Below are 144,179 nucleotides of genomic sequence, written 5' to 3' on the forward strand. Positions count from 1 at the left end.
TGTTCGATATATATCATTGAGTTGGTGCGATACAGACTGGACAGAGATTGAACAAGATGGTTGATATATATCATTGAGGAGGTGGGATACAGACTGGACAGAGGTTGAACAAGATGGTTGATATATATCATTGAGGTGGTGGGATACAGACTGGACAGAGATTGAACAAGATGGTTGATATATATCATTGAGGTGGTGGGATACAGACTGGACAGAGATTGAACAAGATGGTTGATATATATCATTGAGGTGGTGGGACACAGACTGGACAGAGATTGAACAAGATGGTTGATATATATCATTGAGGTGGTGGGATACAGACTGGACAGAGATTGAACAAGATGGTTGATATATATCATTGAGGTGGTGGGATACAGACTGGACAGAGATTGAACAGGATGGCTGATATATATCATTGAGGAGGTGGGATACAGACTGGACAGAGATTGAACAGGATGGCTGATATATATCATTGAGGTGATGGGATACAGACTGGACAGAGATTGAACAGGATGGCTGATATATATCATTGAGGAGGTGGGATACAGACTGGACAGAGATTGAACAGGATGGCTGATATATATCATTGAGGAGGTGGGATACAGACTGGACAGAGATTGAATAAGATGTTCGATATATATCATTGAGGAGGTGGAATACAGACTGGACAGAGATTGAATAAGATGTTCGATATATATCATTGAGTTGGTGCGATACAGACTGGACAGAGATTGAACAAGATGGTTGATATATATCATTGAGGAGGTGGGATACAGACTGGACAGAGATTGAATAAGATGGGTGATATATATCATTGAGGAGGTGGGACACAGACTGGACAGAGATTGAACAAGATGGGTGATATATATCATTGAGGAGGTGGGATACAGACTGGACAGAGATTGAATAAGATGTTCGATATATATCATTGAGGAGGTGGGATACAGACTGGACAGAGATTGAATAAGATGTTCGATATATATCATTGAGTTGGTGCGATACAGACTGGACAGAGATTGAATAAGATGGGTGATATATATCATTGAGGAGGTGGGACACAGACTGGACAGAGATTGAACAAGATGGGTGATATATATCATTGAGGAGGTGGGATACAGACTGGACAGAGATTGAATAAGATGTTCGATATATATCATTGAGGAGGTGGGATACAGACTGGACAGAGATTGAATAAGATGTTCGATATATATCATTGAGTTGGTGCGATACAGACTGGACAGAGATTGAACAAGATGGTTGATATATATCATTGAGGAGGTGGGATACAGACTGGACAGAGATTGAATAAGATGGGTGATATATATCGTTGAGGAGGTGGGACACAGACTGGACAGAGATTGAACAAGATGGGTGATATATATCATTGAGGAGGTGGGATACAGACTGGACAGAGATTGAACAAGATGGTTGATATATATTATTGATGTGGTGGGATACAGACTGGACAGAGATTGAACAGGATGGCTGATATATATCATTGAGGTGATGGGATACAGACTGGACAGAGGTTGAACAGGATGGCTGATATATATCACTGAGGAGGTGGGATACAGACTGGACAGAGGTTGAACTGTGTGTGAAGTTCGCTTGCATCAGTAGAGCAGGCAGCATTGTCTGAGATCCTTACAATCGTGGACATTCTCGCCTTTCACCCAAGTTGAAGATTTTAAAATACGTTAAACACACTGACCACATCTCAAGGACGGTTTCCACGCGGCTATTAGAAGCAAATTGAATCGATCTCACTATGACAGGGTGGACTCCTCTCTTCAGAGTATAACTCGATGTGACATTGCACCGTGTGTCCACCTACACTGTACTTTCTCTGCAACAATAATGCTTTGTAATGCCCTATTATTGTTTTACCTTATATCATCTTAATGAACTGTTGTAATGTGTTGCTTTGTATGAATGCTATTTAAGACAGCATTGTGACATATCTCCGTACATGACAATAATACGCCGATTCTGAAGTGAGGCTTAACTGAAGCTTTAAATTTTTTGAGAAGCCCAGAAACCTGGAATAGCCTTATTTCCCTCATTATTTGGGTTATAGATATTGGCTGCGATTCGGCAGGTCGCAACAGTGGAAAAGATTCAACAACAAAAAAAAACGATGGGAACCCACAACGAAAGGATGCGACAGATCTCGATCTCACTGTCGTGTTTGAACGTGGAAAGGATGAAACATACACGTGGAACAGTGTCCTGAAGGTGCAATTACTCTGCTTAAGCAACACTGACTGCAAAAACACAACGGGCCGAAGGTACGCTTCCTAAGCCCTGTAATTAAGTAAAAGAGTTATCGATCCGGATGAACTTTGGATCCGATACCGAGGCGAGTGATGGAAGTAAAGTTCCCGGAATACATCACAACGGATGGGTTTAGTCCCGGCATCACCACCTCATCCCGCTGCTGGGACCAGAGCAATAGGTGTTGAGCGGTGGCTCACCTCATGCGGCTCGGTGTGAAAGTCCGACTTCGCGGGCCGACCCCGGTATGTTCTCACCAGCAAGCGTGGAGAGGTCGCCAGAACGGAGAAGTGAATGGGAAACACTACCCGACATCAGGCGACCACGCTCGGGACCAGTCTCAATACTCACCGATGAGAAATTGATGTCTTCACGCCCGGAGAGTGGATCCTTTCTCGGATTCCCGACCCTCGGGGTGATGGTCCTCTCCCAATCCGGACCTTGCAGACGATCCGCAGCCGCCGACCTGCTTCCACACAGAACTAAAGGAAAGCCGGGACTGTAGTTTATACGTCAGCAGAGCTGGGGGAGGGGCCTCGGAAACAAACCTGCAGATTCTGCACATCTGCGCTAAAACGGGAGCGGGAAAAGGGCTCACGTGAACTATGAAATTTTGCATGTAGGTTTATGTAATTTTGCAAGAATTTGAAATTTTCGCCGTCAGCTATGATTCTACCGATAAAAAAGTTGATAAGCACGTGCGAATATATCACAGATGTTGTAGCTATGTTTAGATACACAGACATGACAGATTGTACAGCAGTCTACTGAGCACACGTTCTTCTGGTGTGCTTGGGTTCAGTCTCAGCGAGGAAGAAGTAGTTTGTACTGATCTGCATTGACTGTGCTCTCCCGCTAAGGAAACTAAGGATCTAGTTGCAGAGAGAGAGACGCAGAGCCCAAGTCTGAAGCCTGTTGATTAGTACTGAGCGGATGACGGTGTTAAACTCTATTTTATTTCGTTGCTCCCAAGTAGAATAAAGAGCCAGTGAAAGTGTACCGCTGAGATTCTAATACCTGTCCAAAAATACTTAAATACGAATCATCGGATCGACTGTGATTTTCAAATTCCTGCAACCATTCGAAATTTCCAACAATTACTCTATTTGTTCCTGTCTCCTCTGCTCAGATTATTTATCAGCATGTTTTACTTCTCTGTTCCTGCTGATATTGTCCTCCGCAAATCTGTCACAGTGGTGGGGACATCGGGAGCAAGGGTGGACCCAAATGCAAGACACATCTTGTGAGGTTACTTAGATTTAGTTTATTGTTTGATACCAGGAGAGCAAGGCAGAAGCAGGAGTAGCGACCTGGTCAAGGACTCAGGACTACGACTAGGCTGGGACAAGGGTCTGGGCTAGGACTCGGAATTGGTTCCCAGAACTAGAGGCGATATGAAGAGGCTACGGTATGGACTCCGAGCCCGAGACTGGGCAAGGACCCAGTACCTGGGTCTTGGCTCGGTCTCGGACCCCAGAACCAGGCATGGACATGACATGGGCTAGGGAGAGGAGGAACATGGAAAAACAGGGCCTCGGTCTCGGAAGAGCAGGTACATAGACACATACACAGAACACAGAGCCGGGACCCCTCCTTGGGTACAGGACATAGGGCCGGGACTCACACGCAGAACAGAGAGCCGGGACCCCTCCTTGGGGACCGGACATTGGGCCGGGACTCATGACCCAGCGCGACGCAGCGGCATGATGGCCAGACTTACCCCACGGAGGCGAGGAGAAGACAAGACCGACACGAAAGAACACCAGACAGTACCTATCTAGCTCCGGCAATAGAACTAGACCGAGGTGCAGGGAAGGGCTGCAGACGAGGACTAGAGGCGAGAGGGGCAGAGAAGGGATTCAGGCAGGGGGGTAGGACAGGAATCACAGACCGCTAGGGCCAGGATTTGGTTCGGAACTTGGATGCCACCAGAGCGAGGACTTGACTCGGAACTTGGATGCCGCCAGGGCCAGGGCTTAACTCGGAACATGGATGCCGCCAGTACCTGGACTTGACTCGGTAGGTGGATGCCGCCAGCGCCGGGACTTGACTTCGAGCCTCCGGGTAGTAGCGAGCTCTCGACTCGTCCCGGGAACAGTACTCAGCGGTTCTTGATTCCCTCCGGCGGGTTAACTGACTGACCCACCTCGGTGCGGGAACTTTGCAGGTTCGCCCTGGCAAGGTAACTTGACAGGGTTGTTCCGGTGAGGAAAGGCGAATTACCGGCACTCGCTTCGGGCGGAGACTAGGCTTGCTCCGGCCAGATGACATTGGCACGCGTGACTTTGGTGAGTTTGCAGACGTTCCCGCGCCGAACAGCTGAAAGACGGAGACTATAAGCTACCGGTTCAACCGAGAGTACATTACCTCTAATCACCAAGGCCGATGGACACGGGAAAACAGGGAACTAAAGCGAAACAGGGAGTCAACGGTCGGGATCGTAACATAAACAAAGTAAATTTAAAGAGACCCCGATCCGGACCATGACAAAGTATGCCTATCCTTAAACATTAATGTTCCCACGTAACAAACCTGCAGAAAGCATGAGAGCGGATAGCGGGCAACAGGGAGGAGATGCGGAAGTGCGCACAGAAAATGCGCAGACACCTTTGTGACACCAGGGCCACGCGGAGCATGTGACAAGGTACACACACCAGACCAGATTACACGTGGACCCTACAGGTCAATAACTGCGTCGCCTCCATTTCTGAAAGGCTGGCTGTACGTTTCCATGCACGATTTGACCAATTAAATGATGTGCCATTGAAGAAAAACCTCCTTTTGTCCAGAGGAACAGGGACCCTGTTTGGCCGGAGCCGAGGTGAGGAGGACACTGCCGAGGGAAATACAAAGCAAATCCGCAGAGTCGGACAATTTACCCAGTCAGTGGCCAATGAACCATGTGGCCCAGGTAAGGACAACTTTTATATCTCTCTGACAGAGTCCACTGTCTCTTCAAGCTTCACGGCAGCCGCCATGATTCTGGTGCCCAGGAGAACAACGATGACTGGGCTAAATCATAACGCCCAGTGACCCTGAATTCAGCAGTAATTCTGTTTTTTGAGCCTTCGTATAAAATATCGTGTGGTTACATTGAATCATTTCCGGTTCGCCTTCCGCTCAGACGGTTCCATTGATGCCGTCATGATCTTGCCCTTCTACCCGACTTGTCCCACCGAGAGGCCGATGCCTCGTAAGCCAGGATGTTGTTTGCAGATCTCAGCTCGGCGTTAACACGATCATCCCTCAAAGGCTGGTGGGTGAACTATCCTTACAGAGATTCAACACTCCTCTCTGTAACTGGATCTTAAACTCCTTGACGGGAAGCCCCACACAGTCCGTGTTGGCAGAAACATCACAGGCTCCATTACGCTGAGCACTGATCACCCTTCACCATCCCCCGCCCAGGGTTTTGTACTCAGTCCACCGCTCCCCAGATTGCTGCCTGACGTCTGCGCTGCCAGATTCTGCTCAAACAATATCATCCATTTCGCTGATGATATGACAGTGGTTGGTATCATCAGCAACAATGACGAAATATTACCAAGAAGCAAGAAGCGTGTTAACGTGCACCGGGCTTAGTGAGTTTATGCAGCTGAGAAACCATTTCCAACGTGCGGGATAAGTTGGGTAAATTACTCAGCGTCCTGAATCTTCCACAGATTCCACGACATACAGATCAGAACACTGAAGCTCATCCTTATCTGAACCTGGTGAGGACCGAAGGTGGAAAACTTACCCCGTAACGTCCGACAGGTCTTTGCACCAGAGGGGCTGTTTCTCCCTGAAACCCCGAACACCCCGGTTATGTAGCTCGTTACCTGCAGCTGTGGGCAGATACATGGCAGGTGTATTTAAATTAGGTCAGGAGTGAGATATTGTACCTTGGGAGTTGTAATATTAACGAAAGGCCTGCAGCAAACAGTTGTATCCTAAGGAATATCCTCGGCTTTGCCTGCTGCTGGCGGCCGGGGTTGGGGTCGAAGCGCTTGGCAGAGATGGTGCTCGGCGCTCGGTGTCGGAGGGCTGATCGGAGGCTCGAAGTTTTTGGACGACTCAGAGTCGGACTGTTATCGCGCATGGCAGGGGGAGTTCTCGTCCTTCTCCCGTCTGCGTGAGATGTGGAACATTCGAGAGACTTTGAACTTTTTTTCCCCCGTGCCCATGGCCTGTTCTTCATCAAATTATGCTACTGCTTGCACTATTGTAACTGTATGTTATCATTATGTGTTTTCGTCAGTTTTTCAGTCTTGATCTGTCCTGTGTTTCTGTGATATCACACCGGAGGAATATTGTATCATTTCTTAATGCATGCATTACTAAATGACAATAAAAGAGGACTGCGTGTCCTCATTATCGAATAATCTAATCTAATACTGATGAACAGGGGGATCTTGTGGTGCAAAGGTATCGCTCTCTAAGACGACAATCCAAGTAAATGAGGAGCCAAACAAGGCATAGGACGTATTTCTGGTCAGATGTCGAGTCGTTGACCATAAAGAGCGAACTGCAGTTGCAGATGGACATGGAGACCCTGACGAGGGGAGCAGAAGAGTTTCATCAATAGGCTGTTCGAGGGGTTTACTGTATTTTGTTAGCTCTGTCAGTCCTTCGAGGGATTACGTTACAGATGGTGTCAAGGTGGCATTTCGCTGGTCTAGTGCTATCACTTCCGCAGTGAAGGTGGCCACTGTGTGATCTTATGTCAATAAGGCCGTATCGTTGCTCTTCTCCTGATCGGAAAACCCTATATCATTTAACACGGTGGCTACCAGATCCGGATATTGCTGTTACTGAACTCTAACTCATGGGAAGGCAACTTACAGGCAATATGTTGGCCGGTTCTCCAAATCCATGACTGCTGTCCATCCACTCCACTACACTAAACTCAGTCTTCCCTTCAGGTACGTCATGTTATTTCCGGAACGTTGTGTTCAACCCTGCCAACTACGCCTGGTAAAGGTTAAAAGATATTGTTTCAGCAGATTTATATAATGAATAAAATGGAGCAAGTAAAGAAACAAAGATGTATTTGTAGAAAAAAAAAGAGACAGGACAATATTTCCCAACCAATCACTGTGCAACTCTACACAACACACTGCTGCAGAGAAACGCAGTTGCCAGCGGTATTTTTCCTAACTCTCCATGTACTTGTCGCTATCTTCAAATCTTATGTCGTAACCCAGCATAGGAGACTTTGCCCACTTGCAGAAAGAAATTGCCCTATTTATACCTGTCGAGATCTCTTAAGAAATCTAATATAACATTTACCGCAGTACTTTTCTACTCTCAAGCCTGTAAACTCCTAATCATACAAAGCTTTTAAGCATTCCTATAGACCAGTTCCATTGTACATTCTCAAAACATTCTCATATCGTCGACAAAACCGTTTTGTCTTACAACCTTCCATTTTCTGTTACCGATTTTCTGTGACCCGATAGTGGTGTGTAAGGTGATGAGAGATATTGATCGTATTGATAGCCAGAAGCTTTTTCTCAAGAGTGAAATGGCTAACACGAGAGAAGGGACTTTGTTTTAAGGTGCCTGGAAACAGATACAGAGGTGATGTTGGTGTTAGATTTTTCACACAGAGAGTGCTCAGTGCGCGGAAAGCGCTGCCGGTGACAATGGTGGAAACGGATACAACAGTGTATTTCCGGAGATTCTTAGATAGGGACATGGATCTTAGAGAACTAGAGGGCTATGCGGTAGGATAATTCTAGGCAGTTTCTAGAATAAAAATGGTAAGCACTGTATTGTGGGCTGAAGGACCTGTAATGTTCTGTAGCTTTCTGTTTTCTATGTTCTATGTTCAAACGCCAAAGGGGGAACAAATCCCGCTCTTTCCTCACTAAGGTTCTGAACTTATTTCTATATAAAATCGGCCAAACTGGAAGTTCTGTTGGCTCTCAATATTGTGGTTTGCTGCCTCAAATTGACATGGTGATTAAAAATATTTAATGGACATAAAAACAACGTCAAATTTTACACATTTTCGCAAAACTGAGGTACGCCAATGGTCAGTAAATAGCCACCTTTAGAACCACTGCTGATGTGGGTCCAATCTCTCTCGTCGCAGTGAGGGCAGTCGTTTTGCGAACACTAGTAGTTCCCGCGCAGGAGAGGAAATCAAATGGGAAAATGCAGATAACTGTGGTACGTAACAAAACGTTGGAAAATCTCAGTTGGGCAGCCATGGTCTAGAAATAACAAAGGGGCTGCCCACACTTATCAGACTGAACAGAACCAGCCATGCCATACGGTTTATAAATTGGGATATATGTCGTGTCTGGGGAGGGTGGCGAGACTGAAAATTTCTGTAGGTTTAATGCTTGATTTATTTACATGCAGTTTAGTTTGATGTCGTGTAACACTCCGCACTGCCGGCTCTGTGAGATTGTGCTGTGGTGATAATTTAAATTTCATCGCAGAGTCAGCAGTTCCACACACACAGTGTCGGTTAAAGGTGATCCCGGCGGCGTAACTGAGTAAGAAAGTAAGTTGGAGAATACATTGAAAAATTCGGGGATATTGGGGGATTTTTTAATGTAATCTTTATAATTGCACCAAAAATATATTCACCATAGAACGTATTCCCCCCGACCACCTCACCGATAACTGTAGGGATTATAGAGCCAGTGGACACAGGGACAGTACATAGTAGTCAATTTTAGCAAGAAATCTGAAATTAAAAAACAAAAAATGACGGACAACAGGCAATATTTACCCATCTCAGCCTTCCATGCAGGATTTGGAAAAAAACTGATAATATGTTGTAAAGCTCTGACAATCACAGGACATGCACGATACGAATGTTCTGGAGAGTGCGAGCTGCGATGGAACGTTTCCATCGCGAAGAGAGACCGCATCAGATGACATGCTTATCCCTGCGATGGAAGTAGCTCAGTGAGCGACGGACCAGGCACAGCAGTGCGGGCCCAGATATACGGCCGACACGATGAATTTCCTTACAGCGGAGATGTCGAAACCCATGGGTTTAGGTGGATGGTTAAGATGTTCCTATGGGAACGAAATACTTTTTAATTCCTTGATCATATTTATCATTGGTACTCATTATGGGGAGGCTACAAGCAAATGTATGAACGATTTTGGAAGAATATCTGAAAAGAAACTTGAATCATGAGGACATTGATTAAGATCGCATGCATAGACAGGGTAAGTGCAAATAGTCGCTGACAACTATGGTCGTTTTAGACCGAAATTATTGGGTTCAGGGTGAACGGTGAAATCTGTCGGGGGTACGTGGGAGAACCTCGGCACAGAGGCTGTTGAGAGTGTGGGTGTGAGTCCAATTCCAACGTTGAACAAAAGGTTGGATAGTTACATGGATGGGAGACGTATGGAGGGCAATGGTCCAGGTGCGGGGCGATGGGACGAGGCAGAATAATAGTTGTGCACAGATTAGGTGGGTAGAAGGATTTCTGTGTTGTACTGTTCTATGACTCCACGAAGCTATGACACAACGTTGTATTCAGGCTGGCGTTGTTTAATTTAATCTATAAGTATGCAGACATATATTTGCAAGTATGTACAACTTAACTATTTCAACATATGCTCAGTGTTACCAGTACTTCCTGTTGGGATTGAATGGCGATTAATAATTTTACTCAACAGTTATGATACAATGAGGGTGTGTTCATGGTTATTTGTTTTATCCATAAAATCGTTAAGGTCTGATGTCTTTCCTATTGCAGGATAAATGTGTCTTTGCTTGAGTGCACACATACTGTGAACTCCTGAAAGTTGTCAATGCAGTTATATCTGTACTTGGTTAATTTCCCATAAGCTGGAAAGACGCGACCGAGCAGTTTAGTTTGGTTTCTGTGCACTGTGGGCCCTGCTTACCGTCCGATAGCCGTGTCAAAGGCGTTGTTTCCTCGACTATCCGATGCCGAAGTAAGTTCCATAAAATACATATTCGTACTCTACATCGTGGAAACAGATGCTTCAGGCAAACTGGAGTATGCGGAATGCGATGTTTACCGGAGTTGGTTCTATTTTCCTAAATTTGGCTGGCATCAATTTAGAGCTTTTTTCAATCAATCCAAATATCCAAATAACTTCTCCAAATGTCTATTGAACATTGTATTTGATCACAATATTGTCTGACCTTTCCAAATTCCCTCTCACTTTCAGTTTTCCACTAGTAACAGAATCCAGTTATTCCAACAAATCGCAAAAATCTACAGATATTTATTTGGCAAGACATGCGAGCGATTCCGGAAGATGATGGAAACGGTTCAGCAAACCCCAGGCAAAGTGTTCCTTCTCCTGACTATCCTCGCATTCTCACACAGTCAGACTAGTTTCCGAGTTTTCTGCCATGATTTTAAAAACCTAAGATTCAATGAGGCCTTTCACTCTTTCCAACTCACAGAGGGAAAAAAAAAACGCGATTCTAGTAAAACAAGAAAAGAACCGTGTTATCTCACAGTAATAAAACGCCATCCTGTGGTATGCTGCCTTTCGCTGAGTTGCGTTCACGGAAACAAGACCGGCGTTAAATAGCAAGAATTTCCATGTTTTCAGGTTTTCGCTTCTCATTATTCTCTCAACATTCACCGAATACTCCTCTTTATTAACACCTGACTCAAAAGGGACGACCGGACGCTTCCCATCTCATATTCAACAAGTCTTATTTCCGTCCATGAGTTAGTGTGTCAATATTCAATTGAAGCGCACTTACATCCAACTGTCTGTTTACAAAACCGCCTGGTTCTTGGGGATGGTGTGGGGGAAGCGACATCCGATCCCCTCAACGAAATTGCAGCTAGATATCAAAAACACCTAAGTTACTAATCGCCACAAATCCAGTAACCGCAACCTAACAACCCCAGGGAGGAACATGCTTATTCGCACTCTTTGATATCTGGTGTGAGGCAATTCTCAATCCACGTCGACATCTTGACCACATGACAGGCAACATGATTTCCTTGGCCAATTCTCTGTTCGGAAACCCATCAGACTTAATGCAAATTCCAAACAAAACCTCCCCTATTTATCGTCTGAATAGGCGAATTATGGACTATTTACCTTACCTGCACCTATTTTCTATGTTTCTATGTTTACACAAAATGTAGGAAATCAGCAGGCCTGGCATCATCCATGGAAAATACTATAAAGTCGACTTTTCAGTCATGATGATCGGTCTCTGCCCGAAACGGCGACCGTTACTCTTTTCCACAGCTGCTACCTGGCTTCCTGAGTTCCTCTGGCATTTTGGCTGTGCCTCTTTGGATTTTCAGCATCTTCAGATTACACCCTGCTTTTGTGTCAAATTATTTTCCTTTAACAGCTCTCCAAAGACTCTGCATAACCTGATTATTTATTATTACAGCCCAATCTATCTTCATCATTCTACGATCTGCCAAGGATATCCAAAGGCGATGAATGCCTTCTTGAGAATATTAGTGATTCGAGCATCGAGTTCTTGCTACTTAACATTTTAATTCACCACAGTATCATATACATAAATATTTTCCATAAGTCTAATAGTTCATTTGATCTTTTAATGGGGAGTTGGAAAAAAAAACTATCTCTGTACATCTTCAGTCCAATACATTCTCACGAACTTCCAAGCAAACATTTACACTGCGTTTACTAAATATTGATCTCATTTTAGTACCATCCCACCTCGTCTCCGCCTCCCCGAATCTTCATCAGATAAAGCGGGAGAGGATCCCGACACATTCAAGTCCTAATCGGCAAAATTGCATCTTATTTGTTACGTTAGTCTTTTCCATCAGAAAGAAATGAAAAGGAAAGTCAACAGTCTGCACGAACTCACAGTAAACCTCGCACCTGTCCTTCATGTTAGATAAACCTGTCATGGGGAAATGATTAACACCGCAGAGCTCCGCGATTTCGTTCATAATTGTGCAGATTTCCATGGAGTAAGAAAATGTTTACTCTGCTGAATGGAAAAAATGTCACCTCGCTTCCTGATTTTCCTTTTCATAAATTTCCATCCGTACAAACTGCATGTTGAATCTCCCCTGTATTCTCCGCAGTACAATCGCATGTTTAACGTTAATTTTAGTTTTTCTCAATTAAAACTGGTAGAACGTGAGGTATGGACACAGACAAAAAACTTATTTCTCAATTGTGATGAATTTTCGGCCTATTCTAGCGGTGTTTATTACTGTTCTGCAGCTCTAATTGTCTAATGTTTCAGTGTACTGATTTTGGGATGATACCAGTCGTATATATCACAACTGGGACAATTGTTCATGTATCGCAGACTTTCATTTTCCTGTTTCAAGTCGGCATATTTCAGGTGTTTTTTACTGACTGATTCCTGTGTGTTTTAAGTGTCAGAATGGCTACACCAATCAAGTAATTTGTCTTTGCATGCTTATCCTGTGATATTATATCCGGACGGGGATCATGTATTGCCCTATCTCTAATAATGGATCGGTCGTAATATAATTGTCAGACTCCGACTGAAAAACCGGATTAGGCGTATATTTATAGTAACCTGTCATGAGTTCACATCTTCAAGCGAGATCCTGGTGAATGATGCCTGCCACTAGATGGCGCCTGTGTAAGTGAACAGATTGAAGTAAATTGTTGCTGCATCCTGTAATGTGTTGGATAGTTTCAAACAGCATATTCTGCTTTAAAGCCCGAGAGAGGCACAACATGGGAAAATACACTTCATCTTGAATTTGTTATTTTTTTTAGTATGCATTTCTGTTATTTTTGTGTCAGCCACCTGGTCCTATATTGCCACAAGGAACCACTCAGTTTCTGGGAAGAGATCTCTATGTTTTAGCCTGGCGTCGGACGCGCGCTTCATGTTGACACCTCGTCTGCTCAGATGGTGTGGATCTCATCCATGGACAATTATGCCCAGCCAGTGGTTAACTCTTTCATCTACAACAGAGTTTCCCAACCTATTCTAGCCCTTTTAGTGCCGCGAGTGAACTGGACATGTCGAACACCCTGGTTGCTAATTTATGCATTCCCAATAATGTCTGTTAGGTTGGTAAGGTGGGGCGAGATTGCCGAGTGTCAGACGCATTGTGATGACCAATGCTCAAGGCCTGCGGCGCTCTGCTTCTTCCTGTGTCCCAGCGCCTCCTCTTTTTCTGGAAGTGTCTGCTCTACTAACGGTCGGTCAGGTCTGGTGCCTCAAACTGGAGGGGCTTACCGCCCCACCAAGAATCGTGAATGACCCCCGGCGAGTGTTATTTGTTCCTAAAGCCGTCTTAGGACACGTAACCGCCCCCAGAGGGAATAACTGTTCTACTGTGACACTTTCTTCATCTTTCTGGGTTGACCTTACATTTCTGTTCAGAATAGCACATGATCGCAACATGTTGAATCCTGTTTTCGTTGATACAAATACATCCTTAGAAAAGTTACTGTGAGTGGGACAGAGGGAATGGAGCTCCCTCAACATTGTGAGCGTGCGCATCTCCCTCAACTTCGTGCTCCCTCCTCTCTGCATGGTGCGCTCACCATATCTGTCTCTCCCTTTCTCACTACCCTTCACCCTCCTCACTCCTCAAAACACCTTCCTCTCTGTCTCTCTCCTCCATCTGCTCTTACTCTCCCTTTCCTACTCTCCTCCTCTCTCCTCTGTTATCCTAATACACCCCCTCCCTCTTCCTCACCTCCCTCTCTCACTCCGCTCACCCCAACTGTCTCTCACGCTCACTCCTCTTCTCCCCTTTCTGTCTACAAACCACACCGCGCACCCCGACACTGAATCTCGGCCCGTGTTCATTCCACGATAGCATCCCGTCCCTCTCAACGTGCGACGCTGACATCGACAAGGTAAGTCGTCTTAGTGACATCGGAACTTACTGGCATTTGGAGTTGGATGAAGCAGAGGAGGGAGAGAAAGAGACAGAGAGATAGAGGAAGAGAGAGAAGGAGAGAAGGGGAAGTGGAAGAGAGGGGGAGGGAGAGAGAGACAGAGAGAGAGAACAAGCTGAGTGGTGGCAGTGAAAGTGAGGGAGAGTGAAACTGAGTTAGAGAGAGAAATAGGAGGCTGTAGGAGTGTTAGCGAGACAGACTGAGGAGAGACGGGAGGGAAGTGGCGGAGGCGGGAAACAGAGGGGAGAGAGACGGTGGTGACAACCAGTGAGGGGAGAGAATGGCGGGAAGTGAGATGGACGTGGGTGAGAAATAAACGGGGAGCGAGTGAGGGGACAGAGAGAGGCGCGAGAGAGAATGGCGGTGGAAAGAGATTGGAGGAAAGAGGGGAGGGAAGAGAGAAGGGAAGTTCAACTGGGATAGAAACCAGGGATTGAGACGGGGGAGATCAACGAGGGAAAGGGACGGGCTCTTTGATGTCTCTGTTGATCAGTGAGAGAGAAATGGGCAGGGATGGAAAAGGGCCGCTTATTTTAATGGAGACGTATGGAAACTTCTGGAATTCTAAATCTTCCATGTAAATCTTTTTAGGATCAGTGAAGTTTTTCTCTATCTATCTACCTATCTATCTAACTGAGTGTACATTAGTTTTTAGATTCGCTGCCCCGAGGGGGTGGAAGCGGGTGGCTGGGTACATTGAGGTGGAGATAGAGGGGGACGGTCACAGAAGCATAGATCAGACACGGTGGTGTTGAATACACATAATATCATAATACTTCCTCCTCATCTCTCTGCTAAATTGATTTCCCTGTTGTCTGAGGGTGTACCCCCGGTCCTGGGCTCTGCACTATGGGAAACGTCCTCTCCTCATCCTCTCTATTTCGGGTTTTCAGTGTTCGGAACACCCCCCCCCCACCCCCGCCACCATTATTCTAAACTCCAGCGGGAACAGGCACAGATTCCATGAGCTGTGGTCTTGTTAAGCAGCTTCAGGTGCAACACCTTGTTAAAGACCATCTGAAAATCTAAACCAGGGCTGTCAAACTCTCTTTAGGTCACGGGCCGGATTGGGCAAAATGCGACTTCATGCGGGCCGGATCCGCTGTGCACGCGCGCGCGCTCCCACTGCTTTCGCTGCCTTCGTTTTTTCAACCTGCTCTCATGTGTCTCCGTCTCGCTATAACTACAACGTGTTTCAGTTTGCGAATTTCTTATGAAGAAGACTGCCTAGCAACAATTACTTTTATAATTGGTACTAACTTACAGTCGTAGGCTACATGGAAGTTGTGATGAGAGAGAGAAAAAACGATGCTATTTTGGCTAAGATTGCTTTGGGAGCCACACCCTTTCCATTAATAAACCATTTGAAATCGAACATTGGCAGACACAAATGCAGACCTAATGAGACAAATTGTAAATGCAGGCTACCCAACTGCACCTAATTTTTATTAGCCTGCTTCCAGCAATCAAACTCAGCCAATGAACACAGTTAGCCTCTAATTGTTATTGAAGTGATCACATTTACAATAACAGAATGGTCAGAAAATGAATGAATCACAATATTTTGATACTCAATATTTCACAATGCATTTTGCTTACATGTCGCAGAGCATCGAACAATGTCACTCATTTTTCACTTGCTGCTTCCAGATACCTGACATCTCTTGGCTTTAACCAGTTTGTCAACATCAGAGATCAGTTTCTGGGCAGTTGTGATTTTCATGATGTCATTTAGATGTCTGTGTGTCAGCTTCAAGCGCAGTTTGGATTTGTTAATGTTCATTCTGGAGAACGCCTGCTCACAGAGATATGTTGTCCCGAACATGCAAAGGACCTTTGAGGCAATGTCTGTAATCTTGTGGTATATCGGTCCCAGGTATTGATAGAATGAGTCCAGACCCACAGTTTCAAAGTTATATTTAAAACAGAGTTGCACTGATTTTCAATTAGTTCCATTTGGAGTTCCTCCGGTACATCTGATGCTGCGTTGAGGGCAAACGACGAGCAAAATACTGAGAATTCCGTCTCGAGCTGAGTGAAGACTTGGAAGCGATTCTGAAACCCACTTTTCAAGTTAATTACGATATTCTGAAACGTTTCCCTCGCTACTTGTTTCTACAGCCACCTGCCCAGTCCCTGCATTTCAGTCATGGGCGGAAGGCGCTGACAATATTAATCCCATTGCTTTCGTAGCAGTCAGTGTTCCATATTGGAGCCGAGATGCTGCCTTTGACTGAAATCCTCTCCGCTGCCTCGATGTCATGGAATAATTGTGAAACGAAATGTCTGCATAGGAAGACACCGGGCTACACTGCTTCTGTGGGAACCAGCCGTCCTTCTGTTCTGTCCGTATGAATCGTCGGTGAATTGCGTGACTGGCTGATGTAACAACCCGAATGGCTCACTTAATTTAAGAAATGTGATTGGAGGGAACTGCAGGTGTGGATTTCATTTCATTCCGGTGCTGCTCAGAGCCGGTGATGCTGGCATTTAATGCCCATCCCCGACTGCGGCCGAGGAAGCATTTAAGCAGCTGTCCTCTCGTCGGTTTACGAATTCACCCAGATTTAACCCATTTACAAAACTCGCAACAGGTTCTCTGTCGCGCCGATAATGCAGACTCTCAGTCGCTTCATATGTCCCCGGTCCGGTATTCACTCTTTGAGGCAGAGAAAAAGCCAAGATCTAATCTGAGTCTATCACACTGCTGCTCTATTTCCGTGCCGAGTCAATAATATCTCTGCTTCCTTCCCTCTCTCTTGCAGTTAACCTGGTGGCGATTGTGATCCTGTCCCGAGGAAAGTGCGGTCTCTCCAAATGTATCACTCGTTACCTGCTGGGAATGGCAGCGGCCGATCTCCTGGTCGTTATCTCTGACCCTCTGCTGAAGTGGACTGTTTTCCTATATTTTAAGACTTCCTTCCTCCATCGAACTCCCGTTTGCAGGGTGCTTAATTGTCTTCTTATAGCCAGCACCGGGGTCTCTGTCTGGCTGACAGTTGCGTTCACCTGTAGCAGACTTGCGGCCATTTGTTGTGAAAGGCTGAAAACAAAATATTGCAGCGAACGAACGGCGGCGGTGGTTATCGGGACAGTTAGTGTTCTGGGCTGTTTGGAAAGTATCACTTTCTACTTTACATTAGAGCATTTGATGGTAATTAATAGAGTTTTCTATGGCTGATTGAACAAAGCGACCTTCCATACGTACCCCTCGTGGGCCAAACTTGAGATCATTCATCGCATTTTAATACCTTGTCTCCCGTTTGTTCTGATTTTATTGCTCAATGCTCTGACAGTTGGACGGATTTTTTTCCGCTAGTAAAGTCCGGAGGGGGCTCCGGGGCCGCAGTAAAGGAAAGAAAGACAAGGACCCAGAAATGGAGAACCGAATAAAATCAGTCGTTTTACTATTCAGTATAACTGGAAGTTTTATATTTCTGTGGTTAACACGGCTGGTATTTGATAGCTACCGACAGATTGCAAACATCACCCATTATTGGTGAGAGTAGATATAGGACCGATGGAAAATGATGCTGGAGAAATTGTAATGTGAGATAAGGAGATGGCAGAGGAACTGAACGAGTATTTTGCATCAGTCTTCACTGAGGAAGACATCAGCAGTATACCGGACACTCAAGGGTGGCAGGGAAGAGAAGTGTGTGCAGTCACAATTACGACAGAGAAAGTACTCAGAAAGCTGAATAGGCTAAAGGTCGATAAATCTCCGGACCAGATGGAATGCACCCTCGTGTTCTGAAGGAAGTAGCTGTGGAGATTGCGGAGGCATTAGCGATGATCTTTCAAAAGTCGATAGATTCTGGCATGGTTCCGGAGGACTGGAAGATTGCAAATGTCACTCCGCTATTTAAGAAGGGGGCAAGGAAGCAAAAAGGAAATTATAGACCTGTTAGCTTGACATCGGTGGTTGGGAAGTTGTTGGAGTCGATTGTCAAGGATGAGGTTACAGAGTACCTGGAGGCATATGACAAGATAGGCAGAACTCAGCATGGATTCCTCAAAGGAAAATCCTGCCTGACAAACCTATTACAATTTTTTTGAGGAAATTACCAGTAGGCTAGACAAGGGAGATGCAGGTGGATGTTGTATATTTGAATTTTCAGAAGGCCTTTGAAAAGCTGCCATACATGAGGCTACTTAACAAGATAAGAGCCCATGGAATTACGGGAAAGTTACATACGTGGATAGAGCGTTGGCAGATTGGCAGGAAACAGAGAGTAGGAATAAAGGGATCCTATTCTGGTTGGCTGCCGGTTACCAGTGGTTTCCACAGGGGTCCGTGTTGGGGCCGCTTCTTTTTACATTGTATATCAACGATTTGGAGTATGGAATAGATGGCTTTGTGGATAAGTTTGCTGACGATATGAAGATAGGTGGAGGGGCCGGTAGTGCTGAGGAAACGGAGAGTCTGCAGAGAGACTTGGATAGATTAGAAGAATGGGCAGAGAAGTGGCAAATGAAGTACAATGTTGGAAAGTGTATGGTTATGCACTTTGGCAGAAAACATAAACGGGCAGACTATTATTTAAATGGGGAAAGAATTCAAAGTTCTGAGATGCAACGGGACTTGGGAGTCCTCGTACAGGATTCCCTTAAAGTTAACCTCCAGGTTGAGTCGGTAGTGAAGAAGGAGAATGCAATGTTGGCATTCATTTCTACAGGAATAGAGTATAGGAGCAGGGATGTGATGTTGAGGCTCTATAAGGCGCTGGTGAGACCTCACTTGGAGTACTGTGGGCAGTTTTGGTCTCCTTATTTAAGAAAGGATGTGCTGACGTTGGAGAGGGTACAGAGAAGATTCACTAGAATGATTCCGGGAATGAGAGGGTTAACATATGAGCAACGTTTGTCCGCTCTTGGACTGTATTCCTTGGAGTTTAGAAGAATGAGGGGAGACCTCATAGAAACATTTCCAATGTTAAAAGGCATGGACAGAGTGGATGTGGCAAAGTTGTTTCCCATGATGGGGGAGTCTAGTACGAGAGGGCATGACTTCAGGATTGAAGGGCGCCCTTTCAGAACAGATATGCGAAATTTTTTTTTTTTAGTCGGAGGCTGGTGAATCTATGGAATTTGTTGCCACGGGCAGCAGTGGAGGCCAAGTCACTGGGTGTATTTAAGGCAGAGATTGATAGGTATCTGAGTAGCCAAGTCATCAAAGGTTATGGTGAGAAGGCGGGGCAGTGGGATAAAATGGATCAGCTCATGATAAAATGGCGGAGCAGACTCGATGGGCCGAATGGCCTACTTCTGCTCCTTTGTCTTATGGTCTTATGGTCTTAATCTCCTCGCTCTTTCTCTCTCTCTCTCTGTCTCCAGCCCCCTCCCTCTCTATTTTCTTTCTTCCTCTCCCGAGCTCTCCCTTCTCCCATTCCACCTCTCTCGCTCACCCCTCTCCCTCTATCTCTCCTCTTCCTTTCCAACTGCTCTCCCCCTCTCTCTTTCTCTCTCTCCCGCTCCTCTCTTTCCACGCCTCTCTCTGCTTCCACGTTCTCTCTCTCACTCGCCCCTCTACATTCCCACTGTCCCTCTGCCGCCCTCTCGGTCTCTATCTCCTTGATCTGTCTCCCTCTACTTCTCCCTTTCCACGTTCTCCCTCTCTCTCGCTCTGTCTCCGCTTCTCCTTTTCCGCCCCCCTCTCCCTCCCTCCCTCCCTCCACCCCCTCCCCTCCCTTCCCCTCTCTCCCTCCCCCTCTCTCCCTCCCCACTCTCTCCCTACCCCCCTCTCTCCCTCCCGCCTCTCTCATCCCATCTCTGGCTTTATCCCTCTCGGTCCCTCCTCCCTTCATTCACACTCTCTCACCCCTCTCCATTTTCACCTTTCTCCCCCTCTCCCTTCCAATTTCTCTATCTCTCTCTCTCTCCCTTGTTCCTATCCTCTCTTCCTTTCGACTTCCTGCCATCCTCTCGCCGCTCTCCTCCTTTCCAGTCTCTCTCTCCGTCCATCCCCCCCGTCCGTTATCTCTCTCTCCCATCACTGTCCTTCCCCACCCCCGTCTCTCTGTCTGTTCTCAGTCTATCTCTCTCTCTGTCCGCCCCTCACACTCCCTCTCTCTCTCAGTCTATCTCTCTCTCTCTCTCTCACTCTCTCTCACAGACACTCTCTCTCTCTCTCTCTCTCTGCGACAGACCATCGCCTGCCTGGTGGCGAATGTGATCTGCGCTCTCGCCTGCACTCCCGCCGTCATCCTGCACTCGCTGAACGTCCGGGTCTTCCCCTGCATCGGGTACTGCTACACCGGGTGCCGGATGGTGAGTGTTCCGCACCCCCCCCCCCAACACACTGGCGAACCAGCCCTCAGCCCCCCTCAACCCCCGAAGATCTCCACTCGGCCTTTCCCCTCTCCCGCGACGCTTTCCTCCCTCCGGGTAGCGCTCCCTCCCTCCACGCCAAGCTCCCTCAGAACCCTCCCTCCCCTCGGTTGTAGCGTCCCCTCCCCCGGCAGCTCCTTCCACAGACGGGCCACCCTCTGGGTGAAACAGTTTCCCCTCGGGGTCCCCTGTTAAATCTCTAAAACCTGCGCCCTCTGGTTCTCGATTCTCCGACCCTGGGGGAAACAGTCTGTGCTCATTCACCCTGTCTGTGTCCCTGGTGGTTTTACACACCCCTGTCAGGTCACCCCGACCCTCCCGGGAATAAATTCCCAACCCGCCCGACCTCTCTCCGTAACTCAGTCCCTCCAGTCCCGGCGACATCCCCGTAAATCCCCGGGATCTCCGGTCTCCTGTTCCCGGTGTCCGGTCCGACGATGGCGGGGATGCCGAACGCCGCCTTCAGCGCCCCGTCTCCCCGTCACCCCACTTTCAGGGAACCGTCACCCAAAACCTGGTGTGTTCCGTGAAGAGAAAGCTACATTCCTGAGACAGGAGTTAACAGAGATTTCTCTCCACTCCCCCCCAACACTTGTAAACACATCTCCCCCTCCCACACTCTCCCTCTCTCCCCACCCAACGCGCTCCTTCCCTCTCCCCCGACTTTACCCCCATACCCAAACAACTCCCCCCCTCCTCCTTCTTACCGGCCATCTCTCCCTCTTCACTCCCCCCTCACTATCCCTTCCTCTGTCACCCCTCTCTTCCCCTCCCTCGGAACTACCCCCTCTTCTCTCTCACACTCTCGACTCTCCCACTCTATCTCTCCTCTCTGCTCACCTTTGTCTTTCACCCCACTTTCCCCCTCTCCGTCTCTCACCCCCTCACTCCCCTCTCCCTCGTTCACCCCTCTCTGTCCCTCATCCCCTCTCCGTCTCTCCCCCCTCTGTTCTCCACCTTTCTCTCCCTCCCTGTCCGACCTCTCTCATCTCCTGCCTCTCACATTTCCCTCCCCCCTCTCTCTACCCTGTCTCTCACTAATCTCTCTCCCTCTCTCTCCCCTGTCTGACTCTCCCTCTATCAACTATTCTCTGCCCCCTCTCCTCTTTCTCCCCATCTCTCTCCCACCCACCCACCCCCTCTCTTCCTCACCCAACGCTCCCCAGTCTCTTCCTCCCCGTCTGGGTCTCCCACCTCCGCCTACCCCGCACTCCCGCTCCCAACCCTACCCTCTCTCCCCCTCTTCTGTCTCTCTCTTCCCCGACCCGAGCCCCTCTCCCTCTCTCTCTCTCACCCCATGTCTCCCTCTCTCCCTCTGGCAGAGGTTGGTGAGCGGGGTGACGGTGATTTTGCTGGTGAACTGCCTGGTCTCCCTGGTGATGTCCGTCCTCACGACCATCGTCAACTGCGGGAACCTCCAGTGCTGCGCCGCGCGGCCTCCGGTGTGAGTGGGATCTTCCTGTGCACCGGGGGGTGGGCGGCGGGGGATGGGACGTGGGTGGGAGAGATGGGGGGAGATGGAAAGAGGGTGGGGAGAGACGGGATGGAGCAAGAGAGAGAGATGGGGGCAGAAAGGGAATGAAAGGGGTGGGGAGAGGAGGATAGGGAGGGGGAGAGAGAGGTGGGGAAGAGATGGAGGGAGAAGAGGGGACAGAGGGGGTGGAGAGAGGGGACGGAGGGAGAGAGAAGCTGAGGGAGTGGGGTAGTGGATCCCGTCTCCTCTCCTCACCTTCTCTTTCTCCCCTTCCCTCCTCAATCTGATCCCTCCCTCTCCCCCACCCACAGAGGATGGTGGTGATCCACGCTAACCAGCCCGCACCGCCGGACCTCGCCTCCATCTTCTCCAGCAAACCGGTGCCCACCCCGGCCTCTGACGGGCCCCAGTGACGTCACGTTCCCCGCTCCACGGGACAGCCCGAAGGATTCGGGCCGAGCGGCCTGAGAGAAAATCAAGGCGGGATTTTGGAGACGGAGTTGTGGGGGTGGGGGTTGGTGGGTAACATTCCCGTGATCACATTCCTCCCCGTGGGTACCCCCCAGTTCCAGCTCCCTTGTTACGAGTCGCCCTCTCCCATCCTCGGCATCCGGTCACTCCTGAAACACTCCGCTCTCTGTCCCCTCTATCACCGCCCACCTCACCCTGGCTGCCGGCCATTCTGTGATGGTTATCATTGACAACCGCTCTCCCAGCATCGGAGAAATAGTCACATCCTTTTCCTCACCTCCCACTCACTTCCCTCGCTGTTTATTCAATCTCAGCTCCTCATCCCTCCTCTCCTTCCCCCCGCCCCCCACCCCCAGCTCTCCCAACTCTCCATTTAACCTTCTGCAAACAGACACTCAGTGACCGGGTGTGACCCTCCCTCCCGCTTCCTCCACCACTCAGTGAGTCACTCCCTCACCCTCACCATCCTGTCACCCTCCTTCCCACCCCATCACTCCCCCTCCCTCCACACTCAGTGAGTCACTCCCTCACCCTCACCATCCTGTCACCCTCCTTCCCATCCCATCACTCCCCCTCCCTCCCCACTCAGTGAGTCACTCCCTCACCCTCACTATCCTGTCACCCTCCTTCCCATCCCATCACTCACAAACCCCTCCCCTCGCTTTCCTCTCCCCGCCACCTCGATGTTGTTCAACTTACGCTGGATGGTTGCCATTTTGTGATGCCAATTTTCGCCTCTCCTCATCGCCCTCTCTCCCTCTGTTAGCCAGTGAGCCTCTCCACTACTCACCCCGTCACTCCTGACACCCTCCCCTCTCTGTCCCCTTGTCCTTTCTCCCGCCATCCAACATATCCTGGGTGGTGAACATTTTCCGATGGGAAATTTCGCTCCCTCACCCGCTCCCTTCCCTCTCTCGTTGAGTGAGTCTCTCCCCTCTCCGTCCGTTCAGACACTCAACTCTCCGTCCCATGAGCCCTGATCGCGTCTCGACCCCTTGCTCCCCCTTTCCCCCGTCCGCACCCCCCCCCTTCTTGCCGTCCGTCTTATTTGCGAAGGATTGAAACCACCCACCCTTCCTCCACACTCCCCATCCTGTTTCTGCCCACCCTGTCCTATCAGACCCCTCTTTCCTGGTCCTGCAACTTCCCCTCCCTTCCCGTCCCATCAGATCCCCTTCCAGCTCGTCCCATCACTTTCCCTCCTTCCTGGTCCCATCACTCCCGCTCCCTTCCTGTCGTTTCACTCCTCCTCACCCCGACTCTATCTGATCCACGTCACCACCAGTTTGTGACAGGAACTCTCGCCTCCCCTTTTCGTCCCCTATTAACTTCGCCACGGTCACCGTCTCATCAGTCCACTCCTCGTCCCGTCACTCCTCTTCCTCCCAAACCCCTCACCCCTCCTCCCCAAAACCCACATGTATATGTGTATGTGTGAATATCTGAGATATATACATTAGTTTATTCAATGACAACATTATTAGAATTAAAACATACATGTAATACCCAAGACTATATAAAACACAAATTAAAATACTGTTATTACAATCAATAACACACTCGATCCCGGGATTGTATCCACGGGCACCGCATGTTCCTTCGCCATAGATTCTGTGAGCGACAGTGACCATTGTAAGTCAGTGTCTCACTCCATCCCTGGCGGCCACATTAACCAAGGAACACACACAAAAATGCTGGTGAACGCAGCGGGCCAGGCAGCATCTCTAGGAAGAGGTACAGTCGACGTTTTGGGCTGAGATCCTTCATCAGGACTAACTGAAAGAAGAGATAGTCAGAGATTTGAAAGTAGGAGGGGGTGGAGAGATCTGAAATGACAGGAGACGACAGGAGGGGGAGGGATGGGGCCAAGAGCTGGACAGGTGATTGGCAAAAGGTATACAGAGATGGAGAAGGGGGAGGGTCATGGGTCAGGAGGCCTAGGGAGAAAGAAAGCGGGAGGTGAACCCACTATAGTGAGAGGGACAGAGGCAGGAAAAAGAGACAAAACGGGGAAAAATAATAATGATAATAAATAATAAATAAGGGATGGGGTACGAGGGGGAGGTGGGGCACGTGTGAGTGAGGCAAGGAACAGGAGGATTTTACAGATCAATAGTGGCTGAGAAGATAGTGCAGGAGGTAGGCCTTCAGGTTTTAGATAATTGGGGTTTGTTCCAGGGAAGGTGGGATCTGTTCCGACGGGACGGTTTACACCTGAACTGGAGGGGTACTAACATTCTTGCAGGAAAGTTTGCTAGTGCTGCTTGGGTGGGAGGGGGGGTTCAAACTAAATTTGCAGGGGGCAGGGTCCAGAATGTGAGAGAGGATAGCGAGATGAAGTATAAAGGACAGGTGGCGACTACACGGTTCCGGAATATTAAATGTGAAGTAGAGAAAGGTGAGGCGGAACGAGTGATAAGGAGGATACATGTGCAGAGGGATGGTCTGACGGAGCATGGAGTTAAATGTGTGAGCTGCTGACGTGCGGGAATAAATAAACTGCTCCCGACTCACCCACAGTCACACACAATTAACTGACCGGCGACAACGGGTGACCGGTTGAATAATCAGTCCCGTTTCTCACCGTCACTCTGCATCGGGGAACCGATGATTATAAAATCACACTTCAGGGCCGTGTCCAAGATCGCTGCAGATCCAGGGTCACTGCCGAGGTATTTGTCTATTTAACATCATTATATCGGTCAGACTGCCGAATGCACCGTCCTCAGCAAAGGGAGCAAAAGGATTCTCTCCCGGGATAATCCCACCCCGGGACACCGGTGTCCCAGACTAAACCCCGCCATCATCGGGCTCTTCCCGTCTGTGTCATTCCCCGGGGTCTCGAACCCACACATCCGGCGGAAGCTGCGCCGCTGGACAGCAGGTGGAAATACGTCACCACGGGAGACACAGCGCGAGGCTGGAGGCAATTCCGTTAAAAACCGTTGAGAATTAAACCTGGCGCGTGGCCATTAAAGGTAAGGGGAAGGTGGGGGGGGGGGGGAGTTAAAGGGGAGGGCGGGGAATCGGCAAAAATGTCCCCATCCCGCGGGCGGGGATGTTCACACATTCAGATGGTCACAGGATCACTGTCAGTCCGGGTCTGGGTTCCTGCAGAGATCTCAGTTCCTTCTTCCCGGTCTCACTGAACCGATTCCCCACCAGCCTGAAACAGATGGGAGAATAAAGATGAAATAAACAGATTACACAACGTGTCAGTAACAGGGGACTGGGGTTAATGTTTCAACAACACTCACAGACAAATATCACCAGAAAACCCGCGGATCCGCTGATATTTTATCACATTGAACATTAACACAAACACTCACCCGATCCACTCCAGACTCGGGAGGGTCAGTATGAGGCGGCGGAGATCGGGGACAGATCGGTCTGTCAGCGAGTTGTATCCCAGGTCCAGCTCCGTCAGTGATGGGTTTGTACTGAGAGCGGAGACGAGATCCTCGGCACCAGAATCTGTGAGACCGACATTGAACAGCCTGGAGATGAGAGAGAGTGAGGGTGAAGGACACAGAGAGACAGGAGACGGTACAAATCCCCAGTGTTTATCAGTAACACAATTACTGATCACATTAATGCTCAGTGTCAGACACCCAGTGACTGTAAACACAATCTCCCACAGTCTGGTACTTACCCCAGTTTCTGTATTTTACACTCCGGGTTCCTCAGAGCCGCAGACACCAGTTTCACTCCTGAATCTCCCAGTTTATTATAACTCAGTCTAAACACAAACAGACAAATTGATGAACAAAGTGATTCAAACCGAGGGTCTGAGGGAATTTCTCTCACTCGGATATTTCAGGAAACATTAAACCCTTCAGTAAATCACTGATCAGAGTTCCCATCACTGTCAATGTCCCTCACTGCCCAGCTCCAGGGTATTCCCCGAATGTCAGTAATTTAGTCTGTCGGTGTGACCCTGTAAACTCCACATATTCTGTCTCATTCCCCGATGGTTAGAAACGTGTTCCTGACATGAGAGGGTCGGAAGGGGCAGGGATAAGACAGATCCCACAGGAGAAGGGTAACGGGTAAGAGAGATCCCACAGGAGGTAAGGTGATGGCATTTGTCACAATTCATCACAATCTGATTTATCACAGGTTACCCAAATCCCTTTACATTGAAACAACACAATGGGACACTTTCACAGTTCAGAGTGAGAGATAAATCAAGTTACCTCAACTCCCGGCACTTGTGCAGCCCGGGTCCCAGCCGCTGGATTCCTTCACACTGAATGTGGCAGCTCTCCAGGTCGAGACGTTTTATTGTATCACAGAGTCCGATGACATGAGACAGGACCGCGCAGTCAATCGGGGTCAGTGTCATTTCACGGAATGAAAGTGTTTCCACAGATCCCAGTGCGGCCTGAGCCAGTCCACGATTCTGAGACTCAAACAGGTAGTGCAATGTGTTCAGGAGGCTCCTTTTACCAGATTCACTCCTCGCGTTTCCACTCTGACGTTTAACCTCCTCCTTCACCCAGTCAATCACCCGGCAGGTTGTTTGATGAGGAAATGGACCCAGAAACTCCTCTAGGCCCCGAGCCGTCATTGGGTTGGAGAGACCAGCAACAAAACGGAGAAATACCTCAAATCGCCCATCTGTTGTGTTGTGGGCCTCAGTGAGGATTTTCAGGATATCCCCGGGATGTGGATTCAGGAATTGTGCGACTGCAGCTACAAACTCTTGAATGGTGAGGTGTGGGAATGTGTACACCACGCTCCGGGCAGAATCCTCTCTCTCCAAAAGCTCCATCAGGAATCCGGACAGGAACTGGGAAGGCTGCAGATTGTAGTTGATCAAATCTCCATCTGTAAACACAATCTTCTTATCATACACTCCTCTGAAGGCCATCTGACCAACCCTGAGTAACACCTCACGGGGTTTCTCAATCTCACGGCCGTGGTTTTTCAGGATGTTGTAAATATAGTAGGAGTACAGTTGGGTGATGGTCTTGGGAACTCGCTGCGGGTCCCTGACTCTTTGTGTGAAGAAGGGGCCCAGTGCCAGAGCGAGGATCCAGCAGTAGGAGGGGTTGTAGCTCATGGTGTACAGGATCTCGTTCTCCTCCACGTGTTTGAAAACAGCTGCTGCCACCGTCTGATCTTCAAAATACCTGATGAAATATTCTTTCCGTTCCTTACCAACAAATCCCAGGATTTCAGCCCAGACACTGATCTTCGCCTTTTCCAATAAATGTAACACAGTGGGACGGGTCGTCACCAGCACTGAACACCCTGGGAGCAGCTTGCCCTGGATTAAACTGTACACAATGTCAGACACTTCACACCACCACTCGGGATCTGGGCACTGGTGCTTGGGTTCTGTGTCTCTCCGACTGTCAGCAAAATCGATTCTGTGTTTGAATTCATCCAAACCATCGAATATAAACAGCAATCCCTCTGGGTTCTTCCAGACCTCTCTCAGGATATTCCCAAAGTAAGGATATTGATCCAGAATCAGTTCCCTCAGGTTTATTCTGCAGTTAATGGAGTTTAAATCCCGGAATTTGAAACTGAAGACAAACTGGAATTGTTGGTATATTTTCCCCGTGGCCCAGTCATAAACAATCTTTTGTACCATTGTTGTTTTCCCGATCCCCGGGACTCCGGCCACTGCTGCTGAACTCCCAGATTTGGATTTACTCCGGGAAAAGCTGCTCTGGAACAACCGATCTGTCCGGAGTTTCTCCAGCTCTCCGCAGAGATGTTTCACTCTCCACTCCTCGTGGTCTCTGCCTCTTGCCAGCAGCTCATGTTCCACCAGTCTCCGATCTCGAACGGTAGAAATGACCGTAAGCTCAGCGTATCGATCAACCAGCTGGAAAACCTTCACCTTCTCCCTCATCAGGATCGTGTTGACTCTCAGTGATTCCGTTTGTGTCCGCAGAGTCTCCTTGTGTTTCTGTTGAACATCTTCCATGGGAACAGACAGTGGACAAACTGTTAGATGCCTCAACTCAGAACTCAGCATTTAAGCACACAAGAGTTAGCTCAAAGCTCTTGCATTAATTGGATTCATCAATGGATGCTCGAACAGTAAATTTGATAAACAGACCCCTAACTGGACAGAGAGGCCTGGTCCAGATAAACACCAGATCATCACATTTCACAATTAACTGTGCTGTGAAGGTGAGTATTTCCCTGGTAGTTCACTGAACCCTGACTGTCCCGTACTAGACAAACTCCCTCTACTGTCACAGCTGTCATTTTCTTCCTGTGGAAGAAACTTTTAGTCCCCAGTGTTGATGTGGCATCTGGAGATGGAGAAAAGGATAGTGGGCATTCTGTGAAAGGAACAGGTCAGGGAATCACAGTTCCCCCTCCCCTCTCATCGTCACCCTGTCGGGGGTGTGTGGGCTCTCACAGTGTGTCAGGACCCTGTCAGGGGTGTGTGGGATTTCACATGGTGTCAGGAACCTGTCAGGGGTGTGTGGGATCTCACAGTGAGTCAGAACCCTGTCAGGGGTGTGTGGGGTCTCAGTGTGTCAGGATCCTGCAGGTGTGTGTGGAGTCTCACAATGTGTCACAACACTGTCAGGAGCGTGTGGGGTCTCACAGTGTGTCAGGACCCTCTCAGGGGCGTGTGGGGTCTCAGTGTGTCAGGATCCTGCAGGTGTGTGTGGGGTCTCACAGTGTGTCAGGACCCTCTCAGGGGCGTGTAGGTTTTCACAGTGTGTCAGGATCCTGCAGGTGTGTGTGGAGTCTCACAATGTGTCACAACACTGTCAGGAGTGTGTGGGGTCTCACAGTGTGTCAGGACCCTCTCAGGGGCTTGTGGGTTTTCACAGTCTGTCAGGACTCTGTCAGGTGTGTGTTGAGTCTCAAAGTGTGTCAGTATCTTGTCAGGGGTCTGTGGGGATCTCACAGTGTGTCCGGACCCTGTCAGTTGTGTGTTGGAATCTCACAGTGTGTCAAGACCCTGCCAGGGGTGTGGGGGGTCTCACACTGTCACAGCATTTTGCCAGGGGTGTATGGCATCTGGCAATGTGCCAGGACCCGATCCGGTGCGTGTGGGGGTGTTAGAGTGTGTCCACTCCCTCTCATGTGTGTGTGGGGTCTCAGTGTGTCAGGACCCTGTCAGTGGAGTGTGGGGTCTCACAGTGTGTCAGGACCCTGTCCGGTGTGTGTGGGGTCTCACAGTTTGTCGGGCCCTGTTAGGTATGTGTGGGGTTGCACAGTGTGTCAGGACTCTGTAACGGGTGTGTAAGGTTTCACAGTGTGTCAAGACCCTGTCAGAGCTGTGTGGGGTCTCACAGTTTGTCTGGATCCTGTTAGTAGTGTGTGGAGTCACACAGTGTGTCAAGACCGTGTCAGTAGTTTGTGGGGTCTCACAGTGGGTCAGGGTCTCACAGTATGCCAGGACGCTAACTATGTTCTGTGGGGTCTGTCAGTGAGTTCGGACCCTGTTAGGTGTGTGTGGGGTCTCACAATGTGTCAGGACCCTATCCGGTGAGTGTGGGGGTGTTAGAGTGTGTCCCTTTCATGTGTGTGTGGAGTCTCACCTTGTGTCAGGACCCTGTCAGGTGTTTGTTGTCTCACAGTGTGTCAGAACCCTGCCAGGGGGGTGTGGGGTGTCACATTGTGTCAGGAACCTGTCAGTTGTGTGTGGGGTCTCATTGTGTGTCTGTACCCTGCCAGGGGGGTGTGGGGTCTGACAGTGTGTCAAGACCGTGTCAGTAGTTTGTGGGGTCTCACAGTGGGTCAGGGTCTCACAGTATGCCAGGACACTAACTATGTTCTGTGGGGTCTGACAGTGAGTCAGTACCCTGTCAGGTGTTTGTGGGGTCTCACAGTGTGTCAGGACCCTGTCAGGGATGTGTGCAGTCTCATAGTGTGTCAGGACCCTGTCAGGTGTTTGTGGGGTCTCACAGTGTGTCAGGACCCTGTCAGGGGTGTGTGGGTTTTCACAATGTGTCAGGACTCTTTCAGGTATATGTTGGGTCTCAAATTGTGTCAGTAGCTTGTCAGGGGTGCGTGGGGGTCTTACAGTGTGTCAGGACCCTGTCAGGCTGTGTGGGGATCTCACTGTGTGTTTAGACCCTGCCAGTGGTGTTTGGGGTCTCACACTGTCTCAGGATTTTGTCAGGGGTGTGTGGCATCTGGCAATGTGTTAGGACTCTATCCGGTGCATGTGGGTGTCTTAAAGAGTGTGTTCTCTCCCTCTCATGTGTGTGTGGGGCCTCACAGTGTGTCAGGAACCTGTGAGTGGTGTGTGAGGTGTTACAGTGTGTCAGGACCCTGTCAGGTGTGTGTGTGGTCTCATAGTGTGTCAGGACCCTGTCAGGTGTCTGTGGGCTCTCACAGTGTGTCAGGACCCTGTCAGCGGTGTGTGGCGTCTCACAGTGTGTCAGGACCCTGTCAGGGGTGTGTTGGGTCTCAAAGTGTGTCGGGACCCTGTTAGGGGTGTGTGGGATGTCACATTGTGTCAGGATCCTGTCAGGGGTGAGTGGGCTCTCACAGTGTGTCAGGAACCTGTTAGAGGTGTGTGGGGTTCCACAGTGTGTCAGGAATCTGTCACGGGTGTGTGGCGTCTCACAGTGTGTCAGGAACCTGTCGGTTGTGTGTGGGGTCTCACTGAGTGTCCGGACCCTGTCAGGGGTGTGTGGGGATCTCACAGTGTGTCAGGATCCTGTCAGGGGTGTGTGGGCATCTCACAGTGTGTCAAGACCCTGTCAGGGGTGTGTTGGGTCTCAAAGTGTGTCAGGACCCTGTTAGGGGTGTGTGGGATGTCACAGTGTGTCAGGACCCTGTCAGCGGCGTGTGTGGTCTCAGAGTGTGTGATTATCCTGTCAGCTGTGTGTGGGTTCTCACAGTGTGTCAGGATCCTGTCAGGGGTGAGTGTGGTCTCACAGTGTGTCAGGAACCTGCTAGAGGTGTGTGGGGTTCCACAGTGTGTCAGGAATCTCTCAGGGGTGTGTGGCGTATCACAGTTTGTCAAGACCCTGCCAGGGGTATGGGGGATCTCAGACTGTCTCAGGATTTTGCCAGGGGTGTATGGCGTCAGGCAATGTGTCAGGACCCTATCCGGTGCGTGTGGGGTTCTTAGAGTGTGTTCTCTCCCTCTCATATGTGTGTGGGGCCTCACAGTGTGTCAGGAACCTGCGAGGGGTGTGTGAGGTGTCACAGTGCCTCAGGACCCTGTCAGGTGTGTGTGTGGTCACACAGTGTGTCAGGACCCTGTCAGGTGTCTGTGGGGTCTCACAGCGTGTCAGGACACTGTCAGCGATGTGTCGGGTCTCACAATGTGTCAGGACCCCAACTGGGTTGTGTGGTGTCTCACAGATTGTCAGGACCCTGTCAGGGATGTCTTTGGTCTCACAGTGTATCAGGAACCTGTCAGGGGTGTGTGGGATCTCACACTGTGTCAGGACCCTGTCAGAGGTTTGTGGGGTCTCACAGTGGGTCAGTACCCTGTCACGGGTTTGTGGGGTCTCACAGTGTGTCAGGACCGTGTGTTAGGGATGTGATGTTGAGGCTCTATAAGGCGCTGGTGAGACCTCACTTGGAGAACTGTGGGCAGTTTTGGTCTCCTTATTTAAGAAAGGATGTGCTGACATTGGAGAGGGTACAGAGAAGATTCACGAGAATGATTCAGGGAATGAGAGGGTTAACATATGAGGAACGTTTGTCCGCTCTTGGACTGTATTCCTTGGAGTTTAGAAGAATGAGGGGAAACCTCATAGAAACATTTCGAATGTTACAAGGCATGGACAGAGTGGATGTGGCAAAGTTGTTTCCCATGATGGGGGAGTCTAGTACGAGAGGGCATGACTTCAGGATTGAAGGGCGCCGTTTCAGAACAGAAATGCGAAGAAATTGTTTTAGTCAGAGGGTGGTGAATCTATGGAATTTGTTGCCACGGGCAGCAGTGGAGGCCAAGTCACTGGGTGTATTTAAGGCAGAGATTGATAGGTATCTGAGTAGCCAGGGCATCAAAGATTATGGTGAGAAGGCTGGGCAGTGGGACTAAATAGGATAAAATGGATCAGCTCATGATAAAATGGCGGAGTAGACTCGATGGGCCGAATGGCCTACTTCTACTCCTTTGTCTTATGGTCTCATGCTCTTATGACCCTGCTAGGGGTATGTGGGGTCTCACACTGTGTCAGGATCTTGACAGGTGTTTGTGGGGTCTCACAGTGTGTCAGGACCCTGTCAGTTGTTTGTGGATTATCTCAGTATTTCAGTATCCCTCCATGGGTGTGTGGGGTCTCACACTGTGTCAGGACTCTGTCCGCGGTGTGTGGGGTCTGACAGTGTGTGAGGAACCTATCAGGGGTGTGTGGGGTCTCACAGTGTGTCAGGACCCTGTCAGGGGTGTGTGGTGTCTCACAGTGTGTCAGGACCCTGTCAGGGCAGTGTGGGGTCTTGCAGTGTGTCAGGACCCCGTCGGGGGTGTGTGCGGTCTCACAGTGTGTCAGGACCCTGTCAGGAGTGTGTGTGGTCTCAGAGTGTTTCAGGATCTTGTCAGGGGTGTGTTGGGTCTCGCTGAGTGTCAGGACCCTTTCAGTGGTGTGTAGGGTCTCACAGTGCGTCCGGGTGTGTGGGAGCTCACAGCTTGTTAGGACCATGTCAGAGGTGTGTTTATTCTCAAAGTGCGTCAGGAATCTCCCTGGGCTGTGTGGGGTCTCACAGTTTGTCAGGACCCTGTCAGGGATATCTTTGGTTTCACAGTGTGTCTGGAACCTGTCTGGGGTGTGTGGGATCTCACACTGTGTCAGGACCCTGTTAGCGATGTGTGGGGTCTCACAGTGTGTCAGGACCCCGTCAGAGGTTTGTGGGGTCTCACAGTGGGTCAGGACCCTGTCATGGGTGTCTGGGGTCTCACAGTGTGTCAGGACGCTGTCACGGGTTTGTGGGTTCTCACAGTGTGTCAGGATCTTGACGGGTGTGTGTGGGGTCTCACACTTTGTCAAGACCCTGTCAGCAATGTGTGGGGTCTCACAGTGGGTCAGGACCCTGTCAGTGGTTTGTGGGATCTCACAGTGTGTCAGTACTCTGTCAAGGGTGTGTGGGGTGTCACAGTGTGTCAGGTCCCTGTCAGGGGTGTGTGGCGTCTCACAGTTTGTCAGGGCCCTGTTAGGTATGGGTGGGGTTTTACAGTGTGTCAGGAATCTGTCAGGGGTGTGTAAGGTCTCATAGTTTGTCAGGACCCTGTCAGTGGTGTGTGTGGTTTCACAGTGTGTCAGGAGCCTGTAAGGGGTGTTTGGGGTCTCACAGTGTGTCAGGACCCTGTCAGGGATTAGTGGGGATCTCACAGTATGTCAGGATTCTGAAAGGGGTGTGTTGGGTCTCAGACTGTGTCAAGACCCTGTCAGGGTTGTGTGGGGTCTCGCAGTGCGTCAGGACCCTGTCAGGGATGTGTGGGGTCGCGCAGTGCGTCAGGACCCTGTCAGGGGTGTGTGGCGTCTCACAGTTTGTCAGGGCCCTGTTAGGTATGGGTGGGGTTTTACAGTGTGTCAGGACTCTGTCAGGGGTGTGTAAGGTCTCACGGTTTGTCAGGACCCTGTCAGCGGTGTGTGTGGTTTCACAGTGTGTCAGGATTCTGAAAGGGGTGTGTTTGGTCTCAAAGTGTGTCACGACCCTGTCAGGGGTGTGTGGGGTCTCACAGTGTGTCAGGACCCTGTCAGGGATGTGTGGGGATCTCACAGTCTGTCAAGGCCCTGTCAGGGGTGTGTAGGGTCTCACAGTTTGTCAGGACCTGTCAGGGGTGTGTTTAGTCTCAAAGTGCGTCAGGAATCTGCGAGGGGTGTGTGTGGTCTCACAGTGTGTCAGGACCCTGTCAGCGGTGTGTGGGGTCTCACAGTGTGTCAGGACCCTGTCAGGGGCGTGTGGGGTCTCGCAGTTTATCAGGGCCCTGTTAGGTATGTGTTGGGCTGCAAGTGTGTCAGGACTCTGTCAGGGGTGTGTAAGGTATCACAGTTTGTCTGGATCCTGTTAGTAGTGTGTGGAGTCACACAGTGTGTCAAGACCGTGTCAGTAGTTTGTGGGGTCTCACAGTGTGTCAGGACCCTGTCAGTTGTTTGTGGATTATCTCAGTATTTCAGGATCCCTCCATGGGTGTGTGGGGTCTCACACTGTGTCAGGACTCTGTCCGCGGTGTGTGGGGTCTGACAGTGTGTCAGGAGCCTGTCAGGGGTGTGTGGGGTCTCACAGCGTGTCAGGACCCTGTCAGGGGTGTGTGGGGTCTCACAGTGTGTCAGGACCCTGTCAGGGCAGTGTGGGGTCTTGCAGTGTGTCAGGACCCCGTCGGGGGTGTGTGCGGTCTCACAGTGTATCAGGACCCTGTCCGGTGTGTGTGGGGTCTCATAGTTTGTCTGGATCCTGTTAGTAGTGTATGGAGTCACACAGTGTGTCAAGACCGTGTCAGTAGTTTGTGGGGTCTCACAGTGGGTCATGGTCTCACAGTATGCCAGGACGATAACTATGTTCTGTGGGGTCTGTCAGTGAGTCCGGACCCTGTTAGGTGTGTGTGGGGTCTCACAATGTGTCAGGACCCTATCCGGTGAGTTTGGGGGTGTTAGAGTGTGTCCCTTTCATGTGTGTGTGGAGTCTCACCTTGTGTCAGGACCCTGTCAGGTGTTTGTTGTCTCACAGTGTGTCAGAACCCTGCCAGGGGGGTGTGGGGTGTCACATTGTGTCAGGAACCTGTCAGTTGTGTGTGGGGTCTCATTGTGTGTCTGTACCCTGTCAGGGGTGTATGAGGTCTCACAGTAGGTCAGGACCCTAACTACGTTCTGTGGGGTCTGACAGTGAGTCAGGATCTCGTCAAAGGTGTTTGGGGTCTCTCAGTGGGTCAGGATCCTGCCGGAGGTGTGTGGGGCGTCACACTGTGTCAGGACCCTGCCAGAGGTGTGTGGGGTCTCACACTGTGTCAGGACCCTGTCAGTTGAGCGCGGGGTCTGACAGTGAGTCAGGACCCTGTCAGGTGTGTGTGGGGTCTCATACTGTCTCAGGATTTTGTCAGGGGTGTGTGGCATCTCGCAATGTGTCAGGACCCTATCCGGTGCGTGTGGGGGTTTTAGAGTGTGTCCTCTTCATCTCATGTGTGTGCGGTGTCTCACGATTTGTAGGGAGCCTGTCAGGGGTGTGTGTGGTCTCACAGTGTGTCAGAATCCTGTCAGGGGTGTGTGGGTCTCACAGCGTGTCAGGACTGTGTCAGTGGCTTGTGGGGTCTTACAGTATGTCAGGACGCTAATTAGGTTCTGTGGGGTCTGACAGTGAGTCAGGACCCTTCCAGGGGTGTGTGGGTCACACAGTGTGTCAAGACCCGTCAGGGGTGTGTGGGGTCTCACAGTGTGTCAGGACCCTGTCAGGGGTGTGTGGGGATCTCACAGCGTGTCAAGTCCCTGCCAGGGGTGCCTGGGGTCTCACACTGTGTCAGGATCTTGACAGGTGTGTGTGGGGCCTCACAGTGTGTCAGGACCCTGTCAGGGGTATGTGGGGTTTCACAGTGTGTCAGGTCCCTGTCAGGGGTGTGTGGCGTCTCACAGTTTGTCAGGGCCCTGTTAGGTATGTGTGGGGTTGTACAGTGTGTCAGGACCCTGTCAGGGGTGTGTGGGGTCTCGCAGTGCGTCAAGACCCTGTCAGGGGTGTGTGGCGTCTCACAGTTTGTCAGGGCCCTGTCAGGGACGTGTGGGGATCTCACAGTCTGTCAGGGCCCTGTCAGGGGTGTGTAGGGTCTCACAGTTTGTCAGGACCTGTCAGGGGTGTGTTTAGTCTCAAAGTGCGTCAGGAATCTGCGAGGGGTGTGTGTGGTCACGCAGTGTGTCAGGACCCTGTCAGCAGTGTGTGGGGTCTCACTGTGTGTCAGGACCCTGTATGGGGTGTGTAGGGACTCACAGTCTGTTAGGACCTGTCAGGATCGTGTGGGGTCTCACAGTTTATCAGGGCCCTGTTAGGTATGTGTTGGGTTTTACAGTTTGTCAGGACTCTGTCAGGGGTGTGTAAGGTATCACAGTTTGTCTGGATCCTGTTAGTAGTGTGTGGAGTCACACAGTGTGTCAAGACCGTGTCAGTAGTTTGTGGGGTCTCACAGTGGGTCAGGGTCTCACAGTATGCCAGGATGCTACCTATGTTCTGTGGGGTCTGTCAGTGAGTCCGGACCCTGTCAGGTGTGTGTGGGGTCTCACAGTGTGTCAGGACCCTGTCAGGTGTTTGTGGGTCTCACAGTGTGTCAAGACCCTGCCAGGGGTGTGGTGGGTCTCACACCGTCTCAGCATTTTGCCAGGGGTGTATGGTGTCTGGCAATGTGTCAGGACCCTATCTGGTGCATATAGGGGTGTTACAGTGTGTTCTCTCCCTCTCATGTGTGTGTGGCGTCTCACAGTGTGTCAGGACCCTGCCAGGGGTGTGTGGGGTCTCACAGTGTGTCAAGACCCTGTCAGCGGTTATTGGGGTCTCACAGTGTGTCAGGATCTTGTCAGGGGTGTTTTGGGTCTCAGAGTGTGTCAGGAATCTGCCAGGGGTGTGTAGGGTCTCTGAGTGCATCCGGGGTGTGTGGGTTCACACGGATTGTCAGCATCCTGCCAGGTGTGTGTGGGTCACACAGTGTGTCAGGACCCTGTCAGGGGTGTGTAGGGTGTCAGTGTGTCAGGACCCTGCAGGTGTGTGTGGGGTCTCACCGTGTGTCAGGACACTGTCAGGGATGTGTTGGGTCTCACAATGTGTCAGGACCCCAACTGGGTTGTGTGGGGTCTCACAGTTTGTCAGGACCCTGTCAGGGATGTCGTTGGTCTCACAGTGTGTCAGGAACCTGTCGGGGTGTGTGGGATCTCACACTGTGTCAGGACCGTGTCAGCGATGTGTGGGGTCTCACAGTGTGTCAGGACCCCGTCAGAGGTTTGTGGGGTCTCACAGTGGGTCAGGACCCTGGCATGGGTGTCTGGGCTTTCACAGTGTGTCTGGACACTGTCACGGGTTTGTGGGGTCTCACAGTGTGTCAGGACCCTGCCAGGGGTGTGGGGGTCTCACACAGAGTCAGGACCCGTCAGGGGTGTGTGGGGACTCACTGTGTGTCAGGACCCTGCCAGGGGTGTGTAGGCTCTCAGAGTGCATCAGAGGTGTGTGGGTTCACACAGATTGTCAGCACCCTGCCAGGGGCGTGTGGGTCACACAGTGTGTCAGGACCCTGTCAGGGGCGTGTGGGTTTTCACAGTGTGTCAGGACTCTGTCAGTTGTGTGTTAGGTCTCAAAGTGTGTTGTACCTTGTCAGGGGTGTGTGGGGTCTCACGGTGTGTCAGTACCTTGTCAGGGGTGTATGGGGATCTCACAGTGTGTCAAGACCCTGCCAGGGGTGTGGGGGTTCTCAGACTGTCTCAGGATTTTGCCAGGGGCGTATGGCGTCTGCCAATGTGTCAGATCCCTATCTGGTGGGTGTGGGGGTCTTAGAGTGTGTCACCTCTCTCTATCGTGTGTGTGGGGCCTCACAATGTGTCAGGAACCTATGAGCGGTATGTGGGGTGTCACAGTGTGTCAGGACCTTGTATTGGGTGTGTGTGGTCTCACAGTGTGTCAGGACCCTGTCAGGTGTCTGTGGGGTCTCACAGTTTGTCAGGACCCTGTCAGCGGTGTGTGGGGTCTCACAGTTTGTCAGGACCCTGTCAGGGATGTGTGGGATCTCACACTGTGTCAGGACCCTGTTGGCGATGTGTGGGGTCTCACAGTGTGTCAGGACCCCTTCAGAGGTTTGTGGGGTCTCACTGTGTGTCCGGAATCTGTATGGGGTGGGTAGGGACTCACAGTCTGTCAGGACCTGTCAGGTGTGCGTGGGTATCTCACAGTGCATCAGGGCCCTGGCAGGGATGTGCAGGGTCGCACAGTGCATCAGGGGTGTGTGGGATCGCACAGATTTTCAGGACTCTGTCAGTGGTTTGTGAGGTCTCACATTGTGTCAGGACCCTGCCAGTGGTGTGTTTGGACTCACAGTGTGCAAGGAAACTGCCAGGATTGTTTGGGGTCTCACAGTATGTCAGGATCCTGTCAGGGGTATTTTGAGTCTCACAGGGTGTCAGGACCCTGCCAGGGGTGTGTGGGGTCTCACAGTGTGTCAGGACCCTGTCAGGAGTGCGTGGGGTCTCACTGTGTGTCAGGACCCTGTAAGGGGTGTGTAGGGTCTCACAGTTTGTCAGGGCCCTGTTAGGTATGTGTGGGGTTTTACAGCGTGCAGGACTCTGTCAGGGCTGTGTAAGGTCTCACGGTTTGTCAGGACCCTGTCAGGGGTGTGTGGGGTTTCACAGTGTGTCAGGAGCCTGTCAGGTGAGTTTGGGGTCTCACAGTGTGTCAGGGCCCTGTCAGGGGTGTGTGGGGATCTCACAGTGTGTCAGGATCCTTTCAGTGGTGTGTAGGGTCTCACAGTGTGTCAGGGTGTGTGGGAGCTCACAGTTTGTCAGTGCCACGTCAGGGGTGTTTTTAGTCTCAAAGTGCGTCAGGAATCTGCCAGGTGTGTGTGGGGTCTCACAGTGTGTCAGGACCCTGCCAGTGGTGTGTTTGGGCTCACAGTGTGCAAGGAAACTGCCAGGATTGTTTGAGGTCTCACAGTGTGTCAGGATCCTGTCAGGTGTGTGTGGGGTCTCACACTGTGTCAGGACCCTGTCTGGGTGTGTTGTCTCTCCATTCAACGTATTCAGTGAAAGTAGGAAGAGTAGGAAAACATTGATTGTTGAAAAATATACTTTAGATAATGTTGCAGTTGTAGAAATAATATTCTTCAATAATCAGGGAGAGAATCTGTTTCATCTTCAGAAATAGATGTGGGAATTTCATTGCCGTGACTGTTCCCTCCGCAAACAGTGTGAAGAACAGTGAAGAACAAGTTTGCAGGGAAATTGTAGAGAGTTACTAAAGCCTTCGTGCAGGGAATGGTGGGGTTTTGATTGTCTGAATGTGGACTGGAAAAGCATTAACACAGCTGACAGCAACGTGATTAGTTTGAAACCTTTCTCTGGTACCATTTAAAAATTAACTTCTTTGGAACTTGTTCTTGGAAATGAGACAGGCTGCATGAGGGTTGTTGCCGAGATTCTTTATGTTTCTGTTCAAGGGCTTTGAGTAATCAGTTAAAACATGGGCTACTGTAAGATTGATAATTTTTACGATATCTGTCTTTCCTTCGCTCTCTCCGCTGTTAAATGTGGCATTGTGAGATCCAACTCAGTCTGTGATGATGAAGCCTGACAATCTCTTGAGTCCATGCACTGCCCTGGGCTCCATATTTACAGACACCATGTGCTTACGGATGTAGAGAGTTTCTTATCCAGACGGTCACAATTTAATTAATTGCAATATTATTTATAGATATTTTCAGTCTTTTCCACCTTTCTTGCCGCGATCGCACAACCCTCGGTTTCTCTGTCCTAATTCCCATCTCTTACCCTTTCACAGTGTCCATCACACAACACAGACACACATGAATTTCAGCTTCTGTGGAAGAGCTGAGGATTTTGTCCCCCAATCTCACCCTCACTGACACTGTCTCCTGATGGAATTCCCGGGATTATTGAGTGGGAAATTAAACTGGATAACGGTAGCAGTGTTTGCACTAAGGGGGTGCAGATGTGAACAGAGTGGGGTTCATTTGCAGCTTTGGGGTTGAACAGGGCAGTTTGGGTGTTACCTGATTTTCTCATTAAATTGTCATTGTAACTCTGTGTCGAGAATTTCAATGGACTCCCAGTTCTAAAAATGATGACCAGCAAGATCTGAGGGAGTTTAGAAAAGTGATTTAGGATGAGGGCTTTACCGGGGGTTGGGTTGTTGTAGGGAAATGATTTCACCTTTTGGAGTAAGACATTTCCCATAGCTTCACTCCTCAGATTGCCCTCTTCTCCATTCTGACCCCGGTGGAGGGATCTGTAGTTGCAGGACCCAGAAACGTGTGATCCCTTTCAGCAAACTCACCAACTCTCTGAGTTGTTCCTCATGCTGTCCTGTGAAAACTCTCCCTCCAGCAAACATTTTTCCATGTGTCTGACTGTGCGCTGTGTCACGGTGGAACATCTACCTGATCAAATCCCCGTGGCTCAACAACGACATGACCCTACACAACATCAGCCAGTGATGGTAACAGCGGTTTCTTCACTTACCTTTCAGCTCTCTGGGAATCTCCGGGACGGGTCGCTGGACCGGAACACAACCTGTCCGGATTTAAACAATTTGACACATTTCAGTTCCTCAGATTCTAAGTATGTAATGTTTGAATCCAAAATTAAATTAATCTCTGATATTATCTCACCATGTGCCTGTATTTCTTTCAGTATTTTGTCAATCTTTGGGACACCAATCCGCATTTTGACAAAGGTTTCCCACATCACCCTCCGGGCGCGGGAGCCTTTCTCCATCACCAGGCTCAGGAGGAGTTTAGAACTGTCCGCCCGCTCTCCCTTATCAGCGAGATCAGAGATTTTCTGTGAAGAGTAACAGTGAACATATTGGGGACTGACAGATTCACACAGAGAATGAGAAGTAAATGATGTACTCTGTAACGGGATCACTCTGAGCAGTCAAAATCCATAAATACTTCCTCACTGGATTAGATGGTGTAAACAGAAATTAAAAAATAACAAAGTCCGGAAGGTTTTTATAACAGAGCGAACAGTCTCAGAGAAGTTGCCGAAAAGATGATGTGATTCATCTCCTCAGTCGGCCAGTGTCCAACATAACAGTGGATTACCGGCTGACACCTGATTCCTTTCCTTTGCCTTTTCCAGTGGAGGTTTATTCAGTGATTACACATTACAACATGACAGTATTCCCCGATCCACACTGTTTGCAGTTACAGATTGTAACACAATCATCTCCACCCAGAACAGAACACACTCCAGCTCCTGTGGCACCCACTGATGATGTCCCGGTTCTCACTGACATCCTGCCATCACACTGCACGGTCTTCCCAAACCGAAACCTCCCGTCATATTTCCATTTAATACTGTGAACCCACACAACTGTTACCTGCTCAACTCACTCCGAACACTGAGCAGCCACCCACCAGTCCGCGGGGTCTACTCACCCCTTTCTATCACTCGTTCAGATTCACATGTTTGTGACTGTATGTACGGTATTTATTTCCCAGTTGTTCAATTATCTGATTTAATATCCGATAAGTCAGAGTTCAGACACCCATCAGTCCTGTGATGTGTGAAAATTCAAACCCATTCTCCCTCCCGCTCACCCGATGTTCCTCTCCACTGAACTGATTCTCGGCCGTTAACGCCAGGCTCACTCCGTGCACCCCTCCTTCCATCGCCTGCTCCAGCCTGTCCCGGTAGAAATCCGTCAGCTGCAGCAGCTGGGAATCGTTACAGCTTTCCAGGAGCTCGGTGATCACTGAGCTCGGATCTGTGAAGGAAAATGGGGAAACAATTGAAGAAATTACCGACGTCCCATTAGACAGCAACTTTCTCTCAGAAAACTAAAATTGGTGCATGAGGTCATGAAACACAATCCGAGATGTATATTGCGGTGGCGGGGGGTGTGGGCGGAGGGAGACTGGCGTGGGACTGGAGATGAGGAGAATGGATGCGGCCTGGGGGTTGGAGCATCGGGGGTGTAGGAGGGGGCTTCGTTCCATCTGTTGTCCCAGGAGTGTACCTCCCTGTTTGGAAAGGACTCTGCTTATTGCTGAGAATATAGGAACCCATCATCATCACTCTCCTGGTACTGACCATCACCACCGCTTTGCTCTGGGTTACTGTCTGCCTGCCTGGTCAAACCCTTCCTCAGCAAATCTATGGGATATCTCACAAAATGCTGGAGGTGCTCATCATGTCAGGCAGCATCTGTGGAGGAGAATGAACAATCAACGTTTCGGGCCAAGGCCCTTCAATGAGTCTGAAAATGAAGGGGACAAAAAATCAAGATATTGCCACATTTCTTTCTATTCCTTGTGGTCCTGATCCAAAGCGTATAATGTTTATTTCTCTCCATGGATGCTGCCTGACCTGCTGAGTTCTCCTAATATTTTGTGTGTCTTTTTGTTGCCCAGAACTTTCAGCATTTGCAGAATGTCTTGTCTTCTGGAGTAACTTGCTATTTTAATGTGCATCACAATCTGTTAGAGGAGCATCAAGCAAGCAGTAAATGTACTCCTTCCACGTGTGATTGTGTTTCCCCCAGGAATGTTAATCTCTCTCTCATCTGTCTGCTCAGTTTTCACAAATATGTTGTGAATTGCCGATATTGAATTAAACCCAGACGCAGAATCAGCAGAGTATTTATAAATTAACATAATTCGCCAACATACCCGTGTCCTTTCCCGATGTTGACGTCACTGGAACTCCTCCACTGCTCGTACCTTGACCCATTTTGGGGACAGTTGCGATCAGTTTTTGCTGCTCTGTAACAAAAGCAAAATAACAGGAGGGTCAAACATTCAGTGGGGTTTAAAGGAGAACATTGTTTTGTTCTGAAACTGAGGCAAACACTTCCAAACATCTTACGCCTGTCCACTGAGGCCTTGACAAAGCCTGGTCCACCTGTGCCCATCCACCCACAGTCACACAATGTCCATTTCCACTCTCTCTATGGATTGTACACCATGGCGGGATTCTCCGGGGTACCTACTCGCCGTATTGCGGGCAAATCCCTTTTAGGGACCAATCTTGTGTCCTGGACCGGGTGTGATGTGTCAATGGAATGGAAAGGCAGGCTGAGCAGACAGCGCCCACTGTTTTGGCCCTCCTATCACTGGTGGCGCTGTGGACAACTGTCACAGCAGTGTGGGCTGAAACATTTCTGCTGACAATGAGACTTCTATTCCTCTCGTCACTGGATTATACAGATTTCTCAGTCAAGTCTGATTCTCACCATCTCCTTTCAGGTTAACATCGCCTGGCATTGACACCTATGGCAATATATGATTTGTGTCTATAGGGAAACATTCTGACATGCTGAACAATGCAGTCTCACCCATAGCATCGTGACATCTTGTCCTGAACCACTATAGTTTTTTTTTTTTTCCCGGCAGGACTTTAAGACCATTATTAGCACCAAAACTTGGTTAAGATTTCTTTGAGCATATCACCTGGCTATTATCAGATAGTTAGTTGTATGACACCTCGTTCAACACAATGTTGACATGCCATATATCCAAAACAGCCAGTTGGGAAAGATTGTTAATATAAATAAAATAGAATGCTGGAATTATTCAACAAGACAGAGAGTATGTTAATATTTCAGGTGGAGGACCCTGTATCGGAGCTGAGCCTGTGTGTAGGAGCCATGTATCTGGTCTCTATCTGCATTGTATTCTGCGTTGTGTATTTATGAGGCTTTTTATGGCAACTAGTCGCATCAGTGGGGGTGTGGTAAACACAGAGGGAATCAGTTACATATTTGTGCTTTGTTCCATGCAGTACACAGCTGGGGACTGACGGATGTAATATATTTTGTTATTATTCACTCAAATACGATGAACTTACACTTGGGTACAGTTCAGTTTTAACGCTTTACGATTGTATGTTTGCTGATTTCTACTACATTTTACACACAGAGACTGTTGAGTGTGTGAAAGGTACTGGCAGCGACGGTGGTAGAGGCGGATACAATGGGGTCTTTGAAGAGACTGTTAGATAGGTACATGCAACTTATAAAAATAAAGGGCTGTGCTGCAAGGAAATTCTAGTCATTTTCTGTAGTAGGTTACATGGTCGGCACAACATTTTGGCAGAAGTGTCTATAATGTGCTGTAGATTTCTGTGTTCTGTGTTCTTTACATTTTACCTACCGAGCTGCCAAGATGATCATCACTAATCAAATCTCAGTGAGTTTTCTCAGGTCCTCCCGAAGCTGTGGCCAAGTGAGCAAGTATCCGATGATACAGGTACAGAGAAACACTGATGTGTCGCAACATCACAGGCAAGTACATTCTGACAACACACGGGACAGCAAATATACAATTATATGTCACTAGCAAAATGAAGATACAGGCTACCTGTGTGGTGAATTTCTCTGCTCGTCACCAGCGTGGGCTCAGACGTTTCCATAGACGAGCCCTTCATGCCCTTTCCCCTCTGTTAATGGGCTCCTTCCCCATCCTGCTCCTTAATCCACCACCGGGACAAACAACCTCTCAGACTCCATCCAATCCAACCCCTCACACCATATTTATCCACACAGTTAATTCCATCTCCCTCCTCCTTCTGCTGGGATCCCTCCCTCTCCGGGAAACCGGCATCAAACCGATGGGCCGAGCGGTCTCCTCCTACCTCTCAGCGATACATCAGACTCCGGCCGCAGGAGACGCTTCACAAACGCCCCAACTTCCCTCGGAGGGAAATGGAAATAAATCAGAAAGCGGACATTTACTTTGGGGTTTATTCCGCTTTGACGGGGAGTTCGTTGTTGGAGCGTGAGATGTGGTCAGCGGGGTTAATGCCCTCTCTGCTATTGGGTGTAACCAGTGACTGACACGGCTTCTCACCAATGGGAAGAGTGTAACTCCTCTGCTGACTGTTGGGTGGGGCGGGTGGGTCAGGTAATTGTTACCTTATCCCGTAAAGCTCATCCGTCTCGGCGCCAGTGTGACGTAGGGAAGTGCACACATGACGTCATATCCCGGTGTGGGGAACTCACACGTGACACCAGGCATGAGGCGTTACAGCGGGGTGTCAGATCCCGGTATGGGGAACGCACACGTGATATCAGACATGTGGGAAAGCAGAGTGACATGGGATCCCGGTGTGGAACGTGCTCGGGCCGGGGGCTGGGGGGGGTGACGATCGGGGGTGTGTGGGTGCTGGGAGGGGGCATAGTTCCCTTTGTTGACGGCTGCTCTTTCTTCTCCCTGGGAATATACCTCTCTGTTTGGAAAGGACTCTGCTTATTCCTGAGAATATAGTAACCCATCACCATCACTCTCCCGGTACTGCCCATCACCTCCACTTCACTCTGGGTTACTGTCTGCCTGCCTGGTCAACCACTTCTTCGGCAAATCTGTGGAGTTTCTCACAAATGCTGGAGGTACTCAGCAGGTCAGGCAGCATCTATGGAGGAAAATAAACAACCAACGTTTCGGGCCAATGCCCTTCACCAGACTAGAAATGAGGGGACAGAAATTCTAGATATTGCCACATTACTTTCTATTCCCTGTGGTCCTGATCCAAAACATTCCGCCCCATGGATGCTGCCTGACCTGCTGAGTTCTGCCAATCTTTAGTGTGACTTTGTGTTGCCCAAAACTTTCAGCATCTGCAGAATGTCTTGTATTCTGGAGTAACTCGCTATTTTAATGTGCATCACAATCTGTTAGAGGAGCAGGAGCAGACGGTAAACGTAATCCGCCCACGCGTGACTGTGTTTCCCCAGAGATGTTAACTCTCTCTCTCATCTCTCTGCTCAGTTTTCACAAATATTTCGTGAATTGCCGATATTGAATTAAACCCAGACGCAGAAACAACAGAGTATTTATAAACTAAAATAATTCGTCAACATACCCGTGTCCCTTCCCGATGTTGACGTCACTGGAACTCCTCCACTGCTCGCACCTTGACCCATTTTGAGGACAGGTGTGATAGGTTTTTGCTGCTCTGTAAGAAAAACAAAATAACAGGAGGGTCAAATATTAATTGAGATTTAAAGTAGAACTCTGTTTTGTATTTAAACTGAGGCAAACACTTCCAAACGTCTTCAGCCTATCCACTGAAGACTTTATGCGCCCATCCACCCACAGACACACAATGTCCATTTCCGATCACTCCATGGATTGTACACTGGGCCAGGATTCTCCATGGCATCTGCTGGTTATATTGCAGTCAATTCCCTTTTATGAACGAATCTTGTGTCCTGGACCAGGTGTGATGTGTCAATGGGTTGGCAAGGCAGGTTGAGCTGACAGCGCCCACTGCTTTGGTCCTCCTACCACTGGTGGCGCTGTGGACAACTGTCACAGCAGTGTGGGCTGAAACATTTCTGCTGAGGATGAGACTTCTATTCTCTCGTCACTGGACTATACAGATTTCTCAGTCACACCTGATTCTTACCATCTCCTTTCAGTTTAACATCCCCTGTCATTGACACCTATAGCAGTATATGATTTGAGTCTACAGAGAAACACTCTGACATCCTGAATAATGCAATAATGCAATGCCACACACAGCATCGTAACATCTTGTCCTGACCCACTATAGTTTTTTTTTCTGGCTGAACTTTAAGACCATTATTAGCACCAGAACTTGGTTAAGATTTCTTTGAGCATATCACCTGGCTATTATCAGATAGTTAGTTGTTTGTCACCTTGTTAAACACAATATTGACGAGCTATACATCCAAAATAGCAAGTTGAGAAAAATTGTTAATATAAATAAAATAAAATGCTGGAATTATTCAGCAAGACAGAGAGTACGTTAATATTTCAGGTGGAGGATCCTGTATCACAGCTGAGCCTGTGTGTGGGAGCCGTGTATCTGTTCTCTATCTGTATTGTATTCTGCACTCTGCATTTATGAGGCTTTTTATGGTAACTAGTCGCATCAGTGGGGGTGTTGTAAACGCAAATGGAATCAGTTACATATTTGTGCTTTGTTCCATGCAGTACACAGCTGGGGACTGAGGGATGTAATATATTTTTGTTATTATCCACTCAAATACGATGAAATTACACTTGGGTACAGTTCAGTTTTAACACTTCACGATAGTATGTTTGCTGATTTCTAATAAATGATCGAATACATATCACCAACTTTTGTAACAATCATTGTTAGAGCTGAGGGCACATCATGCAAGTATAACAAATCAGTGGATCTCAGCAGATGTTTCTCAACCTGCCGATCATTTAAATATTCTGAGATACTGAGCATTTCACTTCAGTATTCACCAGTGAAAAGGACCTTGGGAATTGTGGGGATGACCTACAGTGGACTGAAACGCTTGTATGTATGGACTTTAAGAAAGAGCAGGTGCTTGATCTTTTGAGAGGTATTAAGTTAGATAAGTCGCCGGAACTGAACAAGACATTCCCCATGCTACTGTAGGAATCAAGGGAGGAGATCGCGAGGCGTCTGACGATGATCTCGCATCATCGATTAGGTGGGGAGAAGTACCAGAGGATTTGGAAAGTTGCAAATGTTGCTTTCTTGTTCAAGAAAGGAACTAGAGATAACTCAGGAAATTATAGACCATAAGACAAGACAAAGTGAGCCTTACTTCAGTTGTGGGCAAATTTTGGAGACGATCCTGAGAGGCAGGGTTTATGAAAATTAGGCGAGACATAATCTGTTTAGGGATAGTTAGCATGGCTTTGCCGAGGGCAAGCCATGTAGTATGAACGTGATTGAATTATTTGAAGATGAAACAAAGCACATTGATGAAGGTAGAGCAGTGGAAGTACTGTATGTGGATTTCAGTAAGTGGTTAGCTAAGGCTCCCCATGGAAAGCTCATTCAGAAAATAATGAGGTATGGGATCCAAGGAGACATTGCTTTGTGGATCTAGAATTGTCATGCCCACAGAAGGCAAAGAGCAGTTGTAGATGGTTTGCATTCTGCATGGATGATGGTGACTAACAGTTTACCGTTGGGATTTGTTCTGGGACCCCTTCTATTTGTGATTTTTACAAATATCCTGATATTATCAATACTGATAAGTGTGAAATGTTTCATTTCAGTAGGACAAATTTGAAGACAATATAATATTAATGGTAAGACTCTTGGCAATGTGTAGAATCAGAGAGATGTTGGGTTCTGTGTCGTTAGAACACTCAAAGCTGCTGCACACGTTGACAGTGTTGTTAAGAAAGCATATGGTGTGTTTGCATTCATCAACCATCGGATTCAGTTCAAGAGTGGAGGTAATGTTACAGCTATATAGACCTTGATTAGACGCCACTTGGGAGTACTGTGTTCAGTTCTGGTCACCTCACTACAGGAAACGATATGGATGCTGTAGAGAGAGCACAGTGGAGATTCACAAGTATGTTGTCTGGATTGGGGAGCACGCCTGATGAGAATAGGCTGAATGAACTTGGCCTTTTCTCCTTGAAACAATGGAGGATGAGAGGTGACCTGACAGAGGTGTACAAGATGAGAGGCATTCGTTGCATTGGTTGTGTCGATAGCCAGAGGCTTTTTCCCAGGGCTGAAATGACCAACAAGAGCGAACATGGTATTATGATGCTTGGAAGGAGATACAAGGGCGATGTCACGGGTAAGTTTTCCACACAGAGAGTGGTGAGTGCGTGGAATGCGTTAGCAGCGACGGTGGTAGAGGCGATACAATGGGGTCTTTTAAGTGTCTCCTAGATAGGTAATGGAACAATATGAAAATACGGTCTACCAGTGTTTGCCCACCAAAGTGTTGAATATCTCTGCTCGCCACCACCGTGGGCTCAGAGATTTCTATAGACGAGATCCTCATGTCCCTTCCCCACTGTCAATGGGCTCCTTCACCCATCCTGCTCCTTGATCCACCACCGGGACAAACAACCTCTCAGACGCCATCCTATCCAACCCATCACACCATATTTATCCTCCCAGTTAATTCCCTCTCCCTCCTCCTTCTGCTGGGAACTTCCCTCTGAGGGAAATAGAAAGAATTCAAAAAGCGGGACAATTACTTTGGGGTTTGTTCTGCTTTGACGGGGAGTTCGTTGTTGGAGCGTGTGATGTGGTCAGCGGGGTTAATGCCCTCTCCGCTATTGGGTGTAACCAATGATAGACAGGGCTTCTCACCAATGGGAAGAGTGTAACTCCTCTGCTGACTGTTGGGTGGGGTGGGTGGGTCAGGTAATTGTTACCTTAGCCCGTAAAACTCAACCGTCTCGGCACCAGTGTGACGTAGGGAAGTGCACACATGACGTCATATCCCGGTGTGGGGAACTCACACGTGACACCAGGCATGAGGAGCGCAAAGGGACGTCAGATCCCGGTGTGGGGTACCCACATGTGGTATCAGACATGTAGGAAAGCAGAGTGACATCAGATCCCGGTGTGGAACGTGCTCGGGCCGGGGTTGTGTGGGGCGCCGATCGGGGATGGGGGTGTGGTGTGTGCGTGCACGGAGGGGGTATAGTTCCCTCTGTTGACGGCTGCTCTTTCTTCTCCCCGGGAATATACATCTCTGTTTGGAAAGGACGCTGCTTATTCCTGAGAATATAGTAAAACATCACCATCTCTTTCCTGGTTCTGCCCATCATCACAGCTTTGCTCTGGGTTACTGTCTGACTGCCTCGTCAACCCCTTCCTCAGCAAATCTCTGGAATATCTCACACAATGCAGGAGGTTTTCAGCATGTCAGGCAGCGTCTAGGCAGGAGAATAAACAATCAACCTTTCGGGCCAAGGCCCTTCATTGGACTGGAAATGAGGGGACAGAAATTCTATATATTTCTACAGTACTTTCTATTCCTTGTAGTCCTGATCCAAAACATTCCGCCCCATGGATGCTGTCTGACCTGGTGAGTTCTGCCAATCTTTTCTGTGTCTTTGCGTTGCCCGAAACTTTCAGCATCTGCAGAATGTCGTGTGTTCTGGAGTAACTCGCTATTTTAATGAGCATCACAATCTTCTAGAGGAGCAGGAGCAGAGAGTAATTGTACTCCTTCCACGTGTAACTGTGTTTTCCCCAGAGATGTTAACTCTCTCTCTCATCTCTCTGCTCAGTTTTCACAAATATTTGGTGAATTGCCGATATTGAATTAAACCCAGACGCAGAAACAGCAGAGTATTTATAAATTAAAATAATTCGCAACATACCCGTGTCCTTTCCCGATGTTGACGTCACTGGAACTCCTCCACTGCTCACACCTTGACCCATTTTGAGGACAGGTGTGACCCGCTTTTGCTGCTCTGTAACAAAAACAAAATAACAGCAGGGTCAAACATTAATTGGGATTTAAAGGAGAACACTGTTTTGTTTTTAAACGGAGGAAACACTCCCAAACATCTTCGGCCTGTCCACTGAAGACTTGACATGGCCTGATACTCCTGCGCCCATCCACCCACAGTCAGACAATGCCCATTTCCACTCTCTCCATGGATTGTACACTTGCCCTGAATTCTTCAGGGCATCGACTCGCAATATTGCGGGCAAGTATTCCTTTCAAGTACCAATCTTGTGTCCTGGACCAGGTGTGATGTGTCAATGGAATGGCAAGGCAGGTTGAGCTGACAGCGCCCACTGCTTTGGTCCTCCTACCACCGGTGGCGCTGTGGACAACTGTCACAGCAGTGTGGGCTGAAACATTTCTGCTGACGATGAGACTTCTATTCTCTCGTCACTGGATTAGACAGATTTCTCAGTTACACCTGATTCTCACCGTCTTCTTTCAGATTAACATCCCCTGGCATTGACACCAATGGCAATACATGATTTGAATCGATAGAGAAACACTCTGACATCCTGAATAATGCAATCTCACCGATAGCATCGTGACATCTTGTTCTGAATCTCTATAGTTTGTCCGGCAGGGCTTTAAGACCATTATTAGCACCAAATCACAGTTAAGATTTCTTTGAGCATATCACCTGGCTACTATCAGATAGTTAGTGTATGACACCTTGTTAAACACAATGTCGACACGCCACACATCCAAAATAGCAAGTTAGGGAAATTGTTAATATAAATAAAATAAAATGCTGGAATTATTCAACAAGACAGAGAGCATGTTAATATTTCAGGTGGAGGATCCTGTATCGGAGCTGAGCCTGTGTGTAGAAGCCATGTATCTGTGCTCTATCTACGTTGTATTCTGCGTTGTGTAGTTATGATGCTTTTTATGGTTGCGAGTCGCATCAGTGGGGGTGTGGTAAACGGAAATGGAATCAGTTACATATTTCTACCTTGTTCCATGCAGTACACAGCTGGGGAGTGACGGGTGTCATATCTTATGTTATTATCCAGTCAAATATGATGAGCTTACAATTGGGTACAGTTCAGTTTCATCGCTTCACAATTGTATGTTTGCTGATTGCTAATAAAGGATCAAATATGTATCACTGAATTTGTAACGATCATCACTGGAGCTGAGGGCACGCATACAAGTATAATAAATCAGTGAGGGGAGGGGGCGCCAGCAATGTCAAATTAGCTTGGTTAAATTTCACTGCTACATTCTCAACAGATATTTCTCAACCTGGAGATCATTTAAGTATTCTGTGGTACTGAGTATTTCGCTTCAGTATCCACCTGTGAAAGGGACCTTGGCAATTGTGAGGATGACCTACAGCGGACTGAAACGTATGAGTGTATGGACTTTAAGAAAGAGCATATGCTGGATCTTTTGAAATGTATTAAGTTAGATAAGTCGCTGGGACTGAAAGAGATATGCTCCATGCTACTGTAGGAATCGAGGGACGATGATCTCGCATCATTAATTATTTGGGGAGGAGTACCAGAAGATTGGAAAGTTGCAAATTTTGTTCTCTTGTTCAAGAAAGTAAGGAGAGATAACTCAGGAAATTATAGACCAGTGAGTCTTACTTAAGTGGTCGGCAAGTTTTGGAGATGATCCTGAGAGGCAAGGTTTATGAGAATTTGGAGAGACATAATCTGATCAGGGATAGTCAGCATGGCTTTGTTAAGGGCAGGTCATGCCTTATGAACCTGATTGAATTCTTTGAGGATGTAACAAAACACATTGATTAAGGTAGAGCAGTGGAAGTACTGTATATAGATTTCAGTAAGAGGTTAGCTAAGGTTCCCCATGGAAAGCTCATTCAGAAAATAATGAGGTATGGGATCCAAGGAGAGATTGCTTTGTGGATCTAAAATTGGCATGCCCACAGAAGGCAAAGGGCGGTTGTAGATGGTTCGTATTCTGCATGGATGATGGTGACTAATAGTGTACCACTGGGACGTCAGATCCCGGTGTGGGGCACCTACCGTGATATCAGACATGTGGGAACGCAGAGTGACATCAGATTCCGGTGTGGAACGGGCTCGGGCCTGGAGGTTTTTAAACTGAGGCAAACACTTCCAAACATCTTGGGCCTGTCCACCGAAGTCCTGACACGGCCTGATTCCCCTATGCCCACCACCCACAGTCTCGCAATCCCCATTGCCGCCCTCTACATGGATTGTGCACAGTACCGCGATAGTGCAGGGAATTCCGTATTAGGAACCAGTCACATGTCCTGGACTGGGAGTGATGTGTGAACGGTGAGGCAAGGCAGGTTGAGCAGACAGTGCCCACTGTTTTGGACCTCCTACCATTGGTGGCGCTATGGAGAGTAATGGACAACTGTTACAGCAGTGTGGGGTGAAACATTTCTGCTGACAAATGGGACATCTATTCCTCTCATCACTGAATAAAACAGATTTCTCAGTCTCACCTGATTCTCACCGTCTCCTTTCAGGATAACATTGCCTGGCATTGACACCTCTGGCAATATATGATTTGAGTCTATAGAGAAACACTGACATGCTGAACAATGTAATCTCACCCATAGCATCGTGACATCTTGTCCAGAATCACTATATTTTCTTCGGCAGGATTTTAAGATCATTATTATCACCTAAACCCCAGTCAAGTTTTCTTTGAACATTTATCTGGCTATTACCAGAATGTTACATCGTAGCTTGTTAACCACAATGTAGATACGCTATACATACGAAACAGCAAGTTGGCCAAACATCTTTAACATAATTAAAACAAAACTGCTAGAATTGTTCAACAAGACAGAGAGTATGTTAATATTTCAGATGGAAGACCCTGTATCAGAGCTGAGCCTGTCTGTAGGAGCCATGTATCTGTTCTCTGTCTGCATTATAGTCTGTGTTGTGTATTAATGATGTTTGTTTCCGTTTCTCAATCTGTTCCAAAACACTCCATGCCCTCCCATTCACTATACCAGTCCCACCCTGGTCTGACTGTCCAAAAGCACCAACTCTCACTTGTTCAAGTTGAAAACTATTGGCCATTTCTCAGACCATTTCCATAACTAACCAAGAAGTCTTTGAAATTTATTGTAATCTGTTGCAATATCAGCCAGACTCCCGAAATTAGTACCAAAGTTGCTATCCATGCCATGTACATTCATATACAAATCAATGGCATGAATAAGAAATTAACGAGGTCTCGACACTGACACGCACATCACACTCGTCACAGGCCTCCATTGGCTAAAAACTTCTTCAGTGATCACCCTCTGCTTCTTGTTCTCGATCATGAATAAAATTAACGAGGTCTCGACACTGACACGCACATCCCACTCGTCACAGGCCTCCATTGGCTAAATCCTTCTTCAGTGATCACCCTCTGCTTCTTGTTCTCGATCCCGGTGTGTATCCACCTGCAAACTCCCCATGAATCCCTCGGGACCTATCCTTCCAGATCAGCTGCCATGCGGGATCTCCTTACAGACTTTTCCAAAGTTCAGATGAACAACATCACTGCCCTATTTCATCAATCCTCATAGTTAGCTGTTCAAAAATCTCCAGAATACTTGTCAGATTTGATGTCCCACTGGGTGGTGCAGACGACAATGTCCCCATAACCACTGTCTAACCGCCGGAGACTTCAGCTTCACTGCAGACTGAGGAAATTCCAACCTGTCGAATTACCAACCTGGACTGAAGCCCGTATACAGCCAGAGTCACCAGCCCAATATTATAACCAATACAAAGCCGCTTTGGTGTCGGTGATTTGCCATGATGTTCCTGCCATTTCCGATTCACACACTGAGATGGAACTGGAACCTAATGACCCTCTGCCGGGGCTGGTGGTCAGGCTGGTTCACCGGTCTGTAGATTGTCAGAGGATACAGATACACTTCAGCCTGTTTCCAGCAACTAAACTGAGCACGTTGGTCACAATGTCATTGCTGTGTGGGATATTGCCATGTTTCCCCTCAGTGTAGCAGGAACAAGATGTAACGTTATAAAGTAGAAAATTATGGGAACTCAGTACATCAGGTTACATCTGTGAAAGGAGAAATGGTGGAAGACCCGATATCTAAACTGGGACTGTTCAAGATGCTGCAGATCTGCTGGGCGTTTCCAGTACTTTCGTCTTCTTCCTTTAAATTCCCTGCAACTGTAGCTTTATCTCACCTCTTCATTTTAATGCACAGATGGTAACTGATTGCAAAATACCAGCAACACGCTAAAATGTAAATACCACCCCACTCCAATCAGTTCGTTATTTCAGAGTTCATTCTGACCCTGGTGTAATACATCCCATCCAGTCAATGCTCACAGCATCCTTTCCTCCCACTGTCACTCTGTTACATTTGCTCCAGGGGCCACTGTCTCTACGCTGAGAGGCGGTGACCACAGAGTGATAAAATGTGCAACACTTGCTGCAGCTCTGACGGGCTGTTACCCTGGAAACAGAGGAAGTGGCTCACCGAAAATAACCGAGAAAGGAAATAACAAACTCAACATCAGATGCTCTGAGCTCCATTATTACAAAGATTAACACTGCAGCCATTTTGTAACAGGGAAACTAAAACTGAAATGGCTGTTTTTACCCTGGCACGTGCTGTATTCAATTAAACCTCTGGTAGCTCCAGCTATCAAAAACCCAATCCTGGAAAAGATGTAAAACAAAACATCACAATGATGACACAATTTAGAGGAGAGTTTGCTGAAATATATCATCGCGGCATTGGGACGCAGGCTGGACAGAGATTGAACAAGATGGTTGATATATATCATTGAGGTGATGGGATACAGACTGGACGGAGATTGAACAAGATGGTTGATATATATCATTGAGATGGTGGGATACAGGCTGGACAGAGATTGAACAAGATGGTTGATATATATCATTGATGTGGTAGGATACAGACTGGACAGAGATTGAACAATGGGTTGATATATATCATTGATGTGGTGGGATACAGACTGGACAGAGATTGAACAAGATGGTTGATATATATCATTGATGTGGTGGGATACAGGCTGGATGGAGATTGAACAAGATGGTTGATATATATCATTGATGTGGTGGGATACAGACTGGACAGAGATTGAACATGGATTGATATATATCATTCAGTTGGTGGGATTCAGACTGGACAGAGGTTGAACAAGATGGGCAGGGAATGAGCAGATGGAACCCGGTGGGAGAAGGAATCAAGTGCACTCTCCAATGGTCGTTCAGTAATACACAGATACTGAAATAATAGTACACACTACTAGATAACAGATTGCAATATAACAAAGCCAGAACAAACAATAGCCCTGGAGAAACGTTGTTTCGTTTTTACTGTGTACTGTCCCAGCAGCTTATGGTCGAAATGACAATAAACTTGACTTGACTTAAATAAGAAGTTCGGTATATGTCCTTTTCCACGCTACAAGCTTCATCAGTGCTCCGGAGAAAGTATCCCATCCCGATACCGCACATCTTAATACAACTACTGTCTACTGCTGTTTCTTTAACTGAATGAAGTAGCGGAGAACCGTGGGCACAGCTGAGCAACTCATAGAAACCAAACTCCCCTCCATTGATTCAGTCTATACTTCCCACCGCCTCAGTAAAGCAGCCAACATAATGAAAGATCCCCACAGCCCTGAACATTCTCACTTCTCACCCCCACCCCCACAGGGGTGAAGATAAAATAAAACAAAAACATACCACCAGGCTCAGGGACGGTGTCCATTCTGCTGTTAGAAGCGAACTGAATGTTCCCCGGCGTGACGAGTGGACTCCTGACCTCACAGTCTAAATCGATGTGACCTTGCACCACATATCTACCTACACTGCACTTTCTCTGTAACTGTAATGAGTTGTTACACTCTGGTATATTTTGTCTCTATGTACTGCTGTAACATATTGATCTGTGCGGTCAATACCGAAGACACGATTTTCACTGTACCTCTGTACATGTAAAACAAAATAAAGATTCCCCATTTTGATTGTGTGGTAATATGAGACAGCCTGGGTTGCTCCTTTGGAAATTCTGGAGGGAGTGTACACAATTCCGAGAAACCCAGATAAATGAAACAACACTTAATTCCCGCATTAATAGGCTCATATATCGGGAAACACTGGCTGCAGTTCGGCAAGTCGTTGCAATGGAAAGAAGATGGAAATAAACTTCCCAGTCCCCCGAGAGGACGTGAGAGATCTGGATCTCACTGTCCTGTCTGAACGGGGGATAAATGAAACTACTCATACACGTGGATCAGTGTCCCGATTACTCTGTTGAACCCGCGCGTCTGCAAGAACACACCAGGCCGAACGGCCGATTCCAGTGTGCTGGAAATATGTAAAACAATTATCGACCCCAGGCATCGATCCAGGTGAAGTTTGGATCTGAGACCGGGCCGGGTGATGGAGGTAAAGTTCCCCAGGTACATCTTAATGGATGTGTTCAGTCTCGGCTTCACCACCTCATCCCGCTCCTGGGACCAGAACAACCGGGGCTTAGCGGCGACTCATCTCAGGCGGTTCGGTGTGACGGTCCCATAAGCCGGACCGACCACGACAGGTTGTGTCCAGGAAGCGGGACGAGGCCGCCAGTTCGAGGAAGTTAACGGGACGCTCTGCCCAACATCAGCACCCACCCACCACCGGGATCGACATCAGTACTCACCGATGGGAAATTGTCGGTCGTGTTCACACCCAGTGACCGCTGAGAACTTGATCAATTTGTCCCGCAGACAGCGATCGGTTCACCGGCTCCCAGCCGACCATCCGCTTCAACAGAGAACGGGAAGGAATCACCGCCCATCCGGGGACTGTGAGAGCGGGACCGGGGGCGGGGCCTCGGCAGCGGCGGGCTGAGGCGGGGGCGGGGCCTCGATAATAAAACCCCGCAGATGCTGCAGATCTGCGTTTGAAATGGGAGCGAGAAACGGGATCACGTGACGGGTGGAGGGTCTCCCATCTGAACCGGTGACTCTGTTCCTCCCCCCTCACACGCTGCCCGACCCACCGCTGCGTTTTACACGTTATTTGATTTTTTACACCAGCTACATTTTTAATTTCTCCCTCTTTGTCTTCCCCGTCCCCATCGCCCCACCTCCCGGTTCTCCGAGTTACGGTTTCGATTCCCATCCCGGTCCGATACACAATTCCCAACCGAACAGGAACTGTGCAGGTTTCATGGAAATCACTTCTATGCTTATAAGCACTAATTTCTATTCACATTCCTCCGGAACCTCACAGGACAGGAACACTGAAACATCAAGTGAGAAACAGCAGGAGGTGGCCATTCAGCCCCTAAAACCATCAACAAGATGTCGGCTGCTGTCCCATCTCAGCCATGTGTTTCTGTCCGATCCACAGTTCCTCGATCCCTTCGGTCTCCACACATCTGCCGGCCTCTGTTTTGTGTGAAGACGATCACTGAGACCTCATCGTCCTCCAATACTCATTCTGTTGAATCTCTAAAGCAAACACTCTCTAACTTCTTAGATAATCCTCCATCAATTTAATTTCCATTTCTGCAGTATATCTTTGCTGTGGCGACGGTTCGTCGCCATCTGTTGCCAGAGGCTGAAAGCAAAGTATTGCACCGGTAAAACTGCGGTTGTTGTTCTGATAACAACCGGCGTCCTGTTCGGGCTTAAAAATGTGCCCTATTTCTTTATATACTAGCTTGTGAAAGTGATTGACAATGTACTCTGGGACTGTATTCCAAAGCCGGGCTACTATACGGATCGCGGGTGGGTCGGATGCCTTTCCGCTGTTCTAACGCCATTACTCCCATTTGCGTTGTTACTGTTGTTCAACGCTCTGACGGTCAGGCACATTTTGGTGACTAGTCGCGTCCGTAAGGGGCTGAGGGGTCAGAGCAAGGCGGAGAACCGCAGTGACCCGGAGATGGAGAGCAGGAGGAGGTCTGTGATTTTACTTCTCACCATCTCCGGCAGCTTCATCATCCTGTGGTCGGTGAATGTTGCCGAATTCCTGTATTACACCATCGCCGGACTGGATCAAAAATATTACAACGAATCCGAATACATATTTGGACACTCCGGAGATATGCTGGTGATGTTAAGTTGCTGCACAAATACTTTTATTTATGGGGTGACTCAGTCCAAGTTCAGAGAGCAGTTCAACAGAACTGCCATATATCCATTCAAATCAATTATTCAATTTATTAATAAACAAAATATCTAAGCTCTTCTCAAAGGAGGTGGTGGCGTTTTCCAAATTGGCACTACAGAACTGCCGGTCATTGATTAACATTGCAGCGTGGAGAAGAGGCTGGGTTTTGTCCGAGAGAGACACAGCACGGGAACAGATTCTTCGAAGTGGGCGACCGCCACTGCTTACCAATTATTAAACTCACCGTACCGTTTACTTTTTCATTTTATGTTTTTTCTTCCCGCCACATTCCGCCCCGCCCCCCCCCGGTCACCGCCACACCCATTTCGATAATGAATCCCACGGTCCAACGGAAATGCTCATCCATCAGTTAGCTTCTCGGTGACGGAGAACCTGGTGAAATACCGCGGACACATGCAGAACGGGCAGCATTCACACTGAGCGCCCCGGTCAGACTAGGACTTCTGCGCAAGACTGCAAAAAAAAATTGTTCAGGTTTTCTTTTATCTTTACTGCAAGGAATATCTCATTGCCACCTTCCGCCACACTAATGGACAGTCATCACCCTTATAATCCAGCTGAAGCTGGTGTGGTCCCAGTGGCCTAAACCTGGACATTTCTCCTTAAATTTCCTGATTATTCCTTAAAAAGCATTGCCAAAATAGCCTACCTATCTTTGCCTACACGGCCCATTACTCCAACATAAACCTGCCGTCTTCTTCAAAAACTTCATACCTGTTCGGTGTTCTTTACTGATATAACATATGCAAGTGCTCTCCTTATTTCACCGACATTATTGTTCGCGCAGTTTTGATCTTTGGCTTGAATGTCTGTTCTATCTTTTCTCTCGAACACCCTGTAAAAGAGTAGAGTGGTGGTCATTGATCCCGAACGATTTCCCCACAGACTGACACACCAGCCACTTGTACAGTCTCATTCCCTGACAAGTGATCGAGTACAATCATTTGACATTCGGTGACATCTTCATCCTAATTCACAGAGCGTTCCTGGAGGCAGATAGTGCATTTTACTCAATCTAAATCGTTGGCCCTTTGGCAGTCCCGGCAATATTTCGTGGGGAATTTCACCAAGTATTACACATATTGTTATTCATATATGTAACACCTAGTTAAGATTTTTATTGTTTTGTTGTAGGTATTTCATTTTAGCCGTTCTGTGAGAGCTGTTCTGCTTTCAGCCCGTTTGGGTTTGAGCTAAAGTTAAGAGGCTCTGCTGTTCAACTTAGGAACGTTGTGTCAGCCGATCAGGATGGTGGAATTAGGAGCCGGTTCTTAGAGAATGCTGGTCTGAGTGGTTATTGTGACGGACTCTAGTGTGGGTTGGGGTTTTTTCGGCGGGGTGTGGGAAAATACAGATGGCTCAGAGTGCCGTCCCTGTTGTACAAGGTGCCCTGTGCAGATAAATGACTTCAGGGATGAAGGACCAATACTCCCGTGGGGGAGCCCGGTTGTTCGAAATGAATTTCGAGTGACATTCGGAAGGTGATGTGGGCTTTCACGTGGACCGAGGGTCCACGCGTGAGTTAAAGACAACCTCAAGATGAGCTCCAACTTGTGTGCACACTTGGACGAGGTTAACTCTGAAGGGCCTGTTTTTGTTGTCTTCTTCCTACTAACTGTTTGATAAAGGTGACATTTGTAAATATACTTTCTTCATAATTGCACGCAGTGGACGATTTCACATTTCGTCTCGACAGACAATTGCATGGTATCAGTATTTACACAATATTCACCCATTCGGGGTTCGGGTAGGAGAGTCATCCCAACTTGCGGGTTTTTTTTGGTGGGGGGGGGGTGGCGCAGAATTCATACTGACCCTAGATGGACTGAGTCTGGAAACATGGATTTCTCACCGCTGGATCCAGTGGCTGTTAGCGAAGTAATAAAGTGCTAGAAACGAGCGGTAAGAAAGTGGTTTCATATACCGAACTCTGAATTCCCTCCATTTGTTCACCTCTACGTGCTGATTCCGACCGTGTGTCCTGTTGTATTATCCCATCATTGTGATCACTCCTTCGGTATTTCTATGTTTCTCTACAGGACGTGGCTGGGTTTCCGTCCTTTATGTCATACATACTTCCTATGAGCTACAATGATTTTCCCCTAATCACTAACACAGTTCTCCTACATTTCATCTCTATCAAAGCAGTATTAGCCCAGACGGCTGAGTTTCCAGTCGTACCATCCATCAGCCACGCCTCTATAGCCACGCTGAGCCATGTTCAGCCATTCTCTCAGACAGTCCAGATCGCTCTGCATGCTCTGACAGCCTTCCGTGACGATGCAGATGCAGATGGGTGCGAGATCTCTAAGGACCTATCCTGGTCCAAACATATCGATACACTTATAAAGCAGACAAGAGAGTGGCTATACTTCTTTCGGAGTTTGAAGAGATTTGGTATATCAACAAATACACTCAAAAACTTCCCTAGATGTACGGTGGAGAGCATTCTGACAGGGCGCATCACTGTCTGGTATGGGAGTGGGAGTAGGGTGTTGGGCTGCTGCAGAGGGAAAAAGAAGTTGAAAATTTAGTCGGCTCCATCTTGGGCACTAGTCTGCAAAGTACCCAGGACATCTTCAAGGAGCGGTGTCTCAGAAGGGCAGCGCCCATTATTAAGGACCTCCAGCAACCAGTTCATGCCTTTTCCTCACTATTACTATGAAGTAGGAGGTACAGAAGCCTGAAGGCACACATCAGCGATTCAGGAACAGCTTCTTCCCCTCTGCCAGCCAAATTCCTCAATGGATATTGAACGCTTGGACACGACCTCACTTTTTAAATACATATTATTTCTGTTTTTGCAAGATTTTTAATCTATTCAATATCCGTATACTGTAATTGATTCACTTATTTGTTTATTAGAAAAATAGAAATACAGAAATCCCACAGCACAATACAGGCCCTTCGGCCCACGAAGCTGTGCCGAACATGTACTTACCTTAGAACTACCTAGGCTTACCCACAGCCCTCTATTTTTCTAAGCTCCATGTAACCATCCAGGAGTCTCTGAAAAGACCCTATCGTTTCCGCCTCCACCACCGCCGCCGGCAGCCCATTCCACGCATTCACCACTCTCTGTGTAAAAAACTTACCCCTGACATCTCCTCTGTATCTACTTCCAAGCACCTTAAAACTATGACCTCTCGTGGTAGCCATTTCGGCCCTGGGAAAAAGCCTCTAACTATCCACACGATCAATGCCTCTCATCATCTTATACACCTCTATCAGTTCACCTCTCATCCTCCGTCGCTCCAAGGAGAAAAGGCCGAGTTCCCTCAACCTATCCTCATAAGGCATGCTCCCCAATCCAGGTAAATTATTACTATTATTATTATTTTTTCTTCTATATTATGTGTTGCATTTGTTACGTACCCCGTAACTGGGTTGTCAAACCAGCAAAAATGGAACACTCGTTGGAGTCTGTGATTACTCGAAACTAATAAAGTTTTATTTAAAATAAGTAATACAGTACACTAACCGCAAGGATAGAGATACAGTTGAGGTTTCAGGTAAACCTTTCGATGCCTTCTGATCCCATTGTGGTCACCGACTGTGACCCCTCCGTTCCGGATGCGACCGTTCTTCCATGGTGAACCCGGCACCCAGGCAAGGGCGGACACACACAACAGGTCCCCACCGGTCGTATCTTTATACCCTGTGAGTCTCTGGCCGATTCCCGTGGATCGGTCCTCCAAACTCCCACCAACTTGTGGGGCACAATGCTCTTTCCAGGGTCTCGTGGCGTGTGTCCTGTGCCTTAGCGAACCCGCTATTTTATCCTCCCCCTGATGGGGTATGACTGTCCATCAAACTTCACACTTCCTATTGTCTCAGCAGGATTGTTAATGAACAGTTCAGGTTCAGAGGAAACTGTCTGTGGCAGACGCCAACATACTGAATTATGTGTGTCGCTCTCGTTATCTCTCTCTTCTCTCTTCTCTCTTATTATCATTTTGAATGGCTTTCCTTTGTCTCTCTCGTTATCTCTCTCTCATTAACAGCATCCGTTCTGCAGCTCTGCTTGGCTTCACTCATGTCACATTGAACTGCCAGTGAGAATAACCTGATTCTGATTCTGAAATCTATTTAAGATTTTTCGGATCCAGTCATGGATGACACCGCTGATTTTCAAGAAGACCAATTTTGTCCCTGACTGGTCATTTGATCTTAACATACCTGCAGAAACCGGGGGCATTCTCTTTTATCTTGTCTGGTAGAGAAATATAATTCCTTATTTTAACCCTCCAAATTGCTGCATTTCTTATATTCCTCATGTCCCTCATTGCCTGTACTCTGCCAGTGCTACGTGACAGAGATGGTAAGAATTGGAGGAGATGGCAGTTGAATGCGTGGCTGAGGAGTTGGTGCAGGGAGCAGGGTTTTAGATTTTTGGACCATTGGGATCTCTTCTGGGGAAGGAGGGACCTGTACAGATTGGATGGGTTGCACCTGAACTCCAGGGGGAGCAATATCCTTGCAGGTAGGTTTGCTAGCATGGTTCGGGAGTGTTTAAACTAATTTGCGAGGGGGATGGGACCCAGAGCGATAGAGCAGTGAAAGACGTTCGTGGAGTAAAGCCAGATCTATCATACAGAGAGGCTTTGAGGAAAAAGAAGCAGAATAAACGGTGTAAAGACAGTAAGGTAGAAGGGCTGAAATGTGTGTACTTCAATGCAAGAAGCAACAGGAACAAAGGTGATGAACTGAGAGCTTGGAATTATGATGTAGTGGCCATTACAGAGACTTGGCTGGCACCAGGGCAGGAATGGATTCTTAATATTCCTGGATTTCAGTGCTTTAAAAGGGATAGAGAGGGCGGAAAAAGGGGAGGAGGGGTGGCATTACTGGTCAGGGATACTATTACAGCTACAGAAAGGGTTGGTAACGTAGCAGGATCCTCTTTTGAGTCAATATGGGTGGAAGTCAGGAACAGGGACGGAGCAGTTACTCTACTGGGGGTATTCTATAGGCCCCGTGGTAACAGCAGAGATACAGAGGAGCAGATTGAGAGGCTGATTTTGGAAAGGTGCAAAAGTAACAGGGTTGTTATCATGGGTGACTTTAACTTCCCTAATATTGATTGGCACCTGATTAGTTCCAAGGGTTTAGATGGGGCAGAATTTGTTAAGTGTGTCCAGGATGGATTCCTATCACAGTATGTGGACAGGCCGACCAGGGGGAATGCCATACTAGATCCGGTACTAGGTAATGAACCGGGTCAGGTCACAGATCTCTCTGTGCGTGAGCATCTGGGGGACAGTGACCACCGCTCCTTTATAATTATCATGGAAAAGGATAGAATCAGAGAGGACAGGAAAATTTTTAATTGGGGAAAGACAAATTATAAGGCTCTAAGGCTAGAACTTGCGGGTGTGAATTGGGATGATGTTTTTGCAGGGAAATGCACTATGGACATGTGGTCGATGTTTAGAGATCTCTGGCGGGATGTAAGGGATAAATTTGTCCCGGTGAGGAAGATAAAGAATGGTAGGGTGAAGGAACCATGGGTGACAAGTGAGGTGGAAAATCTACTCAGGTGGAAGAAGGCAGCATACATGAGATTTAGGAAGCAAAGATCAGGTGGGTCTATTGAGGAATATAGGGAAGCAAGAAAGGAGCTTAAGAAGGGGCTGAGAAGAGCAAGAAGGGGGCATGAGAAGGCCTTGGCGAGTAGGTAAAGGAAAACCCCAAGGCATTCTTCAGTTATGTGAAGAAAAAAAGGATGACAGGAGTGAAGGTAGGACCGATTAGAGATAAAGGTGGGGTGATGTGCCTGGAGGCTGTGGAAGTGAGCGACGTCCTCAATGAATCACCCCACCAGCCTTCGGGTCCAACATAATATTCTCCGTAACTTCCGCCACCTCCAACGGGATCCCACAACTAAGCACATCTTTCCCTCCCCCCCCCTCTCTGCATTCCGCAGGGATCGCTCCCTACACGACTCCCTTGTCCATTCGTCCCCCCCATCCTTCCCTACTGATCTTCCTCCTGGCACTTATCCGTGTAAGCGGAACAAGTGCTACACATGCCCTTACACTTCCTCCCTTACCACCATTCAGGGCCCCAAACAGTCCTTCCAGGTGAGGCAACACTTCACCTGTGAGTCGACTGGGGTGATATACTGTGTCCGGTGCTACCGATGTGGCCTTCTATATATTGGCGAGACCCGACGCAGACTGGGAGACCGCTTTGCTGAACATCTACGCTCTGTCCGCCAGAGAAAGTAGGATCTCCCAGTGGCCACACATTTTAATTCCACATCCCATTCCCATTCTGACATGTCTATCCACGGCCTCCTCTACTGTAAAGATGAAGCCACACTCAGGTTGGAGGAACAACACCTTATATTCCGTATGGGTAGCCTCCAACCTGATGGCATGAACATTGACTTCTCTAACTTCCACTAAGGCCCCACCTCCCACTCGTACCACATCTGTTACTTATTTTTATGCACACATTCTTTCTCTCACTCTCTTTTTTCTCCCTCTGTCACTCTGAATATACCTCTTGCCCATCCTCTGGGTCCCCCCCCCCACTTGTCTTTCTTCCCGGACCTCCTGTCCCATGATCCTCTCGTATCCCCTTTTGCCTATCACCTGTCCAGCTCTTGGCTCTATCCCTCCCCCTCCTGTCTTCTCCTATCATTTTGGATGTCCCCCTCTCCCTCCAACTTTCAAATCCCTTACTCACTCTTCCTTCAATATATATTAATGACTTGGATGAGGGAATTAAATGCAGCATCTCCAAGTTTGCGGATGACACAAAGCTGGGTGGCAGTGTTAGCAGTGAGGAGGATGCTAAGAGGATGCAGGGTGACTTGGATAGGTTGGGTGAGTGGGCAAACTCATGGCAGATGCAATTTAATGTGGATAAATGTGATAAATGTGAAGTTATCCACTTTGGTGGCAAAAATAGGAAAACAGATTATTATCTGAATGGTGGCCGATTAGGAAAAGGGGAGGTGCAACGAGACCTGGGTGTCATTATACACCAGTCATTGAAAGTGGGCATGCAAGTACAGCAGGCAGTGAAAAAGGCGAACGGTATGCTGGCATTTATAGCGAGAGGATTCGAGTACAGGAGCAGGGAGGTACTACTGCAGTTGTACAAGGCCTTGGTGAGACCACACCTGGAGTATTGTGTGCAGTTTTGGTCCCCTAATCTGAGGAAAGACATCTTTGCCATAGAGGGAGTACAAAGAAGGTTCACCAGATTGATTCCTGGGATGGCAGGTCTTTCATATGAAGAAAGACTGGATGAACTGGGCTTGTACTCGTTGGAATTTAGAAGATTGAGGGGGGATCTGATTGAAACGTATAAGATCCTAAAGGGATTGGACAGGCTAGATGCGGGAAGATTGTTCCCGATGTTGGGGAGGTCTAGAACGAGGGGTCACAGTTTGAGGATAGAGGGGAAGCCTTTTAGGACCGAGGTTAGGAAAAACTTCTTCACACAGAGAGTGGTGAATCTGTGGAATTCTCTGCCACAGCAAACTGTTGAGGCCAGTTCATTAGCTATGTTTAAAAGGAAGTTAGATATGGCCCTTGTGGCTACAGGGGTCAGGGGGTATGGAGGGAAGGCTGGGTTCTGAGTTGGATGATCAGCCATGATCATAATAAATGGCGGTGCAGGCTCGAAGGGCCGAATGGCCTACTCCTGCACCTATTTTCTATGTTTCTATGTTTCTATGTTTCAGTTAGTCCTGACGAAGGGTCTCGGCCTGAAACGTCGACTGCACCTCTTCCTATAGATGCTGCTTGGCCTGCTGCGTTCACCAGCAACTTTGATGTGTGTTGCTTGAATTTCCAGCATCTGCAGAATTCCTGTTGTTTCCTCAGTGAATACTTCTCTTTGGTATTCACCAATGAGAGGGAACTTGATGATGGTGAGGACAATATGAGTGAGGTTGATGTTCTGGAGCATGTGTTGATATTAGGGGAGAGGAGGTGTTGGAGTTGTTAAAATACATTAGGACGGATAAGTCCCTGGGGCCTGACGGAATATTCCCCAGGCTGCTCCACGAGGCGAGGGAAGAGATTGCTGAGCCTCTGGCTAGGATCTTTATGTCCTCGTTGTCCACGGGAATGGTACCGGAGGATTGGAGGGAGGCGAATGTTGTTCCCTTGTTCAAAGAAGGTAGTAGGGATAGTCCGGGTAATTATAGACCAGTGAGCCTTACGTCTGTGCTGGGAAAGGTATTGTTAGTGACTTCTAAGAGAAGTTTAGACAGGCACATGGATGTAAGGAAGATGGACGCATATGGACATGGTGTAGGAAGGAGAGGTTAGAGTTTGGGTACGTTTGATTTACTTCTCAGCTGGTTCGGCACAGTATGATATGCCAAATGGCTTATCCCCGTGTTATACTCTGCAATGTTCAATGCACGGTCACTTACCTTTCAGCTCACTGAGAAACTCTAGTAAACGTTGAGCGGGAATTGGTCGATGGGAGGGACCACAACCTGATGAATTTAAATAAATTGAGGAAACCATTTTTGTAAAATTGTAAACTGTGCTGTGTTGCGATCCAAATTTAAATTAATCTCTGATGTTATCTCACCATATATCTGTATTTCCTTAAGTATTTTTTCCAAATTTGGGACACAATTCCACATTTTAACAAAGGTTTCCCACATCACCCTCCGGGCGCAGGAGTCTTTCTCCATCACCAGGCTCAGGAGGAGTTTAGAACTGTCCGCCCGCTCTCCCTTATCAGCGAGATCAGAGATTTTCTGTGAAGAGCAACAATGAACATATTGGGGACTGACAGATTCACACAGAGAATGAGAAGCAAATGATGTGCTCTGTAACATCAGAGCACACTCTGCTCCACAAGGTAGGTTTATTCAGGAAGTCAGAAGGCATGGGATCCAGGGAAGTTTGGCCAGGTGGATTCAGAATTGGCTTGCCTGCAGAAGGCGGAGGGTGGTGGTGGAGGGAGTACATTCAGATTGGAGGATTGTGACTAGTGATGTCCCACAAGGATCTGTTCTGGGACCTCTACTTTTCGTGATTTTTATTAACGACCTGGAGGTGGGGGTAGAAGGGTGGGTTGGCAAGTTTGCAGACGACACAAAGGTTGGTGGTGTTGTAGATAGTATAGAGGATTGTCAAAGATTGCAGAGAGACATTGATAGGATGCAGAAGTGGGCTGAGAAGTGGCAGATGGAGATCAACCCGGAGAAGTGTGAGGTGGTACATTTTGGAAGGACAAACTCCAAGGCAGAGTACAAAGTAAATGGCAGGATACTTGGTAGTGTGGAGGAGCAGAGGTATCTCGGGGTACATGTCCACAGATCCCTGAAAGTTGACTCACAGGTGGATAGGGTAGTTAAGAAAGCTTATGGGGTGTTAGCTTCAATAAGTCGAGAGATAGAGTTTAAGAGTCGCGATGTAATGATGCAGCTCTATAAAACTCTGGTTAGGCCACATTTGGAGTACTGTGTCCAGTTCTGGTCACCTCACTATAGGAAGGATGTGGAAGCATTGGAAAGGGTACAGAGGAGATTTACCAGGATGCTGCCTGGTTTAGAAAGTATGTATTATGATCAGAGATTAAGGGAGCTAGGGCTTTACTCTTTGGAGAGAAGGAGGATGAGAGGAGACATGATAAAGGTGTACAAGATAATAAGAGGAATAGATAGAGTGGATAGCCAGCGCCTCTTCCCCAGGGTATCACTGCTCAATACAAGAGGACGTAGCTTTAAGGTAAGGTGTGGAAAGTTCAAGGGGGATATTAGAGGAAGGTTTTTCACTCAGAGAGTGGTTGGTGCGTGGAATGCACTGCCTGAGTCAGTGATGGAGGCAGATACACTAGTGAAGTTTAAGAGACTACTAGACAGGTATATGGAGGAATCTAAGGTGGGGGCTTATATGGGAGGCAGGGTTTGAGGGTCGGCACAACATTGTGGGTCGAAGGGCCTGTACTGTGCTGTACTATTCTAAACTGAAACCAGGGATGTTTTGGATCCTGTCCTTAATTCAGAATTTCAAAGGACATTCCGGACAGTACTGGGCCGTCAGGTGCCGGCCATGGTGGGACGGGTTTTGTCGCGACCTCGGGTCGGCGGTAGAGCATTCTCAGGTCTCTGAGATGTTTTTGTTTTTGCTGCTGTTTGTGTGATCTCCGAGTTTTATTAATTATAGTTATAATGTATTGTTGCGCTTTGTTTTTTTTTTATATATGTTAGTGTCTTCTATAGTTTCCCATCCCGGTGCAGTTATCCTTGGATACTTCTAATTAATTCTCCTTCAGACTTTGTAGGTATCCGATTAAGTGCCCTTGGACTTTCGACTCTCGTCAGGTCGGTTACTCGTAAACTTGTCCCGAGTCTGGGCACGGACTCCTTCGTGCCCTGGAGTATATCTAAAGGGGCTGTGTTAATCCTTCGGGGCTCTGTCGGCCTGATCCTTGCCCACTGAATTTCTGCCCGAGTTATTTCGAGTTATCCAGTATCCTATAAGTTCTACAGTTTCGTTTACATTTTTATCTGTCTCTCTCTCTGTTTTGTTAATACAATTCCCAACTTTGTTTAGCTGTTTGACCCTGCGATTGATGCAGCGTGACAACATCCTTCATTATGTCCAAAACTCCAGCAGCTTCGCACTGGGAAGCGGCCGTTCGCCTGCTCCGTGTGTGCGAAGAGATTCATTCAGTTAACCCATCTTGTGATGCTCCGGTGAGCTCACAATAAATAGAGGCCACATTTCTGTCCGGAGTGAGTAAAGAGATTTACTCAATCATCCCAACTGCTGCAACACCAGCAACTTCACATCAGGGAGGAAGTTCAAATTAGCTGTATGTTAAATGTTTAACCATCACGGTGACTGAAGGCAGCTGCAGGTTCATGAGGGACTGTTACTGTCAGATTCTGCAGTTCTTGTGGCTGCTCATCGCACCCAGGACTGAACCCTGGTCACTGAGCATTGGAGGAGTCTGTTCTGCTGATGTTAGCCTTAAACTAGATTTGTGTTTAATATTGTGGATCTGTGAAAAAATAAATCAGTTCTGTATCAAATCCCGTGTCTCAGGTAGTTACTGTCTCTACCACACTCACAATGTACACTAGAGAGTCCACTCGGCCCATCTGGTCCCTGTCCATGTTTCTGTTCTATATCAGTGTATCAATATCTATCCCTGCCGCTCCCCGCTCACTCTCCCTGTGATGACAGGTTGCAGTTAGTCACCACACCGTGGGAGAAGAGATTTCCCTTGAATTTCATAGAATCATAGAAACCTACAGCACATTACAGGCTGTTCGGCCCGCAGTGTTGTGCCGACTGTGTAACTTACCTAGAAACTACCTAGAATTACCCTATCGCATAGCCCTCTATTTTTCTAGGCTCCATGTACTAGCTAACATCTATGTGATATGTAATATCTAAGGGTCTCTTAACAGAACCTATTGTATCCGCCTCTACCACCGTCGCTGGCAGTGCATTCCACACACACACCACTCCTTGTTTAAAAAAAACTTAGCTCTGACATCTCCTCTGTACCTACTTCCAATCACCTTAACCCTATGCCTCCTCGTGTTAGCCGGTTCAACCCTGTGGAAAAGCCTCTGGCTATGCATACGACCAATGTCTCTCATCATCCTGTACATCTGCATGAATTTCCTGCATGCTTCTCTCCAGGCTGAATAAGACAGTGAGCTCACTGTGGTTTTGACGTCCTTCAGGGCTCTGGATGAAGTTGGTTAAAATCCTTCTTCTGCGCTCTTTTCAATGTTTTGTGACATTTTCACTCATTTCAAAGAACTGTGCCTCAGACAGCTGGGTTGTTGCAATACGCCTCTGAAGTCTGACAGCAGACTAGCGAGTGAATCTTCGATGGAGCAGAGTCGGAAACCAAAGAGTTGTCAGTCTGAGTCAGGGCTTTGGGGCTCCAGAAAGAGATGGGACCTGGAGTTTACCAGGAGGAGGAGGAAGAGGAATCAGGCAGGCAAGATGTGGCTACAAATGAAAGATCAGAAACATTTTGAAACTGTTTGATTGAATAAAAAGGTGGTTAATTTCTGCAAAATACTGGAGGAAATCAACAAATCAGGCCACAAATGTGGAGAGGAATAAATAAATAACGTTTAGGCTGAGCCCCTTCAGCATGCCCAGACTGTGTACTGTACGTCTCTGCTTAGTTGCTGTCTGAACTGCTGAGTTCTATACACACACAAAAAAAACTGAGGTATGGAAATGGAACTGGTCTAAAATTAATTTTCTTGAACACACTAAATAAATATGGACATTCAACTCTATCAAAAGCTTTCTCAGCATCTAATGAAATAATACATTCTGGAGTGTTAAGTGAAGGGGTATAAACAATATTCATTAACCTCCTGATATTAAAAGAAGAATAACGGTTTTTAATTAATCCCGTTTGGTTCACAGAGATAATTTGAGGTAATACCTTCTCTAACCTTGTTGCTAAATTTTTTGAAAAAAATTTTGAATCTACATTCAAAAGAGATATTGGTCTATATGATGTACAATCAGCAGGATCTTTATTCTTTTTTAAGAATTAAAGAAATAGAAGCTTCATAAAACGATTGTGGTAATTTACCTAATCTGATTGCTTCTTTGAATATTCTAGACAACCAAGGAGAGAGAATAGAGGAAAATTTTAATTTTATTATTTAAAATTTTAATTTTAATTTTAATTTTAGTCCGATACTTGGATCTTGGATACTTGGATACTTGATATCCTGGATTAAATTGTTATATTATACCCCTGTAGCTTCGGTTTGTACGAATAATCAAAGATCTCCCTTTTTTCGTCTGTCTCGGGGTACTGGGCAAGGATTCCCTCTTAGTCCATTATTATTTAATAATGCCCTTGAACCTTTAGCAATTGCTATCCGAGACTCGCCCAACATTTTTGGTATTACCGGTGGAAATGAAATACATAAATTATCATTATATGCAGATGATTTGTTATTATATATCTCCAATCCGGAGCAATCAATTTCTGTTATTTTATCTTTGTTGGCTCAATTTAGTAACTTTTCTGGTTATAAATTGAACCTTAATAAGAGTGAACTATTTCCCCTAAATAAGCAGGTTCCTATTTATGGATGTTTACCATTTAAATTGGTTACTAACTCTTTTATATATTTAGGGGTTAAAATCACGAAAAAGCATAAAGATTTATTTAAAGCTAATTTTTGTACCTTTAATTGATCAGATTAAACTTTTGTTTACTAACTGGTCACCAATGTCTTTGTTACTGATTGGTCAGATCAATGCTATCAAGATGATTATTCTGCCTAAATTTCTATATGTATTTCAATCGGTACCAAGTTTTACTCCAAAATCTTTTTTTGATAATGTTGATTCAAAAATTTCCTCATATATATGACAAAGCAAATACCCTAGGTTAGGTAAAAGGCATTTACAGAAATCTGAAAAAGAGGGGGAGTTAGCGCTCCCGAATTTTAGATTTTACTATTGGGCAATTAACATTCGATATTTAAAGTTTTGGTTACGGGACTTGGATGTAATTTCAAGTCCACATTGGGTAAATCTTGAATGTAATTCTTTACAAGGGTTTTCATTGGGTTCTATTCTAGGGACTTAGCTTCCTTTTATTCTTTCAAAATTGTATAAACAAATGGATAACCCAATAGTTAAGCAACACACATCAAAGTTGCTGGTGAACGCAGCAGGCCAGGCAGCATCTCTAGGAAGAGGTACAGTCGACGTTTCAGGTCCAGACCCTCCGTCCTGATGAAGAGTCTCGGCCTGAAACGTCGACTGTACCTCTTCCTAGAGATGCTGCCTGGCCTGTTGCATTCACCAGCAACTTTGATGTGTGTTGCTTGAATTTCCAGCATCTGCAGAATTCCTGTTGTTAACCCAATAGTTAAACATACTTTACGTATATGGTTTCAATTTCGAAAACGTTTTGGGTTGAACCAATTTATTTTAGCAAGTCATATTATATCTAACAACAGGAATTCTGCAGATGCTGGAAATTCAAGCAACACACATCAAAGTTGCTGGCGAACGCAGCAGGCCAGGCAGCATCTCTAGGAATAGGTACAGTCGACGTTTCAGGCCGAGACCCTTCGTCAGGACTAACTAAAGGAAGAGTGAGTAAGGGATTTGAAAGTGATAGGGGGAGGGGGAGATCCAAAATGATAGGAGAAGACAGCGGGGGGAGGGATGGAGCCAGGAGCTGGACAGGTGATTGGCACAGGGGATATGAGAGGATCATGGGACAGGAGATCCGGGGAGAAAGACAAGCCGGGGGGGGGGGGGAGGAAAAAGAGGATGGGCAAGGGGTATAGTCAGAGGGACAGAGAGAGAAAAAGGAGAGTGAGAGAAAGAATGTGTGTAAAAAAGTAAAAAAAAACGGATGGGGTACGAGGGGGAGGTGGGGCATTAGTGGAAGAGAAGTCGATGTTCATCCCATCAGGTTGGAGGCTGCCCAGACAGAATATAAGGTGTTGTTCCTCCAACCTGAGTGTGGCTTCATCTTTACAGTAGAGGAGGCCATGGATGGACATGTCAGAATGGGAATGGGATGTGGAATTAAAATGGGTGGCCACTGGGAGATCCTGCTTTCTCTGGCTGACAGAGCGTAGGTGTTCAGCAAAGCGGTCTCCCAGTCTGCGTCGGGTCTCGCCAATATATAGAAGGCCACATCGGGAGCACCGGACGCAGTATATCACCCCAGTCGACTCACAGGTGAAGTGTCGCCTCACCTGGAAGGACTGTCTGGGGCCCTGAATGGTGGTAAGGGAGGAAGTGTAAGGGCATGTGTAACACTTGTTCCGCTTACAAGGATAAGTGCCAGGAGGGAGATCAGTGGGGAGGGATGGGGGGAGACGAATGGACAAGGGAGTCGCGGAAAACAGAGAGGGGAGGAGGGAAAGATGTGTTTAATGGTGGGATCCCGTTGGAGGTGGTGGAAGTTACGGAGAATAATATGTTGGACCCGGAGGCTGGTGGGGTGATAGGTGAGGACCAGGGGAACCCTATTCCTCGTGGGGCGGTGGGAGGATGGAGTGAGAGCAGATGTGCGTGAAATGGGGGAGATGCGTTTGAGAGCAGAGTTGATAGTGGAGGAAGGGAAGCCCCTCTCTTTAAAAAAGGAGGACATCTCCCTCGTCCTGGAATGAAAAGCCTCATCCTGAGAGCAGATGCGGTGGAGACGGAGGAATTGCGAGAAGGGGATGGCATATATCTATTATATCTAATTTCTTTTTTCAACCTTCCACTATGGATCAAGCTTATTTAGATTGGAAAATCAAAGGTATAGTATGATTTCGTGATTTATTTTTGGATAATTGTTTTATGTCCTTCGAACAACTTCTAATAAATATAATTTACCTAGATCTCACTTTTTTTTAGAAATCTACAGGTTAGAAACTTTTTAATTACTGTTTCTCCTAATTTTCCACATTCATCTCCACTGGATATTTTGGAAAAAAAATAGATTTAAATCTTTTTCAGAAAGGTGTTGCAGCTACTATTTATAACATAATTATGATTTTATGTCCTAATGTATCTGATAAAATTAAAACTGATTGGGAAAAAGAACTTAAGATCACTGTACCGATTGAAAAATGGGAAAAAATTCTTCAGTCAACTCGACCTCTATATGTGCTAAACATGCATTGATACAGTTTAAAGTAGTGCACAGGACTCATATGTCCAAAGATAAATTATCTCGTTATTACTCTTATATAAATCCTATATGTGATAGATGTCATTCCGAGATAGCTTCTATAACTCACATGTTTTGGTCAGGTCCTTTGTAGAAAAATATTGGAAAGATATTTTTGATATTATTTCAACGGTTTTGAATATAGACTTACAACCTCACCTAATTACTGCTATTTGCGGTTACCAATGATAGAATCAAATCATTTAAACTATTCAGCTCGTTGGATGATTGCATTTCTTATTTTCACGGCTAGAAGATCCATTTTGCTGAATTGGAAAGAAATTAATCCTCCTACCACATTTCATTGGTTTTCTCAAACTATGCTGTGTTTAAATTTGGGAAAAGATTAGAAGTGTTGTTTATGACCCCTCTATTAAATTCGAAAAGACTTGGAGGCCATTTATTCAACATTTTCAGATGAATGTAAGTTGACCATTTCCAAACTTATTTTATTTCTTTGTAATATTGGTTGAGAGGAACAGAGTCGTCGACACTAAGGTTTTCTCTTTTCTCCTTTCTTTTAGAATGTTACAAAACAGCCCCTTTTTTATACCTTCGGCCCAAAATATCGACTGTACCTCTTCCTAGAGATGCTGCCTGGCCTGCTGCGTTCACCAGCAACTTTGATGCGTGTTGTTTGAATTTCCAGCTTCTGCAGATTTCCTCGTGTGTGCATTTTTTTTTTAGTTTAGTTGATTAATTCTGTTTAGATTAGCTTTTTGGGGGGGTTATTTTTTTTCCTTTTTTCATGTCTTTTTAGATATTTTTCTTTGTTTTATATTATTCATTTGTATCCTATATGATTGGGAGTTTTATTATTTAAGTGTTATCTGGCTTTATAATCACTTATTCTAATTATAACAATGTTTTCCCAATAACTTTTACTACTACTATGTTATGTTTATTTTTATGAAACTAATAAAAAGATTGAAAAAGAAAGAAAGGAAATGGAACCGGTGCTTGCAGAAACCATTCATGGCAGCGTAATTACCCATAACCCCCTGCGTCCTAAACTTCGCCGTCGCCGAAGCACCGATCAAATGCGCAGGCGTCAGCGCTGTGTCGTTGCCGAATATCACGCATGCGCGCAGTACACGTTAGACCTCAGCAGACCGACAGCAGGTAAGAGCGCGTCTCCGGGGATCAGGGGGAAGGTGAGGGGAGACATGGAAAGGGGAGAGCGGAGGGTGAGGGACAATTACTGTGAGCTCCGGGCTTCGTGACCCGCAATCCCGGGACAGTCCTGCTCTCTTCCCTCTCTCTCAGCCCCACCATCCGTACACGGGCCCCGGGGAGCTTCCGGCTGATGAGGGAATGGGAACCGATGGATCTCTCAGACAGAGCTGAGCTCCAGCTGTCTAAATGCAAGGATCGGGAACTCGGAGAAAGGGAACAAAATCTTTTACATCAGCTGTTGAGAAAATCACCTTTGTTCTGCCTCCAGTCACAAACAAGAGAAAATCTGCAGAGAGGGCACAGTTTTAAGGTGCTTGGAAGCAGGTACGAGGGAGATGTCAGGGGTGTTGTGTTCTTTATACGTACCGTGGGTTACTAATAACACACCATATTCTGCAGAATTGAACTTTTATTTAACAGCAACAAAACCACGTTTTACACTGCCATGCTTCTGGATCATTCTTCATTTCTGCGCATGCTGGGAACTCTGTCCAGTCACGTCCTGATACGTGATATCACCACAAGGGGTGAGTTTTTTTTTACACAGAGTGGTGAGTGCGTGGAATGGGCTGCCGGTGACTGTGATGAAGCCGGATACAATAGGGTCTTTTAAGAGGCTCCTGGATAGGTACATGGTGCGTAGAAAAATAGAGGGCTATGGGGAACTCCAGATAATTTCTAAAGTAAGTAGTGTTCGGCACAGCATTGTGGGCCGAAGGGCCTGTATTGTGCTGTATTGTATTGTGTTGTATAAATGGGGAAGTCACTTACCCATGACCTCTGGTTGTCGTCCCACCCAACATCAGTGGAAAAAGCTGCTTGCATTTACCCCATCTATACCCTCATACCTTTTCATATTTCCAACAAATCGTCAAAGCAATGTATAATTTCCTTGTTTATGTTTAGAGCCTTTTTTGGATGTATAAGATGATGAGGGGCATTGATGGTGTGGAGAGCCAGAGGATTCGTTCCCAGGACTGAAATGGCTAACACAAGGGGCATAGTTTTAAGGTGCCTGGAAATAGATACCGAGGGGATGTCAGGGATAAGTTTTTTACACAGACGGTGGTGGGTGCATGGAATGCACTGCCAGCAGCCATTGTAGAGGCAGATACAATAGGGTCTTTTAACAGCCTCTTTGATAGGTACATGGAGCTTAGAAAAATAGAGTGCTATGTGCTAGGGAAATTCTAGGCAGTTTCTAGAGTAAGTTACATGGTTGGCACAACATTGTGGGCTGAATGGCCTGGAATATGCTGTAGATTTCTATGTTCTATGTTGAACAGTGATGTAATACAATCCTCTGATAATCCCCCGTCACTAAGGATGATTTAATTATCTCTGCTAGGGCCTGACAATTTCTGCACTTGCTTCCCATAGGGTCTGAGGGAGTACCTTATCATGCCCTGGAGATTTCTCCACCCTAATCTGCCTCAGGATAGCAAACATCTCTTCCTTACCAGGGTCTCAATATCTGTTGAAATCCAAGGTTCCCTACAGTTTCTATCTTTACCTTTTATTCTGACAAACACACACACCTGCTTTGTACTATCAGAACTTTGCTTTGAAGGCTTCCCATTTACCAAGCACACCTTTGCCAGAAAGCAGCCTGTGCCAGTCCCCAGTGGCCAGATCCTAGTATCTTAATTCCAGGTGTTATTCTATGCCCTGAACACATCCGCCTTTCCTACGCTGCTCCTTGTATTGAAATATACAGGGCTCAGCATATTCACTGCACCATGCTCAACGTTCTTCATTCCTGGCTTTGAGGTCTGAACAACAACTGTCTCCACAACCCCTCCACTATCTGTTCTGTTATTCAGGCCCCCATTCCCCCCGCAACTTTAGTTTAACCCCCGTTACCCCCACCCCACACCATGCAGCTCTATCATCCCTTTGTGCTTCATCTCCCAGATCAATAAAAAGGAGGTACATACCAGGTACAGGCAGACTGGAACAAATGGGGTACATATGAAAGACAGGAAATTCAAGTGAACACTTATAAAAGAAATAAAAGAAGGCATGAGGTTGCCCCAGCAGACAAAGTGAAGGAGAATCCTCAGGGATTCTGCAAAAAGATTGGAAGGGAAAAAATAGATGTGGGAGATTTTTTTCTGCAACCGTATTTACGCAGGAGATGGACACTGAATCTATGGAAGTGAGACAAAGCAGCATCAACTTCATGGACCCTGAACAGATTACAGAGGTGGAGGTGTTTGCTGTCTTAAGGCAAATTAGCGTGGATAAATCCCCAGGACCTGACAAGTTGTTCCCTGGGACTCTGCGGCCGACAAGTGCAGAAATTGTCGGGGCCCAAGCACAGATATTTAAATCATCCTTAGTGACAGGTGAGGTACTGGAGAACTGGAGGACAGCCGGTGTTGTTCCGCTGTTCAAGAAAGCCTCTAAAAATTATCTAGGAAATTGTACATTGGTGAGCTTGACATCAGTAGTGGGAAAGTTATTGGAATGTATGTGCAGGAACCGGATATATACCGTAAGTAATTTGATAAATGTAGACTGATTATGGATAGACAGCATGGCTTTGTGCATGGTAGGTCATGTCTAACAAATCTTATAGTGTTTCTTGAGGAAGTTATCAGGCAAGGCAGTGGATGTTGTCCACGTGGACTTTAGCAAGGCACTTGACAAAGTCTCATATGGGAGGTTGGTCAAGAAGGTTCAGTCACTCAGCATTCAAGATGAGATAGTAAATTGGGTGAGACACTGTATTTGGGAGAAGCCAGTGTGTGGTAGCAGATGGTTGCCTCTCTGACTGGAGGCCTGTGACTGGTGGTGTGTCACAGTGATCAGTGCTGGATCTGTTGTTGTTTGTCATCTATATCAGTAATCTGAATGATAGTGTGGTTAACTGGATCAGCAAATTTGTGGCTGACACCAAGATTGGTGGTGTAGTGGACAGCAAGGAAGACTATCATGGCTTGCAGTGCGATCTGGACCAACTGGGAAAATGGTTTGAGAAATGGAAAATGGAATTTAATGCAGACAAGTGTGAGGTGTTGCACTTTGGTAGGACCTACCAGGGTAGGTCTTTCACAGTGACTGGTAGGGCACTGAGGAGTGTTGTAGAAAGGGATCTCGGAATACAAGTCTTTATTTCACTGATGTTGGGGGAGTCCAGAACCAGAGGCCACAATTTGAGAATAAGGGGTAGGTCATTTAGCATGGAGTTGAGGAAAAACTTTTTCACACAGAGAGTTGTGAATCTGTGGAATACTCTGCCTCAGAAAGCAGTGGAGGCCAATTCTCTGACTGCTTTCAAGAAAGAGTTAGAGAGATCTCTTAATGATAGCAGAGTCAAGGGATATGGGGAAAAGGCAGGAACGGGGTACTCATTGTGGATGATCAGCCATGATCACAGTGAATGGCGGTACCGGCTCGAAGGGCCAAATGGCCTACTCCTGCACCTATTGTCTATTGAAAATGGTGTCATAGATGTGATGGAAAGAAAGATTTTGGCCCATTGGCCTTCATGAACCAAAGTACTGACAACAATAGATAGACGTTATCTTGACTTGTGGAGGACATTGGTGAGGCCTAATTTGGAGTATTGTGTACAGTTTTGGTCAGCTACCTACATGAAGGTTGTAAAAGAGGTTGAAAGAGTTCAGAGAAAATTCACAAGGCTGTTGCCAGGTCTGGAGAACTTGGGTTATTAGGAAAGATTGAACAGGTCAGGACTTTATTCCTTGGAACATAAAAGATTGAGGGGAGATTTGATGGAGGTATACCACTATTATGAGGGGTATAGATAGGGTAAATGCAAGCTGGCTTTTACCACTGAGATTGGGCGGTACTACAACCAGAGGCCATGGGTTAAGGGTGAAAGGTGAAACGTTAAGGGGAACATGAGGGGAAACTTCTTCACACAGACGGTCATCCGGGTGTGGAATGAGCAGCCAGCACAAGTGGTGAATGTGAGCTCAATTTCAACATTTAAGAGGTTTGCATAGGTACCTGGCTGGTAGGGGTATGGGAGTGGGCAGTTTAAATAGTTCAGCACAAACCAGATGGCCCAAAGGGCCTGTTTCTGTGTTGTAATTTTCGATGACTGTGACAAGAACCTGAAATAATACAAAAATTCACTCTAAGTCCTTTTAACGGCTGTGCAGACCAACCATTCATCTCAGCAGGAATTTTTTATATAGCGTTAAAACTGTGGCACTTTTAAGTTAATAATACATAAAAGAAAATCCCAGATGCATGACAAGAAAGACAACTTGCCTGATACTCTTTAGGTTACTGTGGGGCCAGGCATCCATGCTGCTCACCAATGGAGAGAGTCAAACTGCGCCAAGGAACAAATTGGAGACGGCAGAAATGCCCCATTCTTATGGAGACAGGAAGAGCATCAGGGAATTGATGGTCATTCCAGATACCAGCACTGTGCCCAGTTAGAAGATGATTTTTCTCTCCAACTTGGGTTGAACCTCACTGTAACAGTGTGATACCAGATCAAACCTTGAAAACTCAAGTAATTTCATCTGAAATTTCGTCCTAACCCATTGATGGATTTTGTAAATCTTTTTACAGGTTAAAAACGAGATGGAATTTAGCTCCTCGGATCTCAAACACGGCACGCCAGTTTTGCTGTCTCTGTCCAGATGTTTGAGAAGTGGAGCAAGGGATTCAATCGACCATCCTTCCTGCTCAGACTGTGGGGAGGGATTCACTTGGTCATCTGACCAACTGGCATGCCCGTCATTTTACACAGGGGAAAGGCCGTTCACCTGCTCAGACAGTGGGAGTGGATTCACTCGGTCATTTCAACTGAAGGTACATCAGCAAGTTCACACTGGACAAGGCCATTCATCTGATCTGTGTGTGAGAAGGGATTCAGTCGGTCATCCCACCTGTGGACACACCAGGCAATTCACACTGGGCAGAGGCTGGTCATCTGCTGAATTTGTGGGGAAGGATTCACTCGGTCATCTGACCTAATGGCTCACCAGCGGGTTCACACTGGGGAGAAACCGTTCACCTGCTCAGACTGTGGGAAGAGTTTCACTAATTCATCCACCCTACGGAGCCATCAGCGAGTTCACACTGGGGAGAAGCCATTCACCTGCTCAGTCTGTGGGAAGAGATTCACTCAGTCATCCAACCTACAGAGTCATCAGCGAGTTCACACTGGGGAGAAGCCGTTCACCTGCTCAGAATGTGGGAAGGGATTTACTCAGTCATCCAACCTACAGAGTCATCAGCGAATTCACACTGGGGAGAAGCCGTTTACCTGCTCAGAATGTGGGAAGAGATTCGCTAAGTTATCCAGCCTACAGATTCATCAGCGAGTTCACACTGGGGAGAAGCCGTTCACCTGCTCAGTCTGTGGGAAGGGATTCACTAATTCATCTACCCTACAGAGTCATCAGCGAGTTCACACTGGGGAGAAGCCGTTCACGTGCTTAGACTGTGGGAAGAGATTCACTCAGTCATCCAGCCTACAGAGTCATCAACGTGTTCACACTGGGGAGAAACCATTCACCTGCTTAGAATGTGGGAAAGGATTCAGTCAGTCATCCAGACTACTGGCACACCAGTCAGTTCACAGTGGGGAGTGGCCGTTCACCTGCTCAGACTGTGGGAAGGGATTCACTTGCTCATCTAATCTAATGGCTCACCAGCGAGTTCACACTGGAGGGATGCTGTTCTCCTGCTCAGTCTCTGAGAAGAGATTCACTCAGTCATCCAACCTAGTGACACATCAGCAAGGTCACACTGGGGAGAGGCCGTTCACCTGCTCAGTCTGTGGGAAGAGATTCACTCAATCATCCACCCTACAGAGTCATCAGCGAGTTCACACTGGGGAGAGGCCGTTCACCTGCTCAATCTGTGGAAAGAGATTCACTCACTCATCCACCCTACAGAATCATCAGCGAGTTCACACTGGGGAGAAGCCATTCACCTGCTTAGTCTGTGGGAAAAGATTCACCCAATCATCCACCCTACAGAATCATCAGCGAGTTCACACTGGGGAGAAGCCGTTCACCTGCTCAGTCTGTGGGAAGAGATTCACTCAGTCATCCAACCTACAGAGTCATCAGCGAGTTCACACTGGGGAGAAGCCATTCACCAGCTCGGAATGTGGGAAAGGATTCACTCAGTCATCCCACCTACTGGCACACCAGTCAGTTCACAATGGGGAATGGCCATTGTTATGAATCCCCAGATTTCGTTTGCTGTGGACTGTCATTTTGAGAGAGAGAGAGAGAGAGAGAGATTAAGAATGGAAATCAGTCTGACTTGCAGCTTGTTTACATCGCTCACAGCTTGTTTAGTTTTAACCACGGACACAGATACTCAGTCAGACGGAGGTGAAGGAGGATAAATGGAAGGTTCAAAACAAGGGAACTCGTGGCCAAAGGTCACTGTTTCGAACTTTCCTCTGCCCACAAGGGTGGGTTAATTATCGATTCAGCATACATTGAATGTGTGGTTGTCACCTCGTCTGATCCATTGGAGTGGATCTGATTTGGGGTATCCTGTGAAGACCACTTATGTGTTAACCCTTGCCTGGGTGTGGTGTGGAAATTCAGTTGAAGACGATACCCCTTGTGACAAGTCACTTCTGGTGATAATTTGTATGTGGATTTGGAACAACGACGGATGAAATCTACAGCGACTGTTCTCTCGTTTTACCACCATGGGTGCTGTGGAATTCAACGTTATTGCTTTCTCTCGACATTTACCCTGGATTACAAATATCTCTCTCTCCTCAACTATTCTGTGGTTGAACTGAACTTTCATAGTTCACCATCTCAAGACTCCAAGCCTTGTTTCCCCTGAGCTCAATAGTTTGGGAGTTATATTTACCCACATTTATACACATAACACTGTTAATTTTTGTTTATCTTGCTTAAGTTACTATATTGTTAGTAAGTACTAATAAAGATCGTGGATGTAACATCAAAAACAGACTCTAGGTGTAGTCTATTGCTGCTGACTCATTTCTAAAGTGTTACGGGGACAAAATTGGGACCTGCATCCGATATAGGAAAAGATTTGGAGGCGTATTGATTAATTATCGATTTCATTGGAGAAATCCCTTTTGATTTATTTGTGTGTGGAAAATCAGCAGCAATGGATGTTGATGGATTTCTGGAAGCGCCAACCTCTAAGGCACTGAAGGACACCAGAAGGATTGAGTTGTTGAGTATTGTTAAATGGTTAAAACTTGCTAAGGTGAAATCGACAATGAGGAGGTCACAGATGCAGAGGATAATAGCTGAACATTATGTATCTGAGGGTGTGTTTAAAGTGGAGGAGTTGGAGGTGTTTCCTGAAAGTCAACCTAGTGAGCTTGGCCTCCCGTACAAGTTAGAAAAATTGAAGATGGAGGCTGTGGAAAGGCAGAGGCAGGTTGAGGCTGGAGAGGCAGGAAAATAGAGAGAAGAGGCAGAAAAACAGGGAGGAAGCAGAAAGACAGAGGCTGTTCGAGCTGGAAAAGATAGAGAGATTGCAGCAAAGGGTTCTAACGTTAGACTCTGGTGATAAGTTTGAGGGCAGTCGGGAAGTTAAATTGGTACCTCCATTTGACGATGCAGAGGTTGATAAATACTTTCAGCATTTTGATAAGGTTGCTCAGAGTTTAAAGTGCCCAAAAGAGGGTTGGTCTATTCTCTTACAAAGTGTAATTAAGGGGAAGGCTCAGCAAGCCTATTTTGCTTTGACAGTTGATGAAGCAGCTGATTATGACATGGTGAAACAGGCTGTGCTCAAAGCTTACGAGTTGGTCCCAGAAGCATACAGGCAAAAGTTTAGAAATTCGAGGAAACCTGTGGACCAGATTTATATGGAATTTGCTTATGAGAAGTTTGTGTGTTTTGACCACTGGTGCACATATAAAAATGTAAATGATGATTTTAACAGCTTGAAAGAGTTGGTTTTAATTGAAGAATTCAAAAGGTGCGTCCCCGGTGACATAAAGATGTATTTAGATGAAAAGGATGCTGCCACTTTGCAGGAGTCTGCTAGATTAGCAGATGAGTTTGCTTTAACCCACAAGGTTATGTTTACCCTGAGTAAGAGTTTCCAAAAGAGTAGCAGGGATAACCAGGGTAAACCAGAAATTAAAGCTGGGACTCGTGACAAGAGTAAGGATGAAGAGAAGCAGTTGAAGGAGAAATATTCTGGTCTCTCTTGTTACTATTGTAAGAAAGCTGGTCATATGGTGGCTAATCGTTCTGTCCTGAAGAAGAAAAAGGAAAAGGAGACAGTCCCAAATGCCTGTGATCAGTATGTTGAAGCACCTATAAACCCAAAGGTTCTGAACATTCTGTTGCGGCTCAGTTAAGGACTGAGAGGTCGGACTGAGTTAAGGGATTTGATCATTTTATGTCAGATGGGTTTGTATTAGTAATGGAAGGGTTAACCCCGGTACCAGTGAAAATTCTTCGATATACTGGGGCTTCTCAATCACTTATATTAGACAGCGTTCTAAAGTTTGGTGATGAGACTGAGATAGGTGAGGTAAATCTTATTAAAGGCATTGGGGGCAGCATTGTTTCTGTTCCATTGCACAAGGTAACTTTACAGTCAGGGTTGGTTTCGGGACCTGTTAAGATCGGATTATGCTCCAGTTTACAGGTGGAAGATGTTACTTTGCTGTTAGGGAAGGACCTGGCAGATGGTAAAGTTGTTCCTGCAGTGCAGTTGACAACTAAGCCAACCACTGGCGACCCACAGATGGATTTTAACATTTATCGCAGTAACTCGAAGTATGGCTAAAAATTCTGCCGATGCAGACGGTTCTGTGCAGCATGATTCTGATACCCAAGATAGCCAAAATCAGGTTGACCAGGATTCAGGTTATGATGACTTCTCAGGGACTTTTTAGCTTTCATTGTTTCAACAGGATTCAAGTAGTAAGTCTGATGAGAAAGATTTATCCCTGTCAAGGAAGGAGTTTATAGCAGAACAGAACTGAGACCCTGAGATTGAAGCTTTATAAGAAACAGCTCTCTCAGATGATGAGATTAAGAAAATGGCAGTAGGGTATTATCTCAAGGATGGAGTGTTAATGGGGAAGTGCAGGCCACCTGCTATACCTGCGAGTGAGGAATGGGCCGTTGTTCACCAAGTTGTAGTTCCTAAATTTCATAGGACAGAAATTTTAACGATTTGGCTCATTGTCTCCAATCACAGTTGTTGCGGTCTGCGTCGCCGCCATGTGTGAGTTACTTTTTAGAGGAGGTGCACGTCACCCTACGGCGTAGGGTACGGCGTGGGTACGGCGTAGGGTACAGCGTGGGTACGGTGTAGGGTACAGCGTGGGTACGGCGTAGGGTACGTAGTGCCTATGGTGTACACTTGACGCACAAGTATAAATCAGGCTTAAGAGAGTTGGTACAGGAGTCACTGGGCTTTAGTCCATCTGAACTTGTATTTGGTCATGGAGTGAGGGGACCTTTGACCTTGTTAAAGGAACAGTGGATTGATGGGGATGTATATGCTAACTTGTTAGACTATGTTTTGAAGTTCAAAAACAAACTGCACCAAGCCTGTCGTCTAGCGAGACAAAACTTAAAGATTTCTCAAAACAGAATGAAGTGTTGGTTTGATAAGCGGACCAAAACAAAAGAAAATACTCGGTGGGGGATAATGTGCTTGCCTTATCTCCAATGTTGACGAATCCACTTCAAACGAAATTCAATGGACTGTATGAAATAGTCTCTCAAATTAATGATGTAAATTATGTTATTAAAACACACGACCAACGTAAACTAACACAGATGATACACATCAGTATGATAAAGCCTTATTCTGACAAGCAGGCACCATCGGTGAGTGTTGTCAAACATATCAATCTGGCAACCCTGAGAATGAAACAATTGACTCGTCTGAAACTTTACGCAAGCCAAACATGGTCCCGGTTAGGCTAATGAACTTGGTTGTTCTTGAAAACATTGACAACACATTGGCTCATCTGCAGCCAAAGCAACAAAACGATTAAACAACACCCATATCGCATGAACGTAGAAAAGTGTAAATTGGCTGAGCAAGAAATTGAATATATGCTGAAAATGGTATTATTAGGCCTTCAACATCAAATTGGAGGTCACCCTGTGTTATTGTGCCCAAACCTGATGGTAGTGTTAGATTTTGCACTGATTATAGGAAGGTAAATGCAGTAACAAAAACAGATGCCTATCATATCCCTAGGGTGGATGATTGCATCGATAAGGTTGGAAAAGGTAATTTCTTACAAAGATTGATCTGTTGAAAGGGTATTGGTGTGATCCATTGACGGACTGAGGTAGAGAAATTTCTGCATTTGTGACACCTTCTGGGTTGTATGAATACAATGTTTCGCCGTTTGGAATAAAATATGCTCCAGGAACATTCCAAAGAATGATTGATTCTGTAATTCAAGGGTTAGGACACACAGATGCCTATATTGATGACTTAGTCACAGGGAGTGACACTTGGGAAGAGCATATCTCTGCAGTAGAAAAGCTGTTTGACAGGCTTTCCAGGGCCAACCTTACAGTTGACTTAGCTAAGAGTGAATTTGGCCATGCCTCTGTGATCTATCTTGGCTGTGTTGTAGGTCAAGGCAAGTTGGCTCCTGTGCAGGCAAAATCCAGGCAATTTCTGAAGTTCCTATTCCGACTGTGTGACGAAGGCCCGTCACTGATTACAGACGTCTCATGGTACACTCGGTAAAGCACTCAAAGGGTCATCCACACACATTATTCCCCTCTGTTATTGTGGTGAGTGCACGCATCTCAATAAATCAACAGTCACAATTTTACACTCATCCCCAGCAGTAATAGGTATCAAAAAAAGAAACACACTATGTCACAGTTTTATTATCTCAGGTAAATTTATTCATATTCATCTTTCCAATAAGTGTTTTGACGAAGTGTCATGATAATCTGACGTCTCTCTCCTCCACAGTCACTGGGTCTGAAACAGAGCTGCTGCATAGAGCTGTCTTATATAGAGGCAGCAGCAACCTGCACAGGTGTGCCGATGGTGGAGGATACCATCTTTACCTGGGACAAGGGTTATGTTACCTAATTACTCATCTTGTGGTAAAGTTTTGGGGTTTATACAAGTTATTTAACCGGGAAATGGTGAATCCTTTGATGAAGTATATGTGTTTATTGTGAGAACTGGTGGTAAGAGTTTCAGATTGTGTGAAATGGAAGATAATTGAGTTAATTAGCTTTTGATTAGTCCAGGGGGATTGGCTTAGCCGTTATAAGCCTCGGGTTACCAAGGCTTTGGGTTGGTTTTTTTTGTTTAGTCTGAGGGTGGCTGTTAACCAGACAGGTGACAATTGCAAGCTGTGTATATATATATATATGTTTTTTTTAATTTCTTGTTTTGATGTGGACCTCCAAGTTTTTGATTTTCCACTATTTTTGTAAATAAAAGCACCTCAATTTATTTTTGCCACTGAAGCCATCTTGTTATTTTTCTTAGACAGACGACCCACAGTTTTTGTGACAGACTGGTAAGAAGGCTCTTGAAGGTTTCTGGGAATAGTTGGATATTATCGTAAGTTCTGGAAGAACTTTGCTGATACCGCTCTTCCTCTGACTAATCTCCTGAAGAAGGGTGAAAAGTTTGTTTGGACCGAGCCTTGTCAGGAAGCATTTGATCAATTGAAAGTTATTATTTGGGATTAGGCCAATCAATTAGTGTCATCAGCAAATTTAATTAACAGATTGGAGCTGTGGGTGGCGACACAGTCATGGGTGCACAGAGAGTAAAGGAGGGGGCCAAGGAGACAACCCTGTGGGGTGTGTGTGCTGAGGGTCAGAGAGACAGAGGTGAGGGAGCCCACTCTTACCACCTGCCAGCCATCTGACAGGAAGTCCGGGATCCAGCTGCACAAGGCAGGGTGAAGGCCGAGGTCTCTGAGCTTCTTGTCGATACTTCATGCCTTCGTATGGCTAAAGCTCTGCCCATGACTGCAAGGAACTGCAGAGAACTTTGGTCTCATCTGGAAACATCATAGAAACAAGCCTCCCCACTATGGACTCTTCCTACACTTCCCCTGCCTCGGGAAAGCAGGTCGTGCACACAAAGATGCCCACAACTTTGGACATTATTGCTGCAAACCCAATCCCCCATCGGGGAAGAGATACAAAACCCTTAAAGAGCGTACCACCAGGCTCATGGACAGCTTCCTGTCTGCGGTTGTAAGCCAAATTAATGGTCTCCGGTCCAATAAAATGGACTCGACCTCACAATGTAACTCGACGTGACCCTGCCCCATATGTCTATCTGCACTGCACTTTCTCTGCAGCCATAATGCTTTGTTACAGTTATTGTTTTGTCGTATATCAGCTCAATGTACTGTTGTAATGTATCGATCTGTGTGGATGGTAGGTCGGGCAAGATTTTCACTGTAGCTCAGTACGTGATAAGGATAAACAAATTCCCCATTTTAATTGTGTGGAAATATTAGACAGACTGAGCTTCTGCTTTGGAACCACAGAAGGAAACTTAACTGTTGTCATTTCTGAGGAACACAAATAAATAGAAAAGGCTTCAGTCTCGCATTACGATCTGCGGTAACTGGGATCAGGTGACCGGTGGTGGGTCTCCCAAACCAATTATCAGAATCAGGTTTAATAACACCGGCAGATGTCATGTAATTTGTTGTCTCTGCGGCAGCAATAGAACCTAACGCATAACAATAGATTTTAACCATTGTGATTTAAAATAAGAATATACACATTAAATAGTTAAATTATATAAGTAGTACAAAATTAAAAAATGTAATAAACTATTTTAAATGTGTGGAACTATTTGACTGAATGGGTTGTTGCTTTTGAAATTCTGGAGTGAAGCTTAACTAAACGGTACTAAAGTATAACTAAACTTATGTGAAGCTCAGAAAATATAAAAGGCTAAATTCTCACATAAATGGGTCGGACACCCAAAAACATTGGCTGCACTTCAGCAGGTACAAACAGTGGAATGAGACCTAGTCCTGGGCCTCAGCCCAGTGGTTATGATCTGAGGCCTGGGACGAGGTGAGAGTAAGCATTCGGCACGGACTAGAAGGGCCGAGATGGCCTGTTTCCGTGCTGTAATTGTTATGTGGTTATATGGAAACATGCTGAAAATATTGCAGAAAAAAATCATTGTCCACCCACAACGAGAGGATGTGACAGATCCGGATCTCAGTGCCTTGTCTGAACGGGTGAAAGATGAAGCTACACGTACACGTAGAGCAGTGACCGGCAGATGCTGCAGATCTGTGGAAAAACGTGAACAGGAAACAGGATCACCTGACGGGTGGAGGGTCTCCCATCTGATCCGCTGACTCTGCTCCTCGCCCCTCACACGCTGCCCGACCCATCTGCTGCATTTCCCACATTATTCCATATTTACACAAGATACATTTTTACTTTTTCTTCCAGATCGTCCCTGTCCCTTTCCCTCCACCCCCAGGTCACAGAGTCACAGGCTCGATTCCCATCCCGGTCCAACAGACAATTCAGACCCAAACTGGAAATGTGCAGGTTTCATTTAAATCAGTCTATGTTTATAAACACTAATTTCTATTCACATTCCTCCGGCCTCACTGAACAGGAACACTGAAACATCAAGTGAGAAACAGCATGAGGTGGCCATTCAGCCCCTCTAACCATCAACAAGATGACGGCTGCTCTCCCATCTCAGCCACATGATTCTGCCCAATTCTCATTTACTCGATCCCTCCGGTCTCCAGACATCTGCCGACCTCTGTTTTATGTGAGGACGATCACTGAGTCTTCGCCGGCCTCTGTGGTGGGGATTTACAGACATTCACTACCCTCAGAGTAGAGACATTTCCCCTCATCTCAGTCCCGGACAGTCCACCCCTTTTTTCAGAGACTGGGATCCCTGGTTCAACCGGTAATGATGTTATGCATTTCAATGTGTTCACCTCTCAGTCCTCGATTCTCTAAATGAAAGGGTTATCACATTTGATCTTTCTTCATATGATGACCCCACCACTCCAGGGATCAGTCTGGTGAATCTTCATTGCACTCTCCATAACAAATACTCTCTAACCTCTTTGTTAATCCTCTATGGAATTAATTTCCATCTTCTGCAGCCCCGTGTTGCCCCAACCACTCACCTCCCACCCCCGTCACTATTTCCACCTTCCCACCTCCCCCTCACCTGGATCCACCTCTCACTCCCCAGCTCTTGCCCCATCCCCACCCCTCACCTCTTTTCTCTGACTATTTCCCGTCCACTCTCAGTCCAGAGGGAGGGTCTCGGCCCGAAATGTTGACGGTCCATTTCCCTCCACAGATGCTGCCCGACCCACTGAGTTCCTCCGGCAGTTTGTTCTTTGGTCTGTATGACCCGTGTTAGTGTGGGGAGCGGGATTTTACACCATATTCCAGGTACAGTCTCAACAAAACACAAATAATTGTCACTTTGCCCGGACCATTGGCCCCGCTTGCAGGGCAACAGTCTGCCGGTGTTTGCCCCCCAATGTGGTGAATCCCTCTGCTCGCCACCACCGTGGGCTCAGACATTTCCACAGATGAGCCCCTCCTGTCCCCACCGGGACAAACATCCTGTCCGCCCCCTCTCTCACCGTCTTCATCCTTTCAATAAAATCCCCCTCTCCCTCCCCGGGGAACCGGCATCAAACCAACGGGCCGAGCGGTCTCCTCCTACCTCTCAGCGACACATCAGACTCCGGCCGCAGGAGACGCTTCACAAACGCCCCAACTTCCCTCGGAGGGAAATGGAAATAAATCAGAAAGCGGACATTTACTTTGACGGTTGTCCCGCCGTGACGGAAAGTTCGGGAGACGGTGTCAGCGGGGGTAACGCCCTCTCGGTTGGTCCACCTTCGCTATTGGTTGGAAGCAGTGATTGACAACGCTTCGCACCAATGGGAATAGCGCAGCGCCTGACTCCTCTGTTGACAGCGGTGGGGGAGGGTCTGGTCACGTGATGAGTAGCCCAGCCGTTAAACCGACCAAGCTCGAGCTCACCAGCGCGCGGGGCACAAAAGGCCCCGGATGATCGGTTGAGGTAAGAAGGGATCTCCGGGTTGGGGGTCTCACCGGGCGGGCGTTTTCAACACCGACTTCGGGTAGTTGCTGTGAGCTCCGGACTCCGTGACCCGCAATCCCGGGACAGTCCTGCTCTCTTCCCTCTCTCTCAGCCCCACCATCCGTACACGGGCCCCGGGGAGCTTCCGGCTGATGAGGGAATGGGAACCGATGGATCTCTCAGACAGAGCTGAGCTCCAGCTGTCTAAATGCAAGGATCGGGAACTCGGAGAAAGGGAACAAAATCTTTTACATCAGCTGTTGAGAAAATCACCTTTGTTCCGCCTCCAGTCACAAACAAGAGAAAATCTGCAGATGCTGGAAATCCAAGCAACACACACAAATTGCTGGAGGAACTCAGCATTAGTACTCTTTTCCATAGATGCTGCCTGGCCTGCTGAGTTCCTCCAGCATTTTGTGTCTGTTGCTTGTTCTACCTCCTCTTGTTCTGGACTTTTCTACCCGTGAGAACATGTTTTGTCCCACTCTCTCTGGGTACATAATGATATAAAACACCTTTGCCCTGGGCAACAAGTAGCTTTCACATCACAAATGTGCCAGACTCCAATGAGACAGACTACTGCCCTTCCCTTCATATTCATTGGCATTGCCATCACTGAGTTCACCACCATCAGTCACCTGGGGGAGGGTTCAGGGGAAATATTTATGTACAATACAGAAACTGGTGTTACCTGTGTGTATTGTGGCGAAGCAAAAGTTGCTGGAGAATTTACAAGTGAGAAGAAGTGGAGTGATATTTGAGAATCTGACTTTTTATAGCATCATTTAGCAAGTAAATCAGATATGGATGGTGTGCAGATGCTCCAGTGAGAAAATCCTTCATTACTTGCTGCAGACCTGTTACATAGGTTGTGTGACAGTGCAGATCAAAATTATTATTGACAGTGATTTGCTAGCTGTTAAAATGAGCACCTCTATATATAAAATTCAGTGTGCACATGTTGTGTCGCCACTTTCAGGAGTTGGGGCTGGAAATGGATGAATTCCGTATCATCCGGGAGTCGGAGGGGGTGAGATAAAGAGAGATGAGTTACACCCAAGGTGCAGGACGCAGGAAACTGGGTGAGAGTCTGGAAGGGGAATGAGGTTAAATAGCCATCGCAGAGTACTCTTGTGGCCATCCCCCACAACAACAGGTAGGTCATAGATAGGGTGTAGAGGAGATTTACAAGGACTTTGCCTCGACAGGGGAGCATGCCTTATGAGAATAGGTTGAGTGAACTCGGCCTTTTTTCCTTGTAGTGACGGAGGATGAGAGGTGACCTGATAGAGGTGTACGAGATAATGAGAGGCATTGATCATGTGAATAGTCTGAGGCTTTTTCCCAGGGCTGAAATGGCTAGCAAGAGAGGGCATAGGTTTAAGGTGCTTGGAAGTAAATACAGAGGAGATGTCAGGGATAAGTTATTCATGCAGAGAGTGGTGAGTGCGTGGAATGGGCTGCCGGCGGCAGTGGAGGAGGTGGAAACAATAACATATTTTAAGAGACCCCTGGATGGGTACATGGAGCTTAGAAAAGTAGAGGGCTATGGGTAAGCCTAGGTAGTTCTAAGGTAGGGACATGTTTGGCACAGCTTTGTGGGCCGAAGAGCCTGTTTTGTGCTATAGGTTTTTAATGTTCTATGCATTCTACCACTTTAGAAACTGTTGCGGGGGGGTGGGGGAGATTATGTGACAGAGGAAAGTCAAAGGGGTGATAGGGGATTTGCTAGTTAGGGGAACAGAACTAGAAGGGGACTGATATCCTAGTGTTAAGGCTTGCTTGTGCTAGTGTGGTGGGTTGGCGGGGGAGGGGGGCGCTGTTAAACTAAAGTTGTAGAGGGGATGGGAGCCAGAATGCCAGATAATAGAGAGGGTGAATTGAATTGAATTTCTTACTTACATCCTTCACATGCATGAGGAGTAAAAATCTTTACATTACATCTCCGTCTAAATGTGCAGTTTATAGTCATTTATAATAGAACAGGACAGTCAGTAGAACATAGAAACACAGTTGTATCAGCATGAATTAAGCAGTGTGATGGCCTAATGGAAGAAGCTTGTTGGTCCTGGCTTTTACGCTGAGGTACCGTTTCCCGGATGGTAGCAGCTTGGAACAGTTTGTGGTTCCGGTGAGTAGGGTCCCCAATGGTCCTCCGGGCCCCTTTTACACACCTGTCCCTGTAAACGTCCTGAATCATGGGCAGTTCACAACTACAGATGTGCTGGACTGTCCGCACCACCCTCTGCAAAGTCTGCAATTAAGGGAAGTACAGTTCCCATACCAGGCACTGATGCAGCCAGTCAGGATGCTCTCAATTGTGACCATGTAGAAAGTTCTTAGGATTTGAGACCAATACCAAACTTCTTCAACCATCTGACGTGAAGGAGGCACTGTTGTGCTTTTTTCACCACACAGCTGGTATGTACAGACCACATGAGATCCTCAGTGATGTGTATGCTGAGGAACTTAAAGCTGTTCACCCTCTCAACCCCAGATCCATTGGTGTAAATAGGGGTTAGCCTGTCTCCATTCCTCCTGTAGTCCATAATCAGCTCCTTTGTTTTTGTGGCAATGAGGGAGACGTTGTTTTCTTGACACCAGGCAAATGCTGTTCAGACCTCAGGGCATGAAATTGTGATCTTGTTGCCATGACTGGGACTTGTTTGCACCCAACAATCTGAGGAATTTGGAGGAACAAATTAGCAAGAGAGATCGCAGACTACGCCAATGCTTGATATACTAAGCGATTTTAAATTTCCATAGATTGACGTGACTCCCGTATGTAAAAGGACTAGATGGGGTAGAGTTTGTCAAATGTGCCATTAATCAGCACGTAGAATTCCCAGCATAGAAATGTGCAATAAACTATTAGAAAATAATCCAGGGCTAGTGACAGAATATTAGTGTATGGGAACACTTTGCATCTCCTGATCATATTGCCATGAGATTCCAAGTTAACATGGAAAAAGAAAGGACTGAACCATGGGTCGAGATTCTGAATTGGAGAAAGGTCAATTCTGATGGTATCAGAATGGATCTGACAAGTGTGGATTGGGACAGGATCTTTTTGGCAAAGGAGTACTTGGTAAGTGGGAGTTCTTCAGAAGTGAAGTTTTGAGGGTGTAGAGTTTGTATGTGCCTGTCAAAATAAAAGTTGAAAGGTAATTGATGCAGGGAACCTTGGTTTTCAAGAGATATCAAGGCCCCGGATATTTTGTTCCTCTAAATGCCTCAGACTATTGGGTGCTACCAAGACTCATTAATGACTACAATATCATAATTCCATGCCCTGAGCTCATCTGACATTTTTTTTTTTAGTTGTCTTCTGTTGCTTTCTAAAAGCTTCTAATAGTTTTTGCTCTTTTGTTTGCCCTCTCTTTGGTTTTTATATTGGCTTATGCTTCTCATTTCAGCCACGGTTGTGTCCTCCTGCCTTTCCAATGCTTACACTTCTTTGGGATGTATCGATCGCTCAGCTCCTGAATCGCTCCCAGAAACTCCAGCCACTGCTGCTCTGTCGTCATTCCAACCAGTTTCCCCTTCCAGTCAAATTTGGCCAGCTTCTCTGTCATAGAAACATGGAGAAGTTCAGTACAGAAACATGCCCACTCTGGAAGACCAGAATGGTAATCTATATGAGGAGACAAAATAGGTGGGGAGACATTATTTTTTCATCTGCATTTACTCAGGAGATGGACGCAGTCTACAGCAGTGAGGCAAAGCAGCATCAACTTCATGGACCCTGAACAGATTACAGAGGTGGAGGTGTTTGCTGTCTTAAGGCAAATTAGCGTGGATAAATCCCCAGGGCCTGACAAGTTGTTCCCTGGGACCCTGCGGCAGACAAGTGCAGAAATTGTCGGGGCCCAAGCACAGATATTTAGATCACCCTTGGTGACAGGTGAGGTACTGGAGGATTGGAGGACAGCCGGTGTTGTTCCGCTGTTTAAGAAAGGCTCTTAAAAATAAACTAGGAAATCATACATTGGTGAGCTTGACATCGGCAGTGGGAAAGTTATTGGAATGTGTTTGCAGGAGCCAGATATATAAGTATTTGGATAGATGTGGATTGATTGAGGATAGGCAGCATGGCTTGGTGCATAGTAGGTCATGTCTAACCAATCTTGTAGAATTTCTGGAGGAAGTTGTCAGGAAAGTGGATGAAGGCAAGGCAGTGGATGTTGTCTACATGGACTTTATCAAGGCACTTGACAAAGCCTCATATGGGAGGTTGGTCAAGAAGGTTCAGTCACTCAGCATTCAAGATGAGATAGTAAATTGGGTGAGACACTGTCTTTGGGAGAAGCCAGTGTGTGGCAGCAGATGGTTGCCTCTCTGACTGGAGGCCTGTGCCCAGTGGTTGCCACAGGGATCGGCGAGGGATCTGTTGTTGTTTGTCACCTATATCGGTAATCTGATGATAACATGGTTAGCTGGATCAGCAGATTTATGGATGACACCAAGAATGGGGTGTAGTGGACAGCGAGGAAGACTATCATGGCTTGCAGTGCGATCCGAACCAGATGGAAAAATGGGAGAAGAAATGCAAAATGGAATTCAGTGGAGACAAGTTTAAGGTATTGCACTTTGGTAGGACCTGGGTCTTACACAGTGAATAGTAGGGCACTGAGGATTGCTGTAGAAGGAACGGATCTGGGAATACATGTCCATAGTTCACCGAAAGTGGTGTCACAGTTAAATAGGGACGGAAAGCAGGATTTCAGTCCATTGGCCTTCGTGAACCAAAGTACTGACAACAATAGATGGATCGGTTGGGGTAAGAAGGGATCTCCGGGTTGCCAATCTCACCGGGTATTTGCTGTGAGCTCCGGACTCCGTGAGCCGCAATCCCGGGACAGTCCTGCTCTCTTCCCTCTCTCTCAGCCCCACCATCCGTACACGGGCCCCGGGGAGCTTCCGGCTGATGAGGGAATGGGAACCGATGGATCTCTCAGACAGAGCTGAGCTCCAGCTGTCTAAATGCAAGGATCGGGAACTCGGAGAAAGGGAACAAAATCGTTTCCATCAGCAGTTGAGGAAATCACCTTTGTTCTGCCTCCAGTCACAAACAAGAGAAAAACTACAGATGCTGGAAATCCAAGCAACACACACAAGTTGCTGGAGGAACTCAGCATTAGATTCAAGATTCAAGAAACTTTATTGTCATTCTAACCGTACATCAGCTCTGCAGGGCAGAATGAGACAGCGTTTCTCAGGGGCAGTGCAATCATAACATAACAAACGCAACACTGAATAATAAACATAACAATAAATACTAAAACACAACAGCCACGTATCAGTTAAAATCAGTTATAAATGTCCAGTGCAAGTTAAAAGTGTCCAAAGCAGAGTCAGGTAGAGCAGCTATTTAGCAGTCTGACTGCCTGTGGGAGGAAGCGTTTAGTAACCTTGTGGTTTTAGATTTGATGCTCCTGTAACATTTGCCTGATGGCAGAAGAACAAACAGCGCATGCAGAGGGTCTGAGGGGTCATTAATGATGTACCGTGTCTTCTGGAGGCATCGCCTCTGAAAGAGGTCTTGGACAGAAGGGAGGGAGACCCCAATAATCTTCTCTGCTCCCCTAACCACCCTCTGCAAGGCAGTACTCTTTTCCATAGATGCTGCCTGGCCGGCTGAGTTCCTGCAACATTAGCTGGATGACCTTCGACTCATAGGGGAGAATGAGGCAGTCATAGATGAGAGCTACAGGGAGGTAGTCACACCTAGGCTGTCAGAAGCAGGTCGTTGGGTGACAGTCAGAGGGGGGAAAGCAAAGGTGAGCAGACAGGTAGTGCAGAGCACCCTTGTAGCCATTCCCGTGAATAATAAGTTTACCGTCCTGGATACTGTTGGCGGGGACGACCGACCAGGTGTGAACCACAGTGGCAGGGCCTCCGGCACTGAGTCTGACCCTGTGGTGCAGAAGGGTGGGACGGAGAAGAGGAGAGCTGTCGTCATTGGAGACTCTATAGTCAGGGGAGCAGACAGGAGATTTTGTGGACGTGAGAAGGACACCCGCATGGTTTGTTGACTCCCGGGTGCCAGGGTCCGGGATGTCTCTGACCGGGTGCACGACATCCTGGTACGAGAGGGAAAGCAACCAGAAGTCGTGATACATGTTGGGACCAACGACATAGGCAGGAAGAGGGATGAGGTCCTGAAGTGTGAGTTTTGGGAATTAGGCAGAAGGCTGAAGAACAGGACCTCAAGGGTGACGTTCTCAGGATTGCTGCCAGTGCTACGTGACAGAGATGGTAAGAATTGGAGGAGATGGCAGTTGAATGCGTGGCTGAGGAGTTGGTGCAGGGAGCAGGGTTTTAGATTTTTAGATCATTGGGATCTCTTCTGGGGAAGGTGGGACCTGTACAGATTGGATGGGTTGCACCTGAACTCGAGGGGAGCAATATCCTTGCAGGTAGGTTTGCTAGCATGGTTTGGGAGAGTTTAAACTAATTTGCAAGGGGGATGGGACCCAGAGCGATAGAGCAGTGAAAGAAGTACATGGAGTAAAGCCAGATCTAACATACAGAGAGACTTGAGGAAAGAGAAGCAGAATAAACGGTGTAAAGACAGTAAGGTAGAAGGGCTGAAATGTGTGTACCTCAATGCAAGAAGCATCAGGAACAAAGGTGATGAACTGAGAGCTTGGATACATACATGGAATTATGATGTAGTGGCCATTACAGAGACTTGGCTGGCACCAGGGCAGGAATGGATTCTCAATATTCCTGGATTTCAGTGCTTTAAAAGGGATAGAGAGGGCGGAAAATGGGGAGGAGGGGTGGCATTACTGGTCAGGGATACCATTACAGCTACAGAAAGGGTGGGTAATATAGCAGGATCCTCTTTTGAGTCAATATGGGTGGAAGTCAGGAACAGGAAGGGAGCAGTTACTCTACAGGGGGTATTCTATAGGCCCCCTGATAGCAGCAGAGATACAGAGGAGCAGATTGGGAGGCAGATTTTGGAAAGGTGCAAAAATAACAGGGTTGTTATCATGGGTGACTTTAACTTCCCGAATATTGATTGGCACCTGATTAGTTCCAAGGGTTTAGATGGGGCAGAATTTGTTAAGTGTGTCCAGGATGGATTCCTGTCACAGTATGTGGACAGGCCGACCAGGGGGAATGCCATACTAGATCTAGTACTAGGTAATGAACCGGGTCAGGTCACAGATCTCTCAGTGGGTGAGCATCTGGGGGACAGTGACCACCACTCCCTGGCCTTTATAATTATCATGGAAAAGGATAGAATCAAAGAGGACAAGAAAATTTTTAATTGGGGAAGGGCAAATTATGAGGCTATAAGGCTAGAACTTGCGGGTGTGAATTGGGATGATGTTTTTGCAGGGAAATGTACTATGGACATGTGGTCGATGTTTAGAGATCTCTTGCAGGATGTAAGGGATAAATTTGTCCTGATGAGGAAGATAAAGAATGGTAGGGTGAAGGAACCATGGGTGACAAGTGAGGTGGAAAATCTAGTCAGGAGGAAGAAGGCAGCATACATGAGGTTTAGGAAGCAAGGATCAGATGGGTCTATTGAGGAATATAGGGAAGCAAGAAAGGAGCTTAAGAAGGGGCTGAGAAGGGCAAGAAGGGGGCATGAGAAGGCCTTGGCGAGTAGGGTAAAGGAAAACCCCAAGGCATTCTTCAATTATGTGAAGAAAAAAAGGATGACAGGAGTGAAGGTAGGACCGATTAGAGATAAAGGTGGGAAGATGTGCCTGGAGGCTGTGGAACTGAGCGAGGTCCTTAGTGACTACTTCTCTTCGGTGTTCACCAATGAGAGGGAACTTGATGATGGTGAGGACAATATGAGTGAGGTTGATGTTCTGGAGCATGTTGATATTAAGGGAGAGGAGGTGTTGGAGTTGTTAAAATACATTAGGACAGATAAGTCCCCAGGGCCTGACAGAATATTCCCCAGGCTGCTCCACGAGGCGAGAGAAGAGATTGCTGAGCCTCTGGCTAGGATCTTTATGTCCTCGTTGTCCACGGGAATGGTACCGGATGATTGGAGGGAGGCGAATGTTGTTCCCTTGTTCAAAAAAGGTAGTAGGGATAGTCCGGGTAATTATGGACCAGTGAGCCTTATGTCTGTGGTGGGAAAGCTGTTGGAAAAGATTCTTCGAGATAGGATCTATAGGCATTTAGAGAATCATGGTCTGATCAGGGACAGTCAGCATGGCTTTGTGAAGGGGAGATCATGTCTAACAATCCTAATAGAGTTCTTTGAGGAGGTGACCAGGCATATAGATGAGGGTAGTGCAGTGGATGTGATCTATATGGATTTTAGTAAGGCATTTGACAAGGTTCCACACGGTAGGCTTATTCAGAAAGTTAGAAGGCATGGGATCCAGGGAAGTTTGGCCAGGTGAATTCAGAATTGGCTTGCCTGCAGAAGGCAGAGGGTGGTGGTGGAGGGAGTACATTCAGATTGGAGGATTGTGACTAGTGGTGTCCCACAAGGATCAGTTCTGGGACCCCTACTTTTTGTGATTTTTATTAACGACCTGGATGTTGGGGTGGAAGGGTGGGTTGGCAAGTTTGCAGACGACACAAAGGTTGGTGGTGTTGTAGATAGTGTAGAGGATTGTCAAAGATTGCAGAGAGACATTCATAGGATGCAGAAGTGGGCTGAGAAGTGGCAGATGGAGTTCAACCCGGAGAAGTGTGAGGTGGTACACTTTGGAAGGACAAACTCCAAGGCAGGGTACAAAGTAAATGGCAGGATACTTGGTAGTGTGGAGGAGCAGAGGGATCTCTGGGTACATGTCCACAGATCCCTGAAAGTTGCCTCACAGGTGGATAGGGTAGTTAAGAATGCTTATGGGGTGTTTAGCTTTCATAAGTTGAGGGATAGAGTTTAAGAGTCACAATGTAATGATGCAGCTCTATAAAACTCTTGTTTGGCCACACTTGGAATATTGTGTCCAGTTCTGGTCACCTCACTATAGGAAGGATGTGGAAGCATTGGAAAGGGTACAGAGGAGATTTACCAGGATGCTGCCTGGTTTAGAATGTATGCATTATGATCAGAGATTAAGGGAGCTAGGACTTTACTCTTTGGAGAGGAGGAGGATGAGAGGAGACATGATAGGGGTGTACAAGATAATAAGAGGAATAGATAGAGTGGATAACCAGCGCCTCTTCCCCAGGGCACCACTGCTCAATACAAGAGGACATAGCTTTAAGGTAAGGGGTGGGAAGTTCAAGGGGGATATTAGAGGAAGGTTTTTGACTCCGAGAGTGGTTAGTGCGTGGAATGCACTGCCTGAGTCAGTGGTGGAGGCAGATACACTAGTGAAGTTTAAGAGACTACTAGACAGGTATATGGAGGAATCTAAGGTGGGGGCTTATATGGGAGGCAGAGTTTGAGAGTCGGCACAACATTGTGGGCCGAAGGGCCTGTACTGTGCTGTACTATTCTATGTTCCATGTTCTATGTTTTGTGTGTGTTGCTGGTTCCACCTCCTACTGTTCTGGACTTTTCTACCCGTGAGAACATGTTTTGACCCATTCTCTCTGGGTACATAATGATATCAAACATATTTGCCCTGGGCAACAAGTAGCTTTCACATCACAAATGTGCCAGACTCCAATGAGACAGACTACTGCCCTTCCCTTCATATTCACTGGCATTGCCATCAGTGAGTTCACCACCATCAGTCACCTGGGGGAGGATTCAGGGGAAATATTTATGTACAATACAGAAACTGGTGTTAACTGTGTGTATTGTGGCGATGCAAAGGTTGCTGGAGAATTTGCAAGTGGGAAGAAGTGGAGTGATATTTGGAAATCTGACTTTTTTAAGTGTGGTTTAGCAAGCAAACCACATATGGACGGTGTGCAAAAGCTCTGGCGAGAAAATTCTTCATTACCCATAACAGGCCTGCAACATAGGTTGTGTGAGAGTGCAGGTGAACTTAAACAAACCCAGAGGAGATCAAAGTTCTTATTGACAGTGATTTGATAGCTGTTAAAATGAATACCTCTCTATATAAAATTCACTGTGCACATGTGGGTAAAAAATGCATAATACAAGCTTTATGTGCACACTGGTCATTACAAATTTGAGGAGAGATTGGTGGGAAGATATGGACACCTCCAGTGTCCCTGATGTCCTCATGTACAAGATGTGCATCCAGCTGCAGCTTGTAACCCTGCACTTTAAGGAGTTGGAACTTGAAATGGATGAATTCCGGATCTTATGGGAGTTGGAGGGGGTGATAGATATGACATCAAGAGAGATGAGTTACACCCAAGGTGCGGGACACAGGAAACTGGGTGAGAGTCAAGAAGGGGAATGAGGTTAAATAGCCATCACAGAGTACTCTTGTGTCCATCCCGCACAACATCAGGTGGGCCACTTTAGAAACTTTTGAGATTACCTGGCAGAGAAAAATCAAAGGGGTGATAGGGGATTTGTTAGTTAGGGGAACAGAACAAGAGGGGACTAATATCCCAGTGGTGAGGCTCGCTAGTGCTAGTGTGGGGAGAGGGTGATGTGGTTAAAATAAGTTGTAGGGGAATGGGAGCCAGAATGACAGAACAGATAGTGGGGAGGGTGAATTGAATTGAATTGACTTTATTACATGCATCCTTCATATACATGAGGAGTAGAAATCTTTACGTTACATCTCCATCTAAATGTGCAAAGTGTAATTCATAGTAATTTATAACAGATAGTTTATACATAGGACAGTCAATATAACATAGCTATGCAATTGTATCAGCATGAATTAATCAGTCTGATGGCCTGGTGGAAGATGATGTCCCGGAGCCTGTTGGCCTTTTTGCTGTGGTACCGTTTCCTGGATGGTAGCAGCAGGAACAGTTTGTGATTCTGGTGAATTGGGTCCCCAATATCCTTTGGGCCCCTTTTACACACCTGTCTCTGTAAATGTCCTGAATAGTGGGAAGTTCACATCTACAGATGCGCTGGGCTGTCCACACCACTCTCTGCAGGGTCCTGTGATTAAGGGAAGTACAGTTCCCATACCAGGCAGTGATGCAGCCGGACAGGATGCTCTCAATTGTGTGTCCCTGTAGAAAGACCTTTTGATTTTGGGCCCCATCCCCAACTTCTTCAACCATCTGAGGTGAAAGAGGTGCTGCTGTGCTCTTTTCACAACACAGCCGGTATGTACAGACCATGTACATGAAAGATGGCAAATGGGGTTTAATGCTGGTAAGTGTGAGGTGCTACATTTTAGTAGGACTAATCAAAATAGGACATACATGGTAAATGGTAGGGCACTGAAGAATGCAGTAGAACAGAGGGATCTGGGAGTAATGGTGCATCATTCCCTGAAGGTGGAGTCTCATGTGGATAGGGTGGTGAAGAAAGCTTTTGGTATGCTGGCCTCTATAAATCAGAGCATTGAGTATAGGAGTTGGGATGTAATGTTAAAATTGTACAAGACATTGGTAAGGCCAAATTTGGAGTATTGTGTACAGTTCTGGTCACCGAATAATAGGAAAGATGTCAACAAAATAGAGAGAATACAGAGATTTACTAGAATGCTACCTGGGTTTCAGCACCTCAGTTACAGAGAAAGGTTGAACAAGTTGGGTCTTTAATTTTGGAGCGTAGAAGGTTGAGGGGGGACTTGACAGAGGTATTTAAAATTATGAGGGGGATAGATAGAGTTGACGTGTATAGGCTTTTTCCATTGAGAGTAGGTGAGATTCAAACAAGAGGACATGAGTTGAGTGTTAGGGGGCAGAAGTTTAGGGGTAACATGACGGGAACTTCTTTACTCAGAGAGTGGTAGCTGTGTAGAATGAGTTTCCAGTAGAAGTGGTAGAGGCAGGCTCGATATTGTCATTTAAAGTAAAATTGGATAGCAAAATGGACAGGAAAGGAATGGAGGGTTGTGGGCTGAGTGCAGGTCGGTGGGACTAGGTGAGAGGAAGCATTCAGCACGGACGAGAAGGGCCGAGATGGTCTGTTTCCATGCTGTAATTGTTATATGGTTATATATGAGATACTTGGTGATGTTTATGCTGAGGAACTTAAAGCTGTTCACCTTCTTAAAACCAGATCCATTGATGTCAATAGGGGTTAGCCTGTCTCCATTCCTCCTGTAGTCCACAGGCAGCTTCTTTGTTTTTGTGACAATGAGGGAGAGTTTGTTTTCTTGACACCAGTCAGATGTTGTTCAGACCTCAGACAGAGTCAGCAATCAAATGGTTGAGCATGGTGCGATGAATGTGCTGAGCTGTGTATATCACAATGCAAGAAGTATCGTAGGAAAGCCAGATGAGCTCAGGACAGGAAATTATGAAGTTGTATCTATTGTTGGGACTTAGTTGCATCCAACAGTTTGAGGGATTTAGAGGAATAAATTTGTAGAGCGATTGCACCATGCCAAGATAGAAAGGTTGTTCCAGTAAGTGATTTTAACTTTCCATATATTGACTGGGACTCCCATACTGTAAAAGGACTAGATGGGGTAGAGTTTGTCAATGTGCCCTTAATCAGTAATTAGAATTCCTGATGTAGAAGTGTGCAATAAGCTGTCAGGAAATGATCCAGGGCTGGTGACAGAAATTAGTGATCATAATGCCATGAGATTCAAAGTAAATATGGAAAAAGAGAGGTCTGGACCACGGGTTGAGATTCTAAAGTGGAGAAAGGTCAATTTTGATGGTCTGAGAAAGGATCTGACAAGTGTGGTTTGGGACAGGCTGCTTTCTGGCAAAAGAGTACTTGGTAAGTGGGAGGCCTTCAGAAGTGAAATTTTGAGGATGTAGAGTTTGTATGTGCCTGCTGAAATAAAAGTTGAAAAGTTACAGGTGCAGGGAACCTTGGTTTTCAAGAGATATTGAGGCCGGGATATGTTGTTCCTCTAAATGCCTCAGACTGTTGGGTGCTACCAAGACTCATTAATGACTACAATATCACGATTCCACGCCCTGAGCTCATTTGACTTTATTTTAGTTGTCTGCTGTTGGTTTCTGAAAGCTTCCCAATAGTTTTTGGGTAAGTTATTGGAACGTATGTGCAGGAACCGGATATATACTGTAAGTATTTGGATAGGTGTGGACTGATAAAGGATAGACAGCATGGCTTTGTGCACGGTAGGTCATGTCTAACCAATCTTATAGAGTCTCTCGAGGAAGTTATCAGGAAAGTGGATGAAGGCAAGGCAGTGAATGTTGTCTACATGGACTTTAGCAAGGCACTTGACAAAGTCTCATATGGGAGGTTGGTCAAGAAGGTTCAGTCACTCCGCATTCAAGATGAGATAGTAAATTGGATGAGACACTGACTTTGGGAGAAGCCAGAGTGTGGTAGCACATGGTTGCCTCTCTGACTGGAGGCCTGTGACTAGTGGTGTGTCATAGGGATCAGTGCTGGATCTGTTGTTGTTTGTCATTTATATCAGTAATCTGGATGATAGTGTGGTTAACTGGATCAGCAAATTTGTGAATGACACCAAGATTGGTGGTGTAGTGGACAGCGAGGAAGACTATCATGACTTGCAGTGCGATCTGGACCAGCTGGGAAAATGGTTTGAGAAGCGGAAAATTGAATTTAATGTAGACAAGTGCGAGTTGTTGCACTTTGGTAGGACCTACCAAGGCAGGTTTTTCACAGTGACTGGTCGGGCATAGAGGACTGTTGTAGAAGAAAGGGACCTGGGAGTACAAGTCCTTAGTTCACAGAAAGTGGTGTCACAGTAAGATAGAGACGGAAAGCAGGATTTCAGTCCATTGGCCTTTGTGAACCAAAGTACTGACAACAATAGATGGATGTTATGTTGACTTGTATAAGACATTGGTGAGGCATAATTTGAAGTATTGTGTGCAGTTTTGGTCACCTACTTACAGGAAAGATGTAAAAGATGTTGAAAGAGTTGTGAGAAAATTCACAAGCATGTTACCAGGTCTGGAGGACTTGGGTTTTAAGGAAAGATTGAACAGGTCTGGAATTTATTCCTTGGAATGTAGAAGATTAAGCAGAGATTTGATTGTGATAGAGGAGCATAGATAGTGTAAAAGCAAGCTGACTTTCTCCACTGGGATTGGGTGGGACTACAACCAGAGGCCATGGGTTAAGGGTGAAAGGTGAAACGTTAAGGGGAACATGAGGGGAAACTTCTTCACACAGACGGTCATCCGGGTGTGGAATGAGCAGACAGCACAAGTGGTGCATGCGAGCTCAATTTCAACATTGAAGAGGTTTGCATAGGTACCTGGATGGTAGGGGTATGGGAGTGGGTGGTTTAAATAGTTCAGCACAAACCAGATGGCCCAAAGGGCCTGTTTCTGTGTTGTAATTTTCTGTGACTGTGACAAGAACCTGAAATAATACAAAAATTCACTCTAAGTCCTTTTCACAGCTGTGCGGACCAACTGTTCATCTCAGCTGGAATTTTTTATATGGCGTTAAAACTGTGGCACTTTAAGTTAATAATACATGAAAGAAAATCCTCGTTGTGCGTCAAGAAATACAATTTGCGTGAGACTGTTTCAGTTACTGTGGGGCCAGGCACCCGTGCTGCTCAGCAGGAACAGGGAATAATACCAATGGAGAGAGTCAAACTGAGCCAAGTCACAGATTGGAGACGGCAGAAATGCCCCATTCTGATAGAGACAGGAAGAGCATCAGGGAATTGATGGTCATTCCAGATACCAGCACTGTGACCAGTCAGAAGATGATTTCTCTGTTGAATTTGGGTTGAACCTCACTGTAACAGTGTGATACCAGATCAAACCTTGACAACTCAAGTAATCTCATCTGAAATGTTGTCCTACACCCATTGATGGATTTTGTAAATCTTTTTACAGGTTAAAACTAAGAGGGAATTTGTCTCAAGGAATCGCAAACACGGCACGCCAGTTTTGCTGTCTCTGTCTAGATATTTAAGAAGTGGAGCAAGGGATTCAATCGACCATCCTTCCTGCTCAGACCGTTGGGAGGGATTCACTTGGTCATCTGACTGACTGGCACACCCGTCATTTTACACAGTGGGAATGGATTCAGTCGGTTGTCTCAACTGAAGGTCCACCAGCAAGTTCACACTGGACAAGGCCATTCATCTGTTCTGTGTGTGAGAAGGGATTCAGTTAGTCTTCCCACCTGTGGACTCACCAGTCAGTTCACATCGAGCAGAGGCTGGTCATCTGCTGAATTTATGGGAAAGGATTCACTTAGTTATCTGACCTAATGACTCACCGGCGAGTTCTCACTGGGGAGAACTCGTTCACCTGCTCAGTCTGTGAGAAGAGATTCACTCACTCTTCCACCCTACAGAGACATCAGCGAGTTCACACTGGGGAGAAGCCGTTCACCTGCTCAGTCTGTGGGAAAAAATTCACTGAGTCATCCCACTTACGGGTACATCAGCGTGTTCACACTGGGGAGAAGCCATTCACCTGCTCAGACTGTGGGAAGAGATTCACTCAGTTATCCCACCTACAGAGTCATCAGCGAGTTCACACTGGGGAGAAGTCGTTCACCTGCTTAGTCTGTGGGAAAGAATTCACTCACTCATCCACCCTACAGAGACATCAGCAAGTTCACACTGGGGAGAAGCCGTTCACCTGCTTAGAATGTGGGAAGGGATTCACTCAGTCATCCCACCTACAGAGTCATCAGCGAGTTCACACTGGGGAGAAACCGTTCACCTGCTTAGAATGTGGGAAGAGATTCACTCAGTTATCCCACCTACAGAGACATCAGCGTGTTCACACTGGGGAGAAGCCATTCACCTGCTTAGTCTGTGGGAAAAGATTCACTGAGTCATCCCAACTACGGAGACATCAGCGAGTTCACACTGGGAAGAAGCCATTCACCTGCTCAGTCTGTGGGAAGAGATTCACTCAGTTATCCCACCTAAAGAGTCATCAGCGAGTTCACACTGGGGAGAAGCCGTTCACATGCTTAGAATGTGGGAAGCGATTCACTCACTCATCCACCCTACAGAGTCATCAACGAGTTCACACTGGGGAGAAGCCATTCACCTGCTCAGTCTGTGGGAAGGGATTCACTCAATTGTCCCAACTACACAGTCATCAGCGAGTTTACACTGGGGAGAAGCCGTTCACCTGCTTAGAATGTGGGAAAGGATTCACTCAGTCATTTAAACTACTGGCACACCAGTCAGTTCACAGTGGGGAGTGGCCATTCACCTGCTCAGAATGTGGGAAAGGATTCACTCAGTCATCCAAACTACTGGCACACCAGTCAGTTCACACTGGAGAGAGGACATTCACCTGCTTAGACTGTGGGAAGGGATTCACTCGGTCATCCCAACTACTGGCACACCAGTCAGTTCACACCGGGGAGAGGCCGTTCACCTGCTCAGTCTGTGAGAAGAGATTCACTCAGTCATCCTACCTACAGAGACATCAACAAATTCACACTGGGGAGAAACCGTTCACCTGCTCAGAATGTGGGAAGAGATTCACTCAGTCATCCACCCTACAGAGACATCAGCAAGTTCATACTGGGGAGAAGCCATTCACCTGCTCAGTCTGTGGGAAGAGATTCACTCAGTTATCCCACCTACAGAATCATCAGCGAGTTCACACTGGGGAGAAGCCATTCACCTGCTCAGAATGTGGGAAAGGATTCACTCAGTCATTTAAACTACTGGCACACCAGTCAGTTCACAATGGGGAGTTGCTGTTATTATGAATCACGAGGTTTTGTTTGCTGTGGACTGTCATTTTAAGAGAGAGATTAAGAAGGTGAATCAGTCTGACTTGCAGCTTGGTTACATTGCTCGCAGCTTGTTTAATTTTAATTGAGGACACAGACACTCAGATTCAGATGGAGACAAAGGCAGAAAAATGGAAGGATTGAAGCAAGGGAACTAGTGACCAAGGGTCACTGTTTCGAACTTTCCTCTGCCCACAAGGGTGGGTTAATTATCGATTCAGCGAACATCGAATGTGTGGTTGTCACCTCGTTTGATCCATAGGAGTGGATCTGATTTGGGGTATCCTGTGGAGACCACTTATGTGTTAACCCTTGCCTTGGTGTGTTGTAATTCACTTGAAGTCGATACCCCTTGTGACAAGTCACTTTCGGTGATAATTCATATGTGGATGTGAAACGAGAACAGATAAAATCTACAGATACTGTTCTCTCGTTTTACCACTGTGGAACCTGTGGAATTTGACATAATTGCCTTCTCTCAACATTTACCCTGGATTACAAATATCTCTCTCTCATCACCTATTCTGTGGATGAACTGAACTTTCATACTTTACCGTCTCAAGACTCTAAGCCTTGTTTTCCCTGAGCTCAATAGTTGGGAGTTATATTTACACACACATATACACATAGTACTGTTAACTTTTGTTTATCTTGCTTAAGTTACGATATTATAAGTAGATACTATTAAGGATAGTGGATTTAACATCAAAACCAGACTCCAGTTGTAGTCTGTTGCTGTTGGTTCATTTCTAAAGTGTTACGGTTCATAACAAATCTGGGGCCTGCATCCGGGATATGAGCAGATTTGGGGGCGTATTGATTAATTATCAATTTCATTGGGGAAATCCCTTTGATTTATTTGTGTGTGGAAAATCAGCAGCAATGGATGTTGATAGATTTCTGGAAGCATCAACCTCTGAGGCACTAAAGGACACAAGGATTGAGTTGTTGAGTATTGCTAAAAGGTTAAAACTTGCTAAGGTGAAATTGACAATGAGAAGGGCACAGATGCAGAAGATCATAACTGAGCATTATGTATCTAAGGGTGTGTTTAAAGTGGAAGAGTTGGAAGTGTTTCCTGAATGTAATCCTAGTGAGCTTGAGCTCCCGTACAAGTTAGAAAAATTAAAGATGGAGGCTGTGGAAAGGCAAAGGGAGTTTGAGGCTGGACAGGCAGAAAAACAGAGAGGAAGCAGAAAGACAGTGGATGTTCAAGCTGGAAAAGATAGAAAGATTGTAGCAAAGGTGTCTCACGTTAGACTCTGGTGATAAGTTTGAGGCCAGTCGAGAAGTTAAATTGGTACCTCCATTTGACGAGGCAGAGGTTGATAAATAGTTCCAGCAATTTGAGATGGTTGCTCAGAGTTAAAGTGGCGAAAAGAGGGTTGGCCCATTCTCTTACAAAGTGTAATTAAGGGAAAGGCTCAGCAAGCCTATTCTGCTTTGACAGTTGATGAAGCAGCTGATTATGACATAGTGAAACAGGCTGTGCTCAAAGTTTATGAGTTGGTCCCAGAAGCATACAGGCAAAAGTTTAGAAATTTGAGGAAATCCCTGAACCAGATTTATATGGAATTTGCTGATGAGAAATTTGTGTGTTTTGACCGCTGGTTCACATATAAAAATATAAAATAAAAATAATAAATATAAAAATATAAATTTTAGCAGCTTGAAAGAGTTGGTTTTAATTGAAGAAGTCAAAGTGTGCATCCCTGATGACATAAAGATGTAATCAGATGAAAAGGATGCTGCCACTTTGCAGGAGTCTGCTAGATTAGCAGATGAGTTTGCTTTAACTCATAAGGTTAAGTTTACCCCTAATAAGAGCTTCCAAAAGAGTAGCAGGGTAAACCAGGAATTAAAACTGGGATTAGCAACAAGAGTGAGGATGAAGGGAAGCAGTTGAAGGAGAAATATTCTGGTCTTGTTACTATTGTAAGAAAGCTGGTCATATAGTGGCTAATTGTTCCATCCTGAAGAAGAAAAGGGAAAAGGAGACAGTCCCACATGCCTGTGATCAGTATGTTGAAGCACCTGTAAACCCACAGCGTTCTGAACATTCTGTTGAGGCTCAATTAAGGACTGAGAGGTCTGACCGAGTTAAGAAGGGATTCGATCATTTTATGTCAGATGGGTTTGTATTAGTAAAGGAAGGGTCAACCCCGGTATCAGTGAAAATTCTTCGAGATACTGGGGCTTCTCAGTCACTTATATTAGACAGTATTCTAAAGTTTGGTGATGAGACTGACATTGGTGAGGTAAATCTTACTAAAGGCATTGGGGGCAGCATGGTTTCTGTGCCATTGAACAAGGTAACTTTACAGTCAGGGTTGGTTTCGGGACCTGTTAAGATTGGATTATGCTCCAGTTTACAGGTGGAAGATGTTACTTTGCTGTCAGGGAATGACCTGGCAGATAGTAAAGTTGTTCTTGCAGTGCAGTTGCCAGCTAAGCCAACTACTGACGGCCCACAGATGGATTTTAACATTTATCCTTCCTGCACAGTACCTTGAAGTATGGCTAAAAAGTCTGCCGACGCAGACGGTTCTGTGCAGCATGATTCTGATGCCCATAATAGCCAAAGTTGGGATTCAGGTTATGATGACTTAAAACAGAGATCATCTTCCTCTTTCCCTTCTGCTCCATGGAACCAGACCCAGTGCTAGAGACCGGATCGCCATGGTCGTCCTCTGTCAGGTCACCCCCCTCAACGGCATCCAAAATGAGATAACAATTACTGAGGGGGATGGCCACAGGGGTGCTCTCTACTATCTGAGCTCTTCCCATCCCTTCCTTGACAGTCACCCACTTATCGATCTCCTGCTCACGTTCCATTATAAGCAGTAGGTCATCAAGCCGCAGCTCCAGATCCCTAATGCATTCTCTCATCAGCTGCATCTCAGTGCACCTGGCTCAGATATGGCCGTCTGGGAGACAGGAAGATTCCCGGGATTCCCACATCTTTCACCCAGAGGAAAGTACTATCCCTGCACACAGGCTCTGGTACATGTTTGTATGCTCAGTAAACATGTTCACTGCTTAATCCCCTGGAGGAGGGAACGAGATGGGAAATGTCCAAATATATTGATAACACAGAAGCAAAGGAAAGAAATCTAATGACGATGTTCTGGTTCTGCATCAAATAGTTCAAAAGGCAGATAGTATTTTGGCCATCACCACACAGAGAGTAGGGATTATGTAATGGGCCAGTGTAGCTACCATTGCACAGGGTGTTTCTGGAATTCTATGCACGGTTTTAATCCCCAAGAAGAAAGAAATCTTAAGAGTAGCTATGGAGCCAGCCAGAGCAGTTTGACCAATGTAATACATGGGATGATTTACCAGCAGAGGTGAGATGATTTGGCCCTGAATTTAGAACATATTCACAAACGATAGGGTATTTGTGGAGCATCTTGATAGAGTATCTCTCCTCGTCAGTCAGAGAGCCACAGAGAGGGGTCGATGAGCGATGCTCATTTCAAATGGAGATGTGTGAAAATTCTTGGAAATTTATATTTTCTATTTAATTTTGCTTTGTGATCAATGAGGTATCTATCTATTTGAGTGTACAATCTTTGGGATTCACTGCACTGAGGGTGTGAAGGCCGGTTGGCTGGGTATATTTGAGGTGGAGATAGATAATAATTAAGGGGAGCAAGGGGAATGGACACAGGAGTTTACATCATACACGGTTGTGTTGAATCATAAGACACAGCGAGAGAAGTTTTCCTCTTCTCTGTTCTAAATGGAGGTCCCACTATTCTGAGGGTGTTTTCCCCTGGTCGCCGACTGCAGGAAAAATAATCTCCACATGCACTCTTTCTCGGCTTTTCAGTGTTCGAGAGCCTCCCTCATTTTTTTCTAAACATTATAGGACACAGGCCCAGATACATCAAATGCTCCTCATGTTTTAAACCTGTCAGCCTCAGAATCATTTTTATGAACCTCCTCTGGACTCTGTCCAATTCCAGCACATTTTTCCTGAGATGAGTCCCTACACCGTTCATAATAGTCTGTGTGGTTTAACTATTGCCTTATAACATCTCAACATTGTGGATTATGGATAGACCTCTCTTAATGAATGGTAGCATCATATTTACATAACTAATGGTGAATGGCCAGAGTGAAGAGTAGAAGGAAAGGCTATGGGCAGTGTTTTTTTTTTAACTGGAGGAGAAATCGATATTCATGCCTTCAGGTTGGAGCTGTGCAGGTGGAGTATGATGTGTTTCTCTTCAACCCTGAGGCTGTCAAGTTGAGCAACTCCAGCCATTACTATTCTGCCATCATCCATGCTAGTGTCCCCTTCCAATCAACTTTGGTGAGCTCTTCTCCCATGCCTCCAGGATTCTCCTCACTCCACTAATAATGATGCATCTTGTTATACCTTTCCCCTCTCAAAGTGTAGGGTGAATTCTAACTTATTATGATCACCAAGTCCACGTTTCCTTTACCATAAGCTTCGTAATCAAATCTGGTTCATTACACAACACCCAATCCAAAATTAACTTTTCCCTAATGGGCACAATTACAAGCTGTTCAAAAAGGCATCTCATTGGTATTTTCCAAATTCTCTCTCTTGAGATGAAACACCAACCTGATTTTCATAATCAACCTCCACCCATCCCACTCATGGACTGTTTGCCCCACTCCCATCGGGAGGTAGACTGCACAGCATCCTCACCAGGACTGCCAGCCTCTGGGACAGCTACTTTTCCCAAGCAGTAAGGCTGATAAATGTCTCTACCCAACTAACCCACCCTTCCACACCACCAAACACCTCTACTTTATAATTTCCTGTCTGTCATGTTATATGCAAGCATACTTTTATTTATTATTTTATCATTTATTATTATATTGTAATTTGTCCTCTACTGTGCCTATTTTCTTGTTTATTATTTATTGTACTGCCCTGCACTGTTTTGTGCACTTCATGCAGTCCTGTGTAGGTCTGTAGTCAAGTGTGGTTTTTGTGTTATTTGACGTAGTCTAGTGTAGCTTTGCGTTGTGTCACTTAGCCTAGTGTAGTTTTGTGTTGTTTCATGTAGCACCATGGTCCTGGAGGTATGTTGTTTTGTTTTTACTGTGCACTGTAACAGTAGTTTATGATTGAAATCACAATAAAAAGTGACTTGACTTGACTATGCTGAGCGTCACTTTATGGACATACAATCAATCCATGCACAGTTTATAAGCTGTGGATATATGTTTTTACTATTGTGTTTTTGTGCTGCATTGAAGCCGGAGTAATAATTATTTTGATCCCATTTACACTTGTCTGCTGGAAATGGAATTAAACTACCTTGAATCTTGAATAAACATTTCAGCAGACTGCAGGGTCACATTTCTGTCTCTCAGTGTTACTGCGGCAGAGCATCACCTGGTGACAATGGAGTCCACAAATCAGGGGCTCCTGTTATTGTGGCAAATCACCAAGTGGCAGTGTTGTCCACAAAAGGGAGAGGTTTACAGCGATAAGGAGAGGTGTAGGGGGCTGGAAGCCAACTCTGCAAGTGGATGAAGTGACAGACCTGCCCCAAACCACTCTCCCCACCACCAGTCAGGGTCCCAAACAGTCCTTCCACATAAGGCAACTTTTCAACATCATGCCTGTTGGATCATCTCCTGTTTCCAGTTTTCCAGGTGTGGCCTCCTCGACATTAGTGAGACCCGATGTAGTCTCTGCATTCTGCACTCTGTCCCGATGAGATTCTGCAGGTGTTGGAGATGCAGAGTAACATACACAAAATGTTGGAGGAAGTCAGGAGGTCAGATAGCTTCTATAGAGGGGGACAAATCAAAACAGAGATTTCCTGCCGAGACCCTTCATCAGGACTGGAAGTGGGGAGAAGCTGGAATAAGATGGTGCGGGGAGTGGAAAGAGTCCAAGCTGGTAGATGATAGGTGAAGCCAGATAAGAGTGAAGGTGAGTGGGTGGGGGAGGTGGGAGATGAAGTGAGACGCTGTGAGGTGGAAGCTGGAAAATGCAAAGGGCTGAAAAGAAGGAATCTGATAGGATAGGAGAGCGGACCATGGGGAAAAGAGGAAGTAAAAGCGGAACCACAGGGAGACGATCCACAGTGAAGAGAGAAGTGGGGAGACAGAATGGAGGAGACGAGCGTGTGGGTTGATGAAAGGAAAAGGTGGAGGTGGAAGTTAAAGATATCAATGTTCATGCCATCGAGTTGTAAACTACCCAGATGTAGTATGTGTTATTGCTCCTTTAACCTGAGAGTGGGTTCATCGTGCTAGTGAAACCGGAAGGGAGAGTGGATTAATAACTTTCCCCTGCGATCCCTATTAAATCAATCCTATCTCACCTTAAAGTGGTGCCCACTGGTTGTTCATTCCACAAAAGTGGGGAAAAAGGGAAAAAAAAAATCGAAAACCTACATCACAATACAGGCACTTTGGCCCACAAAGTTGTGCCGAGCATGTCCCTACCTAAGAAATTACTAGGCTTACCCATAGCTCTCTATTTTTCTAAGATCCATGTACCTATCCAAAGGTCTCTTAAAATACCATATTGTGTCCACCTCCACCACCGTTGCCGGCAGCCCATTCCACACACTCACCAATCTTTGTGTGAAAAAACTTACCCCTGACATCTCCTCTGTACCTACTCCCCAGCACCTTAAACCTGTGCCCTCTTGTAGCAGCCATTTCAGCCCTGGGAAAAAAACCTCTGACTATCCACACGATCAACACCTCTCATCAACTTATACACCTCTATCAGGTCACCTCTCATCCTCCGTCGCTCCAAGGAGAAAAGGCCGAGTTCACTCATCTGCTCACATTCCCTATTTCTGTACCCTCAGGGTTTGGAACACCTGCATCATGTCAGACTCAATCTCCTGCACTTCAAGGTGTGAAGTCCCAACCTGCCCAGCCTCTCTGCAGAACTCAGTCCCTCGAGTACCGGAACCATTCTCATAAATCTCCCCTGAACTCATTCCAGATTGACGTCCTCTCTCCTATAGCAGAACGACCAAAAACTGAATACAATAATCCAGGCACGGATACCCTAACAATACCCTAACCCTAATGCAACCTCACTAGCCTCTTCTTCAGACCATGAGCCACGAGATATGAGACAGAGGCTGCTCAGCCAATCGAGTCTGCTCCACCATTCCTTCATGTCCAATTCATTATCCCTCTCAACACTATTCTCCTGCCTTCTCCCCTTAATCCTTGAACATCCATTGAAAACACACTCAGTGACTTGGCCTCTACTCTGTCCGTGGCAATGAATTCCAAAGATTTACCACTCCCTGACTCAAGAAATTCCTCCTCATCTCTGCTGTCAGTGGATGCCCTATACATTGAGGCCGTGGCCTCTGGTCCCAGACTCACACCGTGTAGGGTGCATCTTCTTCATAGCCACTCAGTCGAGGCCTTTAAATACTTAATAGGTTTAAATGAGATCCCCACTCTTCTTTCTCAACCAGTGAGTACAGGGTCAAAGCCATCTAACGCTCCTCATACATTAACCCTTTCATTCCTGGAATTATTCTCGTGAACCTTCTCCAGACCTGATCCAATACGAGCACATCTTTTTTTTCTCAGGTAAGAGTTCAGAAACTGCTCACAATACACCAACAGCAATCTGACCAATGCATTATAAAGCTACAGTGTCATATCCTTGCTCTTATATGCAAACATTACAGTTGTCATCCTTAATCAACTCAATCTGCAAGCAAACCTTTAGAGACTCCTGCTCAAGGACTCCCAAGTACTGATACACTTCTGATTCTTCAAGTTTCTCCCATTTAAAATTTTTTCCTACGCCCTTATTCCTTCTACCAATTGTACATGACCGGACACTATATTTCATCTGCTACTTCATTGCCTGTTCTCCAAACCTATCGTAGTCTTTCTGCAGGCTCCCGCTTTGCTCTAAACTACCTGTCCCATACCTACCTTTGTATCAGCTGCAAAGTTAATTACCCAAGTATCAATTCAGTTATCCAAAAGATTCAGATTTAACATGAAAAGATGCGGTCTCAATACTGACCCCTACGGAACACCATTAGTTACCGACAGCAAAACAGAATTACCCACGTTATTCTGACTCTTTTTCCCTTATCAGTCAGGCAACCTTTGATCCAGACAAGTATGTTTCCTATAATTCAATGAGCTGTGATCTTGTTAAGCAGCCTCACATTTATTCCACATCTGACTTGAGCTTCTCCTTCTCTAATGTCAGGGTGAATTTGATCATATTTAGATCACTTGCCCCTAAGGGTTCTTTGAACGTAAGTGACCTAATTAATTCCAGTTCATTACAACACCCAATCCAGAATAGCTGATCCCCAAGTGGGCTCAACCACGAGCTGCTCTAAAAAAGCATCTTGTGGCATTCTAGGAATTCCTTCTCTTGAGAACAACACACTTAATTTTCCTTATCACCTGCATGACAATCCTCCATGACTATTGTAACATTGCCCTTTTGGCAAGCATTTTCTATCTCCCATTGTAATTTGTGGACCACATACTTACAACTGATTGGAGGTCTCTATACAATTTCCATCAGGGATCTTTGTTTTCACATTTGCTGTTCCTTAATTCTACCCACAGATTCTACACCTTCCAACCCAATGCCACCTCTTTCTAATGATTTTAATTAATATTTTACCAACAGAGCCACACAACCCCGCTATTAGATTGTTCTTTCAACAAATATATAAGTATCTGGGAAACAAGAGGACCTGCAGATGCTAGGAATCTAGAGAACTACACACAAAGTGCCGGAGGAGTTCAGCATATCAGGCAGCTCTTGAAACCCACGTATTTGGAATATCAACAAGCAAAGACAATAGAAAGTTGTGTGAAATAGGGAAAACCTTTGACAAAATTTAGTTCAAGGCTTAAAAAAAACCTGCCAAACAGAGCTCAATAGTTAACAAATACAACAATGACAATAAACACTTTCATCAATACCAACATTGACATTTTTAAAAATTAAAATATCTTGGTCCCATTTCAATCAGCAAAATTTACAAAGATAACTAAGAACTGAAATGATAACTTTAGAAAAGACTATTTACACTCAAACCCACTTAGATTGGACAGAAGGAGGAAGAGAAATAACACACATGAAAAAGAAATCACACAACAGTCAGATACAACTTGAAAGTATATATTTTCATCAAAAATGAACACGATTCAGCACTCCATGTGTGTATATGCAATTGTGATAAGTAATACAGACCAGAAACTTAAATGAGAGGCCAACTCAGAAAAATGAATCATCACTATGGAAGAAAACATTAACCAGTGGAATGAATATGACCCTCCATGGGAGACATCCCAACGATCTGAGCAGACTAGATGGTGACAGGGAAGCATCGAGCACCTGACTGAGTTTTGGAGACCTCTTCCCAGAAACAGAGGGTTCCTTGCAGAAATACAGGACAAGGTGGTTAACAAAATGAAAAACAAAATTGAAAATGCATGAAATACAAACAAACAAGGCAGTAAGTGCAGATAATGACAAGAGAAACCAGACACGATCCAACACATTCCAGGATGCTGTAGCAGTTTAACTCAATCTGATTACTTACAAAGGTACAAAGGTCAAGTGGCAAATATTATTCACCAAAATCTTACTTCAAAATATAAACTCATGAATGACCACCATAATTTCATTGAGCACCATAAATTCAAGCCTGATTCAGTTTCAGAGTCAAAATCTTACAAATTATAAGATAATCAATACATTATTTCAGATAGGACAATCCATAAGAACCATCCAGATATAATATTACAGGATAAACAACAGGAACAACTCCCTCAATAGATAAAACCATTCCCAACACACACATATTCCTCGACCAGTGGAGCACCTCACCACTGGTGTTGTTTGTATCGTCAGTCAGACAATGGAAAGATTTTCTCTGTCAATCAGCTTCCAAATGTTGCTACTCTGTCATTCGTTGCCACACCCCGCTGCTGATTCCCTTCTCCTCATCATACGTTCTTATACCGACCATCGTCCAGAGCCCCAAACTCTGCTCTGTGCAGACCAGCCTCTGGTTTCTGACCCCGAGTCCGTTGAACATCCAACTAATGGTTTCCCATTCTGCTTTCAGTCTTTAGAGGAGAGTGGTGTTTTCTAACAACCCTTTAGAAGCAGGGAAAATGACCCACATGTGGAAATGAGCCCTGAATAAGGAGATTAACTCCCAATGTCATTCTTTCTCAGCCCAGAGATTTGAGGGGCAAAGAACATCTCAGACAGAACTGCAGTCAGCTCGACTTCTTCAGTCTGCAGAAAATTCAAGGGAAACCTCTTCACCCACACAGTGGTGACTGGGACCCATCCCGCAGGGAGAGTGAGAGATGAACAACAGGGGAGGATTCAAAAGGGCCGCTGTGGAACTGAATCACTGGCTGGGTCCTGCAGGCCTGAGTACACTGGTTGTGTTATAAACACGGTAAGTACCAAAGACAGAGGTTAAAATAGAACTGATTAATTTGTCACAGGTGCAGAATATTAAACTCCAGTCCCATTAAAGGTGAATATGTAGCAGAAGAAACTCCTCCCATGCCCAGTGACCAGGGTGCAGAACTGGGTGTGGTGAGCAGCAGCAATAATTGCAGAGTTCAGCACCGACAGTCACTCTCGAAATTGCATTCAGCAACGGTGATGGACAAATATCCAGCATGCAGCTTATTGAAACTTTCTCCCCAGTGTGAACCCGGCAGTGTGTCACAAGTGTAACACGCTGTAAGGTTTCACTGCTAATGTAATGGCCTCTCTGCAATGGTTCACTGCTGAGGTAATGGTTTCTCTGTAGCAGTAATGTTTAGGTTACGACTAGAGATAACAGGGTTTTGGAGTGCGGGGCTATCCAATGGGAGAAATGTTCTTTCTTGTGAGTCTGGAAGAGAGATTTTCATGGTCTTTTGCCAGGGAGAGATGAGAAGATGTGAATGGAGAGAGTGGGCCCTTTTTCTTTATTTTGTTTTCTTTACTAACCCTATAGTCAAAATAAGAATTATAATTCTCAATTATTTAATCACATATTGTGTGCTGCTTGTTATTTTGGGGTACTGATTTGTAACGGGGGACACATCGTGCAGCATCCACCCAAACGAGATTTCTTAAGATTGGCCGGGCCTGGAGCTATCGACCCCCACATTAAACTGCTGGTCGAAGTGAGAGTTACAAGGTTAGATGACTGAGTGAATCGCTTCCCACATTCACAGCGGTTGAACAGGTTTCCCCAGTGTGAACTCAATGATGCAAACCTGATTGATTTGGCTGAGAGAATCTCTTCCCAAAGTCCGAGCAGGAGATCTGCCTCTCCCCAGTGTGAACACACTGATGTCTCTGTAGTTGAGATGACCGAGTGAATCCCTTCCCACAGTCTGAGCAGGTGAACAGCCTCTACCCAGTGTGAACTCGCTGGTATCTCTGCAGTTGAGATGACTGAGTGAATCCCTTCCCACAACCAAAGCAGGTGAACGGCCTCTACCCAGTGTGAGCTTGCTGGTGTCTCTGCAGGTGGATTAACTGAGTGAATCCTTTCCCACACTCTGAGCAGGTGAATGGTCTTTCCCCAGTGTGAACTCGCTGATGTACCTTAAGTTGAGATGACGAAGTGAATCCTTTCCCACAGTCTGAGCAGGTGAACGGCCTCTCACCAGTGTGAACTGACTGGTGTCTCAGTAACTGAGATGATGAAGTGAATCCCTTCCCACAGTCTGAGCAGGTGAAAGGCCTCTCCCCAGTGTGAACTCGCTGATGTACCTTTAGTTGTGACGACAGAATGAATCCCTTCCCACACACTGAGCAGGAGAACGGCCTCTCACCAGTGTGAACTGACTGGTGTCTCAGTAACTGAGATGACGAAGTGAATCCCTTCCCACAGTCTGAGCAGGTGAATGGCCTCTCCCCAGTGTGAACTCGCTGATGTACCTTCAGTTGAGATGACGAAGTGAATCCCTTCCCACAGTCCGAGCAGGTGAACAGCCACTCTCCAGTGTGAACTGACTGGTGTCTCAGTAACTGAGATGACGAAGTGAATCCCTTCCCACAATCTGAGCAGGTGAATGGCCTCTCTCCACTGTAAACTCTCTGATGCGCCTTCAAATTCGATGACCAAGTAAATCCCTTCCCACAGTCTGAGCAGGTGAATGGTCTCTCCCCAGTGTGAACTCGCTGATGTACCTTCAGTTGAGATGATGTAGTGAATCCCTTCCCACATTCCGAGCAGGTGAACGGCTGCTCCCTTGTGTGAACTCGCTGGTGAGCCATTAGGTCAGATGACCAAGTGAATCCCTTCCCACAGTCTGAGCAGGTGTACGGCCTCTCCCCAGTGTGAACTCGCTGGTGTGCCATTAGGGCGGATGACTGAGTGAATCCCTTCCCACAGTCTGAGCAGGTGAATGGCCACTCTCTGGTGTGAACTGACTGGTGTCTCAGTAGGTGAGATGCCTGAGTGAATCCCTTCCCACAGTTTGAGCAGGTGAATGGCCTCTCTCCGGTGTGAACTTGCTGATGTACCTTCAGCTGAGATGACTGAGTGAATCCCTTCCCACACACTGAACAAGTGAACGGCCTCTCCCCAGTGTGAACTCGCTGATGTACCTTCAGTTGAGATGACGAAGTGAATCCCTTCCCACAGTCCGAGCAGGTGAACGGCCTCTCCCCGGTGTGAACTCGCTGGTGAGCCATTAGGTTAGATGACCGAGTGAATCCCTTCCCACAGTCTGTGCAGGTGAACGGCCTCTCCCCAGTGTGAACTCGCTGATGTACCTTCAGTTGAGATGACGAAGTAAATCCCTTCCCACAGTCCGAGCAGGTGGACAGCCGCTCCCCGGTGTGAACTCGCTGGTGTGCCATTAGGTCAGATGACAGAGTGAATCCCTTCCCACAGTCTGAGCAGGTGAACAGCCTCTCTCCTGTGTAAAATGAGGGGCGTGCCAGTCGGTCAGATCATTGAGTGAATCCCTCCCCACAGTCTGAGCAGGAAGGATAGTTGATTGAATCCCTCGCTCCACTTCTTAAATTTCTGGACAGAGACAGCAAAACCGGCGTATTGTGTTCGAGGTTCCCATAGACAAATTCCTTGTCATTTTTAACCTGTAAAAAGATTAACAAAATCCATCAATGGGTGAAGGACAACATTTCAGATGAGATCATGAGTTGTCACGGTTGGTCTGGCATCACACTGTTTCAGCGAAATTCAACCGTAGTTGGAGACAGAAATCATCTAACTGGGCACAGTGCTGGTATCTGGAATGACCATCAAACTCTCTGATGCTCTTCCTGTCTCTATAAGAATGGGGCATTTCTGCCATCTCCAATCTGTGACCTGGCTCAGTTTGACTCTCTCCATTGGTATTTATTCCCTGTTCCCATTGAATTCCATGGGTTCCTGGCCCCACAGTAACTGAAACACGAATAGCCACCATTCTCTGTGTGAAAAACCTACCCCTGTCATCCCCTCGGTATCTATTTCCAAGCACCTTAAAACTATGCCCCCTCGTGTTAGCCATTTAGCCCTGGGAATAAACCTCTGGCTATCCCTACGATCATTGTCCCTCATCATCTTATACATCCAAGAAAGGCTCTAAACATGAACAAGGAAATTATACATTGCTTTGAAGGTTTGTTAGAAGTATACAAAATTATGAGGGTATAGATAAGGTAAATGCGAGCAGCTTTTTCCATTGAGGTTGGGTGGGATAACAACCAGAGGTCATGGGTAAGTGGGAAAGATGAAAATTTAATGGAAACATTTTGAAAAGCTCTTTACTGAAATGGTTGTGAGAGTGCGGAATAAGATGCCAGCACAAGTGGTGAATATGAGCTCAGTTTCACCATTTAAAGAAGTTTGGATGGGAGCCAGGATGGTAGGGGTATGGAGGGTGATGGTCCCAGTGCTGGTAGTTTCATTAGACAGCTTAAATGATTTTTCATCATTGACTAGATGGGCCAAATACCCTGTTTCTGAACTGAACTTCTCCATGTTTCTATGACAGAGAAGCTGGTCAATCTTGTTTGGAAGGGAAAAGGTAGGAGTGACAACAGAGCAGCAATGGCTGGAGTTTCTGGGAGCAATTCGGGAGCTGAGTGATCAATACATCCCAAAGAAGTGGAAGCATTGGAAAGGCAGGAGGACACAACCATGGCTGAAATGAGAAGACAAATCCAACATAAAAGCCAAAGAGAGGGCTAACAGAAGAGCAAAAACTATTAGGAAGCTTTTAGAAGTGAACAGAAGACAACTAAAAAAAAAAGTCAGATGAGAGGGTGTGGAATTAATGACTCTTGGTAGCACCCAACAGTCTGAGGCATTTAGAGAAACAAAATATTTGGGGCCTCAATATCTCTTGAAAACCAAGGTCCGTGCACTAGCTACGTTTCAACTTTTATTTTGGCAGGCACATACAAACTAGACCCCCTCAAAATTTCACTTCTGAAGGCCTCCCACTTACAAGTACTCCTTTACCAGAAACCAGCCTGTCCCAAGCCACACTTGTCAGCTCCTTTCTGAAACCATCAAAATTGACCTTTCTTCAATTTAGAATCTCAACCCGTGGTCCAGACCTCTCTTTTTCCATATTTAGTTTGAATTTCATGGCATTATGATCACTAATTTCTAGATCATTTCCTAACAGCTTATTGCACACATCTACGTCGGGAATTCTACTTACTGATTAAGGGCACATTTGACAAACTCTACCCCATCTAGTCCTTTTACAGTTGGGAGTCCCAGTCAATATATGGAAAGTTAAAATCACTTACTGAATCAATCTTTGTTTCTTGGCATGGTCTGTGATCTCTCTACAAATTTGTTCCTCTAAATCCCTCAGACTGTTGGGTGCAACCAAGTCCCAATAATGGCTACAATATCATAATTCCCTGTCCTGAGCTCATCTGGATTTCCTACGATGCTTCTTGCATTGTGATATACACAGCTCAGCACATTCATCGCACCATGCTCAACCATTTGATTGCCGACTCTATCTGAGGTCTGAACAACATCTGACTGGTGTCAAGAGGACAAACTCTCCCTCATTGTCACAAAAACAAAGCTGATTGTGGACGACTGATGGAATGGAGACAGGCTAACCGCTATTGACATCAATGGATCTGGGGTTGAGAGGGTGAACGGCTTTAAGTTCCTCAGCATAAACATCACCGAGGATCTCACATGGTCTGTACATACCGGCTGTGTTGTGAAAAGAGCACAACAACACCTCTTTCACCTCAGACGGTTGAAGAAGTTTGGGATGGTGCCCCAAATCCTAAGAACTTTCTACAGGAACAGAATTGAGAGCATCCTGACTGGCTGCATCACTGCCTGGTATGGGACCTGTACTTCCCTTAATCACAGGAACCTGCAGAGAGTGGTGCAGACAGCCCAGCGCATCTGTAGATGTGAACTGCCCACTATTCAGGACATTTACAGAGAAAGGTGTGTAAAAAGGGCCCAAAGGATATTGGGGACCCAATTCACAACCACAAACTGTTCCTGCTGCTACCATCCAGGGAACGGTACCACAGCAAAAGGACCAACAGGCTCCGGGACATCATCTTCCACCAGGCCATCAGACTGATTAATTCATGCTGATACAATTGCATTTCTATGTTATATTGACTGTCCTATGTACAAACTATTTATTATAATTTACTATAAATTACACATTGCTGATTTAGCTGGAGACATATCGTAAAGATTTCTACTCCTCGTGTATATGAAGGATGTATGTAATAAAAGTCAAATCAATTCAATTCACCCTCCCCACTATCTGTTCTGTCATTCTGGTTCCCATTCCCCCTACAACTTATTTTAACCACATCACCCCCTCCCCCCACACTAGCACTAGCGAGCCTCACCACTGGGATATTAGTCCCCTCTTGTTCTGTTCCCCTCACTAACGAATCCCCTCTCACCCCTTTGACTTTCCTCTGTCAGTAATCCCCCCAACAGTTTCTAAAGTGGACCCACCTGTTGTTGTGTGGGATGGACACAAGATTACTCTGCGATGGCCATTTAACCTCATTCCCCTTCCCGACTCTCACCCAGTTTCCTGTGCCCTGCACTTCAGGTGTAACTCACTCTCTTCATGTCATACCTGTCAACCCCTCCAGCTCCTGGATGATCCGGAATTCATCCGTTTCAAGTTCCAGCTCCTTAAAGTGCAGGGTTACAAGCTGCAGCTGGATGTACATCTTGTAGGTGAGGGCATCAGGGACACTGGAGGTCTCCCCACCTTCCCACCAATGTCCCCCCTAATTTGTAATGACCAGTGTGCACATAAGTCTTGTATTGTGCTTTTTTTACCCAATGTGCACAGTGAATTTTATATAGAGTGGTATTCATTTTAACAGCAATCAAATCATTGTCAATAAGAACTTTGATTTCCTTTGGGTTTGATCGAGTCCCATCTGCATTCTCACACAAACTATGTAGCAGGCCTGTAATGGGTAATGAAAGATTTTCTCACCAGAGCTTTTGCACATTGTCCATATTTGGTTTGCTTGCTGAATTACGCTTCAAAAAGTCAGATTTCTAAATATCACTCCACTTCTTCCCACTTGTAAATTCTCCAGCAACTTTTGCATCGCCACAATACACACAGGTAACACCAGTTTCTGTATTGTACATAAATATTTCCCCTGAACTCTCCTGAGGAATTGAGGATATATTAAAAAAATCATTTTGATCCTATGTAACCTCTGGCTGCAAGAATAACTGTGACTGTATAGGAATTTTTGAACTGAAGTAAACTCTGTCTTCTGCGGTTAGCTAAGACAGGCTCATTACTGGTTCTCTGCGGCTTGCAGAGAGACACACTGAGAGCTGATAACATTACACCTTGCACCCCCTTCAGCTGATAACATTATACTTTGTACCCTCATTTGAGTAAAGGGAGGAGGACTCGCCGGCAAGGACAGGAATGAACATCTCTCTGTAATTAAATCAGGGCCTTGCAAAGGGAATGACTGATAAGGACTGGACAGTATATCAATCTGTAATTAAAACCTTGATTTAGCAAACTCTCTTATCTAAGTAATTAAGAATGCTGGCCAATTAAATTAGCCAACATGATTAAAACTAATAATATGGATTGGCCTGACAATGACCAAAATCAAATGCAACGAGCTTTGACATATTATTGGGACCCGGTTTTCCAAACCATATCAACACCAACAGGAACTAATATTAAAGGTGAATATCTTAATTAACGAGAGCTGTATAACTCATCTCCTTCTACTTTAGGCCACAAACTTATCAATCAGCCCTGCTGTGGACACTTTCTGGAGGTCCAAGATCCGTATGCTGCACGACCGCTGGACTAAGTGTGTAAATGTAGGACGGGGCTATGTTGAAAAATAAATGTGTGAGGTTTTCTAAAATTGACTCCTTCTACCTTAGGCCAAGAACTTATCAATCACCCCTCGTACTCACCGCTCTACAGCTACCTCGAGTTTTGGCCATTATTAAATGTGCGGCCCACAGCCACGTGTCCAACCAGGTCACTAAAGGCAATGCTTTAGCAGATTAGACAGCGAAAAGTGTGTCACAATCCTTGGTAGTTGTCGTCCCCTCGGGTTCCCATCAAACAACCCTCTGTGACTGAAGCAGAACGGGTTTGCCAGACATGCGGGAGGTACGTACTTTTCAGGGGGACGCCTCTGAGGAGGAGCGCAAACTGTGGTCCCAGAAAGACCCCGACCTAGGTTTTTAGATCACCCCAGTGGGACAGGTTGGTGTTCCTACACAGTTTTTACCAATATTGGTCAATTATATACATAATTGTACACACTTGGAAAAGGATGGAATGGTTGGTAACCTGTACCCTGCACACCGGGTACAACTCCCTTGACAGGTGAATCTTTTTCGTGTCTACAAGTTGATTTTATTGTATTGCCTAGAGTATATTGCTATAGATACTGCTTAGTTATTATAGATGTGTTTAGTAGATGGATTGAAGCTATTCCAACTACCAATAATACTGGTATGACTGTTGTGAAGGTATTATTATGGGAAATAATTCCCAGGTACTGAGAAACTGAGAGATACTGAGCTCTGACAATGGCCCACGCTTTGTGGTGAAAGTAGATAAAGAGACATGTAACAACATGTAACAACTTGGCTATCCAGCAACAATTCCACTGTGTACACAACCCACAGGCCGCTGGCAAAGTGGAAAGAGCCAATGGCACTCTGAAGAGTAAATTGGCCAAAATAATGGCGGAGACTGGACTCACTTGGTTGGAGGCCCTACCGTTAGCCCTATTCCACATGAGGGTTACCCCTCAGGGGAAAACAGGGTTGTCACCAGCTGAGATCATTTATGGACGGCCCATGAGGACACCCTGGGGACCAAGACCTTGTGTACCATTGATCCCAGTAAGTCTACCAGCAAAATTCAATATGCATACCCTAGGGGAAGAGATGGGGAAATATATGTGCAAACTAACCAAAATTTTCCAAGCATTACATTCACAGCTACGACAGACTTACAAGGAAGAGAACTACCCCGCAGAGAGGAGTTACTATCTCACCCTAGAACCTGGGGATTTTGTCCTGATCAAGAACTGGGAATGAGGGAAACTCGAACCTCACTGGAGAGGACCAGATCAGGTGCTACTGAACACTCCCACGGCTGTGAAACTGAAGGGGCAATCTCGGTGGATACATTGAACAAACTACAAACAGGTTACTGAAGGAACTGAGTAGAAGCACTCTCTCAGACTAAAGGAAAATGTATTGGTTGATAGTGGTGTTCATGTTTATGTCTTTCAGAGGGCTCACCCCAGCATCCGGGGGCCCCCATGTTAACACCTTTCTGTCTCTCTGTCCGATCTATGCCAAACAGGTAGAACTGGGGGCTGGTGGGTTTGTGCCAAAATTCCACAGCATGGTAAAACTATGGTTCCAATGTCAGTAATCCCGCACAACCAGAGTGAGGAACTCTCAGCCTGGGCTTTCTCAAATAACAGCCAGGGAAGTGAGGTGAGGAACTGTGGTCCAGTCAGAGATGACTGTGGCTGTCAGTGTTTTGAGGGATGGTATCTCAGGCTCCCACCAAACGGAACTTCCTATACTGTCAAACATGCATCCTGGCCATACTTGCAGGTACCCAGCAGTGGAGCGGAATAACTGAGACTGAACGATTTTGGATGATCACTTTTCTCTCCTATGGAGTAGCCAGGAATTCACGAGAGATAATCAATTTGGCTACAGCACTTGAGGAGCTGGCCACAATACTGCAGGGGCCCTGATAGAAACACAGGCCCAAGTAACAGAAATATCCACTGTGATGATTGCAATCCGGCAAACCGTCCTACAGAATCTTATGGTTTCAGATTTTATCCTGGCTGAGAAAGGGGGAACCTGTGCTATTATTGACACAGAATGCTACACCTATATCTCTGATGAGTCTACTAACATTACATCCCTCTCCAACCACACTGCCAAGGAGACTGCAGCATTAAGAAAGTAGGGCAGGGTTTACATGGGGTTACCGAAGGGTCGAAATGGTGGTCTTCAAAGGCCTGTTCAGTAATATGTGGGGCATGATATTGCATTATGGCCTAATAGTTGTACATATCATTATTATAATTACTGTTGTACGCTGTTTTTACCCACTGATAAGTCAATGCTGTACTCGGTTGCTTTCTGTGTAAAACATTACTGATTTGATCATCATGTAATGGTCAAAAGGAGATCATTGTGGACTTCAGGTATGACAGGAGTCACACTCACGTCCCCATCTACAACAACGGATCTGTAGTGGAGCGTGTATCAAGCTTCAAATTCCTTGGTGTCCACATTTCCGAGGATCTCACCTGGTCCCTGAACTCCTCCATCCTGATCAAAAAGGTGCAACAGCTCCTTTATTTCCTGCGGATCATGAAGAAAGCTCACCTCTGTCCCAGGATACGGACGGACTTTTACCGCTGTACCATTGAGAGCATACTCACCAACTGCATCTCAGTGTGGTATGGCAATTGTCCTGTATCGGACCGCAAAGCACTCCAGCGTGTGGTGAAAACTGCCCAGCGGATTATCGGCAGCCAATTGCCCACCATTGAGAACATCTACCATAAACGCTGCCTGGGCAGGGCGAAACGCATTATCAAGGATGCATCTCACCCTAACCATGGACTTTTTACTCTCCTCCCATCCGGTAGGCGCAACAGGAGCCTCCGCTCCCACACCAGCAGGCACAGGAAGGGCTTCTTCCCTGAGGCTGTGACCCTGCTGAACCTCACATCACAGCGCTAAGCAGTATTGCATTTGTATTGTACTGTCTCAGTACTTTTATATTTGTGTGCTGTAGCACTTTTTGTTATTCGCAGTTATTTTGTAAATAACACTATTCTTTGCATTTCTGGTCAGATGCTAAATGCATTTCATTGGCTTTTTATCTGTACTCGGCACAATGACAATAAAGTTGAATCTAATCTAATCTAAAGATAAAATATGTAAAAGGGTTAATTCTTTGTTAAACAATAGCAGCCTGTTTTTCTGAAAGAAACTGCTGATGATCAACAGATGTGCTAAGCCATGCTGAGCCACATTTCTTCTTGAGGGTAGCTAGCTGGGGTTTCAGGATGCTTATCTCATTGTGCACTCATGTGTAGAGATAGGACAGCTTCAGTCTGTTCTGTGTGTGTAAGCCATTATGACTATTTTGAAATTTATCTTTCGGGGCTGTCATGTAGTAAATAACTTTGGCTCCAGCCTGTCTTGTGTTGGGGGTATCTGGACGGATATATCTGTGGTGTAAGGGGAATTGTTAGTCAGTTAGTGGATTGGGCAGAACAGTCATACACTGTTCCTGTTTGAGCGACTAACTGAGTAAGGCCAAAGTGCGTCGAATAAAGAGTTTGTACTTCTACGGTCTCTGAGTGATTTTATCCGGATTCGACTTCCACAGAATGGGAGTGGTTTTAAAGGGCGGGGCTGCTGGAAGCACATTACCAGACCTGGAGTGATTGCAACTGGGTCTGACAGAGGCACAACTGGTTCTTCTGGGCACATTCAGTCTCACCCCAAATATTTCCTGCCTTCCTTTGTACAGGTATGCAATGTCTAAAGGACCAGTGTTTGAGTAAATGAGACTCACCAAACTTTCTCCTGACTGAAACACTGGAATCTCCCCATCAGATGGGTCCTCTCCAGTTGATGCTCTCAATCCTCGGGCTGGTTCACTTGTTGCTGCTCCCTCGTCTTCAGTCGTGGTTTGCTTCCAGTTGTGGGTTCTCTTCCAATAAATCTCTCACCGCAGGTCTAACTTTAACATGAAAGATAATGAAGCACATTAACAGTAAAAGGGAGAAACAAACATTTCTGCTTAATGTTACTAAGAACAAAACTCACTGAAACTTGCCCCTCACATCTCCTCTGACCTTAAATGTATTAGACTTTTCAACCGCTTTGGATCGTCTGTCCACTCCATCTGTTCCTCTCGTGATCGGATAAACGTCCATCCAGCCTCACCCCAGCCTGGAGAAAACAACCCAAGATTGTCCAGCCTCTCGTTACAGCTCATGCCCTCTAACCCAGGCAAAACTCTTCTGTGCCCTCTCCAAAGCCCCGACACCCTTCCGAGAGTGGGGGCGATCAGATCAGTATGAAATACTCCCGATGTGGCCTGACTGGAGTTTTATAAAGCTTCAACACAGCTTCCCGGCTTTTGAACTCAATGCATCAACTAATAAAGACAACCACACCATTTGCCTTCTTAACCACCCAATCAATCTGTGCAGTCTCTCTCAGGGAGCGATGAACTTGGAGTTCAAGATCCTTCTGATCATCAACACTGTTCAGGGTTTTGCATTTCACTGTGTACTGTCTCAGACATTCGACCTACCGAGCTGCCATAACTAATCAAATCTCACTGAGTTGTCTCAGGTCCTGTTGAATTTATTCCCAAGTGCACAATTACGGGAAGGTACAGGGACAGAGAAACACTGACTTGTAGCAGCATCACAGGCAAGTACATTCAGATAACACACAGAACACATTATACGATTCTGTGTCAGTAACAATCTATAAATATGTTTTATGTAATTAACAATAAATAAAATACATTGTGTCATGATCAATATTGAAAGGTGCATTTTGTGTCAATTTAGGTGTCACCATTGAAGAAACCAAGAATATCAGGTCAAAATCCGTAATGATCTACGCTGGAATAGTCAGACGCATCATGCAACAGTGAATGCAACAGGAGCCCTAAATTTTCACCATTGTTCAGCTTCAGTTAAGGAGAAGTTGTACCTCACCACTGTTAGGCCACATTTGGAATATGCAGTTGCTGCCTGGGACCCAAACACAAACAAAAACACTACTTCCATCGACCGAGACCAAAGACAGGCAGCCCGATTTGTCACAAATACCTATGAGAGAGAAGCCAGTGTTACTGAACGTCTAAATTCATTAAAGTGGAACTCTCTCCAAGATAGATGTGACCTGTCTTTACAAAATGTTAAATGGTCAACTCGACAGAGACTACCAATCCCACATCAAACCCAAACCTTTTAGGAGCAGAAGAGGGCACTCAACTCAGTATGAAATACTAACTACCAAATCAGATGTGTACAGCAATTCATTTTGCCCCGCACAATTAAAGCGAGGAATACTCGTCATCCTAACACAGTCACACAACCAAACCCAATTAAACTTAAGGCAGCTTTTCTTCTGGAAAAATCTCCTTCTTAAACCCACCCTCCGCCTCCTCCAGTTTAAATTCCATGCGGAATATTTTGGAGGATAAAGAACCAATAACAGACGTGGAGATGTTGAATTTGGCCCCTGTCTCCATTCCTCCTGTCGCCCACAACCAGCTCCGTTGTTTCTGTCACCGGGAGGCAGAGGCTGTTTCCTTGTGTCGGGGTGATGACTCCTTCTCTGCCGGCTGACCCGTTATTACTGGAGATGAGGCCGGTCAGTCAGCGGATTTAACCCGCAGATTGGAGCTGTGGGTGGCAATAAGGTCACGGGTGAACACACGGAGAGTGACGGGGACAGGGTGTGTGTGTGTGTCACGGGTGAACACACGGAGAGTGACGGGGACAGGGTGTGTGTGTGTGTGTGTGACGGGTGAACACACGGAGAGTGAAGGGGACAGGGGGTGTGTGTGTGTCACGGGTGAACACACGGAGAGTGAAGGGGACAGGGTGTTTGTGTGTGTGTGTCACGGGTGAACACACGGAGAGTGAAGGGGACAGGGTGTGTGTGTGTGTCACGGGTGAACACACGGAGAGTGAAGGGGACAGGGTGTGTGTGTCTGTGTCACGGGTGAACACACGGAGAGTGACGGGGACAGGGTGTGTGTGTGTGTGTGTCACGGGTGAACACACGGAGAGTGACGGGGACGGGGACAGGGTGTGTGTGTGTGTGTCACGGGTGAACACACGGAGAGTGAAGGGGACAGGGTGTGTGTATGTGTCACGGGTGAACACACGGAGAGTGAAGGGGACAGGGTGGGTGTGTGTGTGTGTCACGGGTGAACACACGGAGAGTGAAGGGGACAGGGTGTGTGTGTGTGTGTCACGGGTGAACACACGGAGAGTGAAGGGGACAGGGGTGTGTGTGTGTGTGTGTGTGTGTGTGTCACGGGTGAACACACGGAGAGTGAAGGGGACAGGGTGTGTGTGTGTGTCACGGGTGAACACACGGAGAGTGAAGGGGACAAGGTGTGTGTGTGTGTGTCATGGGTGAACACACGGAGAGTGAAGGGGACAGGGTGTGTGTGTGTGTGTGTCACGGGTGAACACACGGAGAGTGAAGGGGACAGGATAGGTGTGTGTGTGTGTCACGGGTGAACACACGGAGAGTGAAGGGGACAGGGTCTGTGTGTGTGTGTGTGTCACGGGTGAACACACGGAGAGTGAAGGGGACAGGGTGTGTGTGTGTGTCACGGGTGAACACACGGAGAGTGAAGGGGACAGGGTGTGTGTGTGTGTGTGTCACGGGTGAACACACGGAGAGTGAAGGGGACAAGATAGGTGTGTGTGTGTGTCACGGGTGAACACACGGAGAGTGAAGGGGACAGGGTGGGTGTGTGTGTCACGGGTGAGCACACGGAGAGTGAAGGGGACAGGGTGTGTGTGTGTGTGTGTGTGTGTCACGGGTGAACACACGGAGAGTGAAGGGGACAGGATAGGTGTGTGTGTGTGTCACGGGTGAACACACGGAGAGTGAAGGGGACAGGGTGTGTGTGTGTGTGTCACGGGTGAACACACGGAGAGTGAAGGGGACAGGGTGTGTGTGTGTGTCACGGGTGAACACACGGAGAGTGAAGGGGACAGAGTGTGTGTGTGTGTCACGGGTGAACACACGGAGAGTGAAGGGGACAGGGTGTGTGTGTGTCACGGGTGAACACACGGAGAGTGAAGGGGACAAGGTGTGTGTGTGTGTGTGTCATGGGTGAACACACGGAGAGTGAAGGGGACAGGGTGTGTGTGTGTGTGTGTGTCACGGGTGAACACACGGAGAGTGAAGGGGACAGGGTGTGTGTGTGTGTGTGTCACGGGTGAACACACGGAGAGTGAAGGGGACAGGGTGTGTGTGTGTGTGTGTGTCACGGGTGAACACACGGAGAGTGAAGGGGACAGGGTGTGTGTGTGTGTCACGGGTGAACACACGGAGAGTGAAGGGGACAGGGTGTGTGTGTGTGTCACGGGTGAACACACGGAGAGTGAAGGGGACAGGGTGAGTGTGTGTGTGTCACGGGTGAACACACGGAGAGTGAAGGGGACAGGGGTGTGTGTGTGTCACGGGTGAACACACGGAGAGTGAAGGGGACAGGGTGTGTGTGTGTGTGACGGGTGAACACGCGGAGAGTGAAGGGGACAGGGTGTGTGTGTGTGTCACGGGTGAACACACGGAGAGTGAAGGGGACAGGGTGTGTGTGTGTGTGTCACGGGTGAACACACGGAGAGTGAAGGGGACAGGGTGTGTGTGTGTGTGTCACGGGTGAACACACGGAGAGTGAAGGGGACAGGGTGTGTGTGTGTGTGTGTGTGTGTGTCACGGGTGAACACACGGAGAGTGAAGGGGACAGGGTGTGTGGGTGTGTGTGTGTCACGGGTGAACACACGGAGAGTGAAGGGGACAGGGTGTGTGGGTGTGTGTGTGTCACGGGTGAACACACGGAGAGTGAAGGGGACAGGGTGTGTGTGTGTGTGTGTATCACGGGTGAACACACGGAGAGTGAAGGGGACAGGGTGTGTGTGTGTGTCACGGGTGAACACACGGAGAGTGAAGGGGACAGGGTGTGTGTGTGTGTCACGGGTGAACACACGGAGAGTGAAGGGGACAGGGTGTGTGTGTGTGTGTCACGGGTGAACACACGGAGAGTGAAGGGGACAGGGTGTGTGTGTGTGTGTGTCACGGGTGAACACACGGAGAGTGAAGGGGACGGTGTGTGTGTGTGTGCGTCACGGGTGAACACACGGAGAGTGAAGGGGACAGGGTATGTGTGTGTGTGTCACGGGTGAACACACGGAGAGTGAAGGGGACAGGGTGTGTGTGTGTGTGTCACGGGTGAACACACGGAGAGTGAAGGGGACAGGGTGTGTGTGTGTGTGTCACGGGTGAACACACGGAGAGTGAAGGGGACAGGGTGTGTGTGTGTGTGTCACGGGTGAACACTCGGAGAGTGAAGGGGACAGGGTGGGTGTGTGTGTCACGGGTGAACACACGGAGAGTGAAGGGGACAGGGTGTGTGTGTGTGTCACGGGTGAACACACGGAGAGTGAAGGGGACAAGGTGTGTGTGTGTGTGTCATGGGTGAACACACGGAGTGTGAAGGGGACAGGGTGTGTGTGTGTGTGTGTGTCACGGGTGAACACACGGAGAGTGAAGGGGACAGGGTGTGTGTGTGTGTGTCACGGGTGAACACACGGAGAGTGAAGGGGACAGGGTGTGTGTGTGTGTGTCACAGGTGAACACACGGAGAGTGAAGGGGACAGGGTGTGTGTGTGTGTCACGGGTGAACACACGGAGAGTGAAGGGGACAGGGTGTGTGTGTGTGTGTGTGTCACGGGTGAACACACGGAGAGTGAAGGGGACAGGGTGTGTGTGTGTGTGTGTGTGTCACGGGTGAACACACGGAGAGTGAAGGGGACAGGGTGTGTGTGTGTGTCACGGGTGAACACACGGAGAGTGAAGGGGACAGGGTGTGTGTGTGTGTGTCACGGGTGAACACACGGAGAGTGAAGGGGACAGGGTGTGTGTGTGTGTGTCACGGGTGAACACACGGAGAGTGAAGGGGACAGGGTGTGTGTGTGTGTGTCACGGGTGAACACACGGAGAGTGAAGGGGACAGGGTGTGTGTGTGTGTGTCACGGGTGAACACACGGAGAGTGAAGGGGACGGGTGTGTGTGTGTGTGTGTGTCACGGGTGAACACACGGAGAGTGAAGGGGACGGGGTGTGTGTGTGTGTGTGTGTCACGGGTGAACACACGGAGAGTGAAGGGGACAGGGTGTGTGTGTGTGTCACGGGTGAACACACGGAGAGTGAAGGGGACAGGGTGTGTGTGTGTGTCACGGGTGAACACACGGAGAGTGAAGGGGACAGGGTGTGTGTGTGTGTCACGGGTGAACACACGGAGAGTGAAGGGGACAGGGTGTGTGTGTGTGTGTCACGGGTGAACACACGGAGAGTGAAGGGGACAGGGTGTGTGTGTGTGTCACGGGTGAACACACGGAGAGTGAAGGGGACAGGGTGTGTGTGTGTGTGTCACGGGTGAACACACGGAGAGTGAAGGGGACAGGGTGTGTGTGTGTGTGTGTCACGGGTGAACACACGGAGAGTGAAGGGGACAGGGTGTGTGTGTGTGTCACGGGTGAACACACGGAGAGTGAAGGGGACAGGGTGTGTGTGTGTGTGTGTGTGTCACGGGTGAACACACGGAGAGTGAAGGGGACAGGGTGTGTGTGTGTGTGTCACGGGTGAACACACGGAGAGTGAAGGGGACAGGGTGTGTGTGTGTGTGTCACGGGTGAACACACGGAGAGTGAAGGGGACAGGGTGTGTGTGTGTGTGTCACGGGTGAACACACGGAGAGTGAAGGGGACAGGGGGTGTGTGTGTGTCACGGGTGAACACACGGAGAGTGAAGGGGACAGGGTGTGTGTGTGTGTCACGGGTGAACACACGGAGAGTGAAGGGGACAGGTGTGTGTGTGTGTGTCACGGGTGAACACACGGAGAGTGAAGGGGACAGGGTGTGTGTGTGTGTGTCACGGGTGAACACACGGAGAGTGAAGGGGACAGGGTGTGTGTGTGTGTGTCACGGGTGAACACACGGAGAGTGAAGGGGACAGGGTGTGTGTGTGTGTGTCACGGGTGAACACACGGAGAGTGAAGGGGACAGGTTGTGTGTGTGTGTGTCACGGGTGAACACACGGAGAGTGAAGGGGACAGGGTGTGTGTGTGTGTGTCACGGGTGAACACACGGAGAGTGAAGGGGACAGGGTGTGTGTGTGTGTCACGGGTGAACACACGGAGAGTGAAGGGGACAGGGTGTGTGTGTGTGTGTCACGGGTGAACACACGGAGAGTGAAGGGGACAGGGTGTGTGTGTGTGTCACGGGTGAACACACGGAGAGTGAAGGGGACAGGGTGTGTGTGTGTGTGTCACGGGTGAACACACGGAGAGTGAAGGGGACAGGGTGTGTGTGTGTGTGTCACGGGTGAACACACGGAGAGTGAAGGGGACAGGGTGTGTGTGTGTGTGTGTCACGGGTGAACACACGGAGAGTGAAGGGGACGGGGTGTGTGTGTGTGTGTGTGTCACGGGTGAACACACGGAGAGTGAAGGGGACAGGGTGTGTGTGTGTGTCACGGGTGAACACACGGAGAGTGAAGGGGACAGGGTGTGTGTGTGTGTCACGGGTGAACACACGGAGAGTGAAGGGGACAGGGTGTGTGTGTGTGTCACGGGTGAACACACGGAGAGTGAAGGGGACAGGGTGTGTGTGTGTGTCACGGGTGAACACACGGAGAGTGAAGGGGACAGGGTGTGTGTGTGTGTCACGGGTGAACACACGGAGAGTGAAGGGGACAGGGTGTGTGTGTGTGTGTCACGGGTGAACACACGGAGAGTGAAGGGGACAGGGTGTGTGTGTGTGTCACGGGTGAACACACGGAGAGTGAAGGGGACAGGGTGTGTGTGTGTGTCACGGGTGAACACACGGAGAGTGAAGGGGACAGGGTGTGTGTGTGTGTCACGGGTGAACACACGGAGAGTGAAGGGGACAGGGTGTGTGTGTGTGTGTGTGTGTCACGGGTGAACACACGGAGAGAGAAGGGGACAGGGTGTGTGTGTGTGTGTCACGGGTGAACACACGGAGAGTGAAGGGGACAGGGTGTGTGTGTGTGTGTCACGGGTGAACACACGGAGAGTGAAGGGGACAGGGTGTGTGTGTGTGTGTCACGGGTGAACACACGGAGAGTGAAGGGGACAGGGTGTGTGTGTGTGTGTGTGTCACGGGTGAACACACGGAGAGTGAAGGGGACAGGGTGTGTGTGTGTGTGTCACGGGTGAACACACGGAGAGTGAAGGGGACAGGGTGTGTGTGTGTGTGTCACGGGTGAACACACGGAGAGTGAAGGGGACAGGGTGTGTGTGTGTGTGTCACGGGTGAACACACGGAGAGTGAAGGGGACAGGGTGTGTGTGTGTGTGTGTGTGTCACGGGTGAACACACGGAGAGTGAAGGGGACAGGGTGTGTGTGTGTGTGTGTGTCACGGGTGAACACACGGAGAGTGAAGGGGACAGGGTGTGTGTGTGTGTGTGTCACGGGTGAACACACGGAGAGTGAAGGGGACAGGGTGTGTGTGTGTGTGTGTGTCACGGGTGAACACACGGAGAGTGAAGGGGACACGGTGTGTGTGTGTGTGTCACGGGTGAACACACGGAGAGTGAAGGGGACAGGGTGTGTGTGTGTGTCACGGGTGAACACACGGAGAGTGAAGGGGACAGGGGTGTGTGTGTGTGTCACGGGTGAACACACGGAGAGTGAAGGGGACAGGGGTGTGTGTGTGTGTCACGGGTGAACACACGGAGAGTGAAGGGGACAGGGTGGGTGTGTGTGTGTGTCACGGGTGAACACACGGAGAGTGAAGGGGACAGGGTGTGTGTGTGTGTCACGGGTGAACACACGGAGAGTGAAGGGGACAGGGTGTGTGTGTGTGTCACGGGTGAACACACGGAGAGTGAAGGGGACAGGGTGTGTGTGTGTGTCACGGGTGAACACACGGAGAGTGAAGGGGACAGGGTGTGTGTGTGTGTGTGTGTCACGGGTGAACACACGGAGAGTGAAGGGGACAGGGTGTGTGTGTGTGTGTCACGGGTGAACACACGGAGAGTGAAGGGGACAGGGTGTGTGTGTGTGTCACGGGTGAACACACGGAGAGTGAAGGGGACAGGGTGTGTGTGTGTGTGTCACGGGTGAACACACGGAGAGTGAAGGGGACAGGGTGTGTGTGTGTGTGTGTGTGTCACGGGTGAACACACGGAGAGTGAAGGGGACAGGGTGTGTGTGTGTGTGTCACGGGTGAACACACGGAGAGTGAAGGGGACAGGGTGTGTGTGTGTGTCACGGGTGAACACACGGAGAGTGAAGGGGACAGGGTGTGTGTGTGTGTGTCACGGGTGAACACACGGAGAGTGAAGGGGACAGGGTGTGTGTGTGTGTGTGTGTCACGGGTGAACACACGGAGAGTGAAGGGGACAGGGTGTGTGTGTGTGTCACGGGTGAACACACGGAGAGTGAAGGGGACAGGGTGTGTGTGTGTGTGTGTGTGTCACGGGTGAACACACGGAGAGTGAAGGGGACAGGGTGTGTGTGTGTGTGTCACGGGTGAACACACGGAGAGTGAAGGGGACAGGTGTGTGTGTGTGTCACGGGTGAACACACGGAGAGTGAAGGGGACAGGGTGTGTGTGTGTGTGTCACGGGTGAACACACGGAGAGTGAAGGGGACAGGGTGTGTGTGTGTGTGTGTGTCACGGGTGAACACACGGAGAGTGAAGGGGACTGTGTGTGTGTGTGTGTGTGTGTCACGGGTGAACACACGGAGAGTGAAGGGGACAGGGTGTGTGTGTGTGTGTCACGGGTGAACACACGGAGAGTGAAGGGGACAGGGTGTGTGTGTGTGTGTGTCACGGGTGAACACACGGAGAGTGAAGGGGACAGGGTGTGTGTGTGTGTCACGGGTGAACACACGGAGAGTGAAGGGGACAGGGTGTGTGTGTGTGTGTCACGGGTGAACACACGGAGAGTGAAGGGGACAGGGTGTGTGTGTGTGTCACGGGTGAACACACGGAGAGTGAAGGGGACAGGGTGTGTGTGTGTGTGTCACGGGTGAACACACGGAGAGTGAAGGGGACAGGGTGTGTGTGTGTGTCACGGGTGAACACACGGAGAGTGAAGGGGACAGGGTGTGTGTGTGTGTCACGGGTGAACACACGGAGAGTGAAGGGGACAGGGTGTGTGTGTGTGTCACGGGTGAACACACGGAGAGTGAAGGGGACAGGGTGTGTGTGTGTGTGTCACGGGTGAACACACGGAGAGTGAAGGGGACAGGGTGTGTGTGTGTGTGTGTGTCACGGGTGAACACACGGAGAGTGAAGGGGACAGGGTGTGTGTGTGTGTCACGGGTGAACACACGGAGAGTGAAGGGGACAGGTGTGTGTGTGTGTGTCACGGGTGAACACACGGAGAGTGAAGGGGACAGGGTGTGTGTGTGTGTCACGGGTGAACACACGGAGAGTGAAGGGGACAGGGTGTGTGTGTGTGTGTGTCACGGGTGAACACACGGAGAGTGAAGGGGACAGGGTGTGTGTGTGTGTCACGGGTGAACACACGGAGAGTGAAGGGGACAGGGTGTGTGTGTGTGTGTGTCACGGGTGAACACACGGAGAGTGAAGGGGACAGGGTGTGTGTGTGTGTCACGGGTGAACACACGGAGAGTGAAGGGGACAGGGTGTGTGTGTGTGTCACGGGTGAACACACGGAGAGTGAAGGGGACAGGGTGTGTGTGTGTGTCACGGGTGAACACACGGAGAGTGAAGGGGACAGGGTGTGTGTGTGTGTCACGGGTGAACACACGGAGAGTGAAGGGGACAGGGTGTGTGTGTGTGTGTGTCACGGGTGAACACACGGAGAGTGAAGGGGACAGGGTGTGTGTGTGTGTGTGTGTCACGGGTGAACACACGGAGAGTGACGGGGACAGGGTGTGTGTGTGTGTGTGTCACGGGTGAACACACGGAGAGTGAAGGGGACAGGGTGTGTGTGTGTGTGTCACGGGTGAACACACGGAGAGTGAAGGGGACAGGGTGTGTGTGTGTGTGTCACGGGTGAACACACGGAGAGTGAAGGGGACAGGGTGTGTGTGTGTGTGTCACGGGTGAACACACGGAGAGTGAAGGGGACAGGGTGTGTGTGTGTGTGTGTCACGGGTGAACACACGGAGAGTGAAGGGGACAGGGTGTGTGTGTGTGTGTCACGGGTGAACACACGGAGAGTGAAGGGGACAGGGTGTGTGTGTGTGTCACGGGTGAACACACGGAGAGTGAAGGGGACAGGGTGTGTGTGTGTGTGTCACGGGTGAACACACGGAGAGTGAAGGGGACAGGGTGTGTGTGTGTGTGTGTGTCACGGGTGAACACACGGAGAGTGACGGGGACAGGGGTGTGTGTGTGTCACGGGTGAACACACGGAGAGTGAAGGGGACAGGGTGTGTGTGTGTGTGTGTCACGGGTGAACACACGGAGAGTGAAGGGGACAGGGTGTGTGTGTGTGTCACGGGTGAACACACGGAGAGTGAAGGGGACAGGGGGTGTGTGTGTGTGTCACGGGTGAACACACGGAGAGTGAAGGGGACAGGGTGTGTGTGTGTGTCACGGGTGAACACACGGAGAGTGAAGGGGACAGGGTGTGTGTGTGTGTGTCACGGGTGAACACACGGAGAGTGAAGGGGACAGGGTGTGTGTGTGTGTGTCACGGGTGAACACACGGAGAGTGAAGGGGACAGGGTGTGTGTGTGTGTGTCACGGGTGAACACACGGAGAGTGAAGGGGACAGGGTGTGTGTGTGTGTCACGGGTGAACACACGGAGAGTGAAGGGGACAGGGTGTGTGTGTGTGTGTCACGGGTGAACACACGGAGAGTGAAGGGGACAGGGTGTGTGTGTGTGTGTGTGTGTCACGGGTGAACACACGGAGAGTGAAGGGGACAGGGTGTGTGTGTGTGTGTCACGGGTGAACACACGGAGAGTGAAGGGGACAGGGTGTGTGTGTGTGTCACGGGTGAACACACGGAGAGTGAAGGGGACAGGGTGTGTGTGTGTGTCACGGGTGAACACACGGAGAGTGAAGGGGACAGGGTGTGTGTGTGTGTGTGTGTCACGGGTGAACACACGGAGAGTGAAGGGGACAGGGTGTGTGTGTGTGTGTGTCACGGGTGAACACACGGAGAGTGAAGGGGACAGGGTGTGTGTGTGTGTGTGTGTGTCACGGGTGAACACACGGAGAGTGAAGGGGACAGGGTGTGTGTGTGTGTGTGTGTCACGGGTGAACACACGGAGAGTGAAGGGGACAGGGTGTGTGTGTGTGTGTGTGTCACGGGTGAACACACGGAGAGTGAAGGGGACAGGGTGTGTGTGTGTGTGTCACGGGTGAACACACGGAGAGTGAAGGGGACAGGGTGTGTGTGTGTGTCACGGGTGAACACACGGAGAGTGAAGGGGACAGGGGTGTGTGTGTGTGTGTCACGGGTGAACACACGGAGAGTGAAGGGGACAGGGTGTGGTGTGTGTGTGTGTCACGGGTGAACACACGGAGAGTGAAGGGGACAGGGTGTGTGTGTGTGTGTCACGGGTGAACACACGGAGAGTGAAGGGGACAGGGTGTGTGTGTGTGTCACGGGTGAACACACGGAGAGTGAAGGGGACAGGGTGTGTGTGTGTGTCACGGGTGAACACACGGAGAGTGAAGGGGACAGGGGTGTGTGTGTGTGTCACGGGTGAACACACGGAGAGTGAAGGGGACAGGGTGTGTGTGTGTGTCACGGGTGAACACACGGAGAGTGAAGGGGACAGGGTGTGTGTGTGTGTCACGGGTGAACACACGGAGAGTGAAGGGGACAGGGTGTGTGTGTGTGTGTCACGGGTGAACACACGGAGAGTGAAGGGGACAGGGTGTGTGTGTGTGTCACGGGTGAACACACGGAGAGTGAAGGGGACAGGGTGTGTGTGTGTGTGTCACGGGTGAACACACGGAGAGTGAAGGGGACAGGGTGTGTGTGTGTGTGTCACGGGTGAACACACGGAGAGTGAAGGGGACAGGGTGTGTGTGTGTGTCACGGGTGAACACACGGAGAGTGAAGGGGACAGGGTGTGTGTGTGTGTGTGTGTGTGTCACGGGTGAACACACGGAGAGTGAAGGGGACAGGGTGTGTGTGTGTGTGTCACGGGTGAACACACGGAGAGTGAAGGGGACAGGGTGTGTGTGTGTGTGTCACGGGTGAACACACGGAGAGTGAAGGGGACAGGGTGTGTGTGTGTGTGTGTGTCACGGGTGAACACACGGAGAGTGAAGGGGACAGGGTGTGTGTGTGTGTGTGTCACGGGTGAACACACGGAGAGTGAAGGGGACAGGGTGTGTGTGTGTGTGTCACGGGTGAACACACGGAGAGTGACGGGGACAGGGTGTGTGTGTGTGTCACGGGTGAACACACGGAGAGTGAAGGGGACAGGGTGTGTGTGTGTGTCACGGGTGAACACACGGAGAGTGAAGGGGACAGGGTGTGTGTGTGTGTGTCACGGGTGAACACACGGAGAGTGAAGGGGACAGGGTGTGTGTGTGTGTGTCACGGGTGAACACACGGAGAGTGAAGGGGACAGGGTGTGTGTGTGTGTGTCACGGGTGAACACACGGAGAGTGAAGGGGACACGGTGTGTGTGTGTGTGTGTCACGGGTGAACACACGGAGAGTGAAGGGGACAGGGTGTGTGTGTGTGTGTCACGGGTGAACACACGGAGAGTGAAGGGGACAGGGTGTGTGTGTGTGTGTCACGGGTGAACACACGGAGAGTGAAGGGGACAGGGTGTGTGTGTGTGTCACGGGTGAACACACGGAGAGTGAAGGGGACAAGGTGTGTGTGTGTGTCACGGGTGAACACACGGAGAGTGAAGGGGACAGGGTGTGTGTGTGTGTCACGGGTGAACACACGGAGAGTGAAGGGGACAGGGTGTGTGTGTGTGTGTCACGGGTGAACACACGGAGAGTGAAGGGGACAGGGTGTGTGTGTGTGTCACGGGTGAACACACGGAGAGTGAAGGGGACAGGGTGTGTGTGTGTGTGTGTCACGGGTGAACACACGGAGAGTGAAGGGGACAGGGTGTGTGTGTGTGTCACGGGTGAACACACGGAGAGTGAAGGGGACAAGGTGTGTGTGTGTGTCACGGGTGAACACACGGAGAGTGAAGGGGACAGGGTGTGTGTGTGTGTCACGGGTGAACACACGGAGAGTGAAGGGGACAGGGTGTGTGTGTGTGTGTGTCACGGGTGAACACACGGAGAGTGAAGGGGACAGGGTGTGTGTGTGTGTGTCACGGGTGAACACACGGAGAGTGAAGGGGACAGGGTGTGTGTGTGTGTGTGTGTCACGGGTGAACACACGGAGAGTGAAGGGGACAGGGTGTGTGTGTGTGTCACGGGTGAACACACGGAGAGTGAAGGGGACAGGGTGTGTGTGTGTGTGTCACGGGTGAACACACGGAGAGTGAAGGGGACAGGGTGTGTGTGTGTGTCACGGGTGAACACACGGAGAGTGAAGGGGACAGGGTGTGTGTGTGTGTCACGAGTGAACACACGGAGAGTGAAGGGGACAGGGTGTGTGTGTGTGTCACGGGTGAACACACGGAGAGTGAAGGGGACAGGGTGTGTGTGTGTGTCACGGGTGAACACACGGAGAGTGAAGGGGACAGGGTGTGTGTGTGTGTGTGTGTCACGGGTGAACACACGGAGAGTGAAGGGGACAGGGTGTGTGTGTGTGTGTGTGTCACGGGTGAACACACGGAGAGTGAAGGGGACAGGGTGTGTGTGTGTGTGTCACGGGTGAACACACGGAGAGTGAAGGGGACAGGGTGTGTGTGTGTGTGTCACGGGTGAACACACGGAGAGTGTCGGGGACAGGGTGTGTGTGTGTGTGTGTGTCACGGGTGAACACACGGAGAGTGAAGGGGACAGGGTGTGTGTGTGTGTGTGTCACGGGTGAACACACGGAGAGTGAAGGGGACAGGGTGTGTGTGTGTGTGTGTGTGTCACGGGTGAACACACGGAGAGTGAAGGGGACAGGGTGTGTGTGTGTGTGTCACGGGTGAACACACGGAGAGTGAAGGGGACAGGGTGTGTGTGTGTGTGTGTGTCACGGGTGAACACACGGAGAGTGAAGGGGACAGGGTGTGTGTGTGTGTCACGGGTGAACACACGGAGAGTGAAGGGGACAGGGTGTGTGTGTGTGTGTGTCACGGGTGAACACACGGAGAGTGAAGGGGACAGGGTGTGTGTGTGTGTGTGTCACGGGTGAACACACGGAGAGTGAAGGGGACAGGGTGTGTGTGTGTGTCACGGGTGAACACACGGAGAGTGAAGGGGACAGGGTGTGTGTGTGTGTCACGGGTGAACACACGGAGAGTGAAGGGGACAGGGTGTGTGTGTGTGTGTGTCACGGGTGAACACACGGAGAGTGAAGGGGACAGGGTGGGTGTGTGTGTGTGTCACGGGTGAACACACGGAGAGTGAAGGGGACAGGGTGTGTGTGTGTGTGTCACGGGTGAACACACGGAGAGTGAAGGGGACAGGGTGTGTGTGTGTGTGTGTCACGGGTGAACACACGGAGAGTGAAGGGGACAGGGTGTGTGTGTGTGTGTGTCACGGGTGAACACACGGAGAGTGAAGGGGACAGGGTGTGTGTGTGTGTGTCACGGGTGAACACACGGAGAGTGAAGGGGACAGGGTGTGTGTGTGTGTGTGTCACGGGTGAACACACGGAGAGTGAAGGGGACAGGGTGTGTGTGTGTGTGTGTCACGGGTGAACACACGGAGAGTGAAGGGGACAGGGTGTGTGTGTGTGTCACGGTGAACACACGGAGAGTGATGGGGACAGGGTGTGTGTGTGTGTGTGTGTGTGTCACGGGTGAACACACGGAGAGTGAAGGGGACAGGGTGTGTGTGTGTGTGTGTCACGGGTGAACACACGGAGAGTGAAGGGGACAGGGTGTGTGTGTGTGTGTGTCACGGGTGAACACACGGAGAGTGAAGGGGACAGGGTGTGTGTGTGTGTCATGGGTGAACACACGGAGAGTGATGGGGACAGGGTGTGTGTGTGTGTGTCACGGGTGAACACACGGAGAGTGAAGGGGACAGAGTGTGTGTGTGTGTCACGGGTGAACACACGGAGAGTGAAGGGGACAGGGTGTGTGTGTGTGTCACGGGTGAACACACGGAGAGTGACGGGGACAGGGTGTGTGTGTGTGTGTCACGGGTGAACACACGGAGAGTGAAGGGGACAGGGTGTGTGTGTGTGTGTGTGTGTCACGGGTGAACACACGGAGAGTGAAGGGGACAGGGTGTGTGTGTGTGTGTGTCACGGGTGAACACACGGAGAGTGACGGGGACAGGGTGTGTGTGTGTCACGAGTGAACACACGGAGAGTGAAGGGGACAGGGTGTGTGTGTGTGTGTCACGGGTGAACACACGGAGAGTGAAGGGGACAGGGTGTGTGTGTGTGTGTGTCACGGGTGAACACACGGAGAGAGACGGGGACAGGGTGTGTGTGTGTGTGTGTGTGTGTCACGGGTGAACACACGGAGAGTGAAGGGGACAGGGTGTGTGTGTGTGTGTGTGTCACGGGTGAACACACGGAGAGTGACGGGGACAGGGTGTGTGTGTGTGTGTCACGAGTGAACACACGGAGAGTGAAGGGGACAGGGTGTGTGTGTGTGTGTCACGAGTGAACAAACGGAGAGTGACGGGGACAGGGTGTGTGTGTGTGTGTGTGACGGGTGAACACACGGAGAGTGAAGGGGACAGGGTGTGTGTGTGTCACGAGTGAACACACGGAGAGTGAAGGGGACAGGGTGTGTGTGTGTGTGTGTGTCACGGGTGAACACACGGAGAGTGAAGGGGACAGGGTGTGTGTGTGTGTCACGGGTGAACACACGGAGAGTGAAGGGGACAGGGTGTGT

At 47.6% G+C, this 144,179-nt stretch overlaps 3 protein-coding genes and 1 pseudogene across 4 annotated transcripts; 2 read left to right on the forward strand and 2 right to left on the reverse strand.

The window, feature by feature from the left end:
• Positions 1 to 23,643: 23,643 nt before the first annotated feature.
• On the reverse strand, positions 23,644 to 57,026 carry LOC134341833 (NACHT, LRR and PYD domains-containing protein 3-like). 2 transcript variants are annotated; one of them, XM_063039768.1, is made up of 11 exons: positions 56,886 to 57,026; positions 50,097 to 50,189; positions 45,844 to 45,936; positions 42,654 to 42,746; positions 41,583 to 41,749; positions 40,647 to 40,818; positions 40,498 to 40,548; positions 26,590 to 28,327; positions 26,046 to 26,132; positions 25,723 to 25,890; positions 23,644 to 25,559 (listed from the first exon to the last, which is right to left on the reverse strand). In XM_063039768.1, the coding sequence occupies exons 2-11, from the start codon at positions 50,155 to 50,157 to the stop codon at positions 25,472 to 25,474; spliced, it is 2,718 nt and encodes a 905-aa protein (XP_062895838.1). In that variant the 5' UTR covers positions 50,158 to 50,189; positions 56,886 to 57,026; the 3' UTR covers positions 23,644 to 25,471. The 2 variants fall into 2 exon arrangements, with proteins under 2 accessions (XP_062895838.1, XP_062895839.1); XM_063039769.1 differs by having other exon boundaries at positions 23,649 to 24,169.
• On the forward strand, positions 31,630 to 34,187 carry LOC134341837 (uncharacterized; annotated as a pseudogene).
• Positions 57,027 to 75,545: 18,519 nt separating the features above from the next.
• Positions 75,546 to 108,282, forward strand: LOC134341840 (zinc finger protein 850-like). The gene is made up of 3 exons (XM_063039776.1): positions 75,546 to 75,738; positions 79,766 to 81,363; positions 105,621 to 108,282. Exons 2-3 carry the CDS (start codon positions 80,173 to 80,175, stop codon positions 106,911 to 106,913), a joined length of 2,484 nt encoding a protein of 827 aa, XP_062895846.1. The 5' UTR covers positions 75,546 to 75,738; positions 79,766 to 80,172; the 3' UTR covers positions 106,914 to 108,282.
• A 7,778-nt stretch (positions 108,283 to 116,060) lies between these two features.
• Positions 116,061 to 119,923, reverse strand: LOC134341836 (zinc finger protein 229-like). Its single transcript, XM_063039771.1, has one exon. It carries the CDS (start codon positions 119,785 to 119,787, stop codon positions 118,414 to 118,416), a length of 1,374 nt encoding a protein of 457 aa, XP_062895841.1. The 5' UTR covers positions 119,788 to 119,923; the 3' UTR covers positions 116,061 to 118,413.
• Between the last annotated feature and the right edge of the window lie 24,256 nt (positions 119,924 to 144,179).

This window comes from Mobula hypostoma, unplaced genomic scaffold (genome assembly GCF_963921235.1).
Source record: "Mobula hypostoma unplaced genomic scaffold, sMobHyp1.1 scaffold_75, whole genome shotgun sequence".
Classification (NCBI taxonomy): Eukaryota; Metazoa; Chordata; class Chondrichthyes; order Myliobatiformes; family Myliobatidae; genus Mobula; species Mobula hypostoma.

What these genes read in the sequence shown, in the direction of transcription:
- LOC134341836 (XM_063039771.1), bottom strand. Translation starts at nt 119,787, where the DNA reads ATGGCACACCAGCGAGTTCACACCGGGGAGCGGCTGTCCACCTGCTCG.
- LOC134341833 (XM_063039768.1), bottom strand. Translation starts at nt 50,157, where the DNA reads ATGGGTCAAGGTGTGAGCAGTGGAGGAGTTCCAGTGACGTCAACATCG. An exon ending in AACATCGGGAAGGGACACGG is followed by an intron (nt 42,747 to 45,843) that starts GTATGTTGACGA and finishes CTTTTGTTACAG; the next exon opens with AGCAGCAAAAACTGATCGCA. An exon ending in GAAAGAAATACAGGCACATG is followed by an intron (nt 40,549 to 40,646) that starts GTGAGATAATAT and finishes AAATCCGGACAG; the next exon opens with GTTGTGTTCCGGTCCAGCGA.
- LOC134341840 (XM_063039776.1), top strand. Translation starts at nt 80,173, where the DNA reads ATGGCTCACCAGCGGGTTCACACTGGGGAGAAACCGTTCACCTGCTCA. An exon ending in ACCTACTGGCACACCAGTCA is followed by an intron (nt 81,364 to 105,620) that starts GTTCACAATGGG and finishes CGGGTACATCAG; the next exon opens with CGTGTTCACACTGGGGAGAA.